The following is a 111,166-nucleotide window of genomic DNA, read 5'->3' as shown; positions in this document are numbered from 1 at the left end:
TTGGAGAGAGCGCAGTATCCCAGGGTGATAAATTCACGTTAATGGAGATATTTCGTGTGAAAATCAAGTAATTCTAATGACGCAAGATATCTAGCCATATTTTAGACAAAGGAAAATGGACAGGCGGTTTACAGATCAGTAAAGGAACAAAAAAACATGAATGAGAAAACAAAGATCTCTAAAACAAACAAACAAACAAACAAACAAACAAAAAAACCAAACCAGAACAACCCCTAAACTCCAAAATATGTCAACGTACGTGACATTGAGCCTTATGACACAAGTACTAATGGACCAATGAAGACATTTCATCCGAAATGAACACCGAAAATGCTGCATTAAATTAACGACATTTCAAACTTTGCTTTGAGCGCCGAAGTTAAATTTTGTTGCCTTTATAAAATATATCCCAGTCAATATATCTCAGATTTTCGTCAAAATTTTGATTGAAAAATGTAGCCAATGAAATGTTAAGTCCAAATTATCAAAAAAATTACAGAAAAGTTCTTACAAATTGGTAAAATGTTGCAGTAAGATTTTGTAGGGAAAAATTACTGTAACAGCTCTCAAAGGGTTAAGCACCATATTTCAAATGGCAAACATAAGCATGACCACTTGAGAAATGTGCTGCCTTACCCTTGGTAATTGAATCTCAAGTAATTAAAACAGACAACAATTACGGTAAGGCCAAAAAAAAGAAGAAATGTTTCTGGTCAGCGCGCGCGTCAGTTGAACAACAGCGCGTCACCCTTTTTTTTTCCTGGGTTGAGGCCGGCGGCTGTGGCAACTACATACTGATTACTATAACACCAAACCAAACGGCTGAAGAGAAAGAAAATTCTGTGGGGCACATGATCAGTGACTGCATGAACAGTTTAAATGTTACTATATTGATAAAACTACAAAACTCAGTGTTATCCCCAGGCCATAGCGGTCCCGCTACGCTTTCGCCCCCCCCCCCCCCCCCCGCTACGCTTTGATTCTCCCCGCTATACGCTTTAAAATATTCCCGCCATCCTTAGTTCACATGCACGCTCTGCGTAGCTACCAGCTGATGCCTGCATTGTCTACACCACAGTCCCTCTGAGGGACTGTGTCTACACATAATAAGCGCTCACTGCAACTTTTAACCTGGTGAAAGAGTGGAAGGTGTGAAGTATGGTATGCATCAGATAAGTTGTCCGGAAGTGTTGAGAGGAACGTTAAAACAATAGAAGAATCGGCTGGGTTGTTCACAAATTTTCATTCCAGATCGATTACGACCAACAAAGACAGTATACATCGCGGACAAGTGTTCACAGAGGTAGGCGGTGTAGCACTAGCAGGGCCTTTGATCACATTCCCATGCTTTGATCAACGAAATGGACCGCAAAAGAAACAAGAGTTGACTGGTGAGGTTGATTATGATTGTACAACGATGAGTTTTGTCTGAGCACGATCCATCTTCGCTTGCCAAGGCCTGCTGTTCGGGCAGCTGATGCTTCCCGAAATCAGAAAGTTAGTGGAAGACTCCTGTCTGGCTAACGAGCCGTGCGAGCGGACGATGAGCACGATCACGATCGCGATCGAGTTCACATTGCATAAATTTCAATATGGCGGCGGCTATGTTGGTCGACAGGTTCATAACGTGTTGACATTAGAGAGGTACCAGGCGCCAAATGTAAAATAATTATTTTACACATTAGAAGAACATATTCATACGAAAGGGTGTATTTGCATGCATTTATCAATAAAAAACTACTATAGCATAAGTATAATAAATCAATACAGACATAAGTAAATACATATATGAGTGAAAAAACATACATATATGTGAACCATTCACACAAGACCTATGAAGACAGACATATACATACATACGTGCATACGTACGTGCATACATACATACATACGTACGTGCATACATACATACATACATACATACATACATACATACATACATACATACATACATACATACACAAGCCCATATGCACTCATGCACGCACGCACGCACATACATACATACATACATACATAGCCCATATGCACTCATGCACGCACGCACGCACATACACACAAAACCACACACTCATATACATACATACATACATACATACATACATACATACATACATACATACATATACATACATACATACATATATACATACATACATATACACACATACAGGATCGAAAAGTTTACATGAGGGGAACGAAGTACGCATGCGTATATCCACTCGCACACACACACACTGCTACTCGGAAAAGTTTACATGAGGGGGAACGAAATACGCATGCGTATATCTACTCGCACACACACACACACACTGATCCACGCCGCCCTGGAAGATATCCTATAATGCATTGCTGTAAGCCCAACGCCTAAAACGGAAATAGGCTCATTTGGCGTCAAGACACCAAGGCGAGCGGACCGGCCTCGCTCATCCAATCTTGCCGCATATGGCAAGCAATTGCGATAATGACGAATGCTTTATTTCCAAAAATCAGTAAATGACATGCTTTATCCATCCGTACTTCAGTGAGACACGTTCCCCAGTCAGTAAATGACAATGGGGCCGGGGTACCCAGGCCTCCCACAAGTATCAGAGTGTTCACAGCCCCGTGGATAGCTGTGATATCGCAGCGGTACTCGTGGCGAACTCGATCGAGTCATTGGGGTCATCGCCACAGGGACTGTGGCGATGACCCCAAACTAATGACCCGAGCGAACTAATGCGACGCGTTCGACACGCCACAAGTACCGCTGCGATATCACAGCTACCCGTGGATTGTTGTAGCGAAGCCAGCAGTTTTTCTCACAGAAACAAGTTGCATAATGTACTCAGTAAAACGTTGTCAGGTACATGTAACATGAAAACTGACTGAGGTCGAAGTGACTAAGGCACCGGGATTGATTTGACCACAAACAACGACAAGAGGGTGTGAATTACTTGGGTCAAAACGGACATGGGTCGAGGTGACCTGCTGCCCCAGTCCTCAACTGCAGGCCTGACGGCCTGGCTATGTTTATATAAGGCGTCCACATTTTAGAAAATCACTAAAAGTAGGCAGAAAGAAAGCCCCCATTACGTGAAAACGCTAGGGGTCGATAGGGGTCGGATGACAGTTTGACACATTTCGTACCATTAAGAGTCGAATGATACTACATTGACCGGGTTGACCATATGACTTTCATCAAAAAACGTCCGGGGAAAAGTGAATACATTTGGTGTTTGACCAAACTTTACAAAGCATCAATTTTTCGATCAAAAAATTCACGCGTAGAACTAATGAAAATTCGTAAAAAAATACCACTGCCTTGTACATCAGGCACTGAAATGTCGTAGGCGTGAAAATGAGTTTATTAGAAAATACACAGTGGCTCTTAATATTAGTTTGAAAATTCCAGTTCTCCGTACTCCGTTGCTGTCTAGTTCCAGTGGGCATACTTGGCATTCCAGACATTCATTCCCTGCTGAGTGGAGCTACGTACGATCCAGAGTAAAGTAAGCAGAGAGTTTAGAGAGCAGAGAGTTTAGCAGTAAACAGTCCGGGTTATGTCCATATAGAGGATAGTAGGGAAGAGCCAATGGCGTACCGTATATGTAATAAAATTAAGGCAAGAACCAATCACGTACTGTATATGTAATAAGGGTCAAAGGTTACGTTGGTTCACTTTGTTCAGATAGCGATGTGACGGACAGATCCACCGATCGAGTGAGACTGTTGGCTACCCGGAAGTATCTTAGCTCCAGTCGATTGGCGACGTTCTACCGTGTTAAAAATTGTAAGATTTCTTCAGGAATAGTTTTCTAAGTTTCTTTACCCTTGACCATATTCGACAAAGAGTTATTGGACGTTTTTCGTTCTCTTTTCCAGCTTTGGTTAACTTCTCGGCGATTGTTCCGGCGCGCGTTTTTCTGAGCAAAGGGTCAATCGTACGGGAAATGCATGGTGATCGAAAAAATCGTGCTCCATCGTGCTCCGATGACCGACTAAAACAGTTGACCCATCTTTGCAAAGCTTGAAACATTCTCCATACTGCAGATTACAAGGTTAAATTGAAATTTGACCAAAAATAGGCGATATTTGGCGACAAATAACTTACTGTAGATTTACAAGGGTCAAATACTGATTTCTAGGAGTCGTACCCGCCAGGAAATTCATCCAAATAAGTAATTTTCAATGTACTAATCACTGGTATCGGTCACCATCTCGACCGTACTAAACATTGTGAGTAACGTCTACATCTAAAACTACCCAGTGCTAAAAGTAAAGGGCGAAATCAAGCCGAAAAGTTCCAAACTCGTTGCAATGTACGAGCCCAGGTTTGCATGATTAATTATTCGTGACGTTGGTGGCGGCAGGTTCGCTGATTGGTCAATCGTAATATCCTCTCTATGGACATAACCCGGACTGGTAAAGCTGTTGCTTTAGTTCCAGTAAGCTGTTGCTGTAGTTCCTGTTGAATGCTGTATTTAACCATTAAAGAATATAAGCCGAATGGCAGAGAGCTGTAATACACGACTCCCAGTGTTTTATTGGCCTGGTTGGGCCGTTAACCCCAGCAGAACTTCGCCGGCATGGCAGGTACCATTAAGTCAGAAACCCTTACGGGGCCTCTAAGCAGTGTAGTATTACTCAGGCCGGCTACCACTTTACCGCTGTGTAAAGCCCTGTACGAACCCGACTCACGACACAAAGGCAAGAAAGAGAAAAAGTGTCGCACATCTTTGTCATCGTCACTAGCCTTCGACGCCGCGAGGACTGAGCGCGAGGTACGTAGAGTCCGAGTTAGGAGTGAGCTCCCCGGTGTGGCACTTCCGGGCCTGCAGATCGTCGCGTCAGTGTGGTATCTCAGAGAGAGTAGCAATGTGTGTGTTGTGTTTGTTGTGTGTGTGTGTGTGAGTGTGTAAGTGTGTGTGTGCGAGTGGATATACGCATGCGTACTTCGTTCCCCTCATGTAAACTTTTCAGAGCAGTGTGTGTGTGCGAGTAGATATACGCATGCGTATTTCGTTCCCCCTCATGTAAACTTTTCCGAGTAGCAGTGTGTGTGTGTGTGTGTGTGTGTGTGTGTGTGTGTGTGTGTGTGTGTGTGTGAGTGTGTGTGTGTGCGACTGGATATACGCATGCGTACTTCGTTCCCCTCATGTAAACTTTTCGATCCTGTATGTGTGTATATGTATGTATGTATGTATGTATGTATGTATGTATGTGCGTGCGTGCGTGCGTGAGTGCATGCATGCATGTATGTATGTATGTATGTATGTATGTATGTATGTATGTATGTATGTATGTATGTATGCACGTACGTATGCACGTATGCACGTACGTATGCACGTATGTATGTGCGTGCGTGAGTGCATGTATGTATGTATGTATGTATGTATGTATGTATGAATGTATGTATGTATGTATGTATGTATGTATGTATGTATGTATGTATGTATGTATGTATGTATGTATGCACGTACGTATGTATGTATGTATGCACGTACGTATGCACGTATGTATGTATGTGTCTGTCTTCATGTCTTGTGTGAATTGGTTCACATATATGTATGTTTTTTCACTCATATATGTATTTACTTATGTCTGTATTGATTTATTTATACTTATGCTATAGTAGTTTATTTTTATTGATAAATGCATGCAAATACACCCTTTTCGTATGAATATGTTCTTCTAATGTGTAAATAATTATTTTACATTTGGCGCCTGGTAGAGAGGTTTAGTTACACGTAATTACGTGTACGTCTGACGGCGCGCAGTGGCGTACGCGTATCCGTGCTCACGTGCGAATAGAGAGGTTTAGTTGTGCGTTCCCGATTATTTTGCTGCATATCTTCCTCAGAAACATGCGAAATTCGTATAATTTTAAGAAACATGAATTTCGATACGTGAGAACCACTCTTATAGTCGCTAGTTGTACCCTTGAACTACCTTAAATCAGCCGATTTTCTTTGATACAGTTATTTATGTGGTTTAGAGAATTCTTTTTGAGGCGTCAGACAAAAAGTGGAATGCGACTACAGCATTTCGTTCATGTAAGGAAATTATGGCAAGTACTCCTTTTACAGTTGCAAACTCTACGAAATATTCTGATATCAAAGATGTTTGCTAATTTACAATGATACCGTTAGAGTTTGCTTGTCTAAATTCGTGGAAATCATTGAGAAAATATCAAAAATACTACACGTAATTATGACTACGTGTAGAAGTGTTGTTTGACGTTCGGAACGTCTGTGCTACACGTACGCGACGTCTGGTTATCACGTGACAAAGACGCTACGCGTACTGATCGAACGTAATTACGTGTAACTAAACCTCTCTATTGATCCTGGCGTCGCGTGTGGTTCCACTCTGACACGTTCTCTGAAAGATTTTACACCTGATTTTCGAGGGATTCTAGTTGTACTTAGTTCATGTCTTGTGATCATCTTGGTGGTATTTTTAAAATCAAGAATCGAACGACGATGTTCAGTGGAAGTAGAAGTTATGCGGGGAGGGGGGGGGGGGGGGCTGGTTGAAATCTATCTCCGTGATGAAAACATTCGCGGTGTTTGTCGTTCAAAAATGATATAAAATTCAATTGCATTTGAATTGTGTAAAGCTTAAACTTGTGAATTTTCCTCTTTGTTGGCAAGTTTTGACAATTTATTAGCAATATATGTATTAATGAAACTCCAATGAGACGAACCATTTCTTGCTCTCAAAGTTTCAATCTGAATCTTCTGTTTTAATTGCAATTGTAATTACAATACTGTGATGATTTTTTTAAGTGTAATAAAGAGTTTCCATGATGTTCAAACTGCACACTTTTGTGTTTACCATTGCATTTTGTTGTGAGTGTACATGTATGTGTGGATGCATGTGCAAGCTTACATCCATATGCAAATATAAATTAATGATATGCAAATGATTATGCAAATAGCCGTTAAGTTTTGGCGCTTTAACTGACCCTGCTCCCTCCCTTGAGGAGGAGGAAAAAAAAAAAAAAAAAAAAAAAGCCGCGTCGCCGCACCATTTTTTAAAGAAAGGCCTGACCAGAAACATTTCTTTTTTTTTTTTTGGCCTAAGTGAACAAACAAACAAAAATAAAGAAAAACAAAAAAGCAATCAGACTGACTGAAAAATGCATCATGACAAATATGCATAGGAGAGCTACTGTGAGTATCGTTAGACTCCTAATCCACAGGCGACTATTAGGAGTAAAACAGTCTCAGAAATATGATATTATGTTCGTAATTCTTAAAAATAATATCATAATTATGAAATATTGATATCAATAAAACTCAGTATTTCATCAGGGTTGAGCTTCCTTTCTGCTTAGCAGCACTCGGTAAAAACACTGAACGTGTATGAATGTGCGTAACATAGACCGGGGCGTCCAATATACAGTAGTACTTAAATTATTCGCATATCATTAAGGTAATTAATATTTAATGTGGTGCTACATCTTTTGTTGGAGCTGTCTGTACCATTCCGTGCCTCTCGAGCTCTCCTGTGTTACAAGACAAATTACAAAGGTTACTGGAACAGCTCGGTGCTTCGGCCTGATGTATCTTTTATAAAATGTGTACTTATCTCAAAGTCTGTCAATCCGACGCACGAGGATATATTTGCCCCTGAACTCCCCAGGTCGATTTGTTTGTTAAATTTCTCACTCACAGAGTGGTAGTGTAAATGGTATTCAAAAAACAAAACGTCAATAAACGTACTCTGGTTTTCACCACCCTCCTCTGTCACTGGTCGACCTACAGCGATTGATAGAAAATGATTATATTTCATGCAGCTGGAATCTGATTTGCTGACGAAAATTCATTTCGTGACATTCAAGATTATAAAAATTACAGAATGTGATATTTGATGTATACCACGAAGGATTCCTTCTATGTCGATTATATAGTAGATGTATTATGTCAACAAAAACGAATTATTAGGCCAATTATATACACCAGTTCTGAGCAAATCCATTGGTCTGAGCTTCTCGAACCAAAGTTATTGGCCTTGTACAGGTGAATTTGTTATCATGGTGGTCCCGTTTGATACACGCTGCATAGTTTACGTAGGGCGTCGACAACTCATGATCAGATAGCCACTGTGGAAAAAAATCGCACACGCGTCACGAAGGAACAACCTTCACTGAAGTATGCGCACTTGGAGTAGTAAATTTACTTCATCAAGTTTATTGCTTCGTCTTTCAAAATTGACAAATGCTAGTATTAGTAAACCGAAGTATCATGTCGGCTTAATTCATATGACTAAATAAATGAACCGGATGTAATCATTTTGGGCCCAGGTTTGTACGTTCCCGGCCTTTGGACATTTCCCCACCCAAGCTGCATGGCGACAAGACACAGGTTTGTATAAGCAGATGTAAATTTATCGCTATTCTCAGCTGTGACCAAATCAAAAGTTTGCGGCAAGTATTATAAGTCAGAAGTGCCGCAGGGTAATGAGATTTCATGAAGTTTAATCATGATAATGTTTTTGAGTAATTATTGTACATACTGCACGAGTTCTGGCGTTTAAGGTAAAACGCGCCTCGGGGACAGATATTCCGACTTTCAAACTTCAGCAATTCTTTTCTGATCTACCGCATTTGAGGGTTTATTTTAAAGCTCTTAGAGAAAGAACAACTTTCACCGTCTTAGTTTTTCGCAAATCCAAAATTTAATTTTCCCTCGTAGTGTTAACACAGGGATGGCGGCCTTTTCGAATTTCAAATTTCGCAAACGTTGGGTAATTTGTTTCGCTAGTTCCAAACTTTGCAAGGTGAACCCCGATTTTTTATTGTTGATTTGGTAAGAGAATGGTTGAAAGTTTCATTCAGGAAAGTTTTAGCAAATGTTTAAGTCTTTCACCTTCGAGGTGCATACTACATTAAATAATTCAAGTACCTGTTTTGTGTTTATAAATTGAACCATCGGTTTACGGCTTTATAAAACCATCAGCGAGCCGACAGCCGATGGTGCATTTGATAGCATCCAGAGATGTGACATATCTCCTCTATGAAACCGCAGACTCGTCTCAGCTGTATATGGTGAGATATATGCAGTGAATCAGCTTACTTGAAACCACTCCAAGTCACGCTAGGAAACAAACATGTTTTAATAAGTTTGACATTTGCATCTCTCTGGTTTATTTATCTTAATCTGTGTTTGAATTCATACGCCATATAGATTAGCAAGGGTTCATGCTACACACATGACACACGGAAGCACAGCGGGGCCACAGCGGTGTTGATGTCATGATCAACATTATCCTTGATGCATGCAACAAACAATTTTGGTAATTTCTTTATCTCCTTCGAAGAATGACATGCACGCACGCTAATCTGATAGGGATCGCAACTTGAGATATGAATTCAACAGATAGCCTAACATATATTAGCCTTTTCGTGTGGTTGCCTTAGGTGATTTGATCACTAATTTTGGCAATAATTCACAATTCAAAGGCAATTCTGAGAGAGCAGGCTCGTGATTGCGCCCTCCACGGATGAAACACAAAGCACAACTTATAGATGAATGATCGCATGATGCATGTCAGTAGATCAGGCCATATGAATGATGTTAACTTGTGGCGTGAGGAAGATCTGATAGTAAATTTATCAAGTCTTCAAACGATTGGAAATGTGTAAGTGACATAAACCAGGTCACACATGATGTAAATAACACGGCCTCACGACCTGGGCTGGCACCAACGTTTGTTAAGCAAATCACGCCACTGATAGGGACTCTTCTACGATATGCGCGAGCATCCATGGCCAGATGATCACTCGACCAAGATCATCAGGTGCAAAGAAAGAGCCATATCTATTATTGCAAAAGGTTGATAGGGCTAGGACGATCACTTTGCATCAAGAAACAACAGATGAGAAAGCATAGAGGCACAACATACTCAGTCACATGATCAGTACAAAAATGGAAAAAAAAACAGGCATATGGAGGTCACGCTCACCAGACAATCAAGATCTGTGCTTCGATATCTCCGATCTTCTCATTGATCTACACGGTTATTTACATGCCAGGTCAACACACCTGTGTCAGTCATTGCATTGTCTCATATCATTGGAAAAATTACCGCCAACTGTTGTTGTAGGGCCAATAACCCTTTGCAAGATTCACGCCCCTCTCCCTGTATGTGTACAGGTCAAACCTGGTCAGTAAAACTGTGAACTTTCATTAAGGTTTAATTTTCCTTTACAAGAAAGACCGTGCATGCAATAAGCACTGACACTGACATGCTAATATTTTTCCTCGCATAAACTACTGCTCTTATCACATAAAAAATATTCTTTGATTGAACGAAAGGCATATTTTTGGCACACTATATCATGCACATAATTTTTTTTCTAGTTAGATGGACATTACAGTCCATCTGTCTGCAGCTCACATGAACGAATAAACAATGTCAAGCTGGGCAAACTTTAAAATGACGGAGTAGATCTGTTAAGTTTCTCTGAATCATGCATGTCTTGCCAAAAATTGACACACACTTCACTGCCACTGTTCCTTCAAACATGCAAAGATACAAAGACAAAGCATTAATGTTACTCAAGGTTTATATTGCTCATTGAACTTGTGAAGAATGTTGTAAATCAATCTATTCAAGGTGACACATTGGAGGCAACAGTTCTTAAACAACTGTTCCACATTCTGTCATCATTCAGATGCAGAAAAGAAAAGGAAAAAAAATATTTGTTCCAAGTACATCACTATAAACGAATCTGTGGTGACTACAGAAATGTCGAGGGAATTTGAAAGATATTGGCTGCAAGTGACACCTTATTGAAGATGTGAAATTTGACCACAAAGTGATATTCTTGAATGATTTTATAGCACTGAATTGTAATGCCCACAAGTTGTCTGTTCCATTGAGTCTTAAAAAACAACTCTAGAGGGCAGTATTGCTGACAGGTGGTTGTGGCCATCATATGACCTTGTGCCCTGAAGCTGATGTTGGAGACTGGTTATGAGAGACAGGCCATGTCTCTGTGAGAAAACTGTACAATTCAACATTGTTTCATTTAGCATCGTGCTTTGTGTGCTGTGCTTGCTTTTCCTGAATTTTTAGGTGAAATGACAATGTTACAGTTAAAGCAACATTTCACAAAACTCAAGGCTCAGGGTAGATCTGATACCAGAATAATTTTCATAATTTGCATAACCTTGGTTGCTGAAATTATCTTGGACATAAAAAAATGGAGCATCGAAAAATTTTCAAAATGTATACAAATAAGCACATTCCATTTCACTGTATTTCAATGTACATCTTCGGTGTCATCCTTATCATTCATCAAAGTTCTTGGTACTTCATTGAATTCATTAATTGTCTGCATTTGCATAGATAAAGAAGAACCCATACACAGCAAAAACCAGCAGCAAAATGGCTACCAACACCAGGCCAACATCCTGGAAAAAATGAAAGTGTGAAGGTAAGTTCGGTCCTGAGGGACTTCTCTTCTAACCTGCTCACCCCCAATTCCCAGTAAACAGGTCCAAAATCACCATCGTTAACAATGAATTTAGGACTCCTTGATTTGCATTATGGCCAAGACGAGTTCTGTGAATGTGCAAGTGTGAATATTCACATCAGACTGTCTTGGAACAAGGATAGGTGGCATCACTGGAAAGCTTTCTTCATTAACTTCAAAGAGCCAAGGCAAATAAGCAATTCAAAAAGTCTCTGATATGTGATTGCATGGAATTCATTCAATTCAAACTCTAAAAGTTTTCATGCTTCTGAACGGATTTGATGATACTCACCTTGATATTCCAGTTTGATTCCTTAGCAAGAGCTTGTCTCCTGATTCTTTTGATTTCTCTTTTGCTTTTCTTGTAGTCCTGCTTGCCAATCTCTTTTCTGTACTTTTCTACAGGTGTGTGGTGCATATGAGCGTCCTTTTTCCCCATCTCTTCAACTTAAAATAGCTCCAAAACCTAATCAGAAAGAATGGTATGTATAACATAAAAACAATAGTCACTTTGTGTTTTGATAGATGATGGCGCTATCTATCATCATCCACAGGGACCGTTGCAGTAGTTGTACTGTGAAATGAAAGGACTTCTGAACCATGCATTCCATAAACCGTACATTTTAAAAATGACTGAGAGAAAATTCTTCAAAATTAACATCGAAATCGATGTGTAAAGGAAAAGTACAAAGAGAAATCCTTACTGTTACTTGCTACTGAATGCAAAACTTCTAGTCTGCACTGTAGTTCATATATTTTAAGAACGGTTGCCTCAGTCATAGCTGCTGTTCCGAAGCCCAAAACTTTCCCCGGCGATTTTGGGTCGTGGCAACTTTCCCAACCACCCAAAACTGCTGGTGAAAGAAGTGTGCAACGGAACTGCAGCAACCTACAACAACTGTCTGTAACCATATGGAGGGCTCGCTTCTACCCTCATGCTGTAACCATGGAGGTAGCTACCTCCATGCTGTAACCAAGAAGAGCTGAAAAAGTAAAGACTACGGTGCTAGTCTTTTTTGCCATATAACGATAAACTAACTTAAATTTCATGTTTGCAAAATCAGGAAGAACATATGTAATGAAAATTATATCAGTTGCCGCACAGGCGTTCGTGGGCTGCGTTGTCTGCTCGACCAGTCTCACGTTTGCTCAGTCGATTGATGCAGCAGACTACCCAGCCCACGAACTCCTGTGATTATCCGTCCCCGGTACCAGTGTACTAGTGAACGTCACACTGGAGTGTATCAGTACACTCTCTCACATACGGCTGTGGAAACCGAACGAAGACAACGTTTCGGTAAGGCTGCGGTAGACCCAGATACGTGGCATAAACTTTAACCCTGCCGCTTGTTTACCACCGACGCAACGCTTGCAAGTCATTGCCAACCCGATCGACAGTCACTCCGTCTCACAAGAACGTCGCGATATATTTCTAAAGTCAGACTTACAAGATGTAATACGACTGCAAAGTCAAGTATCACGATCACATTCTCAAAGTGCCGCTCCTTCTCTACGCAGTGCCGATCACAATACAGTAGATGTTGCTCGTTGCAGGATCAGGCCAGCAAGTTTACAAGGAGGCAGCCATTACGGTTTTGCTAACCGGTCAAAGGCCGTGCTGGGAGGGGTGTGACGTTTCCACTGTTCGTGGAGGTTACGAGGTAGAAATACGTTTTGTATTATACGCTATAAATCGATGTGACTATATCTTATATAGTAAAAGTACGAAATCATTTCGTTGGTGGTTTCATCTGCTACACAAAGTGTTTCGTAATCAATCTATAAAGGAGTCAATGGTGCATTTGGCCATAATGACCTCCCCTAAGTAAGAAATAAGACAATCCCATATACTTCCTGCAATCGGGATAATGTGTCCTGTAGCATACGACGCCAGGTCGTGCGCAAGAAAGTAGTCTGCTTGACTCTGAAATACCCGAAGAAGCGCAATCTTTGTCGTTCTCAAACTTCAGATATTGCATGATATCTTTAACAAGGTAAGAATTGTGATACTTGAAAGTGAAGTGTGTTCGATACGACCTCGTACGCAGAGTTGACGTTTTCAGCGCGAGTCACGTTTGCTTCCCAACGCAAATTGTGTTAAACATGGAATACAGGTGAGAATGAGGGGCGGGGCGGGGCGAGTTGGAGCTGACAGATCTCTACTACCTCCATGCCCTCTCCTTTCCTCTTCCTCTTTCTTTCAAGACAACTATCACATGTTGCCACAACTTATTACTGAAAAAGGATTCAATATAAGAAATCGAAGAACAGCAAATTTTACAGAGACACATAGGGAAACTCGTCCCGTCTGCGATGAGACTCTCTTGTTGATAGACTTTGCGTATTTTTTTAGCCGAAAGTCCCCAGGAAACGTGTTTTTAGTGCATATCCAACTGTTTGTATCCACTTATCTTGACACGGGCCTTTTCGATTTCAGCTAAAAATTTCTAGTTGGCGATTCATTGTGGCATAGTGCTTGAACTTTAAACTCCATACTGACTTTTTGACAGTCTTATACACAGGCATTCGACTCAATGCAAGCAAACCATCACTGATGCAACCAGTATGAATACTGGTTGCATAAGGGACGGTTTGCTTGCATTGAGTCGAATGCCTGTGGTCTTATATACCATGGGAAAATACACTGGATGCTTGTCATCTAAACACCACAAAGGGATCTTAGAACAGAGATTAGTTTGTACATAGATGTTGCTAGAGAAGTGTTATAAACAGGTGGGACTATAAACTGATTAGAACACTGATTGAAATCTTCATCTTGTGTTTTCATCACTTCTGTGATATCAACAATGACTGTGTTTAGTGTGTCAGGATATTAACATGGTGTTGTTCATTTCAGAGTTTCTTGAACATACAGGCGAGCATTATCAAGTCCAAGACAACGTGAAAATGACTTCATTTGCTGTGTGTGCCAGGCACTGCATGACATTGGTGTCAGATCTGAGTGTGAATATGAACCCTATTCTGGTATGCCTGAGACCAGCAAAGGTACTTCACCACATACAGAGATGTTATAGATCATCGTCATCGGTTACTCCCATTTTCATGAAACAGCTTGAAGATGCAGAGTTTCTCAGTGGCAAACCGCTCATCATCGACGATATCGGGCACCATTCTTACTTTCAAATTCTCGAACAAAGCTTTCACTTGTCAGTGCAGTTGAAGAAACAATTCAACGTGAAGAGAGGTGACAGGGTGGCGTTCATGTGCCCCAATAATTCCTCCTACACCGTGGTGCAGTGGGGGGTGTGGATGGCTGGTGGAGTAGCCGTTCCCATGTGTAACAGCCACCCGCCCCTTCAGCTGCAGGAGCTCATTCAGGACTGTGTACCATCAGCAGTCGTGGCGACCAGTGATTACTTCAGTGTGCTTGATCCCCTGTGCTCAGCCGAGAAAGTTAAACTTTGTGGCTTCTCTACAACCAGCAAGATCGATCTTTCGTGACCTCAGCGCAACGCTTCATGGACACAGACAAACCGCTGATCTCGCTCATGAACGCAGCCTATCAGAACAGCTGGAAGAAGACAAACTGGGCCAACCATGATGCTATGCTAATTTACACCAGTGGTACGACCAGCAAACCGAAAGGTGTGGCTGTCACACATGCCAATTTGCATGCACAGGTGGAGAACATGGTTGACGCTTGGGAATGGACAGACGATGATATCATTTTGCATACATTACCACTACATCACGTCCATGGAATCACAAATTGCCTGGCCACACCACTCTACTGCGGTGCTACGTGTGTCATGATGCCTAAATTTGATGCCAGAAAGGTAAAGTTGTCGTTCTTGTCTTATATGTAAAGATATTTAATGACTTTCTTTATGGAATGAATAGGATAACTCTTTTCCCATGGTGCCAAGTTTGAACTAAGCAGGGCTTTTATCATTATACAGGGAACAAGGGTAGAAGGGTTTTGTTATCCTAAACAGGGCTTACTCTTGGTCATGAAAATTGGTAGCCATTCAGTCAGCCAAATACTTAAACTTTTAGCCAGTTTTAGCAATCATAAGTCAATTTATCAAAATATGGGAGATCCATCTTGGTCCAATTACACGAGAAATCTTTGGGTATTATGTATGTTATTGAGAAACAGTTTGATGCAATATAGTCATGAAAATACGCACTATTATTACGGTGGTGCCTGATTATGGAAGGTGTTATCCATTTGACAATTAAGGAAGTACACACCTTGAAAGTGAAAGACTTAAACTTTTGCTCTAACTTTCCTCAATGAAACTTTCAACCACACTCCTACCAAATCAAGAATAAAAAAACAGGGGTCACCTTGCAAACTTTGGTACTGCAGAATGAAACGTATTACCTGACAATGACATTTACTGATATTTGAAATTCAAAATGGCCGCGACTCCCTTGTTAACTTCATGGGGAAAAATAAAATTTTAGATTTTCGAAAAACTAAGATGATGAAAATGAGCTCCCAAAAGTGGTAGATTGTGTAGAAATTTGAGAGGCCTAGGCTAATATCTGTCCCTGAGGCATATTCTACCTTAACTATGTTTTGTAAATCTTTGTGAAAAAGAGAAGTGTAAAAGGAAAATAACTGTACTTTTATTGCTGTTTGAACTGCAGAGTTTTTACAATGATTGCCACATGGTCTCCACATATGTGTATAGTTTATAGCCAGTTGAATTTATGTTGCTGTGCTCAGGCATATTACTATATTCATGAGTGTAATCGTACATTTTCACTACCTTTGTGCCAATAATTTCCCCGAACACTGATATTGTTATGCTGTATTCAGGTATGGACAAGATTGCTGAGTGATCAAAACCCAAGAATCAACATCTTCATGGCTGTGCCCACCATCTATGCCAAATTGATTGAGTATTATAATCAGACTTACCAATCTCCAAAAGTTCGGGATTTTATTCGGGGATTTTGCAAGGAAAATATCAGGTGTGCATCAGGAATGTGCTTATTTGGACCTTTGCGATGACTAGGAAATGACCAAACAGGAGCCACAACATGGTCTTGCCTGAGATTTTTTGCAATTGCATCATTTATGCAGAGAATTTAGTGATCTTTTCATGTCTTCAAAGGGCACCTTCCCCGGAAGTTGCCCTGTAAATCCTTCTTTCTGACTGTACTGTATTACTAACTTTGACCGGAACATGATGGCAAATTTGGTTTCTGTGCAATGAAAGAACGGCTGGCCAAATTATCTGATAAATTGGAAAATTGTTTTTGTAATAGTGCATTTTGGATGAACAGCCTCCCCAAGTGTGACCAGTATATCAATTTATTAGTCCCCACGGACACCGTCCAGGGGGACTTATAGGTTTGGTCATGTCCACGTGTGCGTCCGTTCACGCAGATATCTCAGAGATGCCTGCAGCGATTTCATTCAAACTTGGTACAAGGATTACTTCATATGTCATACAGATGCACGTCGATTTGTTTTGTGATACGATCCAATATGGCTGCCAGGCGGCCATTTTATTACGATTTTTTCATGTACAGAGCCATAACTCAGGCATGTTTCAACCGATTTTATTCAAAGTTGGTACAAGAACATTGACCAATGTCATAGATATGCACGTCAATTTTGTTTTGTGATACGATCCAATATGGCTGCCGTGCGGCCATTTTGTTACGATTTTTTCATGTACAGAGCCATAACTCACGCATATCTCAACCGATTTTATTCAAACTTGGTACAAGGACATTGACCTATGTCATACATATGCACGTCAATTTGTTTTGTGATACAATCCAATATGGCCGCCAGGCGGCCATTTTATTACGATTTTTTCATGTACAGAGTCATTACTCAGGCATCTTTCAACCGATTTTATTCAAAGTTGGTACAAGGACATTGACCAATGTCATAGCTATGCATGTCAATTTGTTTTATGATGCAATCCAATATTGCCGCCATGCGGCCATTATGTTATGATTTTTCATGTACAGAGCCATAACTCAGGTATATCTCAACCGATTTCATTCAAAGTTGTTACAAGGACATCGACCTATGTCATACACATGCACATTGATTTGTTTTGTGATACGATCCAATATGGCTGCCGTGTGGCCATTTTGTTACGTTTTTTTTCATGTCAAGAACAATAACTCAGACATGTATCAAGCGCATTTATTCAAAGTTGGTACAAGGAGATTTACCAATGTCATACATATGCATGGTAATTTGTTTTCTTATACTATCCAATATGGCCGCCGTGTGGCCATTTTATTACGAGTTTTTCATGTCCTGAACCATAACTCAGACATGTATCAAGCGAATTTATTCAAAAGTATTTTTATCACAGACCTAATGAAGAGGACTCTATCCTCTCTGAGGACCTGTAATCATAGTACCCATTAACAAGTGGGGACTGTGTCATCAACGATGACTTGTTTTTATTGATATGAGCCCTCTCTACAAATATAAAATTGTAAATATTAGCTTTTAAAATACCTTAAAGTCCCAATAGCTGCAACTTTTTCATTTTTACCTTCAAACTACGATTAGACCCTGTAGATATACTTACTGTTGGGTATGCATTCACATATTGTCAACCTCTGTTTATGACTGAATCTTTACATGTGAACAAAATAATTATTAAACTGGCACCACACTCATTTAATATATTTATTACCAAATCAGTACGGGGATGGGTCATGCAAATAGCATAATCATACAAATTTCTACACCTTGTAGTCCCTTGTAGAAGGGAAATAAGAAATCTCCGTCTAACTACAGACCCATCAGCTTGACCAGTATTATCTGTAAAACTATGGAAAAGGTTATTCGGAGGAAAATTGTATCACATATGGACAAACATGACTTATTCAGTAAAAAACAGTATGGGTTCATAAGTGGTAGATCGACCACATTACAGCTACTCAAAAGTTTGGATCACTGGACCAGTATTCTTGATGAGGGAGGTGTAATTAACGCTGTGTATATGGATTTCATGAAAGCTTTTGACAAGGTTCCCCATAATCGCCTCATCGCAATTGTCTTATTATGGTATTAGTCAGACAACCTGCATCTGGGTGCAAGATTTTCTGAGAGACCGCCAACAACGAGTGTGTGTAAACAGCCAGTTCTCCAAATGGCATGATGTAACCAGTGGTGTCCCTCAAGGCTCTGTGCTCGGTCCCATCCTGTTTGTAATTTTCATAAATGACCTACCAGACTGTGTTGCATCCGATGTTTATTTATTTGCTGATGACACCAAAATTTACCGTGAGATTAAGACTGCTGTAGACTCTACAGTAATCCAGAGAGATCTCGACCGTTTATCTCAATGGAGCAATGATTGGCTGCTCAAATTTCATCCGGACAAATGTAAAGTCCTGTCAGTTCACAGTAAAAATAAGTCAATTAAAACAAATTCATACACCATGTGCCGTCAAGATGGAACAAACGTCACTTTAGAAGTCGTCAAATATGAAAAGACATTGGCATCATAGTGGACAGTAACTTGACTTTGAGATGCATATCCAAACCCAAGTCAACAAAGCCAACAGGATTGTCGGACTCATTAGGAGAACCTTCAACTTTCTAGACAAAGACACCTTCAGATTACTTTTCAAAGCACTAGTTCGTCCTATCTTGGAATATGGCAGCTGTGTGTGGAACCCATACAAAGTAAAGGATATTGACTGCATCGAGAACGTTCAGCGCAGAGCAACCAAATTGCTGCCTGGACTCAATAATTATCCATACGAGGAGAGACTTAGAATACTTAATCTGCCATCATTGTCATTTCGTAGATTGCGTGGTGACCTCATTGAAACTTTTAAAATCATGAGTGGTATATATGACCATCGTGCTTCGGAAGGTTTATTCAGACTCAGTAATTACCAATACACCAGAGGACACCAGCTCAAAATTGACAAGGATCATTGTAAGCTGAACATCAGATGTAATTTTTTCACAAATAGGATAGCTACAATATGGAACAATCTTCCTGGAACTGTAATCAGTGCTACGTCTGTGAATTCCTTCAAGAATCGTCTAGACAAATTCCTGGCAACACAACCCATGAAGTACAACTACTCTGAACCCTACATCATGCAAACCAGAACCGTCAAAACTACTGAGAGTATGGATGGATCAGGAGCTGAATATAGAGGCACTGTTGAGCCTGCGTTCAGTACCAGCCTAATCTAATCTAATCTAATCCCTGTAGTGCCACTTTGTTGATTTCAGGCTTATGGTTTCTGGTTCAGCCGCTCTTCCGGCACCAGTGATGGCCAAATGGGAGGAAATCACTGGTCATGTGCTGCTGGAAAGGTACGGAATGACAGAGATTGGAATGGCTCTGACAAACTCCTTGCACGGCCCAAGAATTCCAGGTAAAGTTGATGAAAGGAACTGCGCAGTCATGAGTCATTTCAGATTTTTAATGGAAAAGTACAGATGTGCGATCTGTACATCTTGATACACAGAGTGACGCAGTTGTGTTGCATCATGGGTGATTTTTTCCATACCTTTTAGATTCTCTTCTGTGGTGTTTGTTAGAGATAAATTCATGAACATGCTTATAATTTTCTCGTCATCCATGTTTCCATGTAGTTTGTTAAAGACATGGGTGAGATGTGATGAAACTGGTGAATTCTATTAAATATTTTTCCATTGGTTACATCCACACTCTCTCCAGGTGCTGTCGGAAACCCTTTTCCGAGTGTTGAATTACAGATCGTAGATGGGGATGGCAGGGTGTTGGCTACTGGTAGCGGGGCCAACGGGACAGCGGTGACTCAGGGCATGGAGGAGAAAGCTGGAGAACTCTACGTCAGAGGGCCGTCAGTTTTCACAAAGTACTGGCGGCGACCTACAATTACCGTGAAGTCATTTACAACAGATGGATGGTTCAAAACAGGTACATCAGATTTGTATGGATCAGTTTTAAAACTGGTGTAATTGGTGTTCGTTGCAAAGTAACTTTTCTCTGATGATGGACTATTTTCTCAGTAGATTTTAGTTAATATGATTCTTATATCGCCTGCCTGGTCTGTTAAAAAGTTGTTTGCAAATATACCTTGTAAATGTACTTGTACATACGGAAGTATCAATACTGTTTACATAGTGTATATTACTGGGTATATTACATATATTATATGGCATATTTTCACATATTATTCCGTTGAAAAAATATGTTACCGTATTATGCAAATATAGTGCAATGTAAGAAATATTACACTCAATTTTGAAAACTTGTGGAGCTTTGGCGAGAGTGATAGACAGTTGCACCAGAGAACAGGACAGTTGGAAATTATGGTGTTCGATTGGCATGAGAGCTACATCTGTCTTCACGGTGGGTAAGAATGGAAGAGTTTAAAGAACGAAAAAAAGACATTCTCTAAATTTCTGAAAATCCATCCCAGGTGACACAGCGGTTTATCAGGATGGAGTGTATAGGATCCTAGGACGTGACATCGACATCATCAAAAGTGGCGGCTACAAGATCAGTGCTCTGGAGATAGAGCGCCACCTATTGGCCAACGAGAAAATCAAGGAGTGCGTGGCCTTCGGTCTGCCTGACAGCATGTGGGGAGAACGCGTTGCTGTAGTCGCCGTGCTCCATGAGGGGGAATCCCTGACTCTGATGGAACTGAAAACCTGGGCTGCGGACAAGCTGGCGCACTACAAGATCCCATCAGTGTTGGAGTGCGTGGATGAAATTCCCAAGAATGCCATGGGCAAAGTGAATAAGAAAGAAGTGAGGACATTGCTGTTTCCTGAAGAGAATCAGAATACACCGCTATGAAGCTTTGCCCTTGTCAAAATCAAATTATGTGGAAAAGATTTGAAAGTACATTACAAATGTAACAGCATTGTCTTTAAGGGATAAGATGACATCAAAAAGCAATATTAAAGGGCTCTAGTATAAACTGGAATTTATAAACATGTCTAAAAAGGTGTATGACAGCTGCCCACTGATGTCTGGTGTATATTGTGAGGAATGTACATTCCAGCATAGATTTACAAGAGACTTGTGTGTCTACTGGAAGGCAAACAAATCAGGCAGAACCATATGTCTGTTTTGCACAGTGTATGTTGAATGCTTGAGTGCAGTTTTATAGTTCCCTGAACATAGTCCCTCCATCATGGAGAGACTGTGCCCTGTAGCATGCTTTAGGGGAGTGTGCAATTATACTCAAGTTTATTCACTCGAAGACATTTCAAGAGGGCATATTTCCCTGACATTATGCTTGAGACCAAAAAGACATGACTTTTTTCAAGTGTGCCTGCCAATTGAAATACTCAGCGACATATCACTTCTAGTTACTACGTTAACATCATAGGGATTCCGGTGTGGTAATTCCGTTACAGGAGTCCCATAGTAGGAATTTCATTGCAGCAGTTCCATTTCCAGAGGCTGAGCACTATATTCATCTCCATAGGCATGTTGACAATGAACTCAATGAACTAATGAGGTAAATGCAAAGTGATTGTCATGTGATCTTTCAGACTATTATTTACAATCAGAGAATAGTTAATTGACGGTGGATGGTGAATTAGTTTGATATTGTCATTATGGACAGGGAAATGCCTGGATTTCATAATTGTGAACAATGCTTCCTGTCATCTTCAGCAATAGAACATTCCCATGTACATATCATGTCAATCATCTGTATACATTTTATGGAACCATGCTTGACAATTTTAGGCTACGAGACGATTCACAGAAAAGTGATAAAAGTTCAGTTCAGTTCTTTGAAATTCAGATGCACATACATCTGTATAAAGGAAGCCAGCAGCATGACTTTGACTACTGACATCTAAGATAATTGTATGGAGGTATCATGGTTCTGTGGACGGAAGACTAGACTCACTGTCACAAAATGGTGAGTTCAAGCACAGGGAACTGAGTAATCTTGTTGTTGTTGTTGTTTGTTGTTGTTGTTATTGTTGTTGTTGATGGTGATGATGATGACGATAATAAAAAATATTAAAAAACCACGTGTCATTCCTTGCTGTTGTTTGTCGATGTTGTTGATAATTGTAAAAGAAAACTGTAATCGTGACCCAAAAACGACGTAGGTCGCTCAACGTCACTCCTGTCCTATTATAATAGGACAGGAGTGACGTTGAGCGACCTACGTCGTTTTTGGGTCACGATTACAGTTTTCTTTTACAATTATCAACAACATCGACAAACAACAGCAAGGAATGACACGTGATTTTTTAATATTTTTATTATCGTCATCATCATCACCATCAACAACAAAATAACAACAACAACAATAACAACAACAACACAACAAGATTACTCAGTTCCCTGTGGTTCAAGACTCTATGATTGTGCACCCAAGGGACTGTACAACTCATTACTCAATTAGGTACATTCATACTGTGTATGGGTGTTTCACAACTTCGACACTGGTGTTAATGAGAAAACTTAGTAGAGAATCCATTTATGTGATCAAGTATACTCCCAGGTTGAAGAATGTGGTCTACATTATGGGTTTGGGTAATTTCCATTTTGTATTCTATATTCCAATATGGATGGCCTTGTGTGGTATCCCCATATCATAGGTTGTTGACGCAAAGTGGCCTGACCTTGATGCTTATCAGCATGTAACCTTTAATAAAATACTATGCAATTTTTTTAAAATTCCCTCTTGTTCACATGTTATCAAGTGGGAAGGTAGTACTGTAGTAAATACTGGTAATAAAGAAAGAAGTGTATTATTGAGCTTTTATCATCAAGCACATACACTGTCTTTCTACCAAAGATATTACCATGTGATTTTGTACTATATGGCAATGTAGTTACAATTTCTGGGAATCGAAGAAGGTGTGTTTCTGAATATTGTATCATGACTAGCAGGCAACATGATGAGACCTCAAATGTATTTGGTACTCACATCTGCCAACTGCTAGCTCCCCCTCCCCGCGGAGGGGGAGGGCATCCCCATCATGGTTTGGGAGGGCAAAAAAGATACAAAATGTTCTGATCTTGCCTGGATCTCAGGATGGCAGTCACCAATGGCAACCAGCATGAGTGGCCCAGTCACAAAACAAGATCTAGATCTCCCTAGCAACGTACAAGAGAAGTAATGTGCAGATGTCAACCATTTATTTCTTATTTCTGCCTTGTCAAATGGTACTTGTTTCACCATTATCAATCTCGCCTACGTGCTCTTTTAAATGGCATTTTGCAGAGACTAGTCTCTGAATGAACACAACAACGATAGGATGAAATTGGATTTGAGATAATGGATGAATGCCGACTGATGAAAAGACTCCACTTACTGATCAAGAGCTTTTTTAAACTCCATCACTATCATGTGACATTACCAGTATTGAAGTGTGTACTATTTTCTACTCCATTTTCTCTGATTTATACAAACAGTGAATAAAAATCAGATCAAAGAGAAAATTGTGTTGACATCTGTTTGGTTTTATGCCATTTCCTCAAGTGAACATAAAAGCTTTATTGGACGTTCAAAAGCCATTTGTGCTAGTAAGAATCATTTATGTCGTAATGGCATTGCGCTATCACTTGAAAGCTTGGCTCTCAATCTGTAGGTAAGTGGGCAGAAACGATTCAAATGTTCTTTCGTATAAATTTCAAGAATAGCACCATTTCCATGCTGTGTATTCAAACTCCATGACATGCATTTCCTGGGTATCCATGTGCGCCCTCTCAGTTCAAGGACAGAGTAAAACAATAGATGCGTCAAATAGGTATCTTTAAATCCACACCCAATGTCTATGGCACAGTCCCTAAAACAAAGGCCAGCTAAAGTGAGATGAGTGGCACTGTGATGACCTACTCTAATGAACAGACTATGAACATGTGTCAAGATTCATGAAATCCAATTTTCAAAAATTTACGCTCTATTTCTCTGTACAAATCAGTTTTTTTTTAAAAAAAATAAAATTTTAACCATAAAATTGAACACCCTAATTGAGTTTTTTACCAGCCAAGCATTAAAACTTGTAACTATTTTGTTCATTTACAATTGTAACTTGTCTTTGCTGATAACTTTCTTTACAGTTGGGAGTTGAATGGATAACAATCAAACTTTGAGGGCGCTGTTCTACAGGGCCCCAGCAGGTAGATGACTATCTCTGTGATGGCCCAGGTCCTAAAGAAAAGACTGGTTCGTCACACGATTTCAAAACAGACAATCATTTTATTAATGATAAGATTTGACACAAAACACAATAAAAGTGGTGTTTTATTTTCACTCTACAAAAAAGCTGTCATTGCTTTCATGTACACTATATATTAATGCATATAACGATTTTGATTATCAACGTGAAAATAAAATTATGAGAAATGACATAAAAACTGGGAAATTATGTGAAAATGTTTGTTTAAATGTACAGTATAATAAAGTATTTAATACTTAGAAGAAGAGTGGGTTAAAGTTACAACAATTTGATAAATGCATGGTTTGGGAAATATTAGGTGTAAGATTAAACCTTTTATCCATCTGGAATTATAAATAAATATCTTGGTGTGTATCCTCCCTTTTCTTACACGGCGTCACATCTCAGGAAAAATTGCTGAATGATTTGAGCTCCGTTCTTTATTGTTCTTCATAAATCAAATATCTGAGAGAAAAAAAAAAAGTGAAATGCTCCTACAAGACTGTCCACTCACAGCACTGTCAAAACCAAACTGAAGATACTGAACTAAAATGCTGCATTTTGGAATTAATTATGTGAACATTTGAGAGAAAAACACAAAATGAAAAAAAAAATGTAACAAATCTCACACGCAGAGATGAATTGGACACGGAAATTCTGGAATGCAAAGGTCAGTACAGAATAAACAGTTTACTGGGTGTACAATCGTATTAAATATGACTTTGGTCAATTTTACTTTTGGTCCAAAAGGGAATTATTAAATGCATTATACGGTGGGTCTTTTTGAGAGACTGCTAAGTTTGGTGAGTTTACAGGCAGGATTTTCCTGGGGTCAATGAAGGTCATGAGGCCAGTCAAGGTCACCGGGTAACTTTTACAATGTTCCTCCCTGGGTCAGTGCAGGTCATTAAGGTCAATAGGTCATATTTGCTAGAGTCCCATACTACAAACACTGACATCTGATATTGTTTCTAAGGAAAGCAAACATCTTTAAATGTGAAATAAAAACACTGCACAAATAACTGCAAAATGTCATGTGTTAGCTGGACAGTAGTAAAACACATCAGTGTATAAGTATATTGTCCACTCTATTTCACAGATGCAACAAGAAGCAAACCCTGATTGTTTTGGACACACAATGTTTGGTCATTTTGCACATCTTCTTGTACACTTCTCATCTGATGACAATTTTGTTCTCCTTGTAAAATTCTTCAATTAGGTATTTTCATGGTTAAAAAGAAACATGTTGACATTAAAAAAACCAGTAAAAGCAAGTAAAACAGACAAATAAAAAAGTTAATCAGGTTACAAGATGTCACAGTGTGTGATTTGCAAAAATAAAAAAAAAAACCGGCAATTATTGCATACTGGATTCAATATAATATGTTAATTAGAGATTGATTGATACTGGAAAATACTAACGTTTGAGGTGCTCAAAATATTTTCCCAATTTAACCAAGTTAAGCAGAAACAAGTTTCAATACTTTAAATATTGATCAATCTTTTATTAGATAAAGTGTCTTCAATGACTGTTCAACAAGAGAAATATTGAGTTGTTTGTTTTCTATCTTTCAAAGTGATTAAATTGCCCATGGTATTTGCTGGCATGTGCACAAATACCTTACAATATAAGCTATTTGTCAAGCATAGGTACATTCCGTAAAGATATACTAGTGCCTGTGAGTAATTCTCCATTATCCATTATGCCCATGTGACTTCTATGTTCACAACATCCTGTTTACAAAATCTTTCAGGTATCGTATTCTTGGAAATAACCCCAGATTGTGTGTTGAAATTTTCACAAACACGCAAGGCTGTGATGGACTTGCAATACATTCGTTACACTCAAAAGGATGTTTTGTGACAGGGGGATTGGAAAACAGTATAAAAAGTTTACCAATTCCACATTATGAAACAGCAGTAATTTTGACAAAATTACAAACTGGATAAATTTTGAAGCAAACTTGGCCAGAAACACTTACCTCCCCCTGATATACAGTAAACAGTTGAATTCTGAGAAATTCTGCAAACAATTTTGAGATTTACAGAAGGTAGAATACGGTATTAAAACGGTATTATCAGATTAAGAGCCCGGCGCCCTTGTTTCTTATGTCTGGATTCTACCTTATGTTCACCCCCGATTCCCTGTAAACAAGTCCACAATCACCATTGATAACAATGGTCCTTGGCCAAACCATTGTGGTGAAAGGGTTGACACCACTTTGAAAGGAAAAGAGAAAACGGTCAGACTAAACTCTGCCATGAAAAGTGTTGAAATCATTTACGAAGACCCTGTATGCTGTACACTCACAAAATTGTGAATTTGGTATTTGAGATTTGAAACGCGTCCAACCGGTGGGGAAGTCCTTACCAGAAACAGACAAGCACAATTTTTTTTTGTTCTACACAATAACACAACTGAGAGGTTGGGTTCATTTGGAAGATAGAGTAGCTTTATCTCTGAGAAAGGTAAACTGAAAACCACAAAAAAAACACAATTAAAGCAAAATGGACAACACAGGTCGACTTGATGTTGATTTTAAAAACTCTCTACTCAATGAAATCTCTTGAATATGTTATACTACATTATGATCCCAAGTCAGGTAACAGAATAACATAATATATATTAAATAAAATTGTCAAAATCTTTCATGTAATATTTTCTATCTTGATCTCACCAGAAAGTATTAGTACTATTTTCTCATAAAATGAAATAATTATCCTATATATTCCATATCTATACAATCCTGGTGCCAGTCTCCCCAACCCCCTAAAATGCAAATGGTTCATTCTAGAATACCTTGTGCTGCCGATGCTGAGGGTGCCATGTCAGTATTGGAGGGGTGATTGCATGAGATTGATGAGCAAAATCTTGATCAAATGAAATGTTAATTATCATGTATCAATTAATGCACAAACTTTACCTTCTGCAATTTCTCTCTCAGAATTAGATTTCTAATTTTGGCTAAACGAATTCAACGATAGTTTTGTATTTACACGAGGACTGCTCGGGCAGTGATTATACATCCGAGAGGTCAACTGCAGCACATTACAAAAATCGAAAACCCAAAAGACAAACTTATGAAAGATCTGTGTTCGACTTTCTCATTGCAGGGGGTCACCTGTTCAAGTACACTAGGATCATTTGTCAAATCACGTTGGATCAAGTTCAACAAGCTACAATGTGTATATATCTGTATGCTGTAGTTTCTGCATTGAATCTCAAACAGCACACTGGATTTTAAAAACCCCGAAAATTTCCATCAAATTGCCATTTCAGAAGAATCCATATGCTTTTGCTTCCTTTTTTCTGGCCAAAAATTACGACAGTTTTCTGTTCGTATCACCCACAGCATCATCCCAAATCTCAGTATGCACGGTACATTACAACATCGGGGCTTTGACTTTCACACCGAGGCAGCAGCACATATCCCATGATTCCACTCACATTATGCAAATAGACCCATTCTTGTAACTTTTGCGGAGAGGAAAGTGTGCAGAACAAAAACCACTGGTTTGGGACAGGTGTGAAGATCCAGCTCCTGAAATAAACAATAAATGATCATCGTAAATATCATTTGGATCTCTCTAAAAATTAGGCTGTATGTGATTGCAGGTCTTTACTAGGTATATCTGCAAGTACACCACATTGGACACTGTTACCTGAAATATAAACAAATTTGGTTAGTGTTGCATGCAGAGTTGCTGTTACAGCTTGTATTCTCAGCAAGTCATATATCTTTTCTAATGTTAACTCTTTCATTGGCAGTTGTCTATGGAGCTATTTTCATTGTTCTTGCATGCATAACTTAAATTTGTGGACAAATATATAGTTTTGCATATTTGCATATTAATGAGAGAACAGTGATGTCATTACCTAACAGCCCTATTGGTGTTGTTCTCTGCCACTCTGTTCATGTGACTGTGCTTGTGAAAGCATCAGTCTGTACAAAGTACACTTAGAAAATTTGATAATTATGAAAATTTTGACTTTGGAATCTTAAAGATGAGAACAGCCTTTGGGCGACTGATTAACATTTTCAGGTACAAATCTGGTACAATGAACATCTTTCTTTACGCATTTTCAATTATCCTTTATACTTTATAGATATTTGATCAGTAACTCTGGAGTCTGAACAAAAATTCATCACATTTCAAGAGGCTACGATATCAGTTGTAGCATGCAAGTTCAAATTTATTTCCCAAAGCAACTGGGGACGATGTAATGTTCTTGTGATTAACTGGAGTAAACAAAGTAAATACAGTGAACACCACTTTCACTATGCCACGGGAGGCATGTCATGAGTAGTACTGGTGACCATGGAGCTAAAAACGGTCTAGCTCCATGTGTTGACAGACACTCTGACCTTGGTCAGTAATATTGAATGGTACTTGGCCCTAGAATATAATCACATTCTTGACTGCTTTCCTTGATATGTTAGTACTTTGGAATACAGTGAAAGGTTCTCCTCCGAGGGGATTTTTAGAGGTGGGTCATCCCTCTATTTTTCCAAACAATCTATTCATATGTTAATAACCATACAAAATATGCAAATTATGTATTGTTATGTAAATTAACAGCTTATTTATTTTTCAAAATGGTGGAAAACAATGCGGTGAAATCACAGCAATTGTTATATCAGGGAAGTCCTACTGATTGTGTGCATACTTACAAATTCTCCTTCACCAGCACCGAAGTCTAGCCACAGCATCCGTGTCCCATCGTCTGATGAAAAGCGTAATTTTTCGAAGGGGTAGCTCCACATGACAGGCGACCTTCCCCCTTCCTGGGCCTCGGCCCTTGCATCGGTGAGGGTGAATCCGTTCTCGTAGTGTAACGTCAATCTGGCGTCTTTGCCTTGGAAAGTTACAGCTGCAAATGAAGACAGGAAGACCACTGCAGTGTAAAGTATGTAGGGTAGAATGCGCTTCGGGGAGAGATATTCAGGCTGTCAGATATTTACAATACTTTTCAGGGTAACTGCTTGTGTGGGCTCGTGTTGAAACTCTTGCAGTACGTGCAGGGATAGAAATACTTTTTTATTTCTTGTGGCAAAAGTTTGCCACCGGATATAAAATTAGGTGGCAATTATGAAAAATCTGGTGGCAGTTTAACACATGTGATCGGTATAATAAAACATTTTGTCATTGCCACATACTCATTCTAATTTATAAATTCTTGAAAATATGGTGAGTACACATCACAAAAAGTCAACCCATACTGCAGGCCTCGAAAATTTTTTTCAAACTTACTAACCGTGGGACATGTGAATTTCATTTTTACTTGCCCGAGAGGAAAAATTACTTGCCCGAAATTTCTAATAACTGTACCAGTAATTTGTAACAGAGGGCAAGAGTTTGGCAATATGAAGTGAATTCAAAGAGGGAAAAAACAGATTCAAACATTAACTACATCTTGTTAAAATGAAGGACTATTACCAAATCTGAAATGTCGCAGAAGAAATGTGAGAATACTTTAGTCTTTTCTGTAGATTTGGTCATCTAGAATACATCTTTGAATTTGGAATTTTTCAACAACCTAATCCAAATTAAAATCTTTGCATAAGAGTAATAAGATTGTGTGATTTACAATGTGCATGGCTGGCTGCTGCTCTTTATTATCAAGCTGAGATCACAGACAACTGCTCTGCTAGTGTTTATCTGCCAATGCATACGCACATGTATCTTCAACCCTTTTACCTGTTTACATGTTTGCTCACTGAGCACAGCAGTTTTATTTTGATAAATGTATTCATAAAGAGAGCAGATTCAAGTTTCATTTTCGTACTCTTCAGTGCAGATTTGTTTTCTGTAAGTGAGAGCCGATCCCCGACAACCAAGGTCACGTAATTTGAAACTGTCTGCATCTCACACACTACGTAGCTGCAATATGTGGCCTCCTTGGTCGACTGAGCCCGTTTCGACTACGATGTAAACTTGTACTTTTCAACCGGGTGTTGATTTAATTACGTTGAACAGTAAGCATTGCCGAGATCCATGGCTTCGAATAAGTTTACATCCATTTACCAAGCACATGGTGCAACTACACTGTCCCGTGAAGCCGATCGATTGTCATACGAGTCATACACTTGCACAAAGAGAATGGCAAGAGCATACCACTTTACGGCACACATACAAAACAGTGAGTTCACTCCGTGTCGTCGGAGAGAACATGTCGCAAAACTCTATTTTTACGACTTTTTGTGTTTTACAACAGCAAGAATGATTATTTTGCGATGTCGGGCGGACTTTCAAGGGTTTTCAGAAAAAACTTCTGAGAGTTGAAGGACTTACAATGATTGCAGGCGTGTACAGACCTAATGAAATACGTTTTCAAGCTTGAATTGTCCAGAGCTTAGTCGATTCAACCGCTGGTGCACTTGCCCGTCGGACAGGAAGCATATTTTACTTGCCCGAACGCAAAGTTCACCAGCCACGATCGTCGGGCGATATGAATTTTTGAGCCCTGTACTGGCTAATGAATTGCAAGTAATTATTATTATTTAAATCATGATGGCTGCAGTTTGGCTAATGTTTTCAAAATGTCACAACATGCTTTTATCTTGTGCCGTATGACTGCATATGCGGCTATTACATAGGGCAACAGCATGTCAAGTGTACAAAACCTGCTGTCATCGATATGGAGATTAGCCAATCACAAGTTTGGATTCACGCTATATTTTCATTTATGCCAAAATGTCGCAATTAGTTTGGTTATTTTGCTAATGAGTTTTTCCGCCGTCAGACAAAGCGTGTTCCTTCAGTGTTCCTTCATTCAAGCCGTAGGATCGATGACATGGTGACCCAAAATTTAGTGGCAGGAAAATACCACCAGAAAAAAAAATTGGTGGCAGATTGACAGTTTTTGGTGGCAAATGCCACCATTGCCACCGATTATTTCGAACACTGACATGAAGTTTTCACTGGCGTTTTTATGAAAATTGTAACTTTAATTTTCTCCATTGGGCTGTCAAAGGGATGGGTAATGGGGAAGGTAAATTTGGTTACTGCATGTAGGCTAACATGCTGGAAATCAGCATATTCAAAAGAATGTGTTATGCTCTGATATTGTCTTAGAAAGTTCTGTGATATCTAACTTACCACAGTTGATTTCTTTGATAATAGAAGCTGCATTGTGGGATCCCTGAACCATGGCTCTAGACCAGGCGGCCAAGTCTCTTTGTGTGTCAACACGGAATTGATGAGCCTCTATTCCATTCCGTGTTCCTGTCCTGCTGCCGAAGGACAACTCCCCGGTCTTCTGATTGGATACGCTCGCTGGTCCACCTGAATGAACTAACCTATGGACCAATGAAATAGACAAAGGACATTTTATAATACCAAGCAACGACCAAATTTTGGGAAATATATTCAAACTGTCAGTTTCATGTTGGGTTGCTGGAAGACCATGGCAATCACAATCAGATGTATGTATATGTACTCAGGTGTCTTAGTAAAACAAAGAAAAATAATGTAAGTGCCACAGAGGGCGCTGTAACAAGTGCAGCATCGTAAAGCAATCTCTCGCAATGTTTGCTCATTTCCAAAACTGATTTCAAACTTTGAATAAAATAGGAAATACGACAAAAAACAAAACAATCTCTCGCTGAGGAGTAAAGACATTGCTTTGAAACTTCCACAGCCAAGGTTTAAAAAACGACACTAGGGGAAAGTAGTGTGCTTAAGTTACGAGGATTATAAAGGTTTTAAATGACAATCATCTTGCTGTGTAGATAATTGGTGATTACAAATCCACCAGTCACATATTCTTCTTTATATCAAGTATTTTCATTATATTACTTTCATTATGAATGTTTGAATGTGCTCTCACACCTTGGTAGGGGTTGCAGAGCAAATATAGTTATTACCATTATCATACAGAGAAGGTCTAATGGACGTATTCACTTTTTACAATCTGTACTCTTTCTGTCACCATGGTCAGCTGCCCTGACATGGTACAACCGAAACCTACAGACTGCCTTACATGTACTGTGTCATTGCTTGATAAAACAGGAACGAAACAGCTCTTGACGGAACATAACTTACAGAAGCTTTGGGACTCAATGTCACTATAGATTCATTACAGTAGATAATCCATGCTGCAACTTTGGCTGGTATACTGACATGAAGGAAAAATTTCACTGAAGAACAACATTTCTCAAAGAGGGAAAAGAGCGATGTGCCCAGTCATGGAAAAAATGCAACTTCACAAAGAGATAAGATAATTTATGGAATAAGGTAAGAGAATACGATGAAATAAGCGAGGCGTAAAGAGATTACAAGTAATTCACCTAGGGCTAATCAGTCTACCCATGCATTTGTGTAAGTAACAGTCAGTGACCTATATATGTAGCAGTCTAGTACCAATTGCCTATGTCTACATCGTTAATATCATACTCTGACACTCCACGCAGGCTTTGGTTAATGAAGTTGAACCATCAAGGGGTGTAACACTGTTTAGTTTATGTTTGTTTGTACATGTATACACAATTTCAAATATCATCCTTAAGTGACCCCGACTGTTAAAACAACCGTTCAAAATCAGTCTGCCATCTCTCCTGGTATCTCTCCGGCTTTTCCAGTAGTTTGGGGCTAAGGAAATGCCACCAGTGAGATCCTGGACTATCAGAATCAAGAAACTGATTGGGGATGTAACCCGAAACAATGATCGCCTCCCCTCTCCTTTGAATGTGTATACCAGGACTTCAGTCTTTCTGTTCCACTTAAAATCATGCAGTTGTATTGAACACCCAATGCAATCGATGTGCACATCAGTTTTATGCAAGTCTCAAACGGCGTATCAGTGGACAATACCTCTATCTTGCAAAGAGAGAAGGACATGATGCCTTCTCAAGTTTTAGAAAAGACAGGATGATAAAATATAGACTGGGTTGGGATCACTATGGCTGTTAAGCGAGATTTAACAGTTCACACCAGCGGTTGTCTTTTCCCTTGGGACGCCAAAAGAACCACGACAATTGGTGATGAGAATCACTCATCCAAAACTAATACTCTCAATTGAAAAGCTGTTGCCCCAGGTACACACAGGGCGGCTCCCTTTGCTGGCGAGACTCAAATTCACACACGGGTTCCAAGTCGGCTGTCCACACAATGCCCCGCTATACACTCCCTGTTTATTTAGAGGTTTGTTGGAATGTCTGTAAGCTCCGACAGTCTGCAATACGTTTTTGAAAATCTTGATTTGCATGGGTCTTAAAGCTGACAGGGTTTCCGAAGCGTTCTTTTCAAAAGGTACATCAAGAGATCTGATGCTATCATATTCTCTCTTTGTCTGAATGTCTGTCTCTCTCTCTCTCTCTGAATGTCTGTCTGTCTCTGGTATACACTTGAATCACATGTTTAGTATTTTAGGAAATAGGTCGTAATTGAGCCCACATTTAGTAGTGAACCAAAACATTTGGATCACCTTGATAGTATTAGTTAGAGAATCATTGTGCAAAGAAAAACACATTTATATGTTTCTGTGAGAGAGAGAGAGAGAGAGAGAGAGAGAGAGAGAGAGAGAGAGAGAGAATGAACGATGGATTCAGCTCTCTTGCTACAAGGCACTGCCAACTGTCAAAAGTGGTCGCCTTGTGTCCCATGATGAGGTAGAGGCCAGGAGCTTACAAAGATAATACATATGTTTGCATTTTTGAATGAGTGCTGACAGGAAAAAACAGAATTCCACAAAAGGAAGGTATTTCCTTGCAGCTGATAACATTTTCAATGTCAGCAACACGGGAACAGCTACCGGTTTATACTACTCTCTATAGAACTGACATAATCACAAGGTATATCGAAGAAAGGCTGACAGTAACAAGTACAGTTAGAAAGTGAAAGTTTAGCTTGTTTCTTAGCCATACAGTGATGAAATCCAGGCAACCAGAAGTCTGCAGGAAGGAAAATAATACGGTAGAAACCTGCTACCTGATGCAAGGGGTCCACATTCCTAAACCAGCGTGTGATACATGCTATTTAGTAAATCCCTAGGTTTACTTTACCCAGCAACAATATACAGACAACTCTCAGGAGCTGAAATTGGAGCATATACTCGCACACTGCCCCATATTCCATGAACCTTACTGTTTTGTTACCGATTCTGTTATACCCAACCAGGAGTGGATGTGGGTGTATAAATGGCTTGAAGTACGTGACCCTGCTTGTTTCGTTTCCACTCACTGGGGAACGAGCCAATTACGAAGAAAATGACATCGAAATACAAACAGCTGCTAGTGATATTTTTGCGTGCTGAAAATACCCAACTGTACCTCTTTCTACACTGAAACATTCTAAATCCATTTTGATAATGGCTTTCAGTATCTCATAAATCAATTGAACATTTCAAAAAATGTCTCTTCTACCTTGCCGAGTATCATAGGGCACTTGCAATTCTTCAATTAACATATTATCTACCTGTCTATCTGTATCTATATATACTACCTGGTATCATGGGTATGTATGTATGTACATATATGTATGTTAATATACATGTATATTACATAATACGTGTATACTGTGAACATGTATCTATCTTTCTCTCTTTATTCTTTACACACACACACACACACACATTTATATATATATATATATATATATATATATATATATATATATATATATATATATATATATATATATATACACACATATATGTATAGATATAGAGAATATCTATATATATATATATATATATATATATATATATATATATATATATATATATATATATATACACATACATACATACATATATACATACATACATACACACATATATGGGGAGAGAGAGAGAGAGAGAGAGAGAGAGAGAGAGAGAGAGAGAGAGATCTCAGAGAGAGAGACAGAGAGGAAGAGAGAGAAGAGAGACCTGGTACTGTGTTAAGAAGTTCTGTGATCTAGCACTTTAAAACACAGTTTAAAGATGTATTATTACACTATTACAGGAAATAAAGCCCATAATCACTGACTAGTTTTACTACAGATGCAAATGGCTTGGTCAGTTGGAATTTATTATACACTTACAGTTAGCTCTGAATTTCTGACAAACCAGATGTTGACAGGTGGGTCCATGGGTGCAGTACATTTTTCTCATGTTTTTTTGCCGTGCTTTGGGACAATCTATGTGGATATTTCGACAATGTTTAAAAATAGACAGCAAATATGTCATTTATCAGAAGCTAGAGGAGGGAAGTTGTTCAATGAAGGTGTGAACAGTTCATGACTGAGGACGCTGCATTTGGAATATTGCTGGCCAAAATTAGAGGACGGTTAGTGACTAGAAATACATCTTCAATGGTGATGCACCAGCAAGCTTGAATAGAATGTGACAAATACTTGGGTGAAATGGCACTGACAGGCAAAGAACACTGCAATCATATTTAAAACACCTACGCATAAAATTAGGAAGGTACATCAGATGAAGAAACACTGACGACTAACACATGCATCATTTGGGAGACACGTTGCAACCTAAACTGTGACAGGAATTGATTCAGACTATTGATTTTTTTATTCCAGTTTGGAGAAATCTGAGAATTCACAGGCAGGAGAATGGAAAAACAAATTAAAACTGTCAGTTAAGGTAGAATGCGCCTAGGGGACAGATACTCAGACTAAAATTTTTTCATACTTTTCTTATCTACCGGGAAGGGGGGGGGGGGCACATTTTGAAAGCTCTTGGAATAAGAAACATTTTCACCATCTTGGTTTTTCAGAAATTAAATTTTTTTGTCTGTAGAGGTAACACAGGGATAGTGGCCATATTGAATTTCAAATATTGGTAAAATGTTAGGTAATTTGTTACTCAAGCACCAAGCTTTGCATGGTTGCCCCTAATTTGTATTCTTGATTTGTTTTAAATGTCAATAACAGTTTCTCGTTTTACCTGCCAAAGAATGTTGAAATGCACAGTATGTTTAGACTGCATTGTTACTGTGGACAGGTCAATTCTGGTCTGGAATTCAAACATCAACAATAGCAGTGCATTCAACAGTGCATTCCGTAATTCAATATGCATTAGGGAGTAGAACAAGAAACTGCAGTTGACATACAAATTCATTACAAAATATAAAAATTGTGAAAAAATCATCAAAGTGTTACAGCTACTGCCCCTTTAAGCTAAAAAACGCCTCAGGGACAGATAGTTGGACTCTCAAACTTTTTCAATTCTTTTTTGATCTCCCACTTGTGGGGGTTCATTTTATAGCTCAAGGTGTAAGAAAAACTTTCACTTAGTTTTTTCGAAAATCCAAAATTTTCTCTTTCTCCATAAAGTTAACACAGGGATGGCGGCCATTTTAAATTTCAAATATCAGTAAATCTTGGGTAATTTGTTTCTCCAATACCAAAATGTGCACGGTGACCCCTGATTTTTATACTTGATTTTGAAAGAGATTTGTGAAAGATTCCTTGAGGAAAGTTTGCACAAAAGTTGAAGTCTTTCACTTTCGAGGTGCTCACTGCCTTAAAATGCAAACTTTCTAAAAATACAAAGTCACGAGATGTATAAGGCCAATACATTTGTCTTTTCATATCACTGTCATCAAGGCAGTTTGCCATTCACGCACAAATCACAACTGCCATCTGAATTCACAAAGAGAAACACTACCCTATTCGCACAAACATCTAGCTGGCATATGTAAAACCTTATGAGCTAGAAAACTGTTTGAAAGGCAAACACTACTGATGAGAAGATATGTTATCATTACTCAATAATTTCAAATTAATTTTCACCGACACGATTGTTCTCATTGTGCCTGTCTTGAAGCGCTGTATTATTGAAGCAAAGATGACAATATCTGTTTTTTATGCCGTTTTTCATAAAAGCACAACACGTTTCTTGGACACCGTTTGAAAAACAGTGGAAAGTAAAAAAATTAAACAAATGTTACAATTGAAGTTTCAAAGACCATTGATTTGGTTTTTGCCTTTTTCATATTAATCTTCAACGCCACGAGCATGACAACATTTTTATATAAATCTTTCATTCACGAAGATTCATAACCTACGAAGATAAATGCAAAACAAATTTCAGCAAAATTGATGACATACAATTTTTTTTACAAACAGTATTGGTTTAGGAGCAAAAATTGTGAATGAACATGTGGCAATAGTCTGATATACCTGCCGTCCTGTCACAACGAAAGAGTTTGATGTATGTACTGCCACAAAGGTTAACCCTCTAAGCTGTATACTTTACAAGCCACTGCCTGGTTATGCATATACATGTAATACATCAATCAACTGCCTGCGTTGGAGAAGGACCAGCGGAGTATGAAATTATTGTGAAGTCAGATATTTATGATGGCCATGAAAGGATCAAGACTTCATATAGTGTATTTGTTAAAGATATACTGTCACCTGTTCCAATTTTGCCACTGTTACCATGGAAAGAGAAAATCTAACCAATCACAGAGTTTAAGCGGGTGGCCACATTTTAAAACAGCGCCCTCACATGGGCATTTTGAATTAAAGGAACGCCCCTTTGACCATATATGGGCATATTTAGATTACAGGTGACTGTATACCTTTAAGGCAGAATGCTATTTGGACTCTCAAACTTTTACAATACTTTTCTGGTCTACCACTTGCAGGGGCTCATTTTGAAGCTCTTGGAGGCAAGAAAATTTTTACCATCTCATTTTTGTGAAAATTTTTTCCAGCTAACAAAGGGAAGCGGCCATTTTGAATTTTAAATATTGGTAAATATATGGTAATTTGCTTTTCTGGTATAAGAATTTGCACAGTGACCCCTGATTTTTATTGTTCTTTTGAAAGAGACTGGTTGAAGGTTTCCCTAAGGAAAGTTTGAGTAAAAATAAAAGTCTTTTGCTGTTGAGGCTAATACGACCAGCACGCAGGTAAATGTTACCAGGGTTCCCGGGCCCTGGTATATCAATGCAATCAGATTAGGGGACAGCAGAAATGTTACCAGGGTTCCAAAATCATTTACCAATGTCCCCAACCTTGGCAAAAACAAAGTCACAATAAATGATAATAGTGTGTATTTCACTCTCTTTTTTAGATGTCAGATTTACAGTAAATGGATCTTGCAGGCTCAATCACTTCTTGGCCCTCTGCTGTTTTCCACAATTGGCAAGTGGTATACGTTTGTGCTGTTCATTTGCTGAAGTGGTAACTCAGATACAAAAAAATAAGTCACACATATGCGCAATTACTCACAGGAACTGCTTTATTTAGGTTGAAAAAAAAAATTCTAATTTTGGGAATTACCTTTCTTTGTATTATGAAACAGATGCACTGTAAAAAACATGTTATGTTGACAGTTGCATGGTAGGAGTGTGGAGCTTGTTGCCATGGTAACATGACTCGCCACGCTATTAGCAAGAGGAGAGACAAACAGTTTAAATGGTAAGTTGTTTTGAGTAGAGAGACTCAGGTACTGATGTGTAGTGGAAAAATGAGTGAGAAATACATTCCTCTACATTCACACAATTTTTCCCTCGTGAACTCGATGAGGAAGGTCTGGAAAATTTCAATAGGTAAGTGAATTGTGTGACCTACTGAAAGGAGTGAGGTCAGACAATGAAACTTCAACACTTGTATCATGCACAGATTCACCCTAAAAACTTAAGGAACTCCAGTGCCATGTACAGAAAGCCAAGAGCCATACACTTTTTCCCCATTTTGCGTCGAAAGCCGTGTTTCTAAATTGGTCCTGAATAGGAAAGCCATTGAAACTTGTTAAGTGGTTTAGTGGAAATACAAGACGGCCCGAGTTGTCAACAGCGAGTGCCGATTAGGTTGAAAAACCTGAATGGATTACTTCAAACCAGTCTCAGCTGTCAATCTTGTGTTCTCGTACATCGTACCAAATTAATTTGAAAGATTTTCTCTGTGTCCTGTTGGTCAGTGCCAGGGGTAAGTTAGGCTTCTGACGTACATCATCTGACACAGTGTTCGAGTCAGTTTAGATTTTTCAGTCTCAAAATAAACCCAGTATACATGTGTCTCCCTTCTCGGCTTCCTGTTGAAAGTACCTCTGGGGTAATCAAAGTCTTTCCTTGGCGTCCACTCAAAATTTGAAAGATAAGTGGGCAAGCAGTTCAAAAACAAGCACCACAAAATTTTACACAAGCAATGCAAGTTTTATATTTACTTCAATCTTTCAATGTAACATGAGTGACCGTTCAAGAATTAAAGCTGAAACTTCTCTTTTTTAACCTTCATACTGTACACTACAGTGTGACATTTTTGCAGGCATTTTAAGTACATTTACAGGAAAAAAATTTGTAAACAAAGATTTGTAGGCAGAAAAGCTGAGCAGGAAACACCTCTTCTAATATGCTGCAAGGTGTTTAGTTTTTTTCATGAAATCCTCAAAATTCTATGCATGAGGGGGTGGGAACGACACAAGGCAAAGAATTTCATTACTCTCATAGCTGTATTGTTTAGAACAGTACATGCATCATAACAAGTTACAAGCCATACACAATGTAGTGCCAGGTTGGTGAAATGTTTAAAGTAATATCTAGTGCTCAAGAAGCAGTGAACATGTCATAACTTAAAAAATTGAAACTGACCTAATGTGAGTAACCAAAAGTCTAGGACCTCTCCTTAATGCAGCATACGTTTGTTGGTTTCAATAGAAGAAAGCACATACAGTAACTGAGAAAAGGTACTAGGTGACCAGTCGCATTACGTAAGTGTACTTTTAACCCTTTGAGTGCGTTAATTTTTCCCACCAAAATTTTGATGCAGAATTTTACCAACTTTTATGAATTTTTCTGAAAATATTTGATAATTTTGGACCAAATGGACAACACATTTCATCGGCTACAGTTTTTACCAACATTTGGGCAAAATCTGACAAATATTGACAAGGGTATATTTTGGGAAAGCGACAAAAATTGACTTTGGCACTCAAAGGAATAATATTTTTTGTAAAAAATATCTGAGAAGGGTGTTGATAAGTTCATACTTCATACTTAAAAGATGATGGGAACATCTGTGTGACGCTAAAACTATCTTTCTAGTTTTTGACCATTGGTTAATTTCTGATGCACTGGAACCCTATGGTGGGGTCAAAGGTTATGGGTTAACAGTGCTTTGACCTTTACAAGATAAAGCACCGATGTACTATGGAATGTGAAACATTACTTCACAATCAATATCATTAATTTCAACCTTATCTGGAAATAATTCTTCCGATAGAGATGCTGTAAATTTCTTTTGGTGCGAATTAAGAGTCATCATAACATTTCTAAAACAAGAGATAGAGAAGCGATACTGCCAGAAAATTTCAACATCACCGGGTCATTCTATCTTGAGGCACAGCCATTACAAATAAATTCACCATTGTAGATCCTGTGAATGAGTTGTCAGAGGAGGCAATTAAGGTGGTACCAGATAACCAACAAATACTCATTTACAACCGTAATTATCTAATCAGTAGCCGGTGTGTATTTGACTTCATTTGCCACAGCACTAATGGCCTGCTCATCATTTGACAACTCATTAATTTCAACTTTAAAGATGTTAAACGAAGAATGCACAATCATCGGTGATAGGTGATGGGTTCTGCATGACATGCATGAAGATTGCAACACTGCAAGAAAATGTACCAGACACTCCCCCCCCCCCCCCCATCACAATGCCAGGGCGTGTTTCTGTATCTTCGATTTCCAGTCAAGCTACACTTCAAATCTGTGATACACTTTCATCCTCGACGCTACTGGGAGTTTCAATATTGCAAACATCCGATAAAATATTGATCACTCCTGGTACTGTGAATTGCTTCAAGTGACGCGAACAGATGGAAAGGAAGGATGGCGACTTATGCAATACGCGGAAAACACAGGTGTGGGAAAAAGAAAGACTGAGAAGAAATATCAGGAATCTGTGAAGGGAGATAAAAAGGAACTCATTTGAAAATTTAATATTCAGGCCTTGCATTTCCAGCAAATTACACTGTCAGGGAATATCTATTGGTGGTTGGTTGTAAAATGACTGTTGAAAAATGTTGGGTGAATATCTGGGATTATATATGTGCCATAGTGTTACTGGCTGGCCCGTCCACCCCACGATCTAGGTGATAGCCTACAAGTAACGCGACAGTCTGCTGAAGTTTATTTCTTCAATTTACTGTGTTTTGATATTTAAATGCCCACAGACAGCAAATCTAAGTATGCTAGTACACCTGCTGTCTCACACAAATTGTCCAATCAAATTCCAGCTAACATCGCACACATACTTGAGTGATATTAAACCGGTACTGAGGTAGAGTACAGTCTTTATTGCTGGGATAACGCATTTATCAATGCAGAAGCATGCACTCATGTTGTGATTATTATTGCTGGGTACCAAACATGCTCAAGGTTACAACCTTTGACCCTTCAGCTCTACTGAATTCATATTTGTTTCCCAATTATATGTACCTACAAACCACACATCATTAAAAGGGCTGTAAAGTAACGGCCATTTGGGAAAGAGTTAGCTGTCAATCAACGTTACATACTGCATTTAAGGTATATATTTTGTCTTTTTAAAATATCATGTTTGTGACAGCAACGCAAATGTGAAAAATCAACTGACCTATACGGCATATGACAGTACATGCTATCATGGGATAATTATTTCACATTTGGGAGAAAACCTTTGCAAGGGCTGTGTGTACAATCAGTTTTTCAAGACCCTGTTCAACTTATCTGACACTGGTGCCATGCCTCGCCCAACGTGAGTGTAGTGTATTTCATAAGGTGTATCTTCTGTTTCAATTGGTCAAATACTGCAACATTTGGGACGCTGCTCACCCTTCTGCACCATATGGTAAAGTATTTATATATCATTTGATGAAGAAATCTGATAAAATGCTACTGTTATTTTCTGATATTGATCTTTAATAAATATTCGTGAAAGCTGTCATTTTGATGAGATGTGAATGCCTAATGAGCCAGAGCAAAGCCAGAACTTACATCATGGCCTTCATACACCTTGTGGATGCTTTGGAAATGCATCGACATGACTGGTAATGAAACTCCGTCGTCTGGACCTGTCTGACATGTGCACCTCTAACCTAGACATGGCCGTTTAATTATGCGTTGACCTTGCTTGACCCTACACCAATTACATGCACTGAATACAGGTTTCTGTTGGTGATTACATTGATGGGCAGGGCATCACACCAAGGTGTGAAGCTATCAAGTGATAAGGTCAGGCAATCAGTTGGATGGGCCCACGCTGGCAAACTGCAATACTCAACAACATTTTCGGGATGCCTCTGGGAGAGAGGATACCTCCAGAATTCAAAACGAGAGATTTGTGATCGATTGCGAATGAGATCTCCAGTTGTGACTGTCCCTCAAGATGAGAGAAATTGCAGATAAAATGTTTGAAGAATTTTGTTGGTTTAGTAGACTTCTTCAAGATATGACAAAATCAACAAACTACTGATACCATTAAAGCTCGGGCTGTATCTATTGTATTGAGTGAGAATTTTCACAAATTCATGTTCAAAATGCTCCACAAAGTTGCAGGATTTTAATTTTTTGTGATGAAAGTAGTATTTTCAATGCTGAACATACCAGTTACCCCTGAAATGCATCTATGAGTGACACAATAAACAAAACCTTGTAAAAGAAATAGATATTCTTGCTTATACATACAGTATGCTTGAGCTAAATATTTTTAAAAAGAACAATGACAATTTAGGTGTAAATTTACCACTAGAATGGCAAATTTAACGTCTTCTCTTTTTCTATAATCATTTCAATTTCATTGTCAAACATTCCATTCCATGCTTCACTGAAAGAAGAAAATCATTACATTTTGTCGTCTGCTTTGAATAGAAATGCTGCATACACACTGTAATATATTCACACAGACAATAGCACGAAATGAAAGCACAATTTCAACAAAGCCAGCTGCATTTCTAGATTCTAAAATTAGAACCGCCTGGTTAGAAAGTATTCCCTGCAAATTTTCTGCTTCAATAAACTGCCTTTACCATGCATAATAAATTTTAATCATTCCCCACTTTTATCTGCAGGATTTACGGATGGCTTCGTGTGACTCCGGAAAAAAAAAAAATTCTTCAATAAAATCTTACACGGTGGTTTAAAGTACGATGATTAGACTTAGATAAAATGACACTCTTCTAAAGTGACAATATTGTTTTCGGATACGAGAGTTCAATTTTGACCACAACGCCCACAGACAGCGAATCCATCATCACGGTTTTTCTGAGGCATCTGTGTTGAGGGTTCAAAGGTCAAACTGCACATCTTCTGGCAGAAGCAATATGTGTACCTGTCCATAATGACGAGGGGGAGGGGATTAATTTTACGTTATACAGGAGTAAAAGGTATCTTGGCAGCAAGGCTATTGAATGTTTCTGGCACTTTTGCTCTGTAGACTGTTTTCCATTTTTGACTATCCCATCCTGACATCTACAGGTCTGACCCTGAATAGATAGACAAGTCAAGAACACCTAAAACTCATACATAGACGATGGGTAACATTGTGACTTTCATAACACAGTCAGCACGTGGCTTGTTTCTGTGATACAATTTTACCTGTAAATACTGACAATCAATGTCAAAGCTATTAATTTTTTTGGAGTTACACAAATGTATAATATACAAACAGAAACCTGAGAAAGACACAAATTTTTGGAAGCAATTTGACCTCAAAACTCATTTCTTGTCTGGCGTTGGACGTTTTACTTTTTCCAATTATCTTGAGACTCCGATCTGGAGAGCTTTGAGAAAGGCAATACGCATTCAAAGTGTGTTTTCTTGTATTATACATGGCTTAATAACATGCTGAGAGATATGAACTGTTTCAATCATTTCACAGGCTGTACTTAATACACATTTAATAGGCAATAGTTTTTTGGGGGAGTCAGCTGTCATGATAAATTGCTAGCTGGATCAATTTTACTTATTACTTTTGGTTTTAGTTTTCAATGATTTCTTTCTCTGTACTTCCTGTAGTTCTTTTTAAGTGTCAGACGTGAAGTAGGTGTTTGTACGGCTATTCCAACAGTCAGAATACTCCTACATTGTACGTATTATACCCTGCATTGAAACATTGGCAGTGCTGGGATGTGTCTGAGTGTGTGTCTGTGAGTGTGTGAGAGAGAGCGAGAATGAGAGAGAGAGAGTACTTGATAAATTTGAAGGTACATCGGAGTCAACATATATACATATTATCAACAAATACTTTACTTTGGACTTGTCCAAGGACCAAATTTGGTTCATCGTTTCTAGTGTCTTGGCAAATTTAATGTCGGTGATGATCTCTGTTCCATTGGTACACGGTGGGTAGCTTGACTTGCCATTCTAATATTTCCTGTAAAGCACAGACCTGGGTGAAGTCCGTTCATGAGTATTGCCTTGCGGTGTTTTTTTTTGTCTGACGGAATATCCGTCGTCTCAAATTACCAAAGGTAGATTAAATGACGCCTGTTTACCTGTGCTGCCGCTCAGGTCGCAGGGGATTGGAAGGAAATCGATACTGCTCGGTAATTCAAGCTACAATTGGGAAATATCTAAGTACTAAATCCCCGCGATACAGGGGCCAAATACCAGATCTGAGTTCCTGTATTCAGCTACAGGGATCTCATGACACTACCGGTAATTCAATCCGCACAAACACCAATACTGCCACTAAGGAAACACATGTAAAAGAAGCTCGGTGTGTATTTCCACCGTCAAAGTGATGTTTGCACCTATAGCCTGTCTCTGGCATTTCCTTGGCTTGTGATGGGTGTGTTTTTTTTTAATAGAGACTCGATGTTCACAGGTAGCAGCCAGGTCACGTAGAAGTCACCAAGTCTGAATGCTAAAATTACAATCTTCTCTTGCATCCCAGTCAATGCCCTGTGCAGCACAGAGACGAAGTTTTAAACCTCTCCTTTTTCCAGTGACACAAACCAGCCCACATACCGTATTGTCGCTGAGATAATTGGGGTAAAATGATAAGGGTGACCGGTATTTGCCCGAGGGCAAACGTGTAAATACACCCATCTCCGTAATTCCAAAGTGATGTTGGAACATGCCAGGAGGCGCATCTAATAGTTTAGCCCTAAACCGAGTTTGCTTCAAATATTCTGAAACTAAATAACTGTGACACACATACACAAATATACGTATACATGTATTCTACTCTAAGAAAATTAGGCAAGATTTTTAATGTATCAAAAAAAGAAGCCAAAAATTCTAGTGATGGATATTTACTGCTACAGTTTTAATATCCAAACCCACTAAATATATTGGTCAACTATTTCTTTGATGAGGCAAAAATATACTTTGACTGATTTAATCAAATTTTGAGCCTGAATGACTGCAGTGCTGAGTCATTCACAATAGCAAACAATAAAAGGAACAATTAAAGGTATGGTTCATTAAAGTCCTCTACTCGGATTTTGAACTTGAAGCTGTTTGAAATTTGGATGGCATTCATGCACCTAATATTATCTAGAAATGGAAAGTCATGAGGTCGCATCTACACAGCTGCAATAAAAGAGGGGACCTACGTTTAGATTTCAACAGAAAAACAAAATTACCTGTAGAAGAACTAATTTGTGTGCAATTTAAAAGACGAGGGCATGATACATCATGATTACCTATTTGCAATACAAGATTGGTGCGTGATAGTTGGAGGTTCCGACACAACACAAAACTGCTACACTGCTGACAGACACACGTGGTACACATGATTGCTTTTCTGCTAAAGGGTTTATGGCAAGTCAATTATCTATGGTGAATCCACCTGTAAGTGCATTGTACGTATGTCTATATCTGTATTTGTGTGTGTCTCTATTATGTAGTGTGTATCAGGCCAAGAAAAATAAAAAAAACTTTGTTTCTCATCCTAGACATATTGCAAAAATGATGCCCTGACGCAGGTTTTTTCCTCAATTTTTTTAATTCTTCAACCAACAAGAACGCACAAAATAACATGAAAACAACATAGGAATGCACGCAGACTTAATGCACAGCAGTGTTGCTTCAGTATTTTTGTACAGCCAACAGTTCTGTGTTTTGACTTTTAGAGTAGCAATGCACAGTTTTGACAGCTTAATATAACAGTGACATATGTGTGTACAGTTCTGAATGGAATGTTAGTGTCGGTTATTTTGTTTACAGTCCCTTTTATACGGCATTGTGTTATGCACTATTGTCGCATATTTTTGCGGTTTTTTATTCATTTTATTTCCTCATGAGCAGAAAAAAGGTTGACGCGGCAGGTCTGAATTGATGCACGCGAGGATGAGAAACAAACTTTTTATTTTTCTTGGCCTTATATGAAAGAATCTGTGCATGTATCTGTAACTTCTGATGATTTTTTTCACGATTTTTTTTTGTTTTGTATGTCAACTTCAAGTTCTTGTTCTACTCCCTAAGGCACCTTGAGAGACCACCTATTCAGCTAGTCAACACAGCCTCTATAAATTATCAATACATTGTTATTGTTTACATTATAATTCTAGTCTGGATCAGAACTCACTTGTCAACAATAACAATGCAGTCTACACATGTACAGGCTGAGTTGGCAATCTGAATACTGGGTATCTCAGTATTCACTTGTCAACAATAACAATGCAGTCTACACATGTACAGGCTGAGTTGGCAATCTTAATACTGCGTATCTAGACATGCTTTGGAGAGTAGAACAAGAAACTGTAATTGGCATTACAAACAAAAATAGTGATAAAATCCTAAAAGTGACAGCTACAGCTGCCCTGTAACCACAGGGGCTCACAAATGGCTATATAAGTCAATATTACAGCGTTTTTCTTTCTTTTTCAATGTTACAAATAAACTAGCTGAGCCTGAAGAGCACAACACTTGCGTAGCTGTCTTTTGTGTAGCTTGTATTGGCATGTATAGTGCGCCCTCAATAGGGAGTGTGATCATATGTAAATGCGACCTTTGGTTCCGTGACCTCTAGCCTACTTCCCTCTCCATATGGCTGGCCATGCGTACAGACGTCGCTGTGTTTACTGACGTCGCTGTGTTTACTGCAAGGGAGGCAGATCCGGCCATATCCGCAGTATGATTGTTATGGTGAATCTCCGAAAACATGAAATCTTGGTAATTTTTTTTGACAGACACGGCCATTGTTTTGGCACAAGGATCTGACAATGTCATTAAAGTCTAAAAATGAACCTTCGTGAATGTAGAATGTGAAGAAAATTGGACGCTGTCAGCACCATGTCCGAAGCGACGCATGTGCGCCATGAAGTACATGATTATACTTTATATAAGGACGTAATCTGGTGAGTGACGGCTCGTTCAAGAGTGGTGGGGCGTGCCTTATGCAAGAAATAAACAGGAAATTAACATATTTACAAACACGATGTATTGCACATGGCCCGTACGCGACACAGCCGGCAGATCACCTCAGTGGTACAGCAACAGGTATTAAAGTTTGTATGCCTATTTTGTTCCCATTTTATTGCTGGGAGGTTAAAAAGCCAGTCGAGATTGCGTTATCACCTAACACCATACCGATTGGGGACAGAGCAGAGTAGATCGAAACGCAAACGGGGTGTTATTATAGGAAAGGCGGTGACTTATTTTAAAGCTGAATAAAATGCTGTCTCTGGTTGTGTAAGTCTGTCGATCGAAATATATATTTTGTTTCACAGTTGATTAATCATGGGGGATGGCAGTCTCGATCTCCCCTTTATGGATTGATATTTACTGACTCGTTCCTTCTCATTTTTGTCAATCGATGAAAGCATTTTCGTCTTCCTTATTCAATCTTACTTTGACCGATGTTATATTCTGACCTACAGTGTCATTAGTTTTGACTAACGTGCGAAGACGTTGCCCATGCGCCCGGTTGACGAGATATTTTGCAAAACGGTGAAGAAATATTATTTATTTATTAGCCGTGTTCACAATAATGACACTGGCTCAAAAAGAAAGAGAAGGACAAGAAAATGTATAACACTGAAATATTTGAACTCGTACGGCCATACTGTATGCATGGGGGCCCGGGAGACATCGATGTCAGTCTTTCCGGACTGTTTACATGTAACTTAGGGGATATTAAAGGAGATGAATCAGTTGGTTGAATAAAACAAAAGTTTTCGGACATATTTTATGTCAATGTTGTCAATGTCGGACTTTTGATTCATTTCGATTGAGAAACCAGAATCACCTACAGAGATGTCTGTATTAAACACGGACGCATAATTGGGAATAGTTTGTTGTGCCGCTACTGTCGGTCTCAGTCGTGGTGTCTCTCCCATAAAATTTCGAAGCTATACGCCTACACTTGTGATAGGTAATACAATATCGGTTCGATGTGCGAAGATATACAGATTACAAGTTATTTTAGAAGTTCTCAAAACCAGTAAAAATAACGTAGACGTACATCACATGCTTTCTTACACCGAACGAGCCGTCGGTTTCCATAGCTATTACGTGAAATCCGGCCTCACCGATGTCCCTGTCCCGATTCGGAGAACAACTTTCAAGCTGCGAGTTGAGGTTCAGATGTCTGATTTTTTCATATTCAAAAGACTTATTGATTCACAGAGAACGCCCGTCTTGTTTTTAGCACATGAGGGCAATTGAAAATTCAAGCCGAATAGCCAGTAGTGGGAAAAAATTCGACCGGACGACTCGCTCTCACACCAGCGATCGCAATGAAAATAAAATCGAAGTCTCTGAAGTCGGTATCATTGCTCCGCCATGTTTACTGTTGGTTGTACGGCCAGTTTAAATTCACATATTTTCTTCACGGTAAAATTCATATAATTGCCATATCGCGAAGTTCCCTGTGCAATATGTCTTATGTCAATATGTCTATTTGGCAGAAAAAGCGTCACGGACATTCGATCGATGGTGATGAACTTTCTCCAGGCCGCGACATGTCACCAGTTACGAACTTTACCGGTTTTCGATACGAAATATGCAATATATTATCAGCATTGTTCACGTTTTGTTTTGAGTCTGATATCGAATATAACATCAACGCCATTAGACTATCTCATCTGCCTGTCAGGGAGTTACAATATATTTCCAAGGGCTGGCACACGATGTCAACTTACGCGTCGTCCGTCGAGCGGCCGGTGGCAGTGTCACAGATCGCTCCGTGTGTAATCGCGGCCACTTTGATTTTGATGTGACACCCAGGTGCGTTTGAGGTTTTTTGTTATCTAATTTGTCGACCTCACAAAATTTCACAGTCCATGCTTTGAAGCAGTCTCAACATGGCAAACATTTCTCGCGTAAATTTCATCCTTGTCGTTCCAAATAATTGACCACTAAATTATTTCGGCAGTTTTAATTTCCTAATAAATCGACGATTTTGAAATCGTAATTATTTTTTTCTGGTCGAATTGATCGGGTTTTTACGGTACTTCTCAAACTCTGCTTAAAACAGCAGCAACAGTCAAACACTAGGAAAAGTGCACGGGATTTGATTGAGTCGTGTTGCCCGTTGTGTATGCATAGTATATGCATGGAGGTAGTCCGCTACTACCTCCATGGTACATTATTAACTGAACGGTTTACCCAGTTACAGTCCTTCCACATACAGTGACCCATTAAACCTCTTATCCAATAATGCATATATATGCAGGGCTCAAAGTTAATATTTTCAGCTAGGAGCATTTGCTCCCAAGTCCAAAATTTTAGGAGCAAACCCAAAAAAACTAGGAGCATTTTTGAAACCGTTCAAACAATGTGGTACTTATCAAATAAAGGTGAACAGTTGCCATTCATTATTCATCTCGTAGTACTTTTTTCTAAATCTGCGTTTATACATACAATTTGGTAACAGTAACAGTATTTCAAGTCCGTTTTTTTGTCGTGCCGAACCAATCTCAAAATTCTCGACTTGTCACGTATTTTGCAAGGGATTTTTTAACTTTTTCATCCCATACTTTTGTTTGGCATGTTTTTCCTGTATTTTGTGGCTGCTATCGACTTTCCGACTCGGTTTCTTGCTGTGCTGCGGATCCATTTGTCATGTGTACACGTCACAGACGGAACATCATCGTCATCGAATGATTGACCTGGTACACTGTCCGTGAACAGTATGATCGCTAGTGCTATCAATATCCCTACTGTTCTGCTGGGGATTTCGTTTTGTTGTTGTTGCGTCTCCTTTACTGGCAGACCCAGTTTCAACATGATCGACCTTGAGTTTCCCTAACTTTCTTGAAGATAAGAAGAAACACGTATTTTCGACCATTTTCCCGTGAGCCGTCGACGGCTTCTACGATGTTTGCTCGATCGCGCGTACAACGCACTGAATACTTTACCGGACTTTCTTTGCTCTGCGTTTTTGCCAAGAACAACAGTCGCCAGAGCCGTAACAAACATGTTGCTCCACGCTTGAGGTCGCCGGTAGCCCTGGTGCTTTTTGACGCTCATTAATGAAGACTCGCCCACATAAATATATGAATATTTATGATGCATTTTAAGTAACCAGGTACTTAGCGGCGCTGATGGTCTTGGCTTGGCGAAGAGCTGCTCCCCTTGGGAAATTAGTACAGTAAACATAGCGAGGACAGGAAGTAGGAATGGCTAGAGGTCACGGAACTAAAGGTCGCATTTACATATGATCACACTCCCTATTGAGGGCGCACTATACATGCCAATACAACTTACAAGCTACACAAAAGACAGCTACGCAAGTGTTGTGCTCTTCAGGCTCAGCTAGTTTATTTGTAACATTGAAAAAGAAAGAAAAACGCTGTAATATTGACTTATATAGCCATTTGTGAGCCCCTGTGCTGTAACTACAAAGTCCCTACACGTGTGAGTAATCATCAAATCTTTGAGGGAAACTGATAGAAAACACCTGCAAGTTAGTACAAACAATGCATTGGTTGGATTCTACAAGAAATCACCAACACTTCTGACGTCGGAAAACATCTAAGCCTTAAATGTGATTGCACAGGGCAGCATTTCAAGTCCCCGCACAGCAGTGGGTGAAATAAACTGACCTTGTGGCTAGTAATGGATGGCTTTGGTATGGAGCGGCCCATTCCTCTCTCGTCCAGGGTACACTATCGTACATCAGTATGTCTTTGTCGGTTAAAGCTACAAAAACTGGTTTCCAGGCCGGTGAACCGCCTTCGTTATGGCTCTGAAATTGAAGCAGATTGCAGTCTTATAGTAATGTCTTCACCCTGACAAAATATCATTTCTCTAAAATACATATACTAAAGATGAGTATACAAAATATCTGACCTCTACTTCTCATTTGGAATTGGAAAATACTATTCATGCGAGATTCAAATGGGATATTCGATCCGGCATTTTCAATATCCATACTGATAGAAATTTTCACTGGGAGTATTTTTCGTCCGATAACAGATTGTCTGCTTGTTCTGCTATGAATGTTGAAACCAAGTGCATCATCTGTGTAGCAGAATGTTATATCACAACTTTCAAATGTTACAGGGAACTTCGATGTCAGCCGTAATCTTCAGAGAAGGATGTGCACAACTGTATGTTTGATATCAACTGCAACTTTTGCCCTACATGTACATGTAACTTTGCTCTTTTAGCCACTGTCGTCCTTCCTACATCATCTGTATCGTGTCTGCTGTGCCATACCGGTAGATCAAAAGAACTGAACAGTATTCGACAAGACTCACAAATAATGTGATCAACAGACTCTCCAAAAATAAAAGGATCTGAGTTTTTCCCATTTGTAAATACTTTATACACACACCACTGTCTGTGAAGGAGTATTTCATAGTCAGAAAATATACGTAAACGGATGGCTGAGGCTGATTGGATTAGCAAAACGCTACAATGTATGCAGCATGCGATGTGCGTATGTGTGTGGGAGTTGTGTGAACAGTTTCCAAAGAATTGAATTTACAAGACTACATGCGCTACTGCACAAATTTTATTATTCCTTCGAAGTACAAAATGACATCATCACTCCCATGCTGTTTCTGAAACCAAAGCTCCACAGACAGAGAGACCTGAGACCCTTGACTGAACAACACCATCAACTACGAAAACGAACCCACACTCTTATCGATTTTCGAGCACTGCTACAGTTTATGCAGACAGGAGATCATTACTGCGGGGAGCAGGAAACTTGAGGGCTGCCGAAGGGATATCAAACAAACGATCAATATGGCAGAGATTGAAGATTACGGCTGACATAAATCAATGTTAGCATCCAAGACTTAATGAAGAGCTTGGCATTTGCCGAGAGAAAAATCGGATTGTGAAGAGATTGCCGCCCCAAGACACAACAGTCTTGCTTTGATTAATAACACCATTGGGAATAAATTGTACCCCTACAACAATTTATGTTTAAGTTTTTTTTTGAGGTTGACTTGGGGTATGTTCTTTCATTTACCAAAGTTCAATAAATAAGAAAATATGTATCGTAACGGTATATGAACAATGAAGACTAAAATCGTAAAAAAATAAAAGTAAAACACTTTATATAATATTGTGCTTTTGCATTTCAAAAATGGATAGCCTGACACCAAGCTTATTATGCTAACATTTTTTTCTCCTTTGTAACAGCAAAAAAGCACATTCTGTTATTTTTTGATTAATTTTCAGACAAATTCTTTGAGAATATCATTTTGCATACTGTACGTCATGTTTGTCAAGTTAGAGAGCCTGTGAATGTCATGGTTTTATGTGTAACTGTTGACTGTGGTTGTAGCAACGAATCTGCTGATCTATGCAAAATGACACTTTGATGTGTCATATGACCTTGGCTCACTGGATGACATTTGCTGACTTAGCAATTTGCAATTATTAGCATCCATGTGTTTACAGTAAACCTCTACACCTCAAAATTTTGGAACATACGGTAGTCTTTCAACATTATGCAGTTTGGACAGGTGGGGCTTTTTAACCATTTGCTATTTATGGGTAGTATTCGCCTCGAAAGTGAAAGACTTCAACTTTTACTAAACTTTCCTTAAGAAATCTGTCAACCATTCTCTTTCAAAATCAAGAATAAAATCAGGGGGGGTCACCATGCAAATTTTGGTTTTAGAGAAACAAAATTATCCAAAATTTACTGATATTTGAAATTCAAAATGGCTGCTATGCCTGTGTGAACTCTATGGAGAATAAGAACATTTTTGCGATATTCGAAAAACTAAGATGGTGAAAGGTTTCCTCACTACAAGAGGTTTTAAATGAGCCTCCACAAGTGGTAGATTAGACAAGAATTGTAAAAGTTTGGGCTTCCCAATATCTTTCCCCAAGGCGCATTCTATAAGTCATCTATCACCAGCCAGAACATTACATTATCCAGACAAGCAATGTGGCACACTCCACTATAAGGTCATGTCAAAAATTAAAAAGTTTATGCATATTTAAGTAGCTAGTCAGTTCAAAAAAAATCACCCTACCGGTATGTATGCTTTAAACATCTCATTTTTAATTTCTTCAGAAAATTCATGCAAGGTAAGGTGTATTAATTAGCATTTCTTGAGTATGCCATTAAACTTCACAACAAGTCACTGTTCATGAAGAACACTCACTGGTCTAAAAGCTTGCACTTTCTAGTTTAAGAGTTTCCAAATGGTCAAGTCTGTTGAAGGGCCACTAGCTGTAACTTTTGACAATTTTCTTCTCAATATTTTTTGTTTCTTGCTACTTAACCCTTTCACCCCCAGTTCCTTGTATACAGGTCCAACTTTACCATAGAAAACAATGGATTTGGGACAAACCATGGTGGTGTAAGGGTTAAACCTAAACTGCAGTTTCTTGTTCTACTCCCTAAAGCATGTTGACACATCTACCATTTACATTGTTGACACAGTGTTTATACATGTAGAGTGTTTTTTTAATTCACATTTGAATTCTAGCCCCGACCAGATTTCACTTGTCAACAGTAACACTGCTGTCTTCAAATGAACAGGCTGAGCTGACAAAATACTGTGTATCTCAACATGCTCTGGGAAGAACATGTAGGATGAGAAAATAGTTGACATTTAACACAAAAATAGTAAAAATATCATCAAAAGTTACAACTACTGGCCCTTTAAAAAGTTTAAAATATGTTAATATAGGACATGTTTTGACCCAGCTTACACAAACTTGATCTAATAGAGAAAGAGAAAGAAGAAAGTCATTCACTAGAAATGAGCTGTTGCAGTAGCAGGGGAAGCAGGAGTGGAATGAAGGTGTTCACCTTGACATCGAACTTGAATGACTCACCTGCTCGCTTATCCATCCCATGTGTTTGATTTCCCGGTTGCCCGGCGTCGAGCGCAGGATTTCGTTGGCTTCGTGCATAGCGTTGGCAGTGAGAATACTGACGTTGGCTTGTATTGCAGAAAACCACTGGCTGGCACTGTTGGCATCTTTACATCGCAATATACACGAACTCCGCGCATCCGGCGAATGCAACTCAACGATTCTCTGTTCGGGATTGGGCATTGTCAAGTTCTGCACCACAAAACAAAGTTTCAAAGGTATCGTTTTCATTTCAGTCCAGTTACTGCGAGTTGCACTAGGGTTGGCACCGGGCTCTTTGATGACGTACGGGGACGTGTTCTCCCATCCAACCTCGCCAATTATTGTACTTCTTCTGAAATATGGCGTGACTTCTCTGAGATACTTCACTGTCAAAAAAAGACAAAATACACACAATGAATCATACCTGTTAGCATCACAGAATTTCAGTCTTTGAGGCTGGGTAGAGGTCATGCTTTCTTTGCAAAGAATAAAGAACTAAAAATACTGATAAAAATACTGAAGCTTGCTCATATTTCAATCTCAGGAGATTGATAAGTGTGACTGTAACTATACAAAGAGCATTGTCACCCTTACACCCCCATTTACCAGTATGTCGGTCCACTCACTCTCATGAAAACGATGGGGATGTATAAAAAGAATGGTTGTGAAAGGTGTAAAGCTGAAGGAACTGCTCAAGTTCACACTTGTACGATCTATAAAATTCAAGTGACTGATGGAATTCTGCTAGTTTCTAACATTTTTTGCCTGCTTGGATTTCACCGCTTTCCATAATTGCTAAATAATTGCAGCGACATTGCCATGATCTTGCCTTCATCAGCATGCAGGTGTAATTGCCCATCCTTGAAAATACACTGTACATCATGTATACTTTCTGTTCATTGTCAAGTGGGGGAAACAATGGTATGGTAACAGTTCTGGGTCATCCAAGCTTTTTCCCAATAGTCTAAATCACTGTCCCCGGAAGCAGTCCGAGATCATTCCCGCATCAAGGGAATACAGTATGGATCCGAGCTATCTTTGGAGTGCATTTCCTCTGAGATGAAGCAACGCACACAGTTTACCACGACAACAGCTAGAAGCAGTGTATGTTTATGGTTATGATTGGTCAATGGAAACCCTGCCATGCTTTTAAGAGGCAGACAGTTTCTGATTGTTGAATTTCCTGTACTTCTATTATGAGATGGCTGCTTGAAATTACAAGAAGAATGGCCGGAGGATATTGACAGAACTAAATTTCATTATTCTAACCAGGAAACAAATTCCTTATTCCAATCTTGCTTCAATTAAGCAAGACATGCTGTTTCTCAAATTCTTTTGCACCAAGGTTTCTTAATCTTGGCACTTACAATTGAAAGTGAATGAAAAATGGTAAAACATAGTTAGCTGAGCATGTTGTGCCCCACCTGCTTGGCAATCTCACAGGAAGAAAAGTGCACGTATCAGCTGAGCCTCTTGGGAAATCACATTTCACAAAACAGGAACAGATGCAATATGTGAGGTACATGCATGTACATGCATCTTCTGATATGCACATCTGACATTGAAAGACACATTTCAAGTGTGTTGACTGGAATGTCTTATCAGTGTCTCAACGATTCCTGCTCCGTAAAACGCTGAAAACTATTGAACTTGCAAATGCAAGCTAAGAGGAAAAGATTGTCTTCACTGCAACAGTATCGTCTTTGCAGGACTTTACCAGTCGAAGTGCCTGATGTCAAATGCAATGTATTGCCAGACCTTGCAAATTCAAATGTTTGAACAAAGATCATCTCTGACAAGACAGCTGCTGATGCCAGTATACTAAAACCCACACAAATAGCAGCGGTCACTATGGGTGCCGGCTAATCTGCACATTGCCAGCATTAGCAAGGAGGGATGCCTGCATCGGGGGTAAACATTGTTTGCAAATTTCATTGAAAATATTTCATGCTGTTTAAATATCAAGGTGCACATACTACTGTGATTTTGCTAGAACTTGGGAATACAGAGAAATAGTTAGACAGCCCATGTAATTTTGCTGCTGTTCTGTTGTACATGTAGGATAGTTTTTCTACGCTTGAGGAACCCTAGCACATACTTGGAAACTCTGGTTAGAGTTACTGCGCTGGCTTACAGTAACATCTTTTGCCATCAAATAAAGTCAAATCATGGAGATGGTACATGGAAGACAATACTCTACATAGCAAAACATCTCATTGAAAAAATTTGCTTGTTTACAGGTTTCATATAATGGGTGCTTGCAATCAAGATCTGGTGCATCTGTGTTTGGGTAACAGTAGTGTGGTAAGCCAAAAGATAGTGCCAACACCTTTCCTGATAATTTTACCAGGAGCTTAATACTTTTGGTACACTGAAGGAATCTCTATTGACACAGCAGCACAAATGTTGTCCAACGCTATCAACATTTGTACACAAGCCACTACAAAGCAGCTCCTTGCTTGGCCTACATGTACCCACAATTCCTCCTTGTACCGGTAGGTGTAGGGACTGTGGCCTACCCTAGAGATTTACGCACAGGAGCTAGCTTAGCTATTTGAGTAGGATGACTCTACATGTACGATGATCACTGATACAGTACCGTAGATGTATTCACTAGAGCTTGTACATTGTAAGTTACAATATAAATATATTGTCGGCCACATACATGTAGCTCTTACATTGTGAAATATTTGCCTCCCTGACTCCGCAACATCCGGCAGAAATCACTCCTTGGGGAGAGATGCAAATCCAGGGAGAAGAAACAGATTGACGTTTCTCTACATATTAACCACTTGTTCCATCCCTGGAGGGAATGTTTCATGATACCGATACGGCTGAATGCAAAAATTCATAAATATTTCCACCTGTGGATCCCGCCAGGGATACAGATATTGGTGATAAAGCTCTGTAATGTGAGTGAATTAAGGGAAAACAGCTACAAAGGCATATCGGAATGTGTATCAGACAGCGTGAAGCCCGTAAATCTTTAGGAACAGAAAGTGAATGATAAATGGCATGAATTATCAAAAGCGCATTTCGTAAAATTGACAGCAGATTCTCTCTATAATTTTTCTCACGGTCAAAATATTCACCTTCTTACAATAAAATGAGAAAGAACTTCTGGTAATGGTCAACACGTTGGCCAGGAAAAATTCCAGCCTCAACATCTCACCCCTGACAAATTTGGGGAACCTGTCCATTTCACGACATGTAAATATTGTTTTCATCTCACACTTGTTTATTTCTACCTTTCTAACAATCCCCTTTTATTATTACTGAGTCTTTTCTATGTATAAAGTTCATACCTTATCATGGCAAACAGTTCAGTACAGAAGGAAAAAAAAAATATTGGGCCTGATAGATGAAGGACAACAAACCTACATCACCCTGTACATAGGTCAGTCACAGTCCTGAAAACAATAGGATTAGATCGGCTACATGACAGGTGTACAGGCATTACACTGTTTTACATACATGTAACTTATTCATTGGGAGGGAGGCCATACAAATATTATCACAACAAAATCAGTCAGTCCAGGAACACAACAATCCCAAGATATTTATTGGCCGATCTCTTTGTACTGGTTATTAAAAACCACCGTCCCTCCACACACTAAACATCTATTGTTAGTTTTGGGTTTTTTGCAGAGAGTGTACCAAACTGGTACAGACCACACAAACTGGTTTGTTTTACATGTACAGTACATGTATGTAGTGTGTTGTATGATTGGTGTCGGATGTACAATCTGTCTCTTCCGCTGTAGAGCTTCCTTGGGTGGTTGAGCAACACACTTTGAACAAAATTTTAGAAAGATTACAGAAAAGTCGAAGGTTACATAACTTGTGGCTGTGGTTCAAGTCCATGGCAAACATGATTGCTGGACTCTGTCAACTCAAAACACAGTTAACATTCAAACAGACATACCAGATAATTGTAGTAACTGTTTCCCACTAATTAAATGGTTGTTTTCTCTATAAAGGGTAAAAGTACTCTGTGGTTTAAATATTGTTGGGCAGGCAGGTACATTGTAGTTTTAGGTGGTTGGGTATTTTTTCATGATAAGTCAAATTGCTTCACTGAAAACATGAAAAATAACAACACCAACAATGACAACAATTATTATTATCATTGTTGTTGTTATTATAAAGTTTTAGATTGCTTTGAGGGTTATTGATTATTCTGTCATCTTTATCCTGCTATAAGCATCTCAATTATTAGTTAATTCATCACCTCACCTCAGGTCAAGTTTGTTAAAATTGAGGAACAACAAACCTCATTTGTCGCATTTTAACAAAAACTTCATTGTTTGAAGGCCCCAGAAAACAGAGATATTGTGAACACAATTTTTGATAACTTAACCTATTGCCACATACTCTCTGCGCAGTAAGTAAAAGTATGTGCAGAGGTTTTGGTTCAATACTGCTGTTTATAGACTTTGCAAATGGGAAGTGATAGGTCTGGCAGGATATGGGTAGCACAGAAGGTCAAAAAGTATCAACTATTTCACCACAATTTTCTTTAAAACCTATGTTGCCTTGGAAATCATCAGGCTTGTACCAGCATTTGATGGTGAAACAGTTGATGAAAGTTTACATCTACCCAATGTCATCGACCATCTGACATTTTCCACGATATTCAGCAATACATGTCTACGTTCCAAATTGGCCGATACTGTAATGTGATTTTGTAGCTGCAAGCCTAACCGGGAATTGGCCTGACTAACTCGGTTAAGTATATACTGCCTCAAGTCTAATAAGAAAGCCGCTTTTAATGGCCAGGGAAACGTCACCAGTATATTGCTGTTCTGAGCCATGAAGCCCTAACGTTGCAGGGAATTTCATCCATCTGACGTACCGCGCTTTTAATAGCTGCATATGTACAGGTTGCTGTCCCTCAAAGTTCAAGTGAGGCTTTGAAATTGATGTGTAGCGAAAAAACCAACATCAGTTAAAGTACTCTTTAAGGTAATTCTAGCTATCCCCTCTCGGCTGCCAGTATGTCACTGCTGTCTAAATCTAGCTTGCTATCTACTCAAGGCTGTTCATATGACTTAGCAAACTATCTACTCAAGGCTGATCGTGTATGACTTCACCGCTCAACAGCAGACCGATGTTTATGCTTCCAAGTGGAATGTCTACATGAAGGGTATTAGTTTCCATAAACAAGATTTTGGAAACATCTCCAGTATTTGGAAATGTTTATTTTATTGTTGCCGATGAAACATTTTGTTTTTACAAAATTGGACCTGGTTGTTGCTATAACGTTTCAAATTCAAAGATGGATGTTAGTCACCATAGCAACAGTGCATACCAATAATTTTACTTGACCTGTGAATAAACATGCCTGTAATCTTACCTTCACTATTTTCAACCATGAAATTCAGAATCAAAAACTCAAGTTACACCGAAGAAGTCTCGACTTTCAAACCTTGCATACAGAAGATATATGGTTTTATTTACCTGCATCTGCCAAGGATTGACTTCGGGATCACAGATGTAGATAATTTTATCCTTCATATAAAGTTCACCGGGTTCTCTGCCCCTTAGAGTAAGGTGCGAGGTCAACTAGTATTAACCCTTTTGGCACCAAAGTCAATTTTTGTCGCCTTTATACATTATAGCCCAGTCAATATTTTTCAGATTTTTGTCAAAACTTTGATAAAAACTGTAGTCAATGCAATGTGATGTCCTTACATGTAGGTCTAAAATCATCATAAAAAAGTACAAAAAAATTCATAAAAATTGGTAAAATGTTGCACTAAAATTTTGGTGGGAAAAATACAGCACTCAAAAGGTTAATTTATGTAAATTACATTAATGAACATTGTTTTGGTATCAATATTTTATGGTAATTTCTTTATCAATGTCGTATGTTCATGTACCTCACATCTTCATGCATTGAAATTATTCTCTACAAGGGTATTTGGAGTGATAGGTCACTCCCGTTTTTTGAGCAATTTATTCACGTAGTATGTTCATATTTACACAAAAGAATACATTTTCACAACTTAAGACTATGCAAATTACGCATAGTTATGTAAATTGACCTTCCCTCTCTTTTGCCAAGCTGTGGGGAACACTGGTTCAAAAATCTCAGGTGTCAATAAAACTGAGAAAGACTATATTTTTCGATGGTTTGGTTCCAAAATCAAGAGGACCAAGGTACATAGTACTGGCAGTGGCCTATTTCTTTGTACACTGTTGTGTGAAAATTTCCACAATGCCCACATGATACTACATTTTAATCCATCACCTTTTGAGATGGAGCCATTGTGCTGATTGAAATAGCAGAATTTTATCATTGCAGGGAGAGATTTTCTATATCTGGCAATTTTTTTAACATAAAATTGCATTGTATGGAGCTATGAATTTCCTCAGAAGACATACAATTATAGTTTCAATTTTACGCATATCGATATATGTTGAAAGTTTGTTATTGGCTGCAAAATTATCAGTGAATTCTGTAATGTCCAATGACAGAGTTTTCCTTCATTCCCCTTCTGAGTTTGAGTACAGGTTGTTTGATCATGCTGAGTGAAACTGAGTCACCATACTGAAAACAATGTTCCTGTAGACTGAAACCTTACATATACAATGCATGCATTTTCTGGGTTTCTTTTTTAATAGTCATGCGATTAATTTTGACTTGGCCGCCGCTGGATAGAATCACTAGAAATTTCTATCAACGTGATACTGTTACCATCTTGGCATCAGCATTATAATAATTGCAATGGAAAGAGTAAGTTGTCGCTGCTTTCAGAGTGCTGGAAATTCAAACTACAAAATGCAGTTTCATCTCCTGGTCTTGGTAGCTCTGGTGTCACTTGCACAGCATGAAAGCAGAAACACAATATTGAAAACATACACTAAATCCTCTTCAAATTGAATTTCTCTCATTGAGGGATAGTGATCATTAGATTTTGTGGCAGCGACTGAGAAATGAAACTAAACCATTGCTTTCTACAGCTTGGAAAAACAGGGGCTGCCAATTTACATAACAATGCACAATTTACATATTCTTTTGTTGTGAAAATGTAATTCTTTTGTATGGTTATTAACATATGAATAGATTGCTTGGAAAAAACAAAAAGGATGGTCATCCTTTTCAAATCCCTTGTGGAGAACCCTGTAAACAATCATTGGTATCATCTTCTGGATCAGTGATATTCTTCAGTTGTACTGTTCGGTTATTAAGAACAAGCTGACTCTGAGATTGTGAAAGCTCCTCTTCCCAAACGTATCCAAGAAAATATGGACAATTCATAATGTAAAACAGCTAATGCAAAGATTGTTATTAAGTTAAGGTCAGGCATGTAACTGAAAAGAATTTCCAATCTGATTGGGTTGTGATCTGAAACTACAAGAATGTCCTGTTGCCAAGCGGCGAACAGCGTCCATCAAAACACTGATGAAATCTGTACAGTGTTTCAATTTGAGACCCTTTGACCTTTCTGAATGAGCAAGTGGATGGCATTTGGCTGGCATGTGTTTTAAATTCTCGGCGACAGCTCTCTTGTGCTTTTGCTCTGGCTTTGCTAAACCTGAGTTAGTCCTCTGTTAATTAGGTCTTCAATGAGTTCAATGCTTTTTCATTTTACTACCGATACGGCATGCTACATGGTGCCACTGAGAGCTCGTGTGCTACTGCAATTTTTATCGATTTTTCTGTCATTCATATTCTTGACCACACATGAAGCCTGCACAGTTTTCTCCAGAGGAACATAAAGCAAAAATCTGTGATTGTTAATACTTATGAACAATATATTATATGACGTGTGTATATACTGCAAGTGTACTGTTTATACTGAACTTTCTACACTGGACTATAAATTCTGCTTGGATGGGGGATGGGGAATTTGTGCATGAAATTGAAAAACACTTCACAATTGCTCATAATATTTCCTCCAAATTATTTAGCAATTACATCAAAGCCGGAAAACGAAGAAGTATTACGGTGTAATCACCACACTTGATTACACAGCTATGTATCTGAAGCTAACATACAGGTACCAGTGGTTGTACAATAAATGACAAACTGTACAGTTTTCACAGCATTGTACCGTATAATTATATGGAGATTTCTCCCCATTTTTTCCTGGCAATTCAGAAGATAAATGACACAGCATATTACACACAGAATGACCCCAGTAAAGTATCTGCCACTAAAGTAAGCCTGGTTTTCAACTTTTTGACCTTTTCATGGTCATAGCTAGGACTTGGCACTGTAAAATTTTAACAAGCAGCAATTGAATAGATAGCTTCAACGCGTGTGTTAGTGACAGTAAAATGAACAACATACTGGTAGGTCATTAGGTTACTGTCCTCCATCATAAATTACTGTCTCTGTCAAAGTCACCGTCTTAAAAAAAAAGCTAAAATGACACGTCAGTCACTCTCAGCCACTGCCCTTGACCTTATGAAAGAGGGGAATCAAACAAATATATCTCTCAGTATAACTACAAAACTCACTATAACCACAAAACTTGCAACACTTCTTTCACAGGGTAAATCCAAGGAACTCATCTTGATCTTCTCAATCACACACGTCTAATCTCACCTTTAACTTTCTATTATCAAAAAAACATGGCAATAATTAGCTGGTTTGACAGGAAGTAAGTTACCAGTAACAAAATTACCCGGGTACATTTCCTCCACGTTCTATTTTATGTCTTTCTATTTTTAAACCTTGAAACTTTGCTTGTTAATTAATGAAGCCATGATCATCAGGGCTCAGATAGCTTGTACTGTAAATGTCCATATGTGTAGCAGATGTGAAGGAATGCACAAAGTTCTACACTCCCACGATGCTTTGTTTAAATTCACAATTTTATTATGGTTTGCAGTGACCTTAAAAATAAGCCTGAAATACTTGAGTTGTGAAGTACAAACTGTAAGGTGTGCCCTACTTTTTATTACCTATGACTGTAGCCGTGTCTGAGATACAGACCGATTGTCGACCGCTGTGAGAAAAAATGTACCTACTCAAACGCTGATGAAGGTATTTGTGTACAGCCCCACTGAACTATGCATTTTAATACTCAATTATGTGAAAACATAATAACTATAATGATTGAAAGAATGCAGAAATACAATTAAGAGCATTCACTGTGGTATGTCAGGCGTGCACCAATCAACATCGTTTCATTTAATGACGAAAAAGCAGTTCGCAGTCGGAACTTGTTTGCCAGTGTTAGGGGTCAGTCAGGTGGGCATGATTGTTATCTTGGTGAAGGTTTCCTCATTAAAATATGACTTTTCATTCAATGAGATTTCCATGGCACATGCCTTGATGTGCCAGCAGGAAGACAGACTGACATCTTATTTGCAAGGTTGGCTTTATGCTGGGAGTATATTTCCTAAGTTACAGGGCATCATATACGTTGAAAGCATATGCATATTCCGGAAATGCATTGAAATGGATCTGCACCAGCATGTACATGTCTGTTTTCACCTAAATTTTAAATATCTACATATCAGAACAAGGTATGTGTGCATGTGTGTGTGTATATATCCTGGGGTAACAGTAGTCTGATGATTGCTAGATGCATGACACTAAAGTAACAGATATTATTAACAACAGATATTACTGCTTGTGTATATATATATATATATATATATATATATATATATATATATATATATATATATATATATATATATATATATATATATAATATATATATATATACGGTATATATATATATTTAAAAAACTATCTACTGTTGATTGACCAATCAGAGTGCTCAATTCAGGGTGTTTTATTTACTCATAAAGCCTTGGTCACCAAATTCCAGAAACGAATGACAGCGCCGTAGTAAAGTACTGTCCAATCAAAAGTGAACATGTCATATTCTGTAGACATCTGGTACGTTTTACTATTCAAATTTGGTAACACAGTGGAAACCAGCTGCAACACAAAATCTGCTGTGCCCTAGGGCATTTATATAATGTGCCCTCGGGCATTTATAGGATGTTCCATTACATTGGAAGGCTATTTCACAAATAAAATTTTTAATTCATATCCTAAACATGTTACATTGACAAAGGGGACGGTTAACGTAATCACATTGAAAACGAAAATATATCAGTTAGGGGCGATAGTTTTTAAGTCGGATAAAACCCTCGTACTCGGGCTCTTCTGGTATATAAAGTCCAACCCTACGATAAAATGTCTCGGCCTGCGGCCTCGACATTTTATCGTTGGGTTGGACTTTATATACCAGAAGAGCCCTCGTACTCGGGCTTTATCCTATACATATATATATATATATATATATATATATATATATATATATATATATATATATATATATATATATATATATATATATATATATATATATATATATATATATATATATATATATATGTATATATGTATATGTATATATATTACAGTAACCTGTCCAAACCATCTAAACTGAACCTATGAGGACTCAGAAAATTGTTCGGTTTAAAGAGATGTTAAGTTATAGAGGTCCTCTTAACATAGAGTTCTATTTGGAATGAGACGGGGAAAAGGGTTCAGTTTAGACAAGTTTCCAGTTCAGACAGGGTTCCGTGTAGACAGATTTCACTGTATACCGGTATATACACACACACACACACTGAGTACTGTATATACCGGTACATGTACATATAACTTTTTCAAAACACACTAGTGGTAGGTGATACTTGCTAAAAGGTCAAATGAAACTAATACCAAAAGTGATAATGAAGTCCATTTTCTCTGTTGGAATTCTTTCCATTATCTTGAAAAAAATAATGACACAGTAAAAATACACAAAACCCAAATTTCATTTCTAGAGGAAATGGAATACAGGTCATTGATACACTCACATATGATTCGGTGAAAGATCACAACATAAGTTAAAAACTATCTACTGTTGATTGACCAATCAGAGTGCTCAATTCAGGGTGTTTTATCTACTCGTAAAGCCTTGGTCACCAAATTCCAGAAACGAATGACAGCACCGTAGTAAAGTACTGTCCAATCAAAAGTGAACATGTCATATTCTGTAGACATCTGGTACGTTTTAATATTCAAATTTGGTAACACAGCGGAAACCAGCTGCAACACAAAATCTGCTGTGCCCTAGAGCATTTATATAATGTGCCCTAGGGCATTTATAGGATGTTCCATTACATTGGAAGGCTATTTCACAAATAAAGTTTTAATTCATATCCTAAACATGTTACATTGACAAAGGGGACGGTTGACGTAAAGACATTGAAAACGAAAATATATCAGTTAGGGGCGATAGTTTTTAAGTCGGATAAAACCCTCATACTTGGGCTCTTCTGGTATATAAAGTCCAACCCTACGATAAAATGTCTCGGCCTGCGGCCTCGACATTTTATCGTTGGGTTGGACTTTGTATACCAGAAGGGCCCTCGTACTCGGGCTTTATCCTATACTTTAATCACAGGGGACTCGTGCTTGTTGTTTATTTGTGTCTGTTTGTTTGTGTGTATGTGTTTGTTTATTTGTTATTTTAATAAAATAACAGCGAAAAGCTGTTTTGTTAATATTTGTCAATAAAGAGTAGTTTATTTATTTATTTGTTTGTTTGTTTGTTTATTTATTTGTTTGTTTGTTTGTTTGTTGATACGTATTTCCGATGGTTAGGGTTAGGGTTAGGCTTAAGTTAGGGTTAGGGCTAGGGTTAGGCTTAAGTTAGGGTTAGGGTTAGGGTTAGACTTATTCACTCCCAATATATAGAGGGAGAGAATAACTCTAACCCTAACCCTAACCCTAACTTAAGCCTAACCCTAGCCCTAACCAGGGCTCGAAATACTTTTTTTCAACCACCTGTCCACTGGACAAGTCAAAATAAAAAGTACCTGTCCCAGTGAGAAAAGTACCTGTCCAAAATGGCATAATTTATTCTAAGAACTATACTTATTTCAACTCACCTGAGACAATGTCCAGAGAAATTGAATGTCATTTTTAATTAGTTTGATAGGAAGTTTTTGACAGAACACAACGAGTGAATCTGGGAAAGTTCAACAAACTCACGTCTGTGTTGTATGCAAAATGGCGTAACAACGCCATCCGTGTCAGGATGGCTCTGAGAATCTCCCAATCTAAGAGATTTGAGCCGGGACCTTAGATAAATCAACATGGCTGACTCCTGTAAACAGTGATTAGATATTATCCAACTTTCTTTTACTTTTTTCTGACGGGTAAATATCCAAAAACATGATTTTCAAAATTTTAAAAGGTACATAAATTTAAACTTATGAATATTTGCTGTAGTCAATAGGTTGAAATACTGGTTGCAGGCTGAAAAAATCTACCTGTCAACTTGGACAAGTACTTTTCAAAACTACTTGTCCCAGGCCAAATTTCACTTGTCCGGGACAGGCAGACAGGTATTATTTCGAGCCCTGCTAACCCTAACTTAAGCCTAACCCTAACCCTAACCATCGGAAATACTTATCAACAAACAAACAAACAAACAAATAAATAAACAAACAAACAAACAAATAAATAAATAAACTACTCTTTATTGACAAATATTAACAAAACAGCTTTTCGATGTTATTTTATTAAAATAACAAATAAACAAACACTAACACATACACACAAACAAACAGACACAAATAAACAACAAGCACGAGTCCCCTGTGGTTTAATCTGCTGCAGCACCAGTACTTTAAATATCAGGTGAAATCTGGCACATTTTATATCAGATTTCAATAAACCAACTTGAGCTGCAGGTTCATGTCTGCAAGGCATTTGTATCCCTGTCGGTTAAAATGATACACCTGACAGTTTGCAGAATAAAAACATCAATGTTTCCTCAGTTCTGTTCATAAATACTTATTGCTACTCAGTATGGTCCTGGCATGGATGGATTCACACAGTACGGTACCTGGGCTGTAATCTCTACGTGCAATCAGTCCCAAAGGCTGCCTATGCAATCTGCAATTCTCGTGGAAACCACAGTGTCAACTGATGCAGCAACAAACTAGTTCTAATTTCCAGGCTATTTTATATGGAAGGCAGATTGATGGACAGACAGATAGACGGATGAACTTACAGACTGAAAGACAGGGAGATACACGTAATAGACCACTATCATATCAGCAGAACACATCGTGCTAAACACAAAGTCAATGGTAATTAACAAGGAATGTCAAATTCACGGATGAGATTTGAATTAATGAACCACCAACAATCCACACAAAATAATGATAAAAAAACATGCAGTATTGCTTCCCAGTGGATTTGAAATCAAGTGATGATGACTTACATCTGTGCTGAGAGCAGCATTTTGGGAAGTAAAATGTAAAATGCCTGGTGCTTGTGAAGACAACTGGAACAATATCGTGAAAATGCAATTTTAGATTTATACTGTGGCAGGACAATTTAATTTCACTTTACACTGTCAGTTTTTCAAATCTGTTTGTGCTTCATGTGTGATTACCCGCATATCATAACATATGCTACATGCATGCAAAGCCATAAAAGATTTTCAACAATTTTTTGTGATTTTCTTGTGAGCGAAAAGCGGTTTTGTAATTGCGACTGTTATGAAAGTAAAATCATTGTTTTCTGTCAATATTGAGATAGCGTACTTTTAGAACAACACACCACTATAACATAGGATTTGCCAAGAATCTTCAGACATCAATTGCATCTCACATCAAATTTCAATCCTAGTATAAGCAAATACTCTTGTGGAAAAGGCAATATCCTGTGGCAATGCGCATTTAATCATCAGATGAGACGAGAAATTGAAAAATCTGTGGAACACTAAGTTATCAGGGATTCTGAATTGTTGTACTGAGTATTTGCCAACTAGGCAGTGTCAATCTGATCTTCAGTGCACAATGGCAAAATTTGCTCAAAAAATTTGCTAGTGGAGAAGTGGTGTGTTTTAATAAGTCTGTGCGTCATGTAGGGACAACTGTTTCGCTTGTACACTTGGCAGTGTCGTCTGCTCAAGTGTAGATACAGCGAAACTGAACACCGCACCTGAATAATTCCCCTGTGTGGGAGTTCATGAAAGGCAAATAAAAGCAAAATAGGAGCGAGTCAATTAAACTATTTCCTGTTTCTGATTGTCTTGGCCAGCCAAGGTTACCTGTACACTGCATATCGTTTGCTGCAATTTTGATGAGGTAGTGTGTAGCATGGCTGAGGTCTAACTCAATTAACACCTTGATCAATACTGTCTATGAAAGACTACAGGGAGTGGAACTTAATGCCTTCCATTTTAAAATCAATGTCTGTAATCAGTGGTTCAATTGAGTTTGAAAGTACCCCAGTAATTTGGCTGGGCGAGATCAAATGTACTGGCCAGACCAGAACTTCAATCACCAACACCTTACTGTAATGGCTTTGTGGAATGGTTTAAAGGGTAGCAGACGTAAATTTCACAATTTGTTGTTTACTAGCTGTTGTTCTTGTTGTACTTCCCAAAGTGCACTGAGATACAGCATTCAAGTTGCTACTCTTGACAAGTGAATTCTGGTCAAGACTAGAATTCAAATTAGGCTAATATGCAGCATCTCTGAAGCTGTTATCCAATTGGTTGGCTGAATCTCACCGTTTGATGCAATCAGCAATAGTCCATTTGACATGTACAGATGCTGTGTTGGGAAGCTAAAATTGCAGGTGTTTTAATATGCTTTGGGACAGTTAAACTAAAACTTGATGATTGTAAAAACAAAAATCTAAAAAAACGTAGGCAATATTACCGTACATGGACACCTACAGCATAAAATTTCTTATTGTCTCAGTTTTATTAATTTAGGACAAGATCTCCCAGCTGAACTTAATATTTATTTGTTATCTGGCTAGCCGGCACTGGAAACATTACCTGCAAATGGGATAGATATTTGTCCTGATTGTCTAGAATTTTGATCCCTACTGTATGTACATTTTGAAAAACCATCCATGAAACATGCAGTTGCATGTACCAAGTACATCACACCATCTGTCCTGTAAACTGCAGAGTCCTCAAAAAGATGTTTGATTGGAAAATATGTAACAGGAAACACTGAGGACACGACAGCGGAGGCTCATTTATGGTGACAGAAGTCTACAATGACACGAGAATCCATTTTGTGGTTCAGTGGTTTACCCAAAGACTACGTCTCTTCAAAGTGTGGTAAAAACTTTCGCAAGGATTAATTTGTCACTGTGCTTGTGCCCACGCCAGAATAGCCACACAGGAAAACAGCTCTGTTTAAAACTCCATAAATAAAGTCACCATTGAGGTTTTGCCTTTGACATTCTCCACCCCTACAGTAGCTTGCAGAAAGAACTTCCTCTATAATAAAAGTGACTTTTTCACTCATCCTGTATTGAAAGCAGTTACCTTGTAGATGTCATATACTGCTTAGCAACAGCATGAATTGCATACGATTCTTGAGTATGATGCTGTATGCTCAATGTACATGCAATTTTCAATGAGCGACTTTAAATATCCTCGCATTTTAAACACTGCACTGCTGACATTTAGCCATTTGTGTGATTCGGGCACACTTGTCATTCCATAAATAGTGGTTCAACAGTCTAATTATAATGTTTTCAATCATGTACAACCATATTTCAGTGTGAGATGTACATATTACTGTTCCATCAGGCCAATTGGGAGGAAAATGTGGGTAACTTCGGGAATTCACTTCAGAAAAGATACACTCTTCACAGGTATCAGTCAACAGTTTATTCCCCAGGTATGTACACAGGTACTTGTACAGTATGCCTGGTAAACTCATTCTCGCGAGCCAGCGCTAAGCTGTTGCCGTAAAGAGGCACGTGGTTTACAACGATGGGTAAACTGAGATAGCTGTAGCAAAGTTTCATTGGAAAAATCTCAGGTATGCAGCGATATAAAAGTGAACTTTATTGCGGTGTGAAAGATAAATAACGTCTGGTAGTCTGTAGAGTTTCTGTATAGTGATTTTATTGTACAACTGGGATGGATGTGACGCATGGAATGTTAGCCAGCTGTCTGCCATGTCAACTCACTTCAACTTGATAAACTGGAGGACGTGTGCTCTATTAGTGTGATGCACGTGTGTGCCATGTTGAGTGATTTAGTCCAAGAGTGGTGGCCAATGTCTTGTGAACTTCAATTCCAAAAACAAACCTGCTAACGCGGTGCTTACGCGGGAATGTGAAGGGAAACCATCACTATCCGGGATCAAAATGTGGAGAAAACTCTACCAGGGAGACAATCATAGCATTTTTTAATGGTGATTAATTTTGGACATGTTTTCCAATATTTATGAAAGTAAGGTTTCTTGGTCTACTCCTGCTATAGTGTTGAAATGGCCCGTATTCAACTTGTCGACACGGCCTTGGTGTGCCATGTCCAATGTTATCGTTGTCAACTGAATTTACTCTAGATCAGAATTCATCTGTCAACTTCAAACCTACACATTCAATGTTTGCAATGTATTTTGAGTTCCTGAGGCTAGCACGTTTGTATTTCAACACACTTTTAACCCTTTTCCTGCCAAGTCCATATTTCACCACCAGGTCAAGATGGTTAAAATTAATGAAACACAACATATTCCATACGGTGTATTTTAACATAATACTGTACATTTGAAAGCTGTTGAAAACATAAATACTGTAAACTTGATTTTTTTTGGACTAAAGATGCTATAACAGACCAAGCCAAGTGGGTGAAAATACGTCATGCTTTGGCTCAATACTGCTTTTTACTGACTTGGCTGATGGGGAAGTGATACTGTCTGGCAGGAAAAGGGTTAAAGGAGAAAATGCAGACATTTCTACTGAACAGAGATAATTCAATACGACACAATACAGTATATGTATGATTACAGCTACACGTTTGATGTACATGTACATAATGTAATGTAATGTCTTGAGTTTATGAGGCTGGCACTTTTGCATTTCAACATACAGGGAAGAAAATGCAATCATTTTTACTGAACAAAAAATAATGACAATATTATCAACAATTACGGCTACGATTCCTTTAATGTTTAATCATTTCAAGATCTTAAGATGTCACTATAGTTACGATAATAAGTTGTGAGATGAAGGTTTATGACAGAAAAATGACATGTATCTGCTACAGTTAGTGTTCCATCTATATGTACATGTAAATCATTGTATAAGTTTGAAGTAATGGGAATACGACTATTGCAGACACTAACAAGTCTTTCTTCAGAAGAAATTTCCATGATAACAGTATTTCTGAAAGGTGCATTCACTAAATCAAGTCAGGAATTTTGAATGGAATTCCACCTTTTCATTCTCAATAATAGACAAAAAATGTCTTAAAGTAACATCACGTACTGTATTTGAAATACTTCAGTTGTTGCCTACAGCAGTGCATGGACAAATGTCAGTTATCATTAGGATCACAAAAGTATATTTTTGGTACATTGGTATATCAAATATATGTATAACTGAGATTTTTAAAAAAGTAACATTCCACTCAATGGGCTATGAATCAATGTGGATAACCCACTCTGCCCTGTGTACAGCAGTATAGCCTTGCTTCTGATCCCGTCTCATTCCAGAATCCAGGCACCATTACTTGGAAACCCAGCTGACAATCCGGAACTACATGTACAGCTTGAAAAAAAAAATTCACCACATTTTGCACTACCAGCTGACAATGTTTCACAGACCTCAGCTCAAGAAAACCGAAATCGATGAGTGCAATAAATCACTAGGTTTACCATAACTGTTTTGATCATTGATGTACATCTTTCGACGGTTTTTTCCTTCTGGAGAAGACACGTGCTCAAAATGTGCTGAGTCATCAGTTTTCACTGGCTCTTGACTCATCAAGTTTTCAGTTGGCTCAACCAGCTGCATAACATTATTAATGTATTACATATTCCCAATTTCATTTCATCATACGCTGTACAATGCTCATTCATTTAAACGTTTCCGATTTGACACCATGTGAACAAAAAGTTGAAAAATATTTACTCAGATGATATTAACTTTCAAAAAGGCGATAGCTGTACCTTTTGATAATATTCATATTTTGTTAATAAAACAGATCCATTCCTTGTTCTTTCAAAAGTATATTGAAATACAAAGTATTAGTATTAGCCTTGTCAACACAAAAAATTGTGTACAATATACTCCATTTTATTTGATAATATTCATATTTTGTTAATAAAACAGATCCATTCCTTGTTTCTTCAAAAGTATATTGAAATACAAAGTATTAGTATTAGCCTTGTCAACACAAAAAATTGTGTACAATATACTCCATTTTATTGCTGACGGGAAGTGAATTCTACATCGGACTAAACTTCAGCTGTCAACACCAAAATTAGGCATTCCATAAATAATTCCAGAGTTGAAGAGTTGAATACCAGGCATTTCAGCATGATTTGGAGGGGGGGGGGGGGGGGGGGGGGGTGTGTAGAACAGAAAATTTGCTCAATGATAAAGCTCATAATAAAAAATGCCCATGAAAAATCGCTCTTCATCTATAAATACATGTACAGCGATAATTTTACAATTCTGGTGTGTCTACCCTCTACTACCCACAGGGCAATGGTTAGAACATTTTGCCCACCGCAGCACGAACAGTTAGAATATTATTAGATGGAGTAATTTGTTCATACATGAAGATGCCGATAGTTTACTAGGGGGCACACACTTGTTTCCACTACTTTAGATTTATGTCATCCATAAGTAGCACTTGATTTATTGTGGACAGGTTTTCCGCGGTTGACTTATTGCTCTGAATATATCGGGGTCCTGTCCACGACGGCCTACAGCAGTAATTCAAATCGGCTCCCCTACCTTGACTAGTCTGTATCAATCCACTGTCGGAGGAATCAGCTCTTCTTAAAGCAGTAACCATGGTAACTTCAAAGTTACTGGCTTTGAGATGGTTAAGCCATGCAGATTAATATACACAAAATGGCTGATTATACTGAAATTGTAAAGTTTATTATTCCCTAATGAAGTATGAAGATCAATAGATCAAATACTTGGATTTTTTGCATAACTGAGCTTCAATTTCCAAATTCCAAGAATTTGTCTGAATGTGTGATTACCTTTCAAATGCAACCTACATTGTCTTCTTTTCTAGGAATATGGTACCTTCAGTTAGATATGTCATGTTGTACATTATATTACATATTATACCATATTCTTCCTCAATTCTAGTTGACCATACTAATCCATCTCATTTTGCGGTTATTTTTCCTAAATCTGTTTAATTCAGTATGGAACCACCGTTTTTGTTGTTTATAATATAATACTTTTGATCAACACTACCGGTACAATGGTATGGTACTTGCAGTATACATGTAACAAGCTTGGACGGGCTTAAATGAATAATACAGACTGTAAAACATGTCACTTTAGCTAGGATCCTTTTTTTAGCCAAATGTATCTCGGTCTGTTAATTTGCTGCCATTTTAAAACTTTTCCTATGTTTACTACGGTCAAGATGTCTTCTCAGCTAAATCAAAAACTTGCTGATTGCAATGAAAATCAAAACTCGATACAAAAGCATGCAACTTATCAAAAGTGTTTAGCGGTATGTAATTCATCCAATAATGTTAAAATCATTACCAAAGTTTTGAGTTGCATTCAAAATCATACGAACTGTCAATATTCTAAGAGCTAAATAAGCCTTTTCTATCCTCTTCCACTCTCTGTTACTGAATATTGACAAATCCATGAACTTGGCATCTGTGAGCTACACATAGAGTCTGTTATTTGGTTTTCTCAAGGTAAACTTGACATGTTGAACTACATTTCAGTTTGCACAGGGACACACATGGTGCAGGGTGATGTAAGCACAGACTCATGGTTTAAATTCAAATACTCAGTACAGTTGACAAAAAGAATCCACCGATACACACGGCTAGAAATTTTTGCACTTTTTTCCTTGCCCATTCAGGAGGCTAACAACAATGGACCTCAATCATACTGAAATCAAATGCGGACACTTTCTATGTCTTTGAACCATTAATTTATTCAGCCAACCCAGACTTGCCTTTGGAACACATAACTGAATATCCCATTGTACAGTGTACAGACAAATTGAGTCACAGAGCTATTGTCAACAGAGGTGTTCCCTTTTCAAGACCACTGAATGGAAAAAATACCAGCAAGTGACTGGATGACTGACTTCTCAGTGGCAGCGTCAACAGACTATATGAGCCACATGGGCTCAAAGCGAACTTTTGTAGTTTATTTACACCCACCGGTAAATATTGTGCAAAAAACAATCACAAATTTGCGGCAGTCGAAAAGATCAAAGTCAGCAAAATCTTTAAATAGACTGACATCCATGTATTTGTGCTGCACAAACTATACTGTATGTATTGGAATGGCAACGATGTTGTTGAATTCTTGCTACCTTACATAGCTTTTGTCTTGGAGAGGCGGGGGGGGGGAGGGGGGACTACATATTGAAATGCATTATGGGTAAAAAGTCGACTGCTCACGACAGAAAGAGTTTGAGAGAGTGATCTCATAAATACTTTTAACACAAATGTATTTGCTGTCATGGCAAAAAGTTCTGTGTTCATGAAACTAGCCAAACTCATGCATCTTTTCATTTTTTAAGGCATTTCTGGCTTTGAATTCCCGTATAACCTAAAAGTTTACATTTGCTTGTATAATCCACCGTAATGTGTTTTACCTGTAAAAGAAATCTGCCATATTGAATATATGGTCGACCACTTTTGACTTTTATGACTCACCTAGGTGGCAAAAAAATGAGAATTGGTCTGACACCAGATATCGTATTGTGGCGTTACACCAACTTCAATATTCACTGCAGACTGAACACTAATCTTCCAGTACATACACGGTGAGATCTTGTGACTCATGGGAAAACACAAAAGTATTCAAACAGACAGGTATTGTTGACAAAATGTTAAATTCTGTTTAATAGTGAAATGTTCACATCAGAGGAAAAATTCTATTTAGCCTGTATCTTTCAACAAGACGTATCCTGGTAAGAGAGGAGTCTGTACTGACAGGTGCTCTTTATGATTGTATTTTTTCCACATAACTATACAATGAGAAATCAGTCAGTGAAGACAGAACTATTAACCCTTTGAGTGCTGTAATTTTTCCCACCAAAACTTTAGTGCAACATTTTACCAATTTTTATGAATTTTTCTGTAATTTGTATGACAGTTTTGGACCAAATGGACATCACATTTCATTGATTTCAGTTTCTTGTAAAATAATTTGCAAAAATCTGGAAAAAATTTACTGGGGTATATTTTACAAAAGCGGTAAAAATTGACTTTTAAATTGGTACTCAACAGCAATATCTTGTGTCAGAAAGAGATTTCTTCAGTCCTACAGAACAGCCACTGCAATGACGGGACATGAATAATTAGCAAAGTTTACTTTCACTGTGGCCTTGCCCAAACTTGACAAATGTACCTCCCTACATACGCTTGACAAATGTCAGAAAATTTGCAAACTCCTATCTCAACAGTGTTGTGATGAAGTTCTTCTGAGGGCATAGATCAAAGTGTCCCTGCAGACGGCTTTCCCGTCCCAACAGCGGGATTGATGGTGTTCTGTGACCATTTTTACAATCTGAAGACTTTTCATCCTAACTTATTAGATGTCTCTAAGCTCTCTAAAACCAACCTCTCCATCGAAAATAAGTGGCTTATAAAGTAGTCTAACTGGTTGCTAGGCTGCTAGGCAAGAGTTGATAGCTTATAAGCTACTTGTGAGAACATCAAATTACCAGGCACAAAGTTCAAGTGTATGGATCATCTAATTAAGGCAAATGGAATAAAGTTTCCATATCTTCATTAAAAATCATGCATGATTAGCAGAATTTTCATCCCAATGTACTGCTTGATGACAAATTTGCACGGTACTCAATACAACTAGTATTTCACCCACTCAATACAGAATGACTGGCGTGACAGATAATCTATTCGGCTATATCCTGCCGTACATTGTCAATGCATCAAAGCTAATGGCTACTTGAATTCAATGAGAATCACGGCTAATGCATGTGCTTTTTTCCCCCCTCTGAGCACCTGATTGCTTGTGCATGTATTACAATTAGCACTGCTGTAATTTTGCACTGGGTACTATAATTCATTCTTCAGATGGTAGATTGATGTAAAAACATCGTCAGGAATTGGAAACTTGAGAGCCAAAGGAGAAATTCAGTTAGAGATCTCTCTTTGTTATGTGTAAGATAAATGGCGTTGTGTTAGGAAGCCTAAAATAGTACAAAATGCGTCAGTCTCTGGATCTGTTTTGCAGTTGGTTTCATTTACATCTCATTTTTTTGGGTTGATTTGTTTTTTTCTATAGTTTTTCTACTAAAATATTCAAACTACAAAACACTAGTTTTAGTTCAGATTCAGATCTTTATTATTCATTCATGTATTTTTTCATTACCTCTACCACACACCTTCAAAATTTAGGAACGAATCTATCCGGTAATTTCATTACATACAAGAGTGACTTCTAAGCCGTGCAACCCACCCTGAAATAGTGGTTTGATCTGGCTGTCCCATAGAAATTGGCACATTCCAATAATACAACGGGAGTAACCTGGCTCTGAAATATGAGTCATACTGTATGAGTCACACACCTGCATTGCTTTCCAAGAGAGCTCTGTGTGTAATTCCCACAATATTTACACTGGCTGAACTGGTTAAATCACGCTCTGGTCCATCCATGAAAACACCTACTAAAAGGGATATATTATTATTTGTGGATTTTATGTAATTCATTTCAGAATGTGACTGAGGTAGGAGTTCCAGTGTGGAAACTCATCAACACTGATTTCACTATGTTACTGTATCTGCATTTTCACAGGAAATCTACTTCTTTTCAGATGTATGAATGATTAATATTCAAAAACAAATGCATTTCTTACTAATTGCATGTCACTCCGGAAATCTTTGTCCCTATATATATATTATAATATATATATATATATATATATATATTATATATATATATATATATATTATATATATATATATATATATATAATATATATATATAGTATATATATGTTGTGTGTGTGTGTAAATCTGTCCCTGTATATATATATATGTATATATATATATATATATATATATATGTCTGTGTGTGAGTATATTTACATACTATACCCTATATATATTATATATATGATGTATGTGTGTGATATATTGTATGTGTGAAAAAAAAGATAGAGAATTAAAAAAACACCATTCTTCACAAAAATAACAAAGTTCTTCCGCAATATAATTTAACAACACACAAACTATCCATGTACAAAACTGCTGCTTGCACACAAATTGCAGTTACTGGTTAAGAACTTAGAAGTCACTTGGGGACACTGAATAGGTTTGCTTTAGCTGAGCCAGATGGCTAGGTAGTCTCTTGTGTAAGAGACGGTAAGCTATGAATCACTAAGAAATGATGGACGATAAATCATGTACGATTACCATGTATTCTTCTGACTGCTTTGTACCCTGAACACTATTGAAACTGACGCTTTCCACCTTTGTATCACTTCGCATGTGTCTCTGAAACCTCGATGACACTTTTTTCCCTAATTTGTTCAAGAGTATGCATGTCCAATATTTGTAGAGTTATAAATTGTATGGAAGGGACTCTGTCGTGTTATATTCAACAATTTTTTTTCTGGCTGGAGTTGTGATTGGTACATACAATCATGGGGTAGACAGTCCACAGGTCAGTTAGGCATTATTTGTGATGATTTTTCTATTATTATCATAAAAAATGATTATGAATACTAATAAGTTATTAATATGAATGTTATAGAATATTAAAACTTTTTTTTACAAACAATGTTGTCTACTTTGTGTAAATACCGTCTGGAAACCCCATTATATTGTGATAATTATGATTATTAATAAATTATGATTATGATTAATAAAATCATATTTTACACACTGGCATTTTTACACACTAACATAGTTTCACAATCTATGCCAAAATATACAAGTGACACCATTGCAGGTTCAGTCTACGGCGAGAGTTACTACACAGAGTATATTAATATATATAATCATTTTTTATGATAATAATAGGAAAATCATCACAAATGATGCCTAATCTACCTGTGGATGGTCAGGAAACAGTCCTCTTGGGCCTTTCAAGCAAATTTAATTCACCACTGAATTCGCAGTGTTCTCTGACTGGACGAAAATTTCAAAAAATCTCCTAATTTTAATTTCATTAAGAGTTCAGAACTCTTCAAAAGTTAAGAGGGTTGGTTTGGTCAAATCGTGTCCATTTTAGAAAAGCGAATGTTTTTCACCATCTTGAATGACTGTTTTGGGAATGGAGCCAAATGCAATCAAACAGCGACTTCAAAAGCTAAAATGACAAAAACATCTATGCTAAAGATGTTGTGTTTGGTTGGAATGGCCTACAAATGAGCACCAGTCAATGTAAAAAACTCACTCTCGATACAAAGCTTTTAGAACCCCCAGTAACAAGTCGTCTTCTAATCCCTTTTGTGCAAACAAGGTCAAATGGAGTAACACCACCCACAGGGCAGCCAAATAAAAAATTTCTAAATGTGGCTGCAAGCTTCATGGCAACAACTTCCCACATCTTGGAATTCCTCCCAGCATGCCTTGGCATAAACTGAACCTCAATGTAATTTTTCTTTGAAAATTTATGCCTAATTGAATGTGAAAAAGGCAATATGGTGATAGAATTTCAAGATGACACTGCTGCGAAAATGAAGTAGTACAGGATGGATGGTGTAATTTCCATATAATTGGATGATTTCTTTAATACATTCATACAGTGCACAGTATGAAATATGAACACTTCCATGTCTAAACACATTTTACGAGTTACTGGGTGACTTTATTCTTTCACTTTTCTTGGTTTTATTCCATGGATTTGGTGGCTTTTTTCGCTACTGGATATTTCACACTTTTCAGGAGACCAAAATAAACTAATTTAGTCATAAAATAAAAGACACACTGTCTGAACAATTTCATTAATTTGCATTGATTATTAACTTTCTATCATTCCTTCTGAAAAGAAATGAGCAAATCTTGAAATCTGGTGTGCAGACAAAATGGTTGCATCAACTGTGTGCACTTATTCTCCTTACACCTTAGAAGTCCTGCAACCATCAAACGTGAACAGCAAAACAACATTCACTGACAGGCTCAGCTGTCCCTAAACAATCTTGAGAAAGTGATCAAGATGGCACCCACACACCTATACCTTCACTCATATCATTCATAAAACACTGCCAGGAATATTTGATACATGTGCGTACATCCATGAAGTGTTAACATTGACACTTTTTCTGTTTACATTTGGCAAGGAAATTCTTTCAATTGAAAGTTCTTAATTTTCTTCCAACCCTGTGCAAATTGACAGAGCAGTTAGTAGATATGTAAACTATTTGTTACTTTAGTGACAAGTTCAAAGTATACATGTACACACAGTACGTCAGAGTCATATGGACAAATATACGGTTTTCCCACAATGTTTTGAGAAAAGTAGGGACTTCACCGGGAATATTACTGAATATTTTCTTTTTTGTGGTAGAAAAATGGCCAAAAAACCTTTTCTACATGGATGTACATGTACAGTTGTAATTTTTGGACAGGAAGATTAATGTCACTACCACATCACGTTTTGCACATTTTAATTCGGTACTTATTACTGTACTTGTGTTTTCTAAATTTTTGCTGATTTATTCAAAGCAAAATCTTACAACTTCAGTGCTTTTGAGGTAAATCCTCCAAGGATTGAAAATCCATCAAATTTTGAAAATTAAAATTCTTTGAGACGTCATAAAATTTATGAATGTCTGGCAAGTTTGAGTAAATATTTGGAAATAACAGTGACAGTGTGTGACCTACTTTCTCATAATACGGTGGTGTACGGTATGTAGGGCAGAACGAGTGTTAGATTTCATGGTAAATTTTGGTCACATTTCGCAAAGCTTTTGCCCAAAACCGCATGGCGTGTTTATAACCGACCGTTGACCTTACCAGACTGCAGGAGGGAACACATGGAACAATGCTTGCTTCATTCTCAGTTTGGGCAGTGAGAAGATGAAAAGATCCCCCAAACAAGCCGACATCTTCACCAGATCACAGTAAAAAAAAAGTCGAAGAATCCTCCCTTTTAAGCAAGTACATGAGACAAGACGAGGCTGTCCAACCGAATAAGTCACGCTCATCAATTTTTGTAAGTTTATACACACGTGTAAGAATGCTGTTGACAGTCTGTTAGGCCATGTGTAAGAATGCTGTTGACAGTCTGTTTTGCCAAGATGGGCGGTACTTTCCATCAACAAGCTGGCAAACTAGAACAGTCTGGTTGTTGTAAGTGGATGAAAAAGAATCAAGTCTTTTGTCCAGACTTGATTCAAAATGTTCCAGGCAATCCTTTCGAATGTAATGTTGTATTGACGACTGCCATACTGAAGCTTCTCATTTCAAAATTGATGGAGAAAAGGCCTACTTGAATATTATTGTATGTAACCAGACTCCCTGATTTACCAGAATTGATACCCATTCTTAGAAATTATATAAATGTTCTACATATACCATAATGTATGACTACCTCCTAAAAGAGATAGTAATAATGAAATGCAGGTATTTCTTGTTAATCAGTATAGACAAAAAAGTTGAGTATTTCATTTTTCTTCAACTGCACTCTCACGCCATACTGCACATTGTATACATTTGTACCTCTTGAGCAAGGATTGTCAAAATTGCACACATTTTCAGTATGTTCATTGTTTTACATGTAAATTCAAAGAAGTGATAGTAACTACTGTATGTCCATTTGAATAAATATTTCTTCAGGGATGGGGGGTGTAGGGGTAAAGTTTACAATGTAGTCAGCCTGATAATGAAACTAATGATAGATAGTCCTGACTTTGGTAAATACATCTGAACTTCTGAAGTTTTCTGATCTAGTAAAATTTATGGTAAAACTTGTAGTCCTAGTAGCTATTTACAAAATGTAACAATAACTATTTTACAAGTAAATACACAGATAATAAAAAATTTGGAAAATCTGTCAGTTGACGTTATCAGTACTTAGTACTATTTATCAAATGCTAAATTTCTGCAGTCTGCCTAATAAAGATAAACTCTTCTTGAAATGCCACAGATGATCTTGCTTCTAGGAAATTCCACTCATGGGAAATATTTTCACTAAATCTGCTGACATTTCTCACTGATAAGCTCTACACTGATTGGCTCTGGCATGTCACATGCACATTTTATTTTCATGTTTTATTTTCAGGATGTGCTAATGACATAGATGACACCCTGCTTTTTGCACATGGGTGTCAGAAAAACAAACTGTATTTGGCAATTTATAATATTTGAGAAATGTGACCATTTCATAATGGCCCCTCCAAGGGAGGAAAACATTCCCTGATAATCTAGAACCTGTATTTAGTTTTAGTATGATACTAAAACTACTGACAGGTTTTAGACTAGTTCTCTGAAGCCATTGGGATTTGTACCTCTTCCTGGCTATAGATCACTGGTTCTATTCTCACAACACTGCCACCAGAGCTGGTCTGTGATTATGAAGGAGGGGCAAGTAGCCACTTACGGCTAATTAGATTGCCTTCACTGGCTGTACTGGGTCTCCCATGCAAAATAAATACAAAGCCATCGCATGGAAACATGACTGGACATGCCGCAAATGCACTGGGTCTGAACAGGTTGCATACCGTAAATGAAACCGGTGTGATGGTGTTTGGGTGCTACTGATTGTCAGAGAAAGTCTTGAACCTTTGACGGTCTTGATTTCTGATTTCCAAGAGTTGTATCTGCCTGTAATGTATACTATGCTTCCTTTAGCATAAAATCTGACCGTGGTGAAACTGAATTCTCAATATGTGATGTGTGTTGAGTAGAATGTAGTTTGGAAAAATGCCAAAATTGATTAAACGTTCAGTTGAAAGTTACACAACATCAGTAATGTTATTAACTTTCTCTAGAATAAAGGTGACTAGCAAATGATGATCTCAGTCACGCATAAAGGAATTGACCGACAGCCACACAAAGTGGCAGGGACTACCATACTGGGTGATGTGACAATGGTCCTGGTTCCAGATAATATATTTTAACCATTTGGTCAAGATTCATCACTGATTACTATGAATCTGACTAAGATATTTTATAATGTAACTTTTGATGACATGGTCTCTAAAGTCATGTCATTCATTCTGGGCATAATAACTAGTAGCACATGAATATTATTTTGTTCAGAACGCTGTTTTTTTTTAAGGTAGTATAGTATGCGCCTCGAAAGTGAAAGACTTAAACTTTTGCTCAAACTTTTCTTAAGGAATCTTTCATCCATTCTCTTTCAAAATGAAGAATAAAAATCGGGGGTCACTGTGCAAATTTTGTTACTAGAGAAAGTTAGTGATTTAGTGATATGTAAAATTCAAAATGGCTGCCATCCCTGCGTTACACTATATACAAAAATAAAATTTTTGAATTTCGAAGTAACTAAGTCGGTAAAAAGTTTTCTTACACCAAGAGCTTTAAAATGAACCCCCACCAGTGGTAGATCAGAAAAGAATTGAAAAAGTTTGAGAGTCTTCATAATATCTGTCCCAAAGGCGCGTTCTACACACTTGTTCTAAAGATGCAACATCTGAGGTCACAGAGACTGAGGTCTAAAAAAAAGTATGTCACAACACTCATGACCCAAAATGTGAAAACGAAACTGATGTAATGACGGAATTTACAGTTGCAGGAGGTGGTCGGGCCGACATGCATTTAGACACCCCTGTCTTGGGTGTGGCTTCACTTGTGTAACGCAAAGTTAAGTCAATATACCAGATAACACCTTTTTAAGGATTACTCAAGACAACGGTGAAAGATAAAGATTCACAAAAAGCCTAATGTTTGAGACAAGAACTGAGTAAGGTGCTTATTCTAAAAATAGCGCACAACTGATTTCACTTCTCCCAAGAATATCGAAGGCATGTACCAGTTATAGCAAAGTTGGCAACAGAACGGCCTGCAACATATGTAAGTGTGTGACGAGTTGTGGGTCTACACGGAAAAGTTGACGTCGCTGGGGATTAGATACGCCTGACCTGAACCAGCGAATTCACAAGGTGTGTGTGGTGAGTGTTTGGCAGGCTATCGGTTTTATTGGGTTATTGGAGTCACAGCATATTTGAAGAAGAAAGTGGGTCACTGAGATTAGGAAGTACAAAGCTTTTTATCCCCCAAGAGGTTGCAGTGGAAAACACCGACTACAGGATATTACACCGTCCTCGATACCCTAGTTATCCCAATTATTCTGCATGTGTGTCCGACCATACCACTGTACAAATAAATTGAACTGGTATAAGTGTCACTGTGTGTGAAAGTACAGGACTAGGGTGCTTTAAAGGTATACAGTCACCTGTAATCTAAATACGCCAATATATGGTCAAAGGGGCGTTCCTTGGTATTCAAAATGCCAATGTGAGGGCGCTGTCTTTAAAAAGTGGCCACCCGCTTAAAATCTGCGATTGGTTAGATTTTCTCTTTCCATGGTACCTGTGGCAAAAATGGAACAGGTGACAGTTTACCTTAATAAAATAGTTCAGCTTTGAAAGTTTAACTTGATACACAGCGAGTCATTTCAGGTACCTCTATAATTAGGACACCTCTCTGTTATATGTAAATGAATGATAGATGTCACTAATTAATTTTCTTAGGTAAACAATTGAGTTTTCCCATCTTTCTGCCTACAGTGTGTTGAAATACTCAGTACACTCCAAGTTTACACAGGGATTGATTGTGTACAGATGCAGTGTTGCTGTTGATAAATGAATTCTACTCCCGGACTGAAATTAAATTGTTAACAATAACAGTGAACGTTACGCAAAAACAGGCTGTGTTGACCTTCAACTTGACCTGTTGAATGCTAATTGATACACTGTGGATTTTAAAAGCAAGACATGAAACCGTATTTTACAGAGAGAATGGAAATACCGAGATGCAACAAATGCTAGAGAAGAAGCATTACTGCCAGATTTTTCATCAAAAGTTTATGTGATGAATACAATTTGGTCATGAACAGACAACACCTATTTAAAGTATTAAAAAGCACCTCTGCTCTGCCATAAATTGTCCCACTTTCACCAATATTGACTCAGTAATAGTTATCTCACACTGCATGGGTTACTCAGTTGGAAGCTTGGAAGTGTGAAAAACATCATTTGGGGTCAAAATGGTGATTCACACAGAACACCTTGACAGCTGAATATGGCAATTAAGGTCACTACGTGTATTAATGGAAAGTCAGTCAAGGGTGAGAACTGACCTTTTAAAGTGATAAATTGACCCAATTTTTCTAGGTCAATGTGTATTGGTTTGGTTGGCCCTTTGATGCACAGCAATCAGGTGATACTATGTACCTTTGAAGTTAATGCTTCATTCTGCAAAGTTTGCTTCATCATCAGGTCAAGTTTAAAACCAGTGAAGTGTACATGTGACATGCCCCAAATGTTGCATATTTGAAGGTCCTTAAAAACATACATAGTGTAAATAGGATTTTTACTGACTAAACCTGCTGTACCACACTATGTACCACACATGTATGTTTATAACCCTGTTTACAAACGTTGTGCAAGGGGAAAGAGACAGGCCCCTGGCAAGTGAGGGGCTAAAGAAAATAAATGCCATTTTGTACAGTATGTTAATCACTGTGTTCTCAGCACAAATACAGCATGAAACTGGGTACTAGCTATTCATTATAAAGATTTTAAACAGCAAAATGTTTTACATATAATCTACAGTATTAAATGTAAAACAACATTATATCAGTCAAATTTTCGAATGTTTCGGAATTTGATTAATTCAAAGCTATTGAGAAAGTCTGTAATAACAGGTACAACCTATTGATAGTGAATATACCATTCATTCCATACAACACGTTCACATACATTTTATCATCATTGCATAGTATAAGACGAAAATACAATTCAACACCTCAAGTACTTGATCGGCACAAAAAATCACTTTAGTAATACCAACAAAGTCAAACAATAACGAAAGTGTGCGATTTTTCTAGTCCCCTCTTTGCCTCTAATAGTTGAATGTAGCCTTAATAACCCCTTTGCCCCATTTTCCTTCACAAAGATCCGACTATGCTACAGGAAAAACAATGGGATTACAGTGTATATGGAATGTTGCTGAGGGGGTTAAAACTTTATCACAGACAGTACCGCTAGTGTCATATGAAACGTTGTGTGCACTGCACGGATTAATCGTCTACGCTGAAACAGATGCATCCCTTCAATAAAATCTCCACACTGTTTCGTAAACCTTTGGCCAAATTTTCAGACATTACTAAATCGGTGGTCTTTGTACTCAGAGCAACGGTGAAACTACATTTTTGTTACATTGCAGCATCATAACATGAGATTTACTGAATGTTCCACATATGAAATTTGAATATATTATTCAATTATTACAGCTACATCATACAATTAATGTATGGGCTTTAACTGTTTCCTGCCAAGTTCATATTTCACCATTAGGTGAACTTCATTAAAACTAGTGAAGCACAATATGTCCCATGTGGTGCATTTTAACAAAAAAAAATTGAACATTTGAATTCCCATGAAATCACAGATACTGTAAACGTGAGTTTTATGGACTAAAGCTGATGGAACAGACCAAGCCAAATGGGTGGAAATAAGTATGGTTTTGGCTCAATACCACTTTTCACTGAGTTGGCAGGTGGGGAAGTGATACTGCCTGGCAGGGAAAGGGTTATATTTCAATACTGCAATTTTTTTTTTCAATATTAAGTGTCATTTTTCAAAACCTTGTCCCTAATCTACAATCATGAATGCATACATACATGTACTTAAATATTTAAATGGAATAGAATAAATGCTTTCGTAAATTGCTCCTGACAGTAAATGTACAAGAGTTTTCCCTTGGTTACTGTTATTATGTCATTCAGAGGAAATGGCAATACTTGGGAGAGTATCTTTAATTTATCTGATATCAAGAAAAAGAAAATAACAGCTGCTTCATATATTTCCCCTGACAGAACAGATTCATATCAGCGAGTACAATCATTTTTGCTGATCAATCTACAAGTCTTAGAATTGAACCCCTGGTTTTCAATCAGGAAAGGAAACATTTGTCTTATGGTACCGGGTTGTGTTACCGAGCATCTCTGTGTTGCTCGAGGTTCACTGAGAACCCTAACCTCCACACATACGGATCTTGTATGATACTATTGCTCAGCATACCACAGGCGCACGACGTCTTTTAAAATCGCTTGTCTGTAATTTTAATGTTGAAACGTGCATTTTATTAAAATCTGTGCTAACGGAAATCGTGCGGGCAGCTATTGAGACATACAGTGAACAGTGCCCCGTGCACGGCTGTGGCCGCTCAGCTCTACTGTTAACGTTACTAACTTTATAGAAACGGCGAATTTTAAAATCACTTGTCTACAATTTTAATGTTGAAACATGCATTTTATTGATAACTGTACGAACGGAAATCATGCAAGCAGCTTTTGAGACATACAGTGAGCAGCGCCCAAAACACGGCTGTGGCCGCTCGGCTGTCTTGTACACATTACTCTAAAGGTACGAAAGTATTTGGAAAATAATTTTTAAATTAGACAAAATTAACGGTTATTGGCCATCCTCGAGATTCAAACTTCAATTTAATCAAGGGAATACTTACACAAATCGATCGATCGGCTTCCTAACTTGTAAAGTCAACATCGGCCCTATCTACGGCTGATAATTAGCGCAATGTTTTTTTACGGACAAGTCCCATGCCAGCGCCATTTTCAAAGTGTGCAGCTTGAAGTTGACGCATGCGCATACTTTCCTTTTAAACCAATACGTCATTGTTATTCGTACTGATATGGGAGCCTTCAAAATGGCGGTGTCACGGGAGTTGTCCGGAGGTAAAATTTAGCGACTTACCAGCAATTACATGGCCCGGTGCAGTTTTTGTGTTTCAAGAACCCAGTCGATCGATTTAGTACCACGCATGCGACAACACAGAGAAGTTTGAATCCCCAGGGTTGCCAACAACGTTTTATTTTACGGATTTTATTTAAATTATTTTCCCAATAGTTTCGTACCTTTACTTAGAGTAATGTGTACAAGATAGCCGAGCGGCCACAGCCGTGTTCTGGGCGCTGCTCACAGTATGTCTCAAAAGCTGTCCGCATGATTTCTGTTTGCACAGTTGTTAATAAAATGCAAGTTTCACCATTCAATTACAGACAAGTGATTTTAAAATTCGTCGTGCGCCTATGCATCATACCACACATTTGGTACCGGAATACTGTAAATGGGACTCAGTGTCAGAAGTACATCAACTATGCACTGATTTCAGAAAGTAGCATTGTGAGGTTTTCACCAACTCTCCAGTTACAAATACAAGCCATGGTTGTGGTTGTGATGCAAAGAATTCTTCCGAACAAGTACAGTACACCACAAGTGAGCATTTCCACGTCGTGCATACGTCATTTGCGACATTACCATGCCACTGCATGTCAGAATTGTAACCTCGGTTACCATGAAACACTTTCAAAACCTAAACGAGATGCAAAATCAACAGTTAAGGAATAAATCGCGCCTCAAAACCAAGTTTTAAATATTCCTTCAGACTTTCGTCACGGGAACCACAGACAGTAAAGGGGGAAGAGAATACAAATGGCATGTTAGCTTCTGGTATTAACTTGTCCTGCAAAGTTCATATTTTATCAGGTCACGTTGGTGAAAACCAGTGAAGAACAACATCTCCAACTCATACGGTACAGCAACATAAATTTCTTTGAGAAAACTTGCTTGATGTGGGTAAGACTGTACTGATAACCAATGCATGTGAATTGGTCGGTAAAACGTCGACTCAAGAACACTCATTTTCTTGTACATACAGAGTGTTTTTTTAGGACTGTTTTGTTCTGTTTAAAAAATCTTTCTTGCCAAGGGTTATCTATGAACAGACTTTCATGCTATGGTGTGGACAGTAAATCTAGAGAAAATGTATATAAAGATTCTTAGCTTGTCAAAGACGATATCAAACTTATAACCCACCGCCATCAACTACTACTCCCCCCTCCCGTAGATATACATAGTGGCTGGTACCTTACTTTGAAATTTAGATTTTTAGAATGGCGCCTTATTTTACAGCACTGAGCTCTAAACAAACAGTTCACCGATCTCAACGAATACACACTGGCTTTCTCTCTGGAAATACTCCCATAACGCACATCACACCTTTGAGAGGTTGAACAGGAGAGCTTGAGTTCACAGTTCAACGGGAGCAATAGAATCGAAAACATCAATGTCGGTGGTCGATCTGTATGGAATCCAGCATAGTACCAATAGTACAGACAACAATACCGCACTAATGTATACTACAGAGCGGAACAATGTGGTAGTACCGTACTACTGGTGGTAGCAGGGCAGAGCCCGCGCACATTTGATATCTGGGTCATCATCATGGTTCGTAGGTAGAGCTTAAATCGCCACTGCCCAGGCCACCCATTCATCGTTACTACGTTAGCTTGGTGAGAAAGGACAAAATTATTTTTTGAACCGAAGATAACAGGTCAAATTTTAATAGCAGTACGGAAAACACGCGCTAATCATTGAAAATGTCGTGCGGTTTCATATGTGTGTAAATTCAGCTCCGTAGTGTTTACTACCGGAAATATCTTTCCGCTCTTACGACCCGATAATTTGAGCTACTGTGCTCGTGAGACTGTTTCCGATAACTGTGAGATTTGGGTCACATTCAGCAGTTTCATTGGGGTCAGACTTTGGATTTGCATTTTGAGTGAAGTTAATATTCTCACCTTCAAGCTCCACTTCTTTGCCCGCCCTCTTCAGCGCTCGTACGGCTTCATCGTGCGTCGCGTCCCTCAGGTCCTCGCTGTTCACCGCCAAAATTGCATCTCCCACGTACAGACTTTCTGTCTGATCCGCGGCTAGACCTTTGAAAATCTTGCTGATTATGATGGGCATTTTGTTTTCTTTTCCACCTTTAATGCTAATTCCCAAACCTCCGACATCCTGCTTCACAACTTTGACTTTACGGACGGCGTTCGCTATCGAATCGGGGAGCCCATCCTTCTCGCCGCTGTAGTAATCAGACTGGCGAATCGCGTCGTGACGACTTGGGTCGGTGGCTGTACCGTTGGCTACTCCATTAGAGTCGAACGTTTCTTCCAAGCTGATCGTAAGTTCCTCCTCTCCGAGGGCCGCTAAAACCCGGCACCATTCGCCTTTGGCAAACACTTCCACGAGGCCCGATTTGGCCACTCCTGCCGCAGCCATTTTGTTGTGTGCTGTTGGGAGCACTTGGTCGAAAATGAACATTTAATCACGTGACTAAACATTATGATGGCGCCGCCACGATCATGAAAAACGTCCGCTACGACTTTTGTTTCCGTTTCCAGGAACTACACTCGCATGCTTTGTCGACGAATTTTCGTCATTCTGTCAACACCTCAATCTTCCCCCGCAATGACTGGCAGTAAAGCTTTTGTGATTCGGGATATATTTATTAATGCTGTCCGTGTAACTAACGAGAGTCATCAAAGTTCGGCAGAAGGCGAGGTGCAGGCAGGTAACTTTCTAACACTTCGCACGCTTCGTCACCTATGCTGAGACATTTTCCTGCAAAGATACACATTTTCGTCTCTTGTTATCTGAGCTCGAGGACACCAATGAACTCTGAAAAACAACTGTGACGTACAAGGGGGAAATGTACCGATATGTTCAGATTTACCTAAATTTGACAGTTCTGGACAATTGTTATATATAATTACGTGAACGCAATAATTTGCCATTTCCATTCAAAGAACTTGATCACCCCTTCGCCGATCGCTCTAGTAAACGTAGAATTTTGGCTGTATGATCGATCCTGGACACACTTCAGACCGCAATTTGGACTTTGACAAAAAAGGATACTGCGACATTATTCGCATAACTTTTGTGTGTGGGCGTACAAAATCACACCTTTGTTAAATACAAAGTCATCGTAATCCATCACCACGGTATGTAGGCCTAATGTTGATTGATAGAATAGCGGAATGAAGCGTTTCTGTGAGACTGTGCTGTTTCCACTACGGTACGTGTGCAGGATATTTGGTGAGTACAACAGTGTTACGGGTATAGCCTAAAATGCACTGTCCATATAAATCTGGTTTTTGCTTCTTTTTTTCAACTAGGAGACAGGAAGAGAAGTTGCAAGACCTATTCGCTAGCATTACGGTAGAATGCGCCTCGAGGACAGATATTTGGAAACTCAATATTTTTCAATACTATTCTGGTCGATCGCTTGTGCTGCCTCATTTTAAAGCTCTTTGAGTAAGAAACATTTTCATCGTCTCGGTTTTTAGAAATTAATTCTTATTTGTAAACCACGAGTTAACATATAGATGGCGAGGCGGCGATTTTGAATAACATATCTATCGGTAAGTGAAAGGTAATTTGTTCCTCTATTACCAAATTTTGCACGGCCGAAGACCTCTGATTTTTATTCTTTTGAAATGGTGAGAGAATTGAAAGTTTCGTTGATCTGAGGAAAGTTTAAGCAAAAGTTGAAGTCTTTCACTTTCAAAGCGCACACTACCTTAATTTAGTACGCGCCTCGAAATTGAAAGACTTTAAAATTTTGAAAGCAATTTGAAACCATTCCCTTTCCAAATCAAGAATAAGAACCAAGGTTACCCTGCTAAATTTAATACCACAGAAAACAAATAATCCATCACTTAACCACGCTTGAAATTCAAAATAGTTGCCATCCCCAGTTTTAACTCTATGGGGGGAAAAAGTAAACTTTCGATTTTCTCACCAGTGAAATTTTATTTACTACACTGGCTTCAAAATGAACCCCAAAACAAGTGCACGGTAGACCGGAAAAGTACGCAGATTTGAAAGTCAGAATATATGTACACAAGGCACATTCTACCCTTTGTATTTGGTGCATCGTTGCATAACCACAAACCCCTGACAAGAACAGACATCGAACAGCCCTGCAACGTTTAAACCTTGTATCCAAACTTGTTACCATGCTCGGTCGACGCTGAAGGTTTGGATTGATGAATTCGGTTATACCGTACGGCAGTACTGACAAGCACAAGTTGTGATGCTCTAGAAATAACAGCGCCCTCAATGACTACCAAGAGTAATGGTCCAGTTCATGAGAGCTCAATTAGAGAGAGAGAGAGAGAGAGAGAGAGAGAGAGAGAGAGATATTGCTTTCTTGCTTCAGATTGTAAATTTCCAAAACTTTTTAAAGTAAACTGTATGTCAATAAATGAGAATTTCGACACCAACTTTGAGTAATACAGGAGGCGTTACAACCGCATCAAACTGATCGGTAGCCAGTCGCTCAATGTTTTCCCCTCTTTGCGAACAGCCAGCCTTTCAGGTAGCGTAAAAAGCTGAGAATATTTTAGAAATGCAGATTGGTTGATAGTTGCAAATTGGCTGGTCAGAGAGACAGGTGTCGCATATGCAAATGAATCGACTCTTTGGATATTCCAATTTTAGAATGTGCGGAAATCATGCAATGCAGAATAAACCAAAAGCACTCTTTGCATACAGCAGGCGCACGACCACTCGCACAAAAATTTAAAAAAACACTTGGGGGTTTGGATGGCAATGACAACTTTATTTAAACGGCCACACACTGACACATAGACATACAAAGGTTAGGTAGAAAAATACTGCAAATAAAAATGTTCATGGTATAAAAATATTCAAAATGTCACAAAATCGCAGCACCGATGAGACAAAGTTCATCATTATCAATTCGCTCTATTTCTTAGATTTTTTTGTAGGAGTCTTTTTCACACCTGTTGCCTTACTTTTTGGTTTTGGCTTAGTGTCCTTTACTTTGGCCTTTTCCTTTTTGGCGGCACCCGGCGACTTCAGGTTCTTTTTCTTCTCTTTCGTGGTTTTCGTTTTCGTCTTTTTGGCGGGAGATTTCGCTTTTTTCTCTTTGGAGCTGGATCGTTCTTTCGCAGCCGGCGATTTCTTTTTCAACTTCTTCACCTTCTTCTTTGGCGTGCTTGCATCGGTGGAGCTGTCAGCAGTGTCCTTTTTCATTTTCTTCACAGGTTTCTTTTTCGTCTTCTCAGCCACCGGTTTCTTTTTCTTCTCTGGTTTGGGAGGTTTGCCGACTTTGAATCGACCGGTGGCGCCAACCGCCGCCATAGAACGGGCGGGCCTAACGAGCACGCCTGTATCAAGTCCCTTTGCCAGTGCTTGTTTCATCAACGGTCTGATTCTGACGGGGTCGACGGTCTGGTAGTTAGACAGTATCCAGTTTTTGATAGCTTGCACAGAGGCCCCATTCTTCTCGTTGAGGGTCGTTATAGCTTCGACCACCATGTCAAGCGTCTTCGGATGCGACGGAGGTGGGCGCTTTGGTTTTGTTTCGCCAGCACTCATGACTGATGGTGTAAGAATCTGCAACCGTTGCTTACCAAATTTGACGCTGTCGGCCGCTGATGGAACTGCTGGCCTCCGATGGCAAAGGACCTTCAAAACTTCGGCGAGGTGTTCTCAAATGGCGTGACTGTTCTTATCTCACTGGCGCCGCAACTCAGCTACACGCATCTATATCGGCTGTGACAAATTTGAATGAAAGACGATAACAGCTGGCCACCTGCATTTTATAGGATTTGCGCGAACGTCAGAGAGAACAAGTGACCCCATTTGATGTTGATGGCGAAAGTTTCAAAATTCTTGTGCTTCCTCACGAAACAAATTGGTTAAAAACGCGCGTAAACAAACGGTACATTCGGAAAATATAGATGCATCACGTCTTCCAGAGGATGGTGAACGTGCATCAAATTAATTTGACGGTATAGTTTGATCCCAGTCACGTGAAATGTGACGTTATTCTCAAAAGCGCTTCAAAAAGTGAACAAGTGGGTTCCAAATTTAACTTTATTTAAGACAGCAAAGTTGTGATAAATTGGAACATAGTTCAAAATGCCTTTTTGCCCATGGGAGAAAACATATCACTCATTTGAAAAGCGTCCACTGAAATAACAGATTGGTAAAGTATCATATTAAGGTAGTATGCACCACGAAAGTGAAAGACTTAAACTTTTGCTCAAATTTTCCTCAATGAAACATTCAACCATTCTCTTACCAAATCAACAATAAATACCGGGGGTCATCGTTCAAAGCTTGGATTTAGCGAAACAAATCGTCCAAAATTTTGCTATATTTGAAATTCAAAATGGCAGCCATTCCTGTGTTAACTCTATAGGGAAAAAAATAAAATTTTGGATTTTCGAAAAACTAAGCCTGTAAGAGTTTTTCTTTTTCAAAGAGCTTCAAAATAAGCCCCAACAAGCTTAAGTGGTAGATCAGAAAAGAATTGTAGAAATTTGGGAGTCCGACTATATATCCCCGACGCGGGTTCTACCTTAAGGTTGTATGCTCCTCGGGGACAGATACTTGGACTCTCAAACCTTTACTATACTTTTTCGAGCGATCAAGTGTAGGAGTTCATGTCGAATTGTATTCAATAAATATTTCACCGGCGTACTTTTGTAAACATCGAACATACAATTTTCCCCATAGAGTTAAAACACAGGGATGCCACCATAGAGTTTCAAGTGTCGATAAATTATTGGGTTGTTTGCAAGTGCCATTTTGCATCAGGACCAGTAATGATTTTCACTCTTTATTTAGAAAATGAAATAAAACACACTAGAGCCTCAATGTAATTTCAAGGAAACCAGGGCTTGAAATTAAGCTTTTCCCTGGTAGTCAACTTGGGCTGCCATTGTCTGAAGTTGGTAGTCCAGTGACAATGGCTGGTAGTCCATGCATATTTTAGTTCAGGGATATTGTTTTTCATTAACCAAACAAGAAAAAGCAATTTTCAAGATTCTGCCCATGAAGTGAATTTTCTAGTCATTTGATGTAAATACTTATACACCTAGTACCAAAAGGAAACAGGTATAAGCCGCCACCCCCCCCCCCCCCCAAAAAAAAATATTTCTGGTCCTTGACATTCAGCAAAGTGATGCAGCGACGCGGTTTTCTTTTTCTCCATTTTTTCTTAACAATGCTGGTCTGGCACTACTGATGCAACAGTTATTGTCTTTTATCACTGGCTGCATAATACTTCGTTTTCTGTTTAGCATTTTCTGACATACAAACAGGGATATCAAGGATAGCTGTACTGATCAGTTTGTAACCCAATAAAAATGCCATGACACCCAGGTTCTGAAATGACGCACGCGGTGACCAGAAACGATCTTTTTAAACCTAATGGACAACAGTGATACTAAAAAGTTTGGTGATCTATTGGCAACTTGTTTCATCCTCGTACCAAAAATACATGTAGACCGTGGGTTTTCTGTAGAGAGGGGGCATCTTTCTTGCCCGTGATTGATACATTATGATCAAAATGCAATGAACATGCGTTTTCATTGACCATCGCTTCCAGCGCCTGTCATTAAAGTACGTCAGTTCAGATATTTGCCATTGCGCGCCAAGTACTGGCTGGATTTTATGATGTCCCGGTCTTTGGTAGTCCGTGTAGGCTACCATTTCATTGATTTTGGTAGCCCCAGGGAAAAGATGGTAGTCTGTGGAAGCGGGACTACCGCTAATTTCGAGCCCTGGAAACAGATATGGCGATGCAGTGTCTGCGTCAATGTGTGTCTGTGCCTACATTAGTAACTTGCGCCCATTTTAATTAATTGGATATCAACCACAATAACATTATTCGGTAATCAAATCATATATTTAGAGGTCTTGTGCTCAGCTATTTCGTTGAGAGTATTGATGTTCATGCGAGTTGGATTGGTTGCCTAAAAGCGAATGCATTTTACGAGAGTTGCAGGGAGGTTGGCTCAACATGTTAGGTTTTAATTTTGGCCTGGATTACGCGCCATATAGAGTGAACAAACGCTGTGTTTATCGCTCTAAACAATCCAAACAATTTACTTGTTCCCCGTCGAAAAAAAACCCCGAACAAAACACGAAAATATATGATGTCAAAATTCAGCAAGAATGTAGTAATGCAATACATATAAACTCGCTCATTTCGGCTTTCGCCAATTCACGATGTTTGTCGGGTGGGGCGGTGTAACGTTTTAAAGTTCAGCAAACATCCAAGTGTAAGTTAATTCATTTCAAATACATAGTTCATTTTTTCGAACGGAAGGTACGTTGAATATCAAGTTGCTATGTTGTTTCAATCGTTATCTATTTCACATAATTGCAAAGTCTTCAGTTGATGTCACATTCCTGTTTTAAATGCATAATGTGTGTATATGAATCAATTATGACCGGTGTGAGACAAGAATAGAGGATGAATGAATGGACAAACAACCTGTAAAACTGACGGATAGATGTAGATTGACAATTACATACATACATACATACATACATACATACATACATACATACATACATACATACATACATACATACATACATACATACATACACACACACACACACACACACACACATACATACATACATACATACATACATACATACATACATACATACATACATACATACATACATACATACATACATACATATATACATACATACATACATACATACATACATGCATGCATGCATGCATCCATAATACATACATACATACATACGTACATACGTACATACATACATACGTACATACATACATACATACATACATACATACATACATACATACATACATACATACATACATACATACATACATACATACATACATACATACATACAATATGTTCGATCATAGCGCAGTATTTACTACGTTGCCCGCAGTATATCTTTTTCAAGACATTGCTGGAAGGAAAATACAAAGAGCTGCCATAAATGTTCGCACTCTGGCTGTGATGCCCTCAAACAACGACACTGACTATATTGGTCAGATTGAATAGAATTTTCAGCATGAGATAAGACACTTTCGGAGTCATGTACTTGTTCCTTTTTGGGGTTTAAGTGAAAATTGTATCGCACTATGGTCATGGAGCTACCTCCATACTATGGTTAAGCTATCGAAACCTGTTTAAAAGCCCAATTCGCATGAAAAATTTGTGGCGTGGTAAAGTTTTGGGCTTTATCTTACCTATCATTAGCCTGGTTAGTGTGTTGTATACCTTCGCAAGTATCGCAATAAAACGATTTTTCATGTAGCGAGACTCTTTTATTGCCCCTATATGGGAAATAACCGAGTTTATTGACAACTGTATAGGTGGGACTTCCATTTACATACTTTCACGTAAACTTTATTTCTAAGTATGCCACTTTATAGACAGTCGATTGTTAACAATTCTGTTTACTTATCGACGTTTCCCTGGATAGCTCAGTACCGACGTTCAGCGCTGTGCGAATATTCTCAGACAAATACTGGTCTGAGGAATTTCACTGTATTCCTACTGTCTTTCATCAGTTGCAAGTGTAGACCGATGAAGCCATGATTCTCTTCTCGCTTACCGCACTTGCATTGCTGCTTCAAAATGTGTGGGGAGAAAGAACTTCGCCAACCTTCAGCAACGGCGGTGTATATCACTACACCTGTCCCGAAGAAATCTTACCACACCCAGTTTCTGTGCTTGTACACACCGTCGAACCACTTGAGATGTATGCGGAGACTTTTCACGGCTTCAAATCGGAGGCGCAGGCCGTCCTTGTGGAATTTTGGCTAGAATTCCCGAAGTATAAGGGAGTCAATGCCATCCTTCACGACACTCGAATGGAGTACGGCCTATGGCACTGGTTTTGGGCGAGTCGTAACTATGGGAAGTCTCTCCTGCGAGTGACACCGCTTGCCGAGATCATGTCGTTTACAACCCTGTACTTGCGAGCGCGATCAATCACCATATCGTTCAGCGGCCATACCTCCGCTGTCGAAATAGCCAGTTTACCGGAAGAGTGCAAGAGGGGATTGGTGCTTCAACTCTTGAAAAACGTGACAACGATGAGCGATGGCGGGAAAACTGATGAAGACTTTTTATGCCATAGAAGAGTGGACATCGATATATCAACCCATGTCCAATATTCGTGTTGCAACATGGAAGATTACGAAGAGAACGATAACTATGAGTCTTGTTCATCATACGTGATAGACAACGCCTGGCTGCTGTCTATCAAATTTTCAAAGATAGTCATGATGTTTCTCCTGTTTTTGTTCATTCTGCCGTTAGTCAGCTGGCAGTTCATTCCAACCGAGATGAATATCAGGAAACACTTCAGGACAAATGATGGCAAAACTGTTGACGTACATCAGAAAAACCTGCTGTTGGGGGATTCGAAAACACCGGTGACGATTGGTAATTTTTATAAGTATTGGAACTTTGAAGTGGGGAAACAAAGTGATACCGATTCTGACCGATCTGCCGACTCAATCAAAGCGCGGTGCCGTGGAATTTGTCACAAAGTTTTGTTAACTATATATTTTTGTGTCATCATACCGATCTTCATATACTTCATGATTGTTGTCAGACCTCTGTTCTTGTGGTATCGGCAAGCAGAACTTGATGCTTGGCAAGACTACAATGGCGCCGTTGGACTCGAGTACAGCCCCGTTGACACGATCCTTCCTTTCCCCTACGTTACACGGTGGCGGATGATACTGATGCTCGTCGGTTTGGTCCCTTATATCATAGGCGCTGTAACCTTCATCTGGTGTTGCGAACACATCCGGGTGGCCATTGTTTGTCTTCGCCATTATCCCGAATGCCAGCTTTCCGATACTAGCACAAGACGTGCGAACGGTGAGGACGGACACTCTACATCTTCCACAGCCGCTGACGATGAACGATTCTATGAAACTTACATCGAGGAGATATACGGAGACTTTTTGCACATAATTTCTGAGGATGGCCATGCATTTGAAAGCATCATCTGTCTCTCAAAGAACATCCACTTTCACCTTTTCAAACAAATTCTCCGTAGTAAAACCTGGAAGCAGCCGTGTCAACTATTCAAATCGATACCGCTTGTTGCACTTGGGTTTCTCGTCAACAAGATGATTCGGAAAAACCAATCAGCCTCTACATTTCTCGCATGTAGCTCTGCAGTTTTCATGTGTCTTCTCTCAAGTTACATCTTGCAAGTTGCATTATGGGTAATTGTAGACGTCTTCACCTATACACTCATGGGCATCACACTCAACATCGACTTACTGGGTCCGATTGCAACGGTCGCTATACTGATTTTCGGTTACATTGCAACGGTGTACAAAAGCTTCACGTCGTTGTATATGCATCTGAAACGCGTAACATTTGAAGTTTGTCAGGAATTCGAAGCCGAACGCTACGCACAATACGACACTGAACAACCAGGTGATACGAATTCGTGCTATGTCCCCATCGTTCTCTACAAGAAAGTACCTTTTGTCTCCACGCGCCAAAAGGTGGATTGCATTTCTGTTGACATGTTCGGTTACATCTGCGAGAAGATCTACCCGGTCAGCGTCAACTTCGTGCTCGCCGTCCTCAAAATTCTGGTGATGATGTTATTTTTAGTGTTCGTATACTTAGTTATCAAGTCATTCGACACGACCCCGATCGTAACATCTCTGCTGACTGCCGCTGTAGGCGCTTTGCCAAAGGTCTTAGCACAGTTGCGGGGAAGCGCCGACGAGGAAGAAGTACGGGAGAGTGCACTGAAGGCTCGAATTCGACGCTTCATCGAGAGCTACGTGGAATTTTGCCAGAGAAGACGGGGAAATACCGACAACAGAGAACGCGCAACAGCTCCCGCCTACAACAATGCTGCATTTAAACTTGATATTGACGACGACGACAATGATAGTGGTGATGATGATGATGATGAGGATGATGTGGACGATACTGATATTGATGGGGAGGACGATATTACTGAAGATGCGGAAGATAGAGGAGAGGTAGATGACAAAGATGAAAAACATCAAGACGATATTCACTCTGCCACAGCATAACTGGAAGAATATGTCTCCCTTGCGTTAGAACTGCGCCTTACATAGACGGAAAGACATGAACGGACGGTATTTCAAGAATTTTTGGTGAAATTAATCAAACAATTGAAAAGAGCACTTCCCATTTTGTAGGTTTAGAAATGTACCCGTTCAATAACTTTGTTTGGAATGGACTGCATCCTGCTATAAAATTTGCATAATGCTGTATTTTACAAGGAAGCAATGGAACAAATTTTTATTGCGCTGTCGTATTTTATGGTACAGAGGGTTGTTATACAAGTAGGTTAATAGGACTATGATTTATCGTCTAATTCGTAACACGTCAATAACCCATGCAATCACATCAATCTACCGATAATCAACAATCCAGCATGATCTCTTAAGCATTCTTTTTGCCGGCTCTGATTAGGGTCAGTGTATGATTGAGAATTTTGCTTCAGGTAGAATGCGCCTCGGGGACAGATGTTCGGACTCTCAAATTTTCATCTAACATCTTGCATGGGCTCATCTTGAAGCTCATGGACGAAATTAAGTTTTCACCGGCTTAGTTTTGCGAAATATATTTTTTCCTGAATAGAATTAAACATGGGAATGGCGACCATTGTGCATTTCGAATGTCGGAAAGTATTTGGTTGTTTTGCTGACACCATATTTGCCCTACGGATCAATTTTTTTATTCTACTTTCGGAAGGGAATAGTTAATAGATTTCCTTTGGAAAAGTTTGAGTAAAAGTTTTAGTCTTTCAACTTCGAGGCGCATGTTAGTACTTTATAGGCCTAGAAAATGAAGGACATAAACTGTTGCTCAAACTTTCTTCAGTGATACTTTTAACCATTCTCTGATAACAAACCAATAATAAAATCCGGGAATCACTGTGCAAAGTTCGGTACCTACAGAAACAAACTAAATGACATTTATCGATAAGAAAATTCAAATTGGCCGCCATCCCTGATTTATCTCTATGACGGTAAAAATTGTTCTTACCCCGAGAGTTTTAAAATGAACCACCACAAGTTAAATGGTAGATCAGAAAAGAAATCGTAAATATTTGAAATTCCGAATATCTGTCGCCGATGTGCATTCTGCCTTAAACACAGAGAGTTGTCCTATGATATCAAGTTGTGCAGTGATTAATAGCAGCTATCCGCTCAATGTCTAAATAAACTACGTGCATGCCTTCACAGTGAACGGCTGCAGGGCGTCACAAATTTAGTCAGTTCCGGTACTTCGTGTAACCTGTCACACGACGGATGTTCTTAATAACTCCAAATCATTTTTCTAGATTGATTGATTGATTGATTTCACTTATTCAAATTACTGAAAACTGATGTACTGTAATTTTCATAATACCTTTTACTGTACACAGAATTATGCAGTGGCATTTCACTGCCTTCCTTTCATTACATTTAGCCAGTTGCTATAGAGATAAGGTATCTTAAAAGTCTGTGAATAAATTCAGAGTAACTTTCAAACGTATCGGCCGTGTACTTTTTTACTTTCAATTTTAACAACAGTGCATTTAGCAGCTGAGTTAACTTGAGGTCCGCTTTGCAAGAACAGATTTGACAGGCACGTAACATGTGGACAGTGCATTCAGACTTGGCCTACACGTAGTCTCCCGATGTGCCAGGAGTGAAAAGATATGGTGAGCGAAACGTGTTACTGTGCATTACATTACCATGCCCTGTCCGTCGCATTGTGATTGGTCGAGCTGAACCACGTGACTGACCACAAATACACAGTAATGGTTTGTTTACATGCCCGTAAATATGAATAATAAGATTAACAACTCAAAGTATCGTAACTTTACACCTCAAACGTAAATCATAATCAATCACAAAATAAAATGGAGCACTTGTAGGTCAAGTTGAGATACTTTTTTCTGAAAACATCTCCGGATTTGCCAATTTTTTACAGCGCGCGTGACAGTGCGTCGCGTATTGCTCAGTTTCTGGGGCCCAGTTGTCGTTCGCTCCTGAAATTTTCGGAAATATTGACGGTTTTCTTGGGTTCGCTGATAATATAATGGAAATAACAGACTCCGCTCTGACCATTAACGTTTATTTGTGGGCGCGGGCTCGAGGAAAGCGGCAAGCCTCGCCCGTTAATTTTTGGCTTTCCTCTCGCCCTTGCCCACAAATAAACGTTAATGGTCAGCGCGTCGCCCGTTATTTCTATATTTATCGCCATTCATATATTGTTGTTCTTGTTGTTGTCGACGTTACAGTTTGTGTATATGTAGTAGTGGTACTAGTAGCAATAGTATAGTAGCAGTATAGAAGTAGTAGTTTTAAGAATAAACATTTATTCATACTTCAGTCCCTAAAAAGTACACAAGAGAGCTTAATATGAATAATGAAACAGTACAAATCACGGGATATGAACTGAAAATGCTCACGTGTTTCAGTATATATTTCAGTTGTCTGTAAATTAAAACTTTTGCCATACGTTTGCAACATCATGAACAATATTCACCATGGATTAATTCCACAGGTCATTAAGTATGCAAATATGTAATTAGCTGGAATAAAAATACTATTTTTTACTGCTCTCATTGTGTCATCACTTTATATAGCAAGTGTAATTGGCTTTGGTCAAGTTCTTCAAGCTCTATATGCCAAACTGTGAAAGCTAATTAGATATGCAAATTACAATTTGGCTGACATGAAAATGCAAAAATATCTTTCACTAATACAATTGTCTCATCAATTTGCATAGTAAGTTTCATAAACATTTTTAGTGTCCTTCCAGTCTTACATCCCTAATTCGGAAAGTTAGTTTAATATGCAAATTACTAACTTGATAATGTAAAATGGCTACACAACTTTCATTAATATTTTGTCACAGTTTGTTCAATGCACATAGCAAGTTTCATTGACTTTGATCAAGTCAATCAAGATATATCCCTAATTAAAAAAGTTAGTTACATAAATATGCAAATTAGTAACAAGGTGTTCTAAAATATCAAAACCAACTTTTGGTAATATTATATCGTAGCATTCGCAATGTACCGAGCAAGTTTAGTCAACTATAATCAATTCAATCAAGATATACATCCCTTATTAGGAAAGTTCGTTAAAATTGCAAATAAGTAATTAACTAAATGACTGTTAATAATTTTTAGACTTTCAATAATGTTTAGACAATGTACATACCAAGTTTCGCCAACTTTGATCGAGTCAATGTGAATATATCCCTAATTAAGTACGTTCATCAAATATGCAAATTAGCAATTAGCTTTCTCCTCACTCCTTCACGTCTTTCATGGCGGATTAATCCTTGTGTGATCAACATTACTAGCAAAACTCATCCAATTCTGTGCAGCTGTTCTCAATGTATATCTGTTTATTATGCAAATGAGCATGAAATATGAACGTCACACCCACCAAAAACTAATCAATTCTTGCCATTCTCAAACAAATTCTATGTGCCAGATTTGATTCTGATCCAATGAGTCGTTCTTGAGATATCGAGCCAACAGACAGACTGACAGACACAGACAGACAGACAAACATCGCTTTGACATTAGCTCACGTATGTGAAAACGTGAGCTTAAAATGATTGTACTCGATGAAAATTCACTAAAAGGAAAGACTTTACAAATTGAACGATCACGAAAGAGTTTAAAAATATCTGTAAACTATTGACAGATTGACAAAAAAGTCAAAGTACAAGTAATAAAATTCAGAAATTCAGAAAACGTTGGCCATTGTTTAATCTGCAAAACGCATTATCAAAAGTCCATGTTGAAACGAACAAATCTGTGTTTTGATTCAGTTTGCAAAATTCAAATTCTAGAAGTAACTGCACTCGTGTGCTGGTCTTAAACACTTCCAGGGGATAGACTGAATCGGTATATTGCATTGTATTTCTTCTCGCAAGATGAATGACTAACTTCGCAATGGACTTATATATATGAACCAGATATGAACTGAAAATGCTCACGTGTTTCATTATATATTGTGGTTATGTGTAAATTTTAACAATGGCCACATGTTTGCAACTTCATTGAAAGTATTATGATCAACGTAATGAACAATAATCACCGCCGATTAGGGACTGGTCAGTTTCTTCGGCCTGGGGGGAAGGGGGTGCCCGGTGGATTTTTTTTTGCCGACGTCAAAAAGTGGCTGACCCCCCTATTCCAAATTTTGAAAACAGGGTGACCCCCTATTCCAAATTTCGAAAACAGGGTGACCCCCCCGGGGCGCGACATAGGTAAAACAAAAGGTGGACATAAATTATATATATATATATATATATATATATATATATATATATATATATATATATATATATATATATATTATATTTTACATTTTACATATATTTATATTTTAAATTGTCATTCTATGTTTTAATGAAATTGTTGACATGTCAGTTGTAAGATAGGAATTTCAAAGTGTCAATCTTAAAGTTTGAATACAGTACATTTTGAATGAGCTGTATTTTGAATGAGCTGTGAATGTATTTCACACTTTCTATGCTTAACCAGATGTCCTGAACTTTTATACAGAAATGGATGTCAATCATTAATATCGAAGAGGAAAAAGCAGTGAATCAAAAACTTTGATGGGTGTAAAGACTTGCCAACCATCCGATTAAATCTCCTGAGGAGCCATAGAGAGCTTTTTTAGCCAAATCTGATGTGTACAGTGTCTGAGAGGACGTCTTCTTGTAACATTGAAACCATAAAAGCACAGCTAATAATGACAAAAACTGCCTTTTTAACTGTTATTTTGTTCATAAAAAGCATCTTTCAACAGAAAACCTGTGAAACAAAGGAAAATAATTGCATCAATGAGAAGGAAAGATATCTTGTCATTTTTCTATCTCTAAAATAAGTCACTGTATCAAATGTATATTGTGAAATATTTTTGCATGTTGCATTCTCATAGAGAGAACAGAAAAGTATCAGGAATTTGTCAACCTTTTTATATGAAATGCAGATTTCATAATGGTACACTTTTTACTTAGCAAACATCAAGATATCTCTGATTTATTAAAGTATGGCGCCTGAAGGGCGCGCCGAAAAATATGAAACATCCTGATATCTCTGATATATATGCCTCGTATATCAAAGTCATGCACCTGAAGTGCATGCTGAAAAATGTCTGATATATTAAAGTAATGAGCTTGAAGAGCACGCTGAAAAATATTGAACATACAGATATCTCTGATGTATGTATGCTTGATATGTTAAAGTTGGGCGTGCTGAAAAATATGACTGATTATTAAAGTTACGCGCCCGAAGGGCGCGCCGAAAAATACAACTGAATGATGAAATTTGTGGCTGACACGATGCATTTTAGGCAATGATGAGCCTGTTTCAAAATTTAAAAACACACTGACCCCCCTATTGGGCATTTCAAAAACATGGTGACCCCCCTATCACCAAAGTAAAAAACAGGGTGACCCCCCATGAATCCACCGCCCCCCAGGCTGAAGAAACTGACCAGTCCCTTAGGTCATGAAGTATACAAATATGTAATTAGCTGAAATAAAAATATCAAAGTTCTTTTACTGCTGTCATTGATCACCACTTTATATTATATAGCAAGTGTAATTACCGTTGGCCAAGTCCTTCAAGCCATATATGCCGAGCTGTGAAAGCTCATTAGACATGCAAATTATAAATTAGCTGACATGAAAATGTGAAATGACTTTTGATAATTGTTTTAACCTGATATAATCATCAATGTACATAGCATGTTTTGCCAACTTTGATCAAGTAAATCCCAGTATATATCCCTAATAAGCAAAGTTCATTAAATATGTAAATTAGGAATTGGCTTAAGTAAAAATGCTTAATGATTTTCAATAATGTTGTATCATGGTATCTGCAATATATGTAGAAAGTTTTGTCAACTTTGGTCAAGTTGATTCAGATATATATCTCTAATTAGGAAAGTTCATTTAATATGCAAATTAGGAATTGGCTGAAGAGAAAATGCTTAATGACTTTCAATAATATTGTATTATAGTGTCTTTAATGTACATAGCAAGTTTCATCAATTTTGATCAAGTCAATTCAGATAAATATCCCTAATTATGAAAATTCATTTAATATGCAAATTAGGAATTGGCTGAAGTAAAAATGTCTTTTGACTTTCAATAATGTTATATGAAAGTATCTTTGATGTATATAGCAAGTTTCAACAACTACAATCAAGTTAATTCAGATATATATCCCTAATTTGGAAAGTTTATTAAATATGCAAATGGGAATAGGCTGAAGTAAAAATGTTTAATGACTTTCAAATATGTTGTATCATAGTAGCTTCAATACATGTATCAAGTTTCATCAACTTTAGTCCAGTCAATTTAAATATATATCTCTAGTTAGCAAAGTTCATTAAATATGTAAATTAGGAATTGGCTGCAGTTAAAACGCTTAATGACTTTCAATAATGTTAAATCATAGTATCTTTAATATACACACCAAGTTTGGTCGATTTTGATCGAGTCAAATCAGATATATATCCCTAACTAGGAAAGTTCATTAAATATGCAAATTAGCAACTCTCTTTCATGTCACCCCTTAATGGTTCCCACTACTGATATTTTTTTTTAATTTTTTTATTATTTATTTAGTTCAGGAATCTATACATCCCATATCAAAAATACATATCTTACTATGGTATAAAAAAATAGTAATTAAAGAACACAGGCAAGTATGAACATAGATACACATTATAGACAACAAATAAAGCAGCCAGACTAGAAAAGCAGCGAGAAAAACGAACGATAAAAAACCCACGAAACATGACTGTTTTAAAAGTTAAAAAGGATTAATTAGAAGGAACCAAGCGGGTACTCCCGATTACACAGTATACATCGACTTTCTATACGATTCATTATATTTTGAGACGACGAATGCATGAGACTTCACAATGTGGTTCAGAACACAATTCTTACTATTGTGCAGTCTGATGAAGAAATTATACGATAGTTTGCGTCTGAGAGCATCAAAAGATGGAATGTTGTTTGATACAAACATTCTATTCGCACTGCAGTCAAGATATATCTTGGTGTGATCAACATTTGTAACAAATCTCATCAAATTGTGTGTGGTCGTTTTTAATGAATATCCATTTTTTCTAAAATCATTAATTATGCAAATGAGCAAAAAGTATGGAAGCCACACCCACCAAAAGCTAATCAGTTCTTGCCATTTGCTAACTAAATCTATGTACGAGATATGATTCTGATCTGATTAGCCGTTTTTGAGATATCGGACCAACAGACAGACAGACAGACAGACAGACAGACAGACAGACACACAGACGGACAGACAGACAGACATCGCTGCGACATATGCTCACGTGTGTAAACACGTGAGCAAAAAAGGAAATGGCATTTTTACTCACTATGGAAGTAGTAGTCTCGTTAATTTTCTATTAAAACAAGTACCCCATCTTCTTCTTCTAAAATTCAAAGTATTTTGAAATTGATATAAACTATGAGCCTTGCGAATCCAACCTATTGTGTATAACAGGATGAGAAATGAATGATAATGTATTTTAATGTATAAAGTACAAAACAATTTAGCTCCAGATTATTTGAATGTTTTAATATTCACAGTCGGAATACTAGATCTGCTGCCAGAGAAGATTTATACATTCCACTGCTTGAAAACCCAATAATACTTACTGTATTAGCATGGATTATTGCCTGTATTTGAGCTGAAGAGTGCATTTACAGATGAATACAGTCAATAATCCATTGTTTGTATTCAGCAAGCCTGTATTCACGTGGATTCATGTGTATTCACGTGTATTATTCTATAATACAGTCAACTTATTAGTGTGAATTTATCTGTATTATTGCGTTTTCATGCAGTGTTCCAAAACATAGAACACAGTTCTTTAAGAAAAGTTTTACATACAGTGGTGTAAAAATATGGAACAGTTTACCGGTTGACTTAAAGTCATGCTCCTCATTGCAGGCTTTTAAAGACAAATGTAAATTTCATTTTTTATGTGACACAGATGTTCAGTAGTGTAATATTGTTTATTGTCCATTTGTCCATTTGTTTTTTGTACCTATTGTATGTTTTGCCTTTCATGTCTTCATGGATGTGTGCAATTTTTAATGTATATATTGTAAATTTTAATGATTTCTCGACACTGTGTGAGAAGAGCCATTGGCTCAACAGTTTATCGAGATTAAATAAAGTCTAAATAATAATACATTAAGGTAGAACGCGTCTCGGGGACAGATAGTCGGACTCTCAAATTTCTACATTTCTTTTCTGATCTACCACTTGTGGGGGCTCATTTTAAAGCTCTTGGAGAAAGAAAAACTTTCATCGGCTTAGTTTTTCGAAAATCCAAAATTTATTTTTTCCCCATAGAGTTAACACAGGAATGGCTGCCATTTTGAATTTCAAATATAGCAAAACTTTGGGCGATTTGTTTCGCTAAATCCAAGCTTTGAACGGTGACCCCCGGTATTTATTGTTGATTTGGTAAGAGAATGGTTGAAAGTTTCATTCAGGAAAGTTTGAGAAAAAGTTTAAGTCTTTCACTTTCGAGGCGCATACTACCTTACGTAAAACTCAGTTTCCAAATATAGCAGTGGACAATACACAAAATATTAGACTAGGTTAACACTGGTACACTACCATAATCTTGGAAGTAAAAAATGTATCCTAAAACCAAAACAAAGACGTTTATGTCTTAAAAGTTACAAATAAGAGAATGTTTACTTGTTTGCTACAAAAATTCACTAATTATACTGTGTCTCTTTCTTAATTTCTAAATTTCTTTCTTATATGTGAAAATTGAGTTAACCATCATGAGTGCCACAAGAATATCATCAAAAGCCCAAATAAAATTAAAAGAATGTAAATTTTCATTAGACGATGATACGCAAATTCAAGTCACAATCTGGAGAAAATCTTGGTTTTAAATATATCCAAAGAATCAACAGAACCTTGGTTCCTAAACACGTTTCTTCTTGCTAAATGAATACACAACTTGGCCATTGTAGAAAGGTAAATAAACAGAGACATTGCACGTCTACGAATAAATACAGAATTTTTAACAAGAGGATTAATGAAAAACCATACAATGTTGACAGCTTGTCCTGGTAAAACTAAACGAGACGTTATAGTGCAAATAACATCTAGAGGCGGTTGAATGTTTGGGCACTCAAGAAAAGTATGTAAAAGTGAATCAATGTCATTACAGAGAGAATAGTTGGCATCTGAACGGATTAAAACCAGCACGGAACAAAAAAGAACTAGTTTGATAGGCTCTACGATAATGCGCCATTGTAAATCCCCTTCTTTCTTTACGATGGGATCACAATAACATGAAGCAAAGTTTAGTTAGATGGAATGTGGAATGCCCAAAATTTTCCTCCAGATGGTGTCTAATCTGTCTGGTAAACATGCAAAATGATGAACCATTATCAAGTACTTGTAAATGGCACCTTTCTCTATTTTACACAGAAAATAATTGTGCTCTGTAGAATGTTGCAGCTGAAAAGAATACACAGTATCTGGCGCATTGTTAGGATTCTTGTTACAAAAATGATTTCAATGTCGGATTTTAAACGAACAGGAATATTCTTGTAAATATACTGTAAAGACAAAGAAATAATACCCTGTGAATGAATGGCAACTCTGTCACACAAATGTGAAGGAGTTAACCAACGACTTTCCACAGTATTGAAAAGATCACCTATAGTGGTAACTTTAGCATTAACAAAGACTGTGACAGTAAAAGGAGACTTATGAATGGGATGCATAATGAGTAGGATTTGAAAGAGAGGCTCTTTAAGAATGTCAGGAACACTCAGTGAGATTCCTTTACGAATTTTGTCAACATAATTCCAACAATGTCATAATTCACGATGTAAAGCGGGAATAAAAGCATCATTACTTCAAACATGTACAAATATAGACAGAGTGAGGGACAATTAATCATAACATTTAGTGAACTTAATTCAAACGTGAAGATTGTCTCTCCGCTTATAAAAAGCACTTAAAACTAACCTTGCAAGTTGTGTACAGGTTCCATCAAAAAATGGTGAAATGTTTTATGTCTTCATTCGACATTTCCCGGATAGCTTATAGGACCAAGATACTATTGTCGTAGCTAAAAATATTGTTCACTTCAGAATCTAGCTCTTTCAAGACGAAGAGGTCGATTTCGAAGAGGTCGATGTTTATCATAGCACTTAAGATTCTGACATGAATTTGTTATTCGTCGCGTGTTTTGCACTACTGGATAAGAATTATACCATGAGACGATCGAAAGGTGCTTTGCTTTGCTTTTTGCTTTGTCCGTACTTTCGGCAAGGACATACGCGTACAAAAACGGTTGCTGCGATTGAATTTTCCTGAACGTACCTTGCGCTGTATACAGAATCAATGATTCAAACCTCGGTGGCTTCATATTTTCTATTATTATTGAACTCGCATAGAGTTGTGTGTCCGCTTTTTATCACACACTTGCATAAAAATAATATCTTGGGTACATTAAAATGCAGACGACAAAATTTAGTTTCATATGAGATTTAGACATAATATTCGTATCAAAAAATTTGTTATACATAGTTTATATGAACAAGTAACCCGTTAGTTCTTGTGTGAAGTGACGAAGAACGATCTTCAATTCATAGTTATACTTTAAATTTCAGCAATGTTTTCGAAATTGTATTTTTTCACCTTTTCTTCATACGTGGCCAAACGAAACGTTCAGCAAATCAATCCCCTTCGACAATGTAAGAAAAAAAGAGATAGTTCACAAGCAAACATTCAGACCAAACATTTATCGCCCACCAAACTTTAAAATGGCTGCACAGTTTTGTGTTAATTCTATGGACCATTGATTCAAATTTCGATTTTTCATATAAAACAGTGAACATCTTTTATCCTCAACAGGTTTGAAAATGAGTGCGCACATGATCTAGACCACAGTCTAATTGTAATATTTCCTGATTCGGAATCTGAAAGATACCGTAACGAAAGAAAATACCTAGATAATTGTGCTGGACACATTGATACAATCTGGATTTTTCGAGATAAACGAAGTCTTCAGAGAGCTCTTGAGTTTCTTTGTGTGTTGCAAACGCCACCAGTATCTCAATTAATCCACACCAGTACCGTTGACAGTAGTGTCATAATTGTAAGCGTGCAGAAGGCAAAATCGGATAACACTTATCCATGACGATGTTAGTAATCAACGTTAAGCTGCCCGGAAAATTACTTATTTCCCGAGACTTTCATGAGCCAGAATTGTACTGCGAAGAAATCGATGATTTCAACGAACGTGACGATGCTGGCTCCGAAGAACAGACCCAAGGAACCTCCGATATCACCTGAAAAGAGTAAGAGGACATGAGAGTGTATCAAAGAACATAATTGGACAGGGAAGGTAGAGACCAGAAATAACGAAAACAATAGAGAAACAGTGTTATATTTCATACTGACAGATATACGTCATAAATACTGAAAAAGATATAGTGATACGTTATCTTTTGCCCAATCTTAGTGATCATGCGAATGATATTTCACTATA

General features: G+C 38.2%; 3 protein-coding genes and 1 long non-coding RNA gene across 4 annotated transcripts; 1 reads left to right on the top strand and 3 right to left on the bottom strand.

Annotated features, from left to right (window-relative positions):
- Positions 1–10,537: 10,537 nt before the first annotated feature.
- Positions 10,538–11,933, bottom strand: LOC139147569 (uncharacterized). Its single transcript, XR_011555759.1, has 2 exons — positions 11,760–11,933; positions 10,538–11,405 (listed from the first exon to the last, which is right to left on the bottom strand). It is a non-coding gene; the product is annotated as an uncharacterized lncRNA (long non-coding RNA).
- A 2,860-nt stretch (positions 11,934–14,793) lies between these two features.
- On the top strand, positions 14,794–22,364 carry LOC139147568 (malonate--CoA ligase ACSF3, mitochondrial-like). The gene is made up of 5 exons (XM_070718694.1): positions 14,794–15,264; positions 16,257–16,411; positions 19,674–19,819; positions 20,125–20,346; positions 20,852–22,364. The coding sequence occupies exons 1-5, from the start codon at positions 14,947–14,949 to the stop codon at positions 21,232–21,234; spliced, it is 1,224 nt and encodes a 407-aa protein (XP_070574795.1). The 5' UTR covers positions 14,794–14,946; the 3' UTR covers positions 21,235–22,364.
- Positions 22,365–24,640: 2,276 nt separating this feature from the next.
- On the bottom strand, positions 24,641–90,060 carry LOC139147567 (beta-1-syntrophin-like). Its single transcript, XM_070718692.1, has 6 exons — positions 89,526–90,060; positions 54,716–55,122; positions 51,508–51,650; positions 31,674–31,873; positions 29,246–29,445; positions 24,641–28,114 (listed from the first exon to the last, which is right to left on the bottom strand). Exons 1-6 carry the CDS (start codon positions 90,046–90,048, stop codon positions 28,022–28,024), a joined length of 1,566 nt encoding a protein of 521 aa, XP_070574793.1. The 5' UTR covers positions 90,049–90,060; the 3' UTR covers positions 24,641–28,021.
- A 2,436-nt stretch (positions 90,061–92,496) lies between these two features.
- Positions 92,497–93,132, bottom strand: LOC139147027 (sperm-specific H1/protamine-like protein type 2). Its single transcript, XM_070717877.1, has one exon. It carries the CDS (start codon positions 93,130–93,132, stop codon positions 92,497–92,499), a length of 636 nt encoding a protein of 211 aa, XP_070573978.1.
- Between the last annotated feature and the right edge of the window lie 18,034 nt (positions 93,133–111,166).

This window comes from Ptychodera flava, chromosome 13 (genome assembly GCF_041260155.1).
Source record: "Ptychodera flava strain L36383 chromosome 13, AS_Pfla_20210202, whole genome shotgun sequence".
Taxonomy (NCBI): domain Eukaryota; kingdom Metazoa; phylum Hemichordata; class Enteropneusta; family Ptychoderidae; genus Ptychodera; species Ptychodera flava.
This window is presented reverse-complemented; position numbering and strand designations above follow the sequence as displayed.

Coding starts and splice junctions, on each gene's coding strand:
- LOC139147567 (XM_070718692.1), bottom strand. CDS start 90,048: ATGTTCATTTTCGACCAAGTGCTCCCAACAGCACACAACAAAATGGCT. Junction 31,874..51,507: donor CATCCATTACTAGCCACAAG/GTCAGTTTATTT, acceptor ATTGGTCCATAG/GTTAGTTCATTCAGGTGGAC. Junction 28,115..29,245: donor GTGCTGGTGAAGGAGAATTT/GTAAGTATGCAC, acceptor TGTTTATTTCAG/GAGCTGGATCTTCACACCTG.
- LOC139147568 (XM_070718694.1), top strand. CDS start 14,947: ATGGACACAGACAAACCGCTGATCTCGCTCATGAACGCAGCCTATCAG. Junction 16,412..19,673: donor TTTTGCAAGGAAAATATCAG/GTGTGCATCAGG, acceptor TGTTGATTTCAG/GCTTATGGTTTCTGGTTCAG. Junction 20,347..20,851: donor AGATGGATGGTTCAAAACAG/GTACATCAGATT, acceptor AATCCATCCCAG/GTGACACAGCGGTTTATCAG.
- LOC139147027 (XM_070717877.1), bottom strand. CDS start 93,132: ATGAGTGCTGGCGAAACAAAACCAAAGCGCCCACCTCCGTCGCATCCG.